Below are 119,161 nucleotides of genomic sequence, written 5' to 3'. Positions count from 1 at the left end.
AAACCCTGTAGTATTCTGCTGAAGTTGAACTCGAAGGAAATGAACTGAACCCCATGGATATTTTTATGTTTTATCATGCAGTGTAGCCTAAGCTGTGTTTGCCTAGGAAGACCAAACTAGCAGCTTATAAAATCCCGACATCAACCCTTCGCAAGCATGTAGAGGTAAGGTCAATAACGTTACTTGCATTGGTGGTTAAGATGAAGCTTTGACAGTTTAGCAAAAGGTTTTGCACAAAGTAGCCAAAAAGACAGCGGTGCAGGGTGTGCGATCTGCGATAATAGCGTAATTGTTATTTTAACGATGTGCGATTTGACATTATCAGTATTTTGCCAAAAACCAAACAAAACACGGAGTGCCGTGATTGTGAAGTCCAGTAGATTAGACTAGTGCGCGCGCATTTAGAGTGCGTTCTTTCACTGCCTGATTGAGTCTGTTAAAATGCATTCAAAATGATCACAAAATTGAAGATATTGGGGGAATATATATATATATATATATATATATTATATATATTATATATTATATATATATATATATATATATTTATAATCATATATATAAATCAGTATCACACGAAGAGTGGGTTTTTTTTCCCAAAAGCAGCATGATTTTTTGACAACAAATATCATTTCAAACACAGCCACCATAGCACAGTTTTGAACAAGAAGTTAATTTAGAGACTTGCGGTTTAGACACCATATTGCCTGTTTTTTAACAACAAATATAATTCCAAACACAGCCACCATAGCACAGTTTTGCGTCTCTGAGCAACATGATGGTGTTTTGTTTCTGAATGAATCAACCGTTTAAATGAGTCAGTTCAATCGCAATGACTCACTTATTAACAGTGACTTGCTGACACCTACTGGCAAATTTAATTTTACATTTAATGTTTTATTTTTTATAATTTTTAAATGAGTACTCAACATTTTATGTCTTGTACATCAAAACATTATTTTTGCATGTGTAACTGCAGGTTAAATGCATTCATGTCCTGCATTAATCAGTGTGTAAATACATCTAAATGCCACTTCAGATGCAACTTCTCTGTATTGAAAAGATTAATTTTGTTGGTACTGATTTAATTTGCCTGGTAACAGCACAAATGTCTTATTATTATAAAAAACTGATTCCTTCAACTAGTTTGAGATTAAAAGGCCTATCCAAGGGGTGTCAAACTCAGTTCCTGGAGGGCTGGAGCCCTGCAGAGTTTAGTTCTAACCCTGCTCCAACACCTAACACCCACCATTAAAATAATCCTAAACCATTAGCCTAACCAATTTTGTTTAATTAGTGTTATATCTAAACTGTGCAGGACTGTGGCCCTCCAGGAACTGAGTTTGACACCCTTGGTCTATCCCATTTTTGCCTCCCTCCCCACTGTTAAAACCCTTACCAAAAAGTAGTATACTTCAAGTTTATTTTATTAAGTATACTTAAGTAAAGTAAAAGTATATTTTGAGTTTTTGTAAGTATAAGTCAAGTATACTTAATTGTCATTATAAGTATATATCTTAGAAGTACATAAAGCCCATTTCTAAAAAGTACATAAAAAGTAAACTAAAAGTATACTTTCCTATTTTTAGTTTAAAATAAGTATACTAATAGCACACTTGAATAAACTTCTTTTTCGTAAGGGAATGTAACTAGGTAATTTTTACTCTGAGTACATTTTAAATGAGCTACTTTTTACTTTTACTTGAGTAGATTTTAAGATTGGTACTTTTACTTGTACTTAAGTAAAATTTCATTCATGTAATGGTACTTTTACTTGAGTAGAATATTTTCGTACTCTTTCCACCTCTGCGTAAAGCACGATTATTAATATCTTATTCTAATCGCGAAATACGAAACTCACAGCAATGTTATGTTAACAACTCATATGAGGTACAAATTGGCTAACAAGCAAACAGGCAGCCAGTTAATGAGGTACAAGTTGGCTAACAGGCTAATAACTCCGTAAACAAGAAGTTAATATTGAGTAACTAACATTTCTGACAAAATATTTTCAATTAGTTTGTCTATATTTGTATCAGCTGCGGCAAAATACTTCCAAACTAGGCCAAAGCGGAACTGACCGTCAACAATTGTCATTTTTTTACAACATTTTTTTTCCTAAAAAAACAATCATTTTTTAAACAAACCAATCAAAAAAAAAATAATAACAAAAATTTGAAAGGTTGTCCTGAAATAAAATTAAAAATGAACTAAAACAAACCTTCACTGTTATATTTAAAAAGTAGCCTACAAAAAATAATACAAAACTAAAAATGGCAGAAGCACATCAAATTGTTAAATCACACAAAATGACTCAAATTTAATCTAGAATTAAAATGAAAACTGAAAATTTAAAAATAAAAGCTAATTCAAAAATTAAAAACAACTAACCTATAATAGTATATGAATAATAGTTTGACCAACTGACCAGCAACTCATGAGCATAAAAGATAAAGATCTATTCTATTCTTTTCTGACCCAGTTTAACCACTGAAACAGAAATATAAAATTAACGTGACTCCTTTCTGAATTTTAAAAGGGAAAATGTGCAGAATAAAGAGATGGAAGGCCTGTAAGATCAAAGACGTCTTTTCTTCTTCTTGTTAGCCTCGTCTGTTCCCTGTGAAACCACAACAGTAAATCCCCTCAGCCGAACTAAAAGCTTATAAGGTTTAATTAAGTAAGTGGTCCACCGCTCCATAGGAGCCGAACTAATCCAGCAGAACAGCTCGCAGGTCCACCAGAGAAATCTGCTCAAAGCGCGATGACAATTTGCTGATATTCTCTAAACTGTATGGAGATTTAGAAAGGCTATACAAACATACTGTGAATCAAACTTTTTTTATTTATGGTTTATACTGACCAGAAACAAGCACTTTGACTTCTTTTGTTTATTTGTTGACACATCACGTTTTCTAACTTCATAAAATGGTATAATAGTTGTGCAACAATTAAATATTAATATATTAATATATATTTTAAATCTGTGGCTGTAGACATGTTTTGAACTCACTCTGCAGTTGACAGACACTGTGATGAATTGTGGCCTGAACTTACTTCTGAGGTCTGTTTGCAGATGGGTATTAGTGGTCTAAAAGTGCTAATTGCATCAGGCAGCAACATTAGCAGGACTGGAGCCGTGGTCACACAAGAAGGATAAACACAGCAGAGATCTTCTCAGACACTGCCTGCCACTGAGCCATGTTCAGCAAGCTGAAGAAGATCATCGGGGGTCCAGCTGTGGGTCCCACCCCGGCCTCGGCCTCTAGGTCGGCCCCTGCACCAGCTCCTGCTCCGGCCCCTGCAAAGGTAGGTACAAGTGACTCGTAATGAAGATTTCTGCTGATTTTAAGCACATGTAACAAATATACAGTAAACATTTTAGCTATCATTTTAAATATGGGATTGACAATTTAGGTAAAAAATTTTATTTATTACATTAATGAATGCTTTGTATATGTGGTATGTGTATATAGTTTTATGAATTATTTAATAATATAATATAATAATATAATTATTTAATAATATAATAAACTATAGTTTATTATAAAAACATCTGCTTTAAAAATAATGATAAATGCTGCATATATATATATGCAGCATTTATCATTATTTTTAAAGCATATGTTTTTCATCAGTGTTATTTTAGTATCATTGACATACTATTATAGTTTTATTTAATATTTTGAATTAGTATTTTTTTCAGTTTTCATTTTAATTTTAGATAAATATTTAGTAATTTTTAATAATTTGGTCATTTGTTTTTGTTTTTTTTATTTTATGCATTATTGTTTTTTATAGTTTTCATAGATTTTTATTTCAATTTTAGATTTAGTTATTTTAATACAGTTAAACTAAATGAAAATGTTTCTTTGGCAGATATAGCAGAATTTTTTTGTTGTTGTTTTACAGTAAAAGGTTAGTTAAAAACGAATTAAAATTAGTCCAAAAAATTATGTTAAATACTTCATATCATTTATTATGTTTTATATATATATATATATATATATATATATATATATATATATATATATATATATATATATGCTCTACATACATTTATTCCCTGTAACATTTATGGTAGTTTTTATCTTAAACACCATGTAAAGGACATACTGTGTTCTTCTAACATCATTTAAAAATGTAAAAGTTAAAGCTACAGGCTTGAGTAATTTAAAATAGACAATTTAGCTCAACAATCTATAAATAATAGAAGCCATCATGCGTCATTTATGAGAATGTTTTTATAACTGCAAAAGCGCTCTGGGATAATGATTAATCTCTGCACCCGGCAGGAAGAAAAACCTGCAGACAAGGAAAATGAAGACAAGAAAGATGATGAAGGCCCTGGTAAGTCATCTGTTATCATTGTAATTATCCACTAAATGATCTCATCATTCATTGTGTAAGCACCTGCAGAAGATATTTTCCAGATGAGAGGCATTTGAAATAATTCTAACAGCCTGTCACAGGTTGCTTGCAGTAGTGTTTGTTATGGGTTCAGTAGCATGTGATGGTCAGTAAGCTGCTTCAGGGGTCAGCCCTCCATCTGTGATCCAAATCTTCCTTCAGTTGGGAATCGTAAAGAAAAAAGAACTGTTTTCTCCTTAGCCCCAGCGTCGACCCCAGCACCAGCTCCAGAACCAGCAGCACCGGCCTCAAAACCAGAACCTGCCCCCAAACCAGAGGAGAAACCTGCAGACCCGGCCAAAGGCCAGCCACCTGCTGAAGGGTAAAATGAATACCATTTTTATCTGAAAAATCATGTTGCATTTGGTCAGAAGTTATTTAAATTTATAACAGCAAGAGAATAAATAGAGTTGAGTTTGATTTCATGTTGACTTAAAATACTTGTTTTTGCTATAAGTGGCAAGAGAAAGTCTTGATGTCCTGAGTGTGATTGATAAGCTTTAATTAATCATGGCTATAATCAACTAGACTCTCATTGTCTTGGAAAGGACTCACAGTAAGTGACAGAACAGCCTGTGTGTAAGTCATCAGTGCAAACACTGTACATCAGATCCATGACTGTGCAGCAGAGACCTGGAAGATTACGAGAACAGGAGCTGAAAGCAGATTACAAGATTTACAGTGCATTTGATATAAGAAGATCCCTGGAGCTACTTAAGTTTAGAAAACAAAAATAAAACCGACACCAACAGTGGAACATTTACTGGAGCAGTATTTATTCATTTATAATAAATGATAAAAATTAAAGAAATAAAATAAAATTCTGCTCCAGGATAATATATAATATATTATAAAGTTGTATTTTTCCATTAATAACACTAACATGTACTCAAAACAAAAGGTACTGGGTCTTCACTTAACTTGTAATACGCCTCCATGACCAGCAGAGATCAGCATATAAAAGCACAATTCAGATCAACAGTTTCAGATCTTGTACAAGAAGTTCAGCCTCAAACAAATTATTAGGATTTCAACTCTTTTTTTTTTTTTTTGTATGATCAAGCAAAAGCCATGTTTACACAATCCGATGAATACCAGGAACAACGTAAAAATACCCACTTAAAAGCATTTAGACTGCTTTACAGCTCAAATAACACACACTTTGAATGAATAAATTAATACGAACACATTTTACAAAAAATATGAGCATTATAAGTAGTAAATTGAAACTAGTTGTGATCAAATTTAAAACCAACTTGTGTCATTATGCGCGCAAGGATATCAACCAGAAGTTCATTCGTCTAAGACAGTAGTCCCATAACAAAGAACGATTTAGACAACTTTACAGTTTAAATAACATTTATGTTATATCAAGGGATTAATATAAGGACTGTTACAAAAACACACGCTGTATATTTCTACTTTTAAACCTTCCACAATACTTTGCCCCATAGACGTCTGTAAGTGTGTTACTGTAAACATACTTACCAAAATTAACCTTGGTTTTACTACAAATAAAACCGAAACATGGTTACTATAGGTAAACCATGGTTTTGCAACACTAGTTTAACCATGGTATTTGTAGTAAAACTGTGATTATACAAATGGTAGTCAATACGTCAGAAAACATATGGCTACTATAATTTTACTGTAATAAAACCATGGTTAATTTTCGTAATTTATGTTAGTTTTTACAGACTGAGAGACAGCTGTAAGTTATTTTCTTTAAAATACGTTTTTGTTCATTAGAAATGTATTTATTTATTTGTTTAAAGTTTCTGGAAGTTGAGGATTTCTGTATATTAAGTAATATGTTAAATATATTGATTTCACCTTGTGTTATTATCTGTTGGATTGTTATAGAGAGGAGGCCCCTTGCCCTGAGTCCCGGCCCATTGTGATAAGCAAGCACTTTGATACTCAACTCATTGAGATTGTTCAGCATTACCGGCAACGGACAGAACAGTTTAAAGAAAAGGTCATTGACCCCTATGCATCCTCTCCAGAGCGCAGCCCTCCTGTCAGTGAGTACAAATCAATCCATGCTTCTGCAATTAATGATATACCTGCAATACAGCACTTATTAAAATAATACATGCATACAGCTGAAATAATATGTAAATATGACAGGACCTCACCACATAACAAGACAATAAGGAGTGTGTTAACAGGTATTATGTTTTTGTTCCAGCACCTGTCCTGAGAAAGGATGACTACTTGAAATTAATAGAGGAGAGGAAACGAAAAGAAGAGGAAGACAAGAAAAGAAAAGAGGAGGAAGAGAAGAAAAAGAAAGAGGAGGCAGAGAGAAAAAAGAAAGAGGAGGAAGAAAAGAAGAAGAAAGAGGAGGAGGAGAAGAAAAAAGCAGACAAGCCTGGGGAAAAGAAAGAGGAAAAGAAGGAGGAGAAGAAAGATGACAAAGCAGACAAAGAGCAGAAATCCATCTGCCCAAAAATGAAGTGCACCTGTGTAGATTTTCTGCTGAAGCCCATCGAGGACAGAGTGGACAAAAGACTAGGCACCTCCATCGATCCCTTCACAGGTTACATTTCAAAATATGCTAACATCTGAATATGCAGACATAAAATTACCGCGTCTCTATGCTTTCGTCTGCTCTGTTCTTGTGTTTTTCACCAGACCGCAGGTATATTGCATGGCTAAGCTTGGTGACCATTGCCTTCAACTATAACCTGTGGTTCATACCGGTCCGTATGGCCTTCCCGTATCACGACCCAACGGCCGTTCCATTGTGGTTTACCTTGGACATCATTGCTGACATCATCTACGTCATCGACATGATCGCTTTCCAGCCACGACTGCAGTTCTGTAAAGGGGGAGACATCATTGTAAGAAAAGAAAATTAACAAAGTTGATTGATAGTTTCATTTTATGTTCATGCAGTCTTTTTATATAACACAATGTTCAATGTTTTGCTCCATAGACTTCTACTGTAAGTTCTGTTATTACATTCTTATACTACTAATGTGTACCTCTAATTTTTTTCACAATTTTCTTTCAGTATGACAGAGTTATGATAAAAAAGAAATACCGTGAATCGTCAAGGTTTCAGGTATTGCAGATATTTCAGTTGATTTTCATCTTCCAAATAGCATTTTATCCCCCATTAAATATTTCCTGTTCTTTCAGAATGATGTCCTATCCATCCTGCCTTCAGACCTGTTATATTTCCCATTTGGATTCAAGTCTGTCTTCAGGCTCAATCGTTTGATGAAGGTAATGCAGTTTCTATAAACACCTGTGTTTTGGCAGGATTCGTGATTGGCTATGAGATGCATAATCATTCATGAGCTGATTATATTTTTGAATTTGCCTTAACCTTGTTTTGTTTATGTTTTCTCCTTAAGTCTGGATCATTTTTTGAGTTCAGTGACCGTCTTGAAGGTATCATGACCAAAGCGTACATCTGGAGGTAAGTAACCAAGACTTAAGAGTTGATCTTGCTGACTGGTTCTATCAGGGATGGGCAAAAAATCTGAATTTATGAAATGACAACCCTTCAGGAATTAGAATGCTGTTTGGCTTCATTTGGAAGACTTTGAGGAAATTTTGAATATTCTAAAGAAAAAAAAAATCTATTCTTCCAATATGGTTCAAAAAGTTTATTTCTAAATGCTTAATATAAATGAAGCACACATTTCTTTGAACTTGATTGCACTGTATTCTTCATGTTTAAATTCAAATTGTGTTTGCTAGAATTCAAGAATTTAAAATTCTCATTCTGAATTTGGCTCGAGATTTCAATTTTTTAGTTGCTTGCGATTGTTGTTTTTTTATTATTCTTATTTACTCACAATTAGCGATTTTTTCATTCATTTCTACCTGCAAAAATATTTCAAAGCTTGACATAACTGGAGATATATACATATATTAATTACAGAAATTTTTAAGTTTAAAAAACCTTTTAGAAAAGACTTTTCCAGGTCTAGAAATCACACTTTTAAAGTTCCCTCATATATCCAGGTCTTTAAGATCATTGAAATCCTGGCTTTTCCACAGAACGGCAGTTGTTAAGGGAACAAGTTAATATAAAAAATACAATACCAGTTTACATCTGGATTTTTTAGTTTAATCCTTTTATGTCTTATTTTAAATCATCTTGCATCCTCCTTGGAAGTTTGATGGCCCCCTAGTTGGCCCTTATTTGAGAACTACTGTCATAAATCATTGTGACCATAATTCTCCTTTTTGTCCTTTTTAAAGAGTAATTCGCACTATTGGATACCTGATGTTTATTCTCCATCTCAACGCATGTCTTTACTACGTGGCATCTGACTACCAGGGGATCGGCAAAACCAAATGGGTGTACAGCGGAGAAGGCAGCGCGTATGTGATTCCATCTACCCTTCAGATTCACTTTATTGATTATTTTTGTAAAGGTGAAGAATATAACTTCTGCACCATTGGCAGCACAAAACAGTAATTGAAATGCTCATGTAATGTTATTTTTTGTCCTCTTCCATTCACAGTTCAAGTTTAACAACAACAAAAAAAGCTAAATTTGTTTGCAGTAATTGCAGATTTGGGGATTTTTTTTTCACATTCTCATAGCTACCTGAGGTGTTTCTTCTATGCAGAGAAATCCCTCCTGATGATCGCAGAACTTCCTTTCCCTGAGACCATGTTCGGTCAGATCTTTCAGATGACCAACTATTTTTTTGGTGCTCTATTTTTGTCCATCATTCTTGGCCAGGTAGACGTTTTGCCTCTAAAGCTTATGCTCCTGAAGCGCTTGGTGTTTTTTTGGTTCAGATTTTTTTCACTTGGCTTTCTTGCTTGGCCATGGCTTTTGCGATGTGGTTCGATGTCTGCTGTTTTGACACTGTAATATGTGACCCTGGACCACAAAACCAGTCGTAAGTCACACGGGTAAGTTTGTAGCAATAGCCAGCCACACATTGTATGGGTTAAAATTATCAAATTTTCTTTTATGCCAAAAATCATTAGGATATTAAGTAAAGATCATTAAATTTTTTGATTAGTAATAAATGTTGCTAAGGACTTCATTTGGACAATTTTAAAATAGTTGTATCTCAGCCAAATATTGTCATATTCTAATAAACCATACATCAATGGAAAACTTATTTATTCTTGAATGTATGAATATGAATACATGTAAATTTAAAAATTATGACTGGTTTTGTGGTCCGTGGTCACATATGATTGAATCTTTAATAAGGACTCAGATATGATTGCAAGACTGAATTTTACCATCTCTTTGTCTTCCCCAGGTACTTGCGCAGTTACTATTTTGCCGTGCGGACTCTGATCAACATCGGTGGTCTGCCTGAGCCTCACACAGTCTTTGAAATCACCTTTCAGTTAGCAAACTTTTTTGTTGGTGTCTTTGTCTTCTCAAGTTTGATTGGACAGGTACATGATGTGATGACGTAAACATCGTGAGCTCCTCCTCCTAATCCCAAGCAGCCAATCATATCATAGTCCTCATCCAGTTCTCCAGTCAGGAACCATGTAGATTTATTGTGGTGGTGCTCCTGTTGTTTAAGAATATAGAATGAGTCACTTCTTTACTAGATGTTACAGATTATAATTAGATCATTTATAGATGTCAGAGAGTTTGTGTAGAGGTAGGCACTCGACAAAGAAGATGCCTAAATCACAGGTACTTTATTTAAAGCCACTAACATAGACCCAGGAGAAAGAGTAGGACTCTTCAGCCTTCTACACGCTGCACGATTTTAGCAATCCTATAAGATCATCGCTGGTCACACTATGCGACATGGATCTAATAAACTCGGGTACGACATGCATGGAGACTGTATGATGATGACACCTGACTCGTAGGCTACGACGCACGTTTCTATAGAAGGATAAAACGTCATTAGCAAGCGCTAGTGGTAAACAAAAAGAGTATAATGAATCACACTTTGACAGATGTAGTTTTTATGTGTGCTGGAAAAAAGTGAAAGCGGCGAAAGAGGACAACGAAAATTGTGCAGTGTGTCTCGGGCTTAAAACCAAACTAATACCTTTAATACCAGACAAATACTGAGGACTTAAATAGAGCAAGCAAACGAACTAAACAAGCAGCATCTGAACACGTCACTCAATCAATTAGTAACCATGGAAACAAAACCAGAATGTGATAATAGGATTTTTTCATTTATTTATTCATTGTGTAGGCTCATTTATGCTATTTTTACATTTTAATTACCGTTGTTGTCATCTAACACTAGTTTAAAGTGAATCTGTGTTTTATTTTGAATTTATTTAGAAAAAATAGTAATATTGGCCATTTGTCTGTATCAGCCATAACATAAATAATTTAATTTAACTTTTAATTTAAATGGTAATTTTCAGTTTTTTGTGTTTTATTTTACATTTATTTAGACAAAATAGTATACAGTTTTAGTTTTGGCCATTTAGCAGTTATGGACCACGACATGACATATTGATTTATCAATATTGGCTGGAATTTTAATAATGCTTAAATAAATGAATGAAGGTAACAATAAACTAACTATGGAATCTTTAATAAATCCCAAAATAAATTTTCTTGCTTTACAATATATCATTGTGTTAATTTTAGTTTTTTAGTATTTAAAAAAAAAAATGTAATTTAAAAAGTATAGAATTTTAATATTGGCCATTTATCATTTATTGACTTTAACTTGAAAATATTACCAGTTTTTTTCAGTATCAGCCAGAATCATCATAATGGTGCATCCATATCAGATATATAGATGTAAATCTTTGATTTTACAGATGAGAGATGTCATTGGAGCAGCTACGGCCGGCCAGACGTACTTCCGTGCATCTATGGATGCTTGTGTGGCATACATGGTGACAAACCGCATCCCCAAGCTAGTTCAAACCAGAGTGCGCACCTGGTACAACTACACCTGGGACTCCCAGGGCATGCTGGGTAAAATCTAAATTTACATGTAAATAACGACTGGTAATGAATAGCAGGGTCCTGCCAATTAAGGTTTGGCTTCTCCTCAGATGAGTCTGAGCTTCTGGAACAGATGCCTCTGGTGATGAGAACAGCCATCGCTGTGGACATCAACCTTGCTACTTTCCAAAAGATCGACCTCTTTAAGGTGGGCTTGATTTAAGGAAGGAAACAGATTGTGATATGTTTAATTGCTTGATATTTCTGTGTTTTTTCTCACAGGGTTGTGACAACCAGATGCTTGTGGACATGTTATTGAGGCTAAAGTCCATTGTGTACTTGCCTGGAGACTTTGTGTGCAAGAAGGTGAGTTATACTGCCTTTTATTTATAGACATCAAGTACATCAAGTCTTCACTCTCTTGTTTCTCTGCAGGGAGACATTGGAAAGGAAATGTACATCATTAAGGCTGGAGAGGTGCAGGTCATCGGTGGGCCGGACAATAAGATTGTGTTCGTGACTCTGAAGGCAGGCTGTGTGTTCGGAGAGATCAGGTGAGCTATCGAAATGAGAATCTTGCTTCAGAACTACACGTAGTGAATGAACTCATGTGTTTATAATCGACCCCAGTTTGCTACAGTCTTCAGCCAATGGAGGAAACAGAAGAACCGCTAATGTAGCCGCACACGGGTTCGCCAACCTCTTCGTACTGGATAAGAAAGACCTCAATGACATCCTGATTCACTACCCAGAGTCTCAGAAAGTGCTGGCCAGGAAGGGACGGTGAGTTGTCACATGATTCTTTCAGTCAGACATTCATATAGATGCACCCGCAGTGAGCAGTGAGAAAATAAATCATTTTTTGTTTCCCAATATTCCCAATAAATTATCTAAATATCACAAGACTTGGGAAGGCATTATGAACTGACTTAACGGTGTTAGATTTTTGCTTTAAAAAACATGAAAAAAAAAAATTATTTCTAATGGGGTAAGAAAATAAACCTAACATACCGTAAGTGCTAATATTTACTCACTATGCTTTTGAAGTAAATTTCTCATTTTAAACAATTTTATTGGATAAGGCGGCAAAAATACTGATTTAAGAAACTGATTTGTTCACTAACCAATTCACTGATTTATTTGAATCATCACTAACTGTACACATGGTCTTGAGCCCTACTTCTCACGAACCTACAATAATGAAATCTGGAAATTACTGGTTAACACTGTTTCACAGGAAACTGCTGAAAGCCAAGGGTCCACCTCCTGCTGCTAAAGGTGACGAGGAAAAGAAGAAAGGACTGGCTATGTTCGGACAAAAACCTCCCACTCCCAAACTTTTGCGTGCCTTTGCAGGAGGAGCGTTCACTAAAAAAGGCTTTATGGACAGACTAAAGGTAAGGAATTCTATTATATATTTAAATATACAGTACAGTTTAAAATTTTGGGGCCAGCACATTTTTTGTTGTTAGTGTTTTTGAAAATAATTAGTTTTTTTTTTTCCATAAAGGATTTGTTAAATTAATCAAAAGTGACAGTAAAAGTATTTATATTGTTACAAAATATTTCAGTTTCAAACAAATGCTGTTCACTTGAACATTTGATTTAACAAAGAATATTAAAATATGTAGCATGGTTTCCTCTATGATATTAAGCAGCACAACTGTATTAAACATTGATGATAATAATAATAAAGATTTCTTGTGCGGCAAAACAACATATTAGAATGATTTCTGAAGAATCATGTGACACTGAAGACTGGAGTAATGATGCTGAAAATTCAGCTTTGCATTACAAGAATGAATTACACAATAAAATAAATAAAATAGAAAATTAAAAAAAAAATTATTAAAATATTACAAAATAATATTTCACGATATTACTCTCTCACTTTTACTGTATAAGAGATTTCTTTTCAAAAACATTTTAATGGTACTGTATATTGAACTTAAAGCAACACTATGTAACTTTTTTCTGTGTTCAAAATTTGCAAAATGTATATAATCAGCGAGTACACCATAAATTTATCTACCAAACCGACTTTTTGGTCTTATCCCAAATCACTACGGTACATTTATAATAAATGATTATTTTTGTACTATTGTAGCCTGTTCGGGTCGTCACCGCTGCGGAGTAACACATACCTGTGTGAATCGCCATAGACATAAACTTGGAGAAGTAGCTCCGGTTAGAATGTTCTTCCGCAGGATGCGTGCAGTTCTGTTTATTAACCGCTAGAGCGCCTAAATTTACATAGTGTTGCTTTAAGATGTATGTTACAATATAATACAATTACAAAAAAGATGGTTCAAAAATAATAATTTTTCTTTCTATTTTTCTTTTCTAGACTGCTGGTACTTTAGAACGAAAATAATCACAAGAAATGCATTAAATATTTCTCTGTGAAGATTTCATAACTTTTAAAATAACCTGTGTATTATATATATATATATATATATATATATATATATATATATATATATATATATATATATATATAAAGAGCTTCTTTCCCTGCTAACTGCAGTACTTACCAATTAGTGAATCTTATTACTAATTGTAATCCATGAATTATTTGATTGAAATTTGTTTCAATTCCTTCCAAAACAGTATGTTTGTAGATCTATTTTGTACTGAGACTGAAATAAAATACATGTTTTGTAATTACATAGTACAGTGAACATCATTTCTGAAACTACTGAGTTTTATTTATACTTGAAAGTTTACACGGCCTTCTGCTCTCAGTTAGCGAAGGACTGGTAGTTGAGTCAGTCTGCCGTAGGATCTCACAGTTAATCTCTTTAGTCTGGCAGGGACATTGAGAGTTTCAATTAACTAAGTAGTCTTTCTAAACATGGACCCACAGCACAAACAGTGCAGGAATAGCTGGCAGCTCCGGAATAGCCCACGAATGCACTATTAAAGTGCTGTCTGGCACACTCTGAGTAATGTAACGTGAGCCAATAATGTGGCGAATATCTCTCTGTCAAAAAGCAGTGCAAATTTGACTTTACATAGACATGGCCCTTTGCAGCTCACCCTATAATGCCATTTTAATAGAAGGATTGTGATTGGTTGACTGCAAGTGAGAAGGTCAGTGATAGGTCAGTCAAATTGTGGGGAACCCTGGGAAAAGGGCCGTTCCTAGAGAATTAATAGAGCTCTAAGAATTAATTGAAGCAGGTCGGAGTTCACACATCAGTGACAGGTGGATAAGGAGAGTGGAGGGATAAATCTGGATTTGATCGCGTGCCTGCTCGAGCCAGTGCAGCCATGTTCAGCACCTTGAAAACACTTTTTCGGCCCAAAACTGTGGCGGCAGTAGATCAGAGCCCTAGATCTCCGACACCAGTGCCTTCACCTGCACCTGCCCCAGCACCTGCTCCTCCGACAAAGGTACGAGAACCTGGCTTTAGCACAACACAGCACCAGATTCATCCCACAATACAACTGACTTCAATGTCAGAGAAATATGTTTCTTAAAATTTTTTAAAAAATATAACAATTTTACCAAATAAATGTATCTTGGTTTACTGGAAAGGCAGCTCAAAGGATAAGCTATTTGAATAAACGTGAATTTGTGAATTTAAATAGCTTATAATAGCTAATACTTACTAATAATGTTTTTGACATTAATGTGGAAATGGAAGGATCCATAGACATTAATACATGTTAAAAGAGCAAGTAATTTTTTAGAGACTGTGACATAATAACACTATAAAAGGGAAATTGTCTCTAGTAATTCTTTTTAAATTAGTCTGAAATATATATTAAACATTTAAATGTATAATAAATGTGCATGCAGGAAATTGACAATTAATCAATTTAATTAAATGTCCATTAGCATCTTGTATATAAACTTTTTTCAGTTCACATCGTCTTCTAGTCAGACAAATAATTAAACACTAAAACACTAAATGCATAATAATTAAACAAAGTAAAATAAATGAGTCAACCATAATTTTTTACATTATATCCATCATCTGATGCCCTAAATAACTATTGATAATTAAATAAATATGAATAATATAATAACTTATAGTATATTGTATTTGAGTAATCAAATTATGTTTACATGTATTCATGCTCTAAATATTGTTCATATATATAAAACCATTACTGTATCATCATTTCTGTAGTAATGCCCACCAGTGTTATTTTAGTGTTATTGATATACTAGTATTTTTATATATATTTTATGTTTTCACTTTAATTTTAAAGTTTTAGTAATTTAGTTATTTTTGTAATTTTTTTGTCCTTTTTTATTTCTTTATTTTATTTAGTTTTAGTTATTTTAGCTCTTCAACTTAAAGCAAACACAAATTAGAACTGCTGCTGTTGCAACTAGCTGAAATAACTTTTTTGTTTGTTTGTTTGTTTGTTTGTTTGGTTTGTTTTTGTCTTTTATTTCAAGTAACAAGTAAATGTTTTCAAGTAAATGTTTTATGGTTATAGTTAAAGATGATAACCCTAATGCTTGCACTTGCACGTCTTACTCATTGTCCACTGATGCAGCCTTTCACTGAGTGTAAAATGGTTAATGACACACCTCTCATTCGTTCAAATTCACTGCTATAAACTGGAAATGTGTTGTGATGAAGAAACAAAGAAAAAAATTTTCGGTGTTAACAGGAGGAAAAGGCAGATGCAAAGAAAGATGAAGAGAAAAAGGAGGAAAAGCCCACCGGTGAGTCTTCATCCATCTTCACTTCATGAGATGATTGTTCCATTAAGGGAAACTGCAATTCTCTGTGTACATTTTTTTAAGAGGGACAGTTTTAGAAAGTACGATTAATGTTTTCATCTGGAATCCTGGAGGCATTAGTGGACCCCTTGCTAAAGTACTTTATTAATTAGCAGCATGTCAGGAGAAGCTGAAGCCTAACCTATTAAAACATAAAACAGTGTTAAGATCTCCATGCATATAATGTTAATAATTAAGAGATTTTTTTCTGTACACAGTTTGACTTTAATTATGTACTAATACAGAAATGAGCAAATCATATTATCCCAAAACATCTAATTCTGACCTGTGCTTCTTAAGAACCAGTTCCTGCACCTGCACCTGCTCCAGCACCTGCTCCTGCTCCTGCTCCAGAGCCCCCTAAACCAGAAGCCAAACCAATGGATCCAGCCGATCACGGAGCGGCAGCTGAGGTGTGTACTATACCGAAAGGTTTTCAAACTGTTCTCATTATATGTAGTGTGTTTTCAAACTGGGGTCCTGAACCCACAAGGGGGCCACAAGAGCTGACAGAAAAGGTTTAGAGAAAAATGTACCAAAAAAAAAAGATTAATAAAAATAACAATAATTTATTTTAAAATATAAATTATTCTGAATAATAATAATTTTTATTATTTATTAAATATATTATTATTAAATATCTTATACAAAATACATACATATTACTATAAATAATTTGATATTATTGTTTTATAACACCACAACTAGTATTTTAAGTAGTATTTAACTAGTATTTTAAGTAAATAAATACAAAAATATTGCTTATAATAATATGAATGTAAATATAAATTATATATTTATTCATAAAGATAAAATAATAATAGAAATAGTGTTGTCAAACAATTACGATGTTATATGTTATGTTTATGTATTAAATATATTTATATATAATATTATATTATTATACATAACAAGTATACACACACACACACACACACACATATATTATGTAAACATGCGATTAATCATTTTAAAGCACTAATAATAATGCAATATATGTTTTTATTTCAGTAGACATAAATAAATACATATTGATTATAAAAAAATAAATATTAACATTTACAACATTTGATATTTTCTTTATACACACTATAAATGCAAATCTGCTTTTTATATTTTAGGAATGGGTACTTTGTCAGAGGATCATCATATTTGCAGGTCCTTGGCAGCAGAAAGTTTAAATGACTTTGCACATTCATGTCATTGCTGGTTTGTATGGAGCAGATCTTTGCTGTCATCTTCCACTTTATGATGTGCAGCGTGTGACTCCAAAAGTAGCTGAAAGTAGATTAGGGGATCTGCTGTATTTGTGACTTAAGAAGATCACGAGAACGTCCTCACGTGTCAACAGGAGTTTCTATTTTCTGTGTTCTATTTTTCTTTGTGTCTCTCTATATTGATTTCAGCAAACCATGCTAGGCAGTCATCATTTTCCAGTCACAATTCTCATATGTGCTGAATGCATTGATACTAACATCTGCTGTAAGACTAAATTGAGTACTAAATTCACCACACGGGCCCATAAACAGTAAACAAGACAGCACCAGCTAGAAAAAAGGAACAAATGTGAGTGTTTCAGGACAGTCCTTATCTTAACTCAACAGTTGTGCAGCCAGGATTTGACACAAAGGCAGAGTTGCACTGATTAAAATGATTATAAATAGATGAGGTACAGGTATACACTGTCTAGTGCTGAGCATGTAGTGACTGTATGAGGTTTCGTCTGAGTTCAGCTGCTGAACTTCCTCTGAAATCAGATCAAGTATTGGCCGTGAAATTTGTTGTTTGCTGTAGCTGCGAAAGATTGGCAAAGCATAAAGGTGGGGTAAGTGATTTCTGGTAGCCAATGTTGATATTTCAAATCACCAAAACAAACACGCCCCTACCCCAAAAGGGTCTCGCAAATTGGCGCTACTGTGATGCAGAGCAGGCAGCTTACGCTCTTCGGTGTCAGCTGCGCCACAAGGATACGTTTTCTACATGTATTTACGCTTTGATTTGAAAGAAAACAGTGCATCTGTGCAGCGCGGCTAACACCAAAGAGCGTAAGCTGGTTGCGTTCAGCTGATATTCTCCAAAACAAATTGTTGAATAAAGTCATATTTGTTTTCTTCGTGTAGAAAATAGTATTCTCGTCACTTCATAACGTTACAAGTCTGCTTTATTGTCAACTCATCCAAAATCAAATACCACCACAATGAATCACTGATGGCAGATGGACTCTCCGTAGTCTAAATCTACTACCACCATCATTACTACTACAACTTAGTACTGTTACTACTACAGTACTACTAGTAATTTTTTTTTTACATAATTAAGCCCACTTTCCTATGTGTCTTTTTCACGTAGTGAGGATGCACCATCACTACCAACTAAAACCATCGTCATCAACAGATACTGTGACAACCAGCTGCGAGACATCGTGAAGAAACTACGGGAGAGGACAGAACTTTTTAAGGAGAAAGTCATAGACCCCTACTCCTCGTCCCCAGAGCACAGCCCACCCGTCAGTGAGTAAAGTCTCTCTCTGAATCCTGCTGTTTGATGGACAAGATACATCAATACTGCAAACTATGAGGTTTTTCTCAATTTTTGTTCCTCAAGGACTTTTTTAACACTTTGACTAATTTACCCTGCTGGAAGAACCAGGTCATTCTAGCTTAAGGTGGCATTTGGAAAATATAGCTGGTTTGTTGCTGTCTGCCAGATCAGCTGCTAGCTAATCTTATCAACCATCTACACCAGCTTGGACCATGTAATGATTATAAATGACCACTTTTATCCAGCAAAAAACATGAAAAACTAGCTCCCACCTGGATTTTGCAGCAGGGAATCCATTCATTTGTTTGTATTCTTCTAAACTTTAGTCTACTTGTTGATATCCAGCACCGGTTTACCGAAAGGAAGACTGGATCAAAAAGCAGGAAGTAGAGAGAATAAAACGAGAAGAGGCCGAGCAGAAGAAAAAAGAGGAGGATGCTAAGAAAGCGGCAGCGAAGAAAGAAAAAGAGGAGAAAGAAAAGAAAGAGAAAGAGGAAAAGCTGAAAGCCGAGAAGGAGAAGGCAGATAAGGAGGCGGCTGAAGCCATCTGCCCAAAAATCAAATGCACGTGCATAGACACACTTCTCAAACCTTTTGAAGACAAGATGGATGCATATTTGGGGACAACCATTGACCCTTTCACAGGTGAGACACTATGAGAACTGAAGATGCCTCTTTAAGTACAAAACATTGGCCTTCACAAGTTTGTTCTTCCTTCCAGATCGGCGGTATATTAAATGGCTGAGTGTCGTCACAATCGCTTTTAACTACAACGTTTGGCTGGCCACAGCACGTTTGTGTTTCCCGTACCACACGCCTGTGACCATCCCCTTCTGGATCTTTTTTGACATCCTGGCAGACCTTGTGAACATCATAGATATCACCATGTTTCAGCCGCGCTTACAGTTTGTGAAAGCAGGAGACATCATAGTAAGTGAATCTTGGTTTAGACACACAAGACTTTTGGAATTGTGACAATAGGACGTCCACTCAAAAACCTACACATTTATTTCCTCAGAAAGACAGAATAATGGCAAAACGGAGGTACAGGGAATCTGCCAGATTTCAGGTGTGTACAAATTATATATAGGCTATGATTAATAATAGAAATGTGTATATTTAATTAATATATATATAGGGCTGGTCAAATGAAATCACGATTAATCACATCCAAAATAAAAGTGTTTACATAATATATGTGTGTGTGTATATTTATTATGTATATATAAATAAACACACATTGCATGTATATATTTAAGAAGAATATGTTATGTTTATATATTAAATATATTTATATATAATATAAAAATATAAGAATATAAATATATAAATGTATATACATGTAAATATTTTCTAAATATATAATTTATGTGTGTGTATTTAAAAAAAACAAAAAAAATAAAACCAAAACAAAAAATAATATTATGCAAAACAAAAATATTATATTCGATGTAATTTTTCATTTGCAGACACTCCTATATATTTATTTTGATGATATTTTGTCTCAACAGACAGACCTGATAAGCATCATACCATTTGATTTGCTGTGTTTCCACTTTGGGTTTACATCGATCTTTAGGATAAACCGGTTTATGCGGGTCAGTTACTTAACTTCTCCAGCCCACTCTGTTTTCTTTAATTTTGTTTTTTTAACAAGTGTTATTTTAGTATTATGTATATCTGAAATTAATTTTATCCAATTGATTTTCAGTTTATTTTTAGCTTTAATAGTAGCTTTAATTTAAAGGGATACTCAACCCCAAAATGAAAAGTTTGTCATTAATCACTTACCAACATGTTGTTCCAAACCCGTAAAAGCTTCGTTCGTCATCAGAATACAATTTTAAGATATTTTGGATGAAAACCGGGAGGCTTGTGACTGTCCAATAGACTGCCAAGTAAATAACAGTGTCAAGGTCCAGGAAAGTATGAAAAGCATCTTCAGAATACTCCATCTGCCATCAGTGATTCAACCGTAATGTTATGAAGCGATGAGAATACTTTTTGTACGTGAAGAAAACAAAAATAACGACTTCATTCAACAATTCGTCAGCAGATATTCTCCAAAATGGCGCTACGGTGATGCGGAGAGACACAGAGTAGATGAATTGTTGCATAAAGTCATTATTTTTGTTTTCTTCGCATACAAAATGTATTCTCTTCATAAGTGATTAATGACAATTTCATTTTTGGGTGGAGTATCCCTTTAAATTTTTTTAATCTCTTTTTTTCTATTTGGCTTTGTTTCATTTCAGTTTAAGTTTCTAATTTATTTTTTCATCTAATATTTGTTTTATCTTATTTTAGCTTTATTTCAATAGTTTTAGTTAACAATAACAACAGTTCTACACTACTGTTTTCTGTGTAATGAGCTCTATTAAATGTACATATTCCTTCTTTCTTTTTAGTATCAATCATTTTTTGAGTTCAGTGATCGTCTGGAAAGCATCATGGCTAAGGCGTATATCTGGAGGTATGTGTGATTTCTATATGCTAATCTACTATTCTGAGTGGCTTAGCATGTTGCTAGGTGGTTGCTTACTGACCCACCTCAATACGCTGATATTTTGGTCTTTGGATATGGTATAGGTCCTTCCTTCAATATGCATATGTATGGGTCTGATCACCCACCAGGTGAAAATTATAAGTCTGACTGCTTAGTAAAGTCATAGCAACAAGTTTGAGGCACAAAAATTTGAGGTATCATAATGAGCAAATGGCAAATGCTAGGGGTGTGTTTAAATCCACATCTGTATGTATGAGCAATAATAATAATAGTCATGCTGGGCTTTTTTTTTTTAGAGTTGGCCGCACTACTGGATATCTGCTCTTCTGTCTCCATTTAAACTCCTGCCTTTACTATGTAGCATCAGAATACGAAGGGCTGGGCAGCACTAAATGGACATATGATGGAAAAGGAAATGCGTATGAACTTTTCTTTTTCTTTTGCCATTATTTCATATATTTCGTAAATAGTAGCTATTAATAAATTAAAATATATTTAATTTAAAATTGAATTAAAATGTTATACTTCATTATTAAATTGTACTACATAATTTTTTTTATTTGTATTATTTACACTTAAAAAATCAATACATTTAAATACATTCAAAATAAAATATTAATAAATAAATAATATTGTACTGATAATATTGTCATTTTTCTTTGCCAGTATCTTCGTTGTTATTATTTTGCGACTCGCACACTGATCACTATCGGAGGTCTCCCCGAGCCCCATACACTCTTTGAGATCATCTTCCAGCTTGTGAACTTCTTCACAGGAGTCTTTGTCTTCTCTAGCTTGATTGGACAGGTAAGTAAATTAATACATATAACACATGACCCAGAATAATAACTTCACAGTACTGATCAAAATCTGTTTAAACCCAGATGAGAGATGTCATTGGAGCAGCTACGGCGGGACAGACCTACTTCCGTGCCTCTATGGACGCCTGTGTGGCGTATATGAACACCTACACCATCCCAAAGCTGGTGCAGAACAGAGTACGCACCTGGTACAACTACACCTGGGACTCCCAGGGCATGCTGGGTAAGAGTTATTCTTAATAAAAGTGCTCTATTAAAACAGCTAGTTTTGGAATGATCGTTTATACAATCACAATAAATCTAAACAGATGCAAATTTTTATAGATCAAATGCAAAAATTTCTGTTTTTCCGCAGATGAATTCGAGTTATTAGAAAAAATGCCTCTGGTGATGAGAACAGCCATCGCTGTGGACATCAACCTCGCCACCTTCCAGAAGATTGACCTCTTCAAGGTAAAACTTAATATTGTCAGTGAAATATATAAAGTAAAAAAAATGAGCTAATATTGACGTTTTATGAGGTGTTGCGTTTGGGTCAAAGACGAAACGTCCCATTTTGGTGTCCGCATCAAAATAACTTTACACAAGTGATTTTATATGCATAAAAAGCATATTAAATCAACTAAACAGTCTACTTTAATGTTTTAAATAACTTTTGTGAAAATAAAATGCTAAAATATTGGTTAAATAATATTCCATTGTCATTCAGTGTAACTTAACTTCTGAACTGTACTTAAAACATATAAAAGAAAAAGTGATCATACTAAATTTTATTATATTTTAAATAATTAAAAACGTATACTGACAAATGGGTAAAACCTAGTGTTTGGAAGGATTGGTAAAGGTCTAAATTTACACTGAATTAGTTATGGGAAAATTTAAAGCTGTTTCAATCTTTTATTGTTTTGATGATTCAACCCAACAGGATTTTTCCATTAGGCTTTGGACTGCCCCCTACTGGTGGCATCTGTTTAATCGATTCAGGTGCACTTTTATGAAGTAAATCCGTGTTAGAATGATAAAAAAAAAATGAAAGAAAGAGAAAACAAGTGAGAGATTTATTCTGTTTCAAGTTTTTGCCATTTCAAACATATTTTTCTAGGGCTGTGACAACCAGATGCTTGTGGATATGTTACTGCGTCTGAAATCCATTGTGTACTTGCCAGGAGACTTTGTGTGTAAGAAGGTGAGAACATCAAATATAATCATCCATGTATATCTGATATTATATTGATTGAACATAGTGATTCAGACAATTATCATGGGCAAATGTCTTCCATCGCTTCATGCAGGGTGACATTGGGAGAGAAATGTATATTATTAAAGCCGGAGAGGTGCAGGTCATCGGTGGACCGGACAATAAGATTGTGTTCGTGACTCTGAAAGCAGGCTGTGTGTTTGGAGAGATCAGGTACCTGACAGACGATCTATATGGGCTACTGTTCAAAAATATGGGGTCTATAATTTTTTTTTAATAATGTTTTTAAAAGTAGAATCTAACGGAGGCTGCATTTATTTGATCAAAAATACATTAAAAACAGTAATATTATAAAATATTATTTTTAAATGTAATTAATTTAATAACATTATAGATGTCTTTACTGTCACATCTCATCAAATTAATGCATCCTTGCTGAATAAAAGTATTAATTAAAATTATATATATATATAATATATAATATATATATATATATACTGACTGAACTTTAGTACAATGATAAGAACAAGAATGCCTAAAAAAGTTTCTAAAAAAAAAAAGCATTTATTTTCAGTCTCTTACAGTCAGCAAAAGATGGAGGCAACAGAAGAACAGCAAATGTTGCTGCTCACGGGTTCGCCAACCTTTTCGTACTGGATAAGAAAGATCTCAATGACATCCTGGTCCATTACCCTGAGTCTCAGAAAGTGCTGGCCAGGAAGGGACGGTGAGTCAGAGGATCACGGTCGTGCAACATTCACCGTTTCTTCAAGAACAGATTTAATAGATAAATGCAGTAGCTACAATAAAGGATGATTCATTCTCTGCGCAGGAAACTGATGAAGGCCAAAGGCAAAGCTGCTCCTGTCAAAGATGAAGGCGAAAAGAAGAAGGGATTGGCAATGTTCGGACAAAAACCACCCACTCCAAAAATGTTACGTGCTTTTGGAGGCTTTGGGAAAGGAGGATTACTGGAGAAGCTCCGGGTGTGTGTGATGATCTGATGAGTGGTATAATGGTGCAAACACACATATGTAATAAAGATTAAACGTTTGCATACAAATAGTTGAGAGAACTGAAATAACAGTAACACTTCTCTTACTGTTACAGGCTCAAGCAGCAGAAAAAAAGAACTGAAAATTCCATCCATCCCTCCCATCACATACACTTACAACTACCTAAAACATCTATTAATCCATCCACACATTTCGTCATCTATCCATGCATTTCATCTTCCATCTATGAATGATAAAATGGGTGGATGGACTGATAGATAGCTAGATAGATAGATATCACCATTTCATCATCCATCTTTAACATCCTCATTCCTTCTGTCCATTTTACCATCCATCCATTCATTCAGATCTACAGTAACTGTAAATACTGACTGTATGTTTCTGATCTGTAGTTGGTTTAGTGACTAGATTGGTTTAGATGATCATTTTGAACTTATTACCAAACCTGTTCAGCACTTTAGGCATTGTCACGGTGGATGGGTTTCCTGGCCTTTGCATATTGTAAATAGATCAATATTTTTCATAAAATAAACAAAAAAATAATATGTAGTTTCATTGTCATCTTTATTTATTGTATCTTAATAATATTACAAAAAAATCATAAACAATCCACGTTTTGGTGTTTTATTTACTGTATGTGAAACAATGCATGCTACAGGCATATCAGCAGCTGCTGAGCTGACACATTATGATTTATTTTAATGACATTTAAGACGATTTCATATATTCCTCTCAGCACTAATTAAGCACAACATGCTGTTACAGACATTGTGATTAAATGTAAAACAAACTAAACTAAATTTGCACCTTAAACCGTTAATACTGATTCAAGAAGCTGATTACCTTTGTATATTACGATTCTTGTATTTATGCATAGTGCATTCAGGCACATAACAGGATGACTGACCGGTCAGACGTCAGTACCAATGGCTTTCATCTGTACGGATTGAGATCTGAGCACCATTCGTCAGTGTCTTTAGCTTTATGTGCATTCTGCTCAAAATTAAAACATGGCAATGCAAAAAGCTGCCATAAGATATCCATAGAATTAAATCAAACATACATGCACAAATTTCTGTATAGGAACTGCAAATGATCAGGCACATTAATGTGATTACTATGATATTATGCACTAGATAAAGTATATGAAGAAATGGCTTTGTCAGGCAATGGTTAAAAAAAACTCATATACAAATATAAAAATATATGACGTTAAGAATGATAATGACATGAAAAATTATTGAGAAAATGCTGACTGTAAACAATTTTGTACATTAGTGGGAATGACACTGGAGTTTAAAAAATGCCTTCATAGCAACACTAACAAGGTTGACTTTAAACTTAAACTCCCTCCCAATTTTTTTTTGTTTTTTTTTTTTCAAAAACTGATCATTTAAAGTAGGATACTTAAATCCAGACAAGCTCTATAATAGACCATTGCAAGATCATTTGGCAGAAGGAAACGTGAATAAATATGATTTTTAAAAAGTAAACAAATGAATAACTGAATTTTAAACCAACACTAACCACATGTATCTAGTGGTACTGTATATCTCTTTAAGAAGACCTAAAGTTAGATAAGCAGGTTGATTATGTCCAGTTGTGGAGTTGTATGTGGTATGAAGGAAGTTAACAGGTCCTTCAGTTCTTTGTCGGCCCGTTTGGAGGGTCCACTGGAGTGTCTGACTTCGGAGGCGGGAGCTTCATCATTTTAAAGAAGGTGACGACCTGACCAGGAACCTCCGCCAGAACACACTTAGCGAGCTCCTCTTTAGGAGACTACAGAGAGAGAGAAACCGTTAGTCATCGTATTTCTGACTTTGAGCAGCAGAATGTCGGAGATGGCAAGAGGGGTTAACCATCATAGTGTTAGTCACATGATGCTGTGATCATGTCATATCATCTCAGCTATCAATTAGCCAATATTATACTATTCGAATATTATGAATTTTTGGACTTGAACACTTGAACATTGTGACAAATGAGACTTTTAGAAGTTATATTACCAATCATTTAATACAAAAAAATATAAAAATAATAAAAAAAATAATAATAATGATGCAATATAAAAAAAATAAAAATAATCCAATATATAGTAACGAAAAATATGTTACAATACCAATATTATTATTTACATAATAAAATAATTATATAAAAATTATTTTAGACTGTTATGGTTTGGGACAGTAGCAATTTTATTATTTATATAGTATTATATTTATATCATATTTATTAAAATTGTGAATTTATATTTTTAGTATTTCTGTTATGTGCTCTCATCATTTTTATGCCCTGCTGCAAATTTTGACCAGTTGATGAAAAACAATATAATGCAATACAATGTAATATATGCAATATAATGTAATGTTATGTTAGCACAAATTATGCATAATAAGTTTTTAGACAAAGTTATGGTTTGGGACAGTAGCATTTTTATTATTTATATAGCATTATATTTATATCATACTGTATTTATTATATTTATATTTATATATTAATTCATATTTTGAATAAGCTTTTATTTTTAGTTTTAATTTTAGTATTTCTTTATGCACTCTTACCATTTTTAATATTATCTAAAATTACATTTTTATTTTTAATTTCATTTTTAGTAATCTACAATTAATTATATTTACATTGCCAAAACTAAAATCCATGTTTTTTTGTTTGTTTGTTTGTTTTTTTTCATTTAATATTTTTATTTCAGCTTCATTTTTAAATTAACAGTTTTTAATAGTTTTACTTTCAGCTATAGTAAGCAAAAACAACACTGGACACCAATTAAAACACAATAATCCATTAAAACAAAAAAATGATTTAATATTTCATAAAAAAAACATCTACACAACTAACTAAACAGACATGGATTTGTTTTTCCTATTATGAACATTGCCACAGAAACGACTACTTTCGGAGTCCAAGGACTTCAGTTTCATAATTCAGATATGACATGAATGCAGCATAAACTCATCATGCTTTAGGAAAACCTCCTGTTCTGAGTTTCATCATCATTCAACATCTTCCTTTCCCTCAATTTGTGATGCTGTTTTATGGCAAATATGGCATCCATGACTACTAATCCTGCATTAGCAATGGCTACTTTCAATAAAACAGATGAATATGACTGCTGTGACAAGCGGTAATGTGCATTAACTGATTCAGACAGGCGCATGACAAGGGGTCAGGTGCAGATAAAGAAGAGAGCCCTACATGATCATGTCTATGATTGTTTTGGCTCGTGTGGAGGCGACAGGTTTATATATCTGAAGTAGGACGTGACTTGTTGTGGTAATTCTGCCAGTACACATTGGGCAAGCATTTCCCTGGGCGCCTGAAATGAAATGAACACAAAGGCACAGGTGAGATGCTCCAACCCATAACATGTGATAGATATATGGGACTAAAACATTATAAATATAAGTTTGTGTTGTGTTCGGCTCTGCTCAGTGTCTACTGGCATAAACAATTATGAAAGGGGTCGGGAACTTGTCCCATTAAAAAAAAAAAGTTTTTGCATGTTCATTAAGGCTAAACCGAAACCAAAAAAAAAACTATATTACACACCACATAAACGTACGCACTCACACAAACTCACAAAAGCATAACAAACACAACAAACACACCTAATCTATAGAACCTATAGAACAATATAATCAATTCCCAAACAAATGACTCTTATGAGCTGGTAATTTTTAGTGAATCAAAAAAAAAAATACAGTTTGACCAGTGTAAACAAAATTATTCACAAACAAATGACTCTTATAGGCTGTTTTTAAGCAATTCAAAAACATACAATATGACCAGCGTAATCCAAATGATTCCTGAAAAAATTACTCTTATCTGCTGGTTATTTTTAAATGAATCAAAAACTTACAGTGTGACCAGAAAAAAAAAAACAAAAAAAAACAAACTAATTATCATTAAAAACCACATTTTTACCTGTTTAGCGAATCAAAGACTTACAAGATCAGAGTAATCCAAATGACTCCTGAACAAGTGACTCTTATCTGCTGGTTATTTTTAAATGAATCAAAAACCTACAGTGTGACCAGTGTAAACCAAACGATTCACGAACAAATGACTCTTATTAGCTGTTTTTTGTTTTTTTTATTATTAATCAAAAAATTACTCTTATGAGTTGGTTATTTTTAAGTTATTTAAAAACTTAAGGTGTTACAAGTGCAATCCAAATAAATGACTCCCATGAGCAGGTTCTTAGTGATCCAAGTCTGTCCTGTGCACTTCAATAACTGTGTGGTTTGGTTCAGCTACAAAATCAGACATCAGAAGACTACAGAACGGTTCTCGGACTGCTGCTGAAAGGATTATATGGTGCTCCCCTGCCCCCCTTCAAGAACTGTATACATCCAGAGTGAGGAAAAAGGTCTCAAAATCACTCTGGATCCCTCACGACCAAGTTACCCCCATCTTTGAACTCTTGCCTTCTGGCCGGCGCTTCAGAGCCGCAAATACCAGGACAGTCAGGCACAAGAACAGTTTCTTTACCCCCAGGCAATCTACCTCATGAACAGTTTGTTCCCCACTTATACAATAAAAAATGTGAATATCCTTATATTTATTTGTTACCTCCTTCATCCTAGTACATCCCTGCATCTTACTCAATCCATTCCATTATCCTTTATAGCACAATTGTTTATACACTTATTTATCTGCAAAGGGTTTTTTTTTTTTTTTTTTTTTTTTTTTTTTTTTTTTTTGACTGTTGTATTGTTGTCTTTTGTGTACTGGAAGCTTATGTCACTAAAACAAATTCCTTGTATGAGGTGTTACAAGTGCAATCCAAATAAATGACTCCCATGAGCAGGTTCTTAGTGATAAATGACTCCCATGAGCAGGTTCTTAGTGAATCAATCACTTTTCATCCGTGTGATGGAAACGAGTTGTTATTGTTGCTTTTTCACATCTTTTAGTTAAAAGATACAGAATTATTAAAAAATATATAATGAAATAATGAAATTTGTTACCTCATCTTTTGTTTGATTGTGTTATGTAATACACAATTATGTACGTATATATATGCTACCCTTAAAAAAAAATAATAATTTCATTCATTCAGACCGTTATACTTTTTGCAAGAATGGCTGTTATGGGGTGGAAAATTTCTGGTAAACTCCCAGAAACTTTCCAAAATTATATATATGTAATTAACTGTTAAGGAACCATAAGTGTTAAGAAGATTTGAACTATAAACTTAATCAATAATTGCAATCCCCATCCCAATTTTTTTTACCTCCATGAACATGCAAATAAAATGTTTGAAATAAACATATAGCCCTCATATATGTTTATATTAATGAAAATAAACACACAAACAAACATGAATGATACTCCATGATGCTCCAATTAGTTATTTTTTCTTCAAAATGGCTGTAAAAATACTACAGTATGCAGCAAAACAAAATAAACCAAAATAAAATCTTGGAAAGCACCTAGAGCTGCAAAAGATAGGCCCCAAAAAGGAAAAAGCCAAAGCAAGAGCAAGCCCAATTTAGCTATGTACTAAACTCCTCAGACTGGTATTTCACTCACGTTCTGGAACTTTCTGAAGGGCACAAACTGCACAATGTCTCGTACGGCCGGTTCTCCCGTGACAGACCTCAGTCGCCCATCATCTCCGTCCAGAATCTCCATATCTGTGAAGTCGGCTTTGCCTACGCCCACAATGATGATTGACATGGGCAAGCGGGAGGCGGCAACTATGGCTCCACGCGTCTGATCCATGTCCGTGATCACTCCGTCCGTGATGATCAGCAGGACATAGTATTGCTGAAACAGATAATGGGCGGAGTCAGAAAGACATAAAGCGTCAGTGCATAAAATATTTGGGTTTGTGTTGAATCTCACCGACGCTGTGTTCTGCTGTAAAGCCTGCTGTGCGAAACGAGCCATGTGGTTAATAATGGGAGCGAAGTTCGTAGGCCCGTAAAGTTTGACCTGAGGAAGGCACATCCTGTAGGCCTCCACCACACCCTCCACACCTATAAGAAGAGAAATACAACTTCCTGTTTATACACATCATTTCCTGTCAAGTGCAGGGGGTTGAAGGCTGATATTGTAACATACCAGCACAGAATGGATTTGCGGGATTGAAGTTGAGAGGAAATTCATGAGACACCTGGAAAAAAACAATCTTTAGTAAACTGAGGCTTCTGGGAGTTTGTCACAGCAACAACAGCAGATGTAATTTCATTTACCTGCCATGAAGGTGGAATCTGGGCGCCAAATCCAAACGCAGGAAACATTTTGTCACTACAGGATATGAAAGAAAGAATTAGACCTATGGGGTTTTTATTTGAAAGTATGATGAATAAATAAATAGCTGGTGTCCTTGTACCTGTCATAGTCCTGGACCACGAGGCCAACTGACCAGATGGCTGAGAGATATTCATTCACACCTTGAGGACTGATGTAATGTAAAGAATCGGGTGACCTGGGGTCACCATTTGACCCTGTGAAGTCTATGCCCACCTGGAAGAAAGATGTGATGCACATGGGTATGACACAAGTAACCATGCTTCAACATGAAGGAATATAATTCATAGTGACATAATATATGCAGTATAATTCTATTTAAGTATATCTGTCTTTTTATATATCATAACTAAAATAATAAATAAATATTTCATTTACATTAAAATCAAAAAAATTATTTAGTATTATTTTTGTTGTTTTTATAAAAAATGCATTCATATTATTTTTATAATATGTTATAACATACTGTTCCAACATAAATGAATTTAATTCATAGAGACATAATATATACAAATATAATCCAAAATAATATTAAAAAATGTATATATTTAAATATAAAAATGTATTTATTATTGGCTATTATTATTGTTTTTATAATAATACACTGATACAGCTTTTCAAATATATATTATAAAATATTACTACAACATGGAATTTACGTAGACATAATATGCTTTATCTGCAAATATAATTCTACACAAATATGTATGTCTTTTTTATCTATAATAAATTAAACAAATAAATAAAAATAATAAATAAATAAAACAAGGATTACTTATATTTATATACTGTAAAAAAGTAGTTTTTAATTAATAATTTTATTAATTTTAATATATAATATAAAATTTTGAATAGTTTTTTTTTTTACATTTAATTTAAAATATTGCTCCAACATGAAGGGATTTATTTATTTTATAGATACATAATACATGCAATATTTTTATGATAAAAAAATAGAAAAATTAAGTCTAGAGAAAAGCATTTTGAGAAATATTAGACTATATACTTAATTATATTTGACTTGTTACCTGTTAGTGATGTCTTAATTATTTCATGTGTTTAAATAAACCTTTTATGAAACATGTTATGACAGCCACTGTGTAAATGATTATATTTCAACAACAAATAGTAATTGTATCATTACTTACAAGTTAATTAAGTTTGCATAGGCTGAATGTTGGTTATTATAGTTAAAAATAAATAATAATTGAATATAAGTTTGGGCTCTGTTTTTAGTGAAAAAATAAATAAATAGTTAATGACTTACAGTGAAATTTAACTGGCAGCCTCCCATGATGTAGTCCAAAAAGGTGTATTCTCTGGTAATCTGAGACAGCAAACACAATCATGTCTAGAAATGTTTGCATTGGCTTTAATATTGAATGTTGAGAATAAAATCAGACGAGTGTGTTTATGTGACACAGTACCTGACAAACCTTCACGCTCACGACTCCAGAGTTCTTATAATTTTTCTTTTTCTGTTTCTTTTTACTGTTTATGCACTCAAACTCTGCCTGCAGGACAACAATCAGCATCCTTAGTTCAGAAACATTCAGACATTCTTCAGGTAATGAAATCAAAATTGCGTTGAGGATCATCTCACCGGAGCGCTGCGGGATGCCTCTTGCAGACGCTTCATATTGGTCTCAAAAATCCCTATCAAATCATGAGATCCATCGTTGTCATAATCGTAACATTCAACCTAGAGAGGGTTGAAAATACAGCATGAAGTGATCTGAAGTGAATGAGACTAGAAGGCAAAAGAAGTCATGCAAAAAGTCCATCAAATGAAGAACCATAGCACAGGTCTATTGGTCTCTTCATTCAAAAATTAGTAAGACACCAGCACACCAGACAGGATATCTCTAAATCAATGAATAGATGAAAGATGTTGGATGCCCTGCCACTTTCCACTGCCCACATTTCATAAGGTTAGATATGACGAAACCTGTTGTGAAAGAATATTTAAGCAGCCATGTGTTTTCTGAATCCTTCACTGGGAAATGTAGTCATTTGAAAAAAATGCAGTAATTAACATTATTCTGAACTCAGTTATATTTCATTTACACGAACTCTCTTTTGTGCAATGCAAAAGAAATAAAAATATGTAATTTTATATGTAAAAAAACATGTATTTGATTACAATGAATTATATTCAATTTAAAAATAACAATTATTATTTTAATAACATCATTTATATATGAAAAGTTTGGTTCCAAAACGATATAAATCCATTGAGAAAATAGATGAGGAAAACTAGGATGCCAGGTGTATTCAAAGTGCGTGGAATGGTGCGCTGTGATTGGTTGAGCAGATATATTGCATTCGCATTTATCGGGAGAAAACATGACCTAATAACTCGGCGAATATCTCATTTTGCGTAAAATTAAAAATTGAGTTTTCAATACCGACCAGATACAATACTGATTTTGGCGGAAACTAATAAAAAAAAAAAATTGGCGTTTATCGCGTTTTGGAACCAAACTCTTCGTATGTTATATAATGTTTATGTTATACATTCCCATCATGCTTTTACTGCTTATATACATGTTTTTTGTTTTTTTTTGTTTTTTGTTTTCACAATGCTTTATCCAAAATAATGGGGTTTGATAGAAAGTCCCCTAAATTTGTGTTCAACAACATTATTCGACCTCCAGCCTTATTAATTCACCTTTCATTCATTACTTTTATAACGATTTGAAACTATTTGTTTATGGTTTCTTTTAAGTTCTGATTTAACCTTTCAAATGAAATTGTAAGGTTTTAAAATTGACAGATTCAAATGCCACTGTTTCCTGAGAACGACCCTACTACAGTAGCTAAAGACTTCAACACATGAACAGGGTTGAAATGACCTCATTCAGGAAACAACAGTTGGACAGAATAGCTCTATACTGATCTATGAAGGACAAACCAGCATATACACAGACACACACACATACAAACAAAACAAACATCCTTACTGAAAAAAAATACCCGCTCTTTCCGACAACAATCATCCCCCCAATAAGATTCTTCAACAAGAAAAATCACAAAGTCAAGAACACTGATTGTTAGCCACCAAACACCCTCTGACTGACAAAGCAAAGCAAAGCCAGAGTTTTCAAGCTCTCTACAGTCAAGCCAGAGCAATTACAGATTGGCCAGGCTTTTATATGACACTTGTGTTAGAGCTTTTTAATGTTTTAATGTTTTTAACAACCAGTGAACACAGACTCTACCTTGATTGGTTTGTCCATGTCTCCTGCACAGAGAGACCGTAGAGGGATTTTAAAAGGCTTCCAGCAAGGATTCAAGTTATTCTTCACCACCTGGTTTGAAGGATAACCATTAACATTCACAATAAACATTAACAACAACCATTCAAAGAGTTAATGCTCCACATCTAAACAAACACACAATGCACCTCAGTTCTGTGAGCAAGCTGCCAGCCTGTTTCCATCTGCCTGTAAAATTCCAGGTAGGGGTCTGATTTTCCAAAGAAATCCTGCAAGGAAACCCAAATTTAGACACTGAATGCATTTTACAGTTTAAAGTAAAGCAAATTCATGTCTTACCTTTTTGTCCAGTTTTCTGGCCTCCGCCTCAAAATTCACTACTCGGTTGTCCTTGATTTCCTCTGCACTGATCTGAAGTGAATATAAATATACAAATATTTGCTGTTTGTATATTTTATAACCGCTTTATTGAGTAAAGACGTATTAAAATCTTTAAAAGTGACAGTAGGGGTTTTTAAATATTTCTATTTTGAATAAATGTTGTTTTTAATCTAGTCATCAAAGAATCCTGAAAAAACTGCATCACAAAAATAGAAACTAGCACAAAAAAATGTTGAACATTGATAATAATAATTAATGTTTCTTGAGCAGCAAATCAGCATATTAGAATGATTTCTGAAAGATCATGTGACACTAAGGACTGGAGTAAAGATGCTGGAAATTCAGCTTTATATCACAGAATAAATTACATTTTAAAATGCATTTTAAAATAAAGCAGTTATTTTAAATTGTAATAATATTTCACAATATTACTGATTTTACTGTATTTTTGACAAAATAAATGCAGCCTTAGTGAGAAAAAGAGACTTTTTTTTTTTTAATCTGTATTATATGTTTAAACAGTCCACCATCAATTATTTCCACATTAAGCTGATGTTCTCTATGTCACAACAACTTTATGGAAAAATATTATTCTCTAGCAACCAATAGAGAGTAAATATGATGAAATATCATGGACATTCACCGTAATCGTTCCCTTTCCTGCAGGTTTTTTGTTTTTCAGCACCAAAGGTCTCGTCAGCTTGCTACTGGAAACAATCTGTGTAGAAAAAAAAACCACATCAGACAGTGTCAAGGAGGAAAAATGACTTCAAAACATGGATGTTTAGGATCTTTGGTTGTCTTACCTGTCCCAACGAGCACTCGAACTCACCCAGGAAGTCATCATCGCTCAAATCAACGGTTTTATTGTCAATATCGTAAACGCTGAATCGGAGTTTCTGAACTACCTCAAAGTAGTAATCGACAACAAACTTCTTGGCAAATTTGGGGTTTAAGCAGTTCTTAACCCTCTCAGTGCGATCGACCTATGAAACAAAACATTCAGATTCCCAAATATGCCTAGGCAATGGCACAGATGTTTGAACTATTTGCACAACAAACAACAAGTGACCTGACCTCAAACCACTGGTTTCCAGATGTGTTCATGAGCAGGACACACAGCGGGTCGGATTTGGACCCCACATCCATGTCCAGCAGGTTCTCACAGGAGATTGTCAGCTCCACCTTGGTCACACATGACGCTGCCATTGGACTGATCTGTTTACATGGAAATGAATGCATGTGAAAGTGCCATGAGAACTGAAAGCTTTCGAAATAACAGCATTTTCTATGCCACAAACTGGTAGATAGTCATAGGAACAATCCGGTGGTTTCTGTATTTCCCTTTGTGCTTGATACCATTGCATGCTGTAACCACTATTTAAGCAGGCCAAACTGCAATGTAGATATATATATAATTGAATTCATTGTTAGCACCTACACATGTACTGCTTGAAAACACTATGACAGAGTAAGTTTTAGTTTCCCACGCTACTTATCTGTTTAATTAGCCTAACTTGTCAGAACACATTCTGATTGAATCAGACCGGTTCTGTATCTAAAGAATGACAATGTGTTTAGTTTAGAATCAATAATGCATTTATTTAATGTCACTGATGTTGTTTAATTTTAAATAGTTGTTGATGATCTACTAATAATGGTGACTAGCATTCGCTCTGCTGAAATAAATTCATAGCAGACTTTGATTTAGGTCATATGTCATTTGTACTCTGTACAGTCTATACTATATTGATTTGTACTCTATAATGTTGCTTGTTTGTTTTATTCAAAGTCCATTTCATTTAAATTAACAATTGGAAGCAACACTGTTTTGCAAATTTTAAGTCAACTTGCAAATAGTTGCAACATAACTGTTCACACAGATTACTCAAGTCTCTCTAAGGCAAATAATGTGTTTAAATTACGTTGTGTATAAAAGTATATTGAGTAGGAAACATACATGAATAATATATTCAACATATTAAGGTTTACACTGTAAGATTCTGTAAGATTTATTTATTAGCAGTTGTTTTATTTAGACAATACGTAGTCTGTTTTTGTATTTTCTCTACATTAAATATTTTTATACAATACAATTTTAACTATTTTTTTGCTACAACTTTTTAATTATAGTGGTAACACTTATTAGTTGGCATTAGTTAATGCATTAACTAAAATGAGCAATACATTTGATACAGTACTCTCATTATTTAAGTTCATGTTATCTCAGATTCTTTGAATAATTTTAGCAGATACAACTTTTGATTTGAATAGTGTATTAGTTAATGTTGAAATTAACATTAATGGAGTTTAATAAATTCTTCAGAAGTATTTTTCATTGTTAGTAACTCATGTGAACAAATGGAACCTTACCTAACTACCTAAGCTGTTTTCATTATATCATTTTATTTAAATGGCTAACCAGTTATACTTTGTACTATGCATATAATCACCATAAAATAATATTTTAGTCTATAATCTTACTTTAAGATTGAATGATATAGTAGTGTGATTGGTAGGTGGTGTTTTTATACAGAAGGGTGTGTGTGCTTGAGCAGAATGAGCTGGAGGCTACAGTAACTTAATCAGAAACCTTGAGCATGAGAGGTGTGTGAGGAGTCACTGTGCGATTCTCTGTGGGAGGAACAATGGAGGCTCTTGAATGGAAAACCTGACTTTATCAGTGCTGTTATAACATGTCAGATCTCACCACTAATCATAGATTTCTAAGGCATTTTATTGGCGGTAAAGGCGTTTATTTAAGTTATTTACCCATACTGAAAGTAGGGTAGTATCAAATGGTAATAGAACACACGTTTTCCTATAAACTTAGTCAGCATATTTGTGTATGTACATAAACTCCAAGGTACTTACCAGAATGACTGGTACATATCCAAAAGAAACATGGTATTACCCTGGTATTATTTCTAAGCATTAAGCTATGCAGAAACATATTCACTTAAATTGCGCAAAAAAAAAAAAAAAAAATAGGAAAAGGTTCTGCTTCTCTCATCTATCAACATTGTCTTCAATAATAAATCTAGCCTGCATGCTATAAAAACCTTTTCTTTTGCATTTATGAAACATGTGGAACTCATCTTTATTTACCGTGACGTCATCGTCTGCTATGACGTTACGCTCATATAGGTATGGAAATAACTGCATCAGCTACAGCAACACTGTATGTTAAGGGTCTCGATTTTATGCCATTAAAAGTAACGTTATGAATATCTTACCTTGAGTCGTTAGTAGTTGGTGTCTGACCGCGTAACTGTGTTACTACTTTCGGTTTAGTCTGGTTTATTTTTCTCCTTAGTCTCCTCGATGTTGGGAAGCTTGCTGTTAGAAATGTTGTTAGAAATAGCAAGCGAGTCCCTAAAATCTAATGTAAAGCGTTTGTTTTGATCCGTTCTTGAGGGAGTCAGACAACGGCGTCGCCCCTCTAATGGTATACTGCGCATGCGCAGTCGTCGATTAGGAAACTGCTCTGACAGCCGCAGCTAGTGGGAGTGTCTCTACACACAGATACAAAGATTGTTTGTTTTTGGCTGTTAAATTGTATCTGAACAACTCGAAATGATTTGTTAACTTCCATGACTTAAATGAACATATGGTTAATCTAAACTATTTTTAAATGTTTTATGTTTTAATAACCGGACTTACTTTGTGCATCGAGTAATCGTAAGAAATCCAAAAACACTATTTCATGTGCTAAAATGCTAAGTCGTTATTATTCTATTAGTCCAAATGTCTTAAAAGTGAGCATGAAATACACAGAGAACATTTAAAAGTAATTCTGTATTACACAAAAGAAGTTACAGTGATTAATAACTGTACTGTGAAACATTTCCAAACATAGATCTCTCCACACAAAACGCCACCAAATGGAGAGCTAGATAAATTTATTTCAACAAAAGCTAAAGACAAACATGAAACTGTGCTGATAGTCTCAATGGAAACTCTGAAGGACTGTACCACTTGAAAAAAAAAACACCAGGAAGGATTCAAGAATATATTTGTTACAAACAATTTTTCATTTTTGTTATAATATTTGGTGTATTTAGTTACTTTTTTTGAACTGAACTTTTATATTAATATGCTATAAACACAAAAACACTTCATCTATACAACACATATCTGTTTATCTTATATTTATTACAGTAAGTCTATACAGTAGCTATATTCATATCAGTTTTGGAGCTGGTGTGTTTGTGAATGACTCATATAAGCTGTCTTTTGATATTAAATTAAATATTTCTCTTAAAGTAGATACAGTAAATATTTGAAATATATAATCCAATTCTCAATATAAAATCTTCAAAAAAGCCTAATGACAATAGGCAGTGCTGGTCTACTGTTCAATTTTCACAGAAGATATAAAACACACATATGACAACAATATTTTACAGTAAAACAGAATCAAAACAGCTAGCAGCAGTCTTGAGTGCCGCTAAATTGAATTGGACTTTCCAGTGCACATTTGCCTTAGACTGTCCAGCTCTTCTGTCATTTTCTGCTTCTGGTTTTCAATGATGGCAATGCGCATCTCTAAGCTCCGCACATAGTCCTTCTTCCTGCGTCTGTACTCTTTGGCCGCTGTCCTGCAAAAGCACAAGCAACACGGGCAACACACCACATTGACTGGCACTGGAGCACTCGGGCCTCCAGCGTACACACATGCACACATCACCATCTTTCACACACAGGACGACACAACCATGCAGCTGTCACCTTATCCGATTATTATTATGAGCGGAGGCTAGACATTACATGAAAAGCGTGTTTGCTCTGTAAACGGTATAGTCTGTCTTGTTTTGGTTTGCAAAGGACTGTTGTTATTCGGTTTTGTGACAGTATAGGTCTTTAAGAGCCTTGAGTTCTTCTATCAGTGTCTTGTTTTGTTTTTCAAGCACGGCGACTCTGTTCTCGAGACATTTGACATATTCTTTCTTCTTCCGCCGACATTCCCGGGCGGCTTCCCTGGAAGCAACAACAGAGAAGCTCTGTGAGCGTGAATACTGTAAATCTTAAATTGTGTTTATAGGTCCCACTTCATGCAAGTCAGAACTGCAGAGCATCGTCATGGCAAGCTTGTAAAAGCAAGTCCAAACCGGGAAAACTTGAGTTGTGAATGAGTGTTTTTTAGTTGCATGTATAACGCAAATTATTCCAAAGGCTTGGTTTTTCCATTCTAAGCATCGCCATGAAACAAAGAAAGCTTTTAGCACATGCTCCACATACTGAGACATCGTCAAGCACGATGCAATGATAGGCTACAAGCAAAGAATACAAGCCTTCGACCTCATCAGAAGTTGAAACCAGACGAATGGATGCAAAGTACGTAAGAACATGTAAGGCCTCAGGTGCTGAAAGAACTGAAGAAAAGACCAAGCAACACTCCAAGATAGACTGCAATGAGCTGCTATAATGTTTTCATGCTCTTAGGCTACAGAATGCAGTGGTAATTCTGGAATGGGGAAGGGCAGCTGGACATTACCTGTTTTTCATCAGTCGGAGTTCCCTCTTACGTGATGCTTCCTCAGTCAGCTGCTGAGGGCTTGGCAGAGAGCCGGGTGAGCCATCCATTGCCTGGGAATGGCCAGATGCAGGAGAGGAGATCTGATACGCAGACATACCTCCTGTGGTGGCTGCAAAAACACACCAACACATTAGTTAACAGAGGAACAGTTCCCAATATTTTCAAAGACATTATTTTACAGAACATTTAATGCATATTTTGTGTTTCCATCAAAGGTAACAAGGATTTTTCTGCTGGCCCAGCCAGGCCAGTAGTTCAGATTTGTTCATGTTCAGAATATTTTCATTGACCTTACCACAAAAATATTTCAATATTTATAGTTTTCAATAAATTGTACAGGAACTGTTCTTTACAAAATAATAAAACTGTTTAACCAACTAGCACAAAACTTTCTCACAATGATCCCAATTCATCATTTTTGTAAGCCCCACACCTGCAATATTTAATCAGTGAAAGGAAGTGTGATATTGTAGTTATTCTTAAGGCTGTTTTGGGAGTTATAGCCAAATAGTGCCAATACATTAAGTAAGTAAGTAAAGAAAGAAAGAAAGAAAGAAAGAGTTAACATTATACTACAACAAGAACAACTAATTATTTTCTGAACATTTACTGAAAGCATTTCTATTTCCCATAACATGCACTAAAAAGTCCCAGATTGTTGAGTGAAAACCCTGGCAGTTTCCAATAAACATGTCATGAGGTAAAGATGAATGGCTTAATGCCTTTGACATCTACAGTAACTACTACTGAAACTAGTATTTATCTTATAATATTTTCTTTTTCTATATTGAAGGACCAGCCTGGAATTTTGAAATTAATTTTCAGGCCCAGGTGTTTTGGACTGAGCCCCAATATGAACATAATATGAAAGTAATTATATATTTATTGTTTTCTGAAACATACTAACACTGCTGGCAAACTAAATTTTTGTAAAATTATACTCTGAAATGAGTTGGCCAGTTTGTTAAAATCCACCACATAACACAATTACACACTTCACAAGCAAAGTAGTGGTGACATTTAGATGTCATTGTGGTTGAGAGTCAGAAAACATAAAATCAGAGAGGTTAATCTAAAATGACATTGATGTTTATCTCAAATTTTTAAATAAGAATTTATCCAAATGCAAATGCATAATTATAATATAAACAGAAATAAAATTAAACAGATTGAAAAAGATTATACTGACACAGAGTTCATTCTGAAGTCTGATGTCACGAGTCCATGAATATCACCATGTTACTAAACAGGCCTAAAGATCAACTGAATCAAATGTCTGCAAGGACCAAAGGCGGTGAATTAATACCCAATGAAGATCAGCAAACACATTGTGTGACCTCTGAGTATGCCACAGTGGTAGATTATACACAGATCTACTCACAGTGTGGTTGTAAACTGGTTTGCTCACCAAAAAGAGCTCCAACATACAGTATTTGTACAGGGTGAAATGCTCTTATGAAAACAAAGTGATTCAATTTCCTATAGTAGCAACAAACTATGTGGTCACAGTAAAAAAAAAAACAACAACAAAAAAAAACCACTGTTACATAGTAACACATTTTTGATCTCTCGTCACTGAAACAAGTAAAATCATCTCAAAAAGCTCATGAACAATGGAGAAAAACATGCACAGCAACATTTCTTTACATGTGTCTGACTCTATTTGTCTCCGTGGAGACTGCAGCGTATTATAAGAGATGATTAATCTGGTAGTCTTGCTCTCGCAAAAGGAGCTGCCTATAATCACAGCATGACTCTGAACTGACGTCAATGTACATCTTATTTGCCGTTCAGCATTTACATTTCCCTGCTGGTGTCCAATTCCAGGAAACAACATGACGTCAGCTGCTCTGTGAGTGGGCAGCGCATTCACGCGTTTCAGAGAGAGAGAGAGAGAGAGAGAGCGACAAGAGGTGCTGAAAGAAACGAGTGAGAGCTACAGAGGAACTCAACAGGAAGCAAAAATGTGAACATTTCATTCTTTCAGCCTGTTGCATGCTGCAAAAATGATTCATCGCAAGAATATAACGAGAGAACAGATTTGATACAAATCGTGTATTGTTTTCTCTGTTCAATCTCAGTCTCTACCAAAACTTCAAAGTTTTGTTTGAGCATTTGAAATGTTGTTTGTCCGTTCATGATCTCTGAACACAGTCAGTTGAAATGTAAAATTACCCAATCGGTTTCAAACACAGCCAAACTAAAATAAGACATTTAAAATGCAATATTTAAAGAAAGTTCCCAATGTTAAACATGCTGAAAACCACATAAGAGCCACAGAAAACAGCGGACATACCTGATTCTGTCTCATCTCCAGTCACAGCCATCTATAGTGAGCTGAAAGCTTGTCTTTCGCTCTCTGCCGTCAGCATGCAATGCTGCCTAAACCACAAGCTAAGTGTGCAGTCACTTTCAGGGCCATTGACATCACTATGACATCATTAGCCTCCTGATGTCAGTAAAGCAGTGGCTAGCGGAGCCAGCCCTCCCTCTCCCCACACCCCTCTGCCATCATTCACACATCAGACAGAGAGCCAGACCAAAGCAGGCTAGAGAAGGCAGTTTTTATGCTTAAAAGCTGGCTATGTAAAGGACTGTCCTTAGATTTTCTTTTCAGTTATGAAGATGTATTATGTATAATGTCATGTGATATTGTTTTTGGAGTCTTAAAATTGATAAATAAATGAGCTGCAGGCAGGCTGTGAATTGCATGAAACCTGTCAGGAACATAAACGGATCACTTTTAACTCTTAATTACACTATACCATTCAAAATGTTTTTTTAATACCAATTAATATTTTCATCAAAGAATCCTGCAATAAATCACACTTTCCATAAAAATATTAAGTGGCACAACTGTTTCCAACATTAATAATAAGAAGAAATGTTTTTTGAGCAGCAAATCAGTACATTAGAATGATTGCTGAAGGAACATGTGACACTGAAGACTGAAGTAATGATGCTGAAAAATTAGCTTTGCATCACAGAAATAAATTACCTTTTAGAATATATTCATATAGAAAACAGTTTTTTTATTTAAATTAATAATTTAAATGTAATTATTAATATTAAATTATTACAGTCTTTACTGTATTTTACATTAAATAAATGCAGCCTTGGTGTGCATAAACTTAATTTCTGAAACATTCAACATTTTCCTGACTCTAAATGATTGAACTGAAGTGTGTGTGTGTGTGTATATATATATATATATATATATATATATATAAATGAAGGAACATAAGTTTTTTGTACTATGTAATTATCACGACAACAAACTCAAATGCAAACAAAAATAAAACTAATGTTACCAATACCCAAAATTCGTCCAAAAAACTGAGTGAGTGAAGTGACGTCACATTCAGCCAAGTATGGTGACCCATACTCAGAATTCGTGCTCTGCATTTAACCCATCCGAAGTGCACCACACAGAGCAGTGAACACACAACACACTGTGAACACACACCCGGAGCAGTGGGCAGCCATTTTATGCTGCGGCGCCCGGGGAGCAGTTGGGGGTTCGATGCCTTGCTCAAGGGCACCTAAGTCATGGTATTGAAGGTGGAGAGAGAACTGTACCTACTCCCCCACCCACAATTCTGCCGGCCCCGAGACTCGAACTCACAACCCTTCGATTGGGAGTCCGACTCTCTAACCATTAGGCCACGACTTCCCACATGCAAACTAAAATAAAATAATGCAAACTAAAATAATCCTAATGTTTCTAATGTCTAATTTTGGGCCAAAAAGTTGCCAGGACTTGTTCTTATAATCCCCCATGTGTTTATATTTACATCTACGTGTTTAACGTTTATTTAACATGTGGATTTTAAAATGTACTTTTATATGGTATTATTTCAAATGAGAGTATAATCTAAATGAATGACACAAATGGCAATGTCATTACCTTGGCCCTTATCTTCAGATACAATATAAGTGCCATTGCTGGAGTGGACAGCATACTGCATAATGGGAGACCCAGGCCAGGAAGTGAAGGTATCATATCTCTGCTGGCAGGGGATGAACTGGACACCGCCACCCTGGTTGACAGAGACTAAAGAGCAACAAAACAAAAGTCATATGAGGACAAGCCTGTGCACATCATGCTTTTGATTTGTCAGAGACAATAATGTTTATAAAGTTTGGTTTCACCTACAGTGGCCTCAAAAATTATTTCACTAAAAAGTGGTTTGCTAAGCTTCAAAATACAAAATAGATATATTGTTCAAAATTACACAAAAAGTGTTTGAACACCTTATTGTAAAACGCCAGTGAAACTCAAGGCAAAATTGCTTAAAAAAATCACAGATAACCAGCTGATTAAAGTCAAAAAAGGCTCCGAAAAGTAATGTTAGTTTAGTATAATTTATGTGGGGATGCCATTTGGTTTTATATATTGTTTTAGAATGCAATGGCATTTATATATTTTTAAGAATGACTTGAGCATGCACAAGCATCTAAATTGTTTTTGAGGCCACAGTACATGTGAAATATGTATTTGAAATATCTCACTGAAAGGGCCTGCATTGTTATTGTTGAAAATATTTCTTGCGGATGTCTCAACATCCAACTTCTGTTTTGCATCTTCATTGTTTGGAGAGTCACCAAGACGTGTACTGGTTGAAGAGTCAGGTAGAACCCCTTTTGTGTTCTCCTCTTTGCAAAATACTAATGGTGACTGAGGAAAAAAATCAAAAGACAGGTTTTGATTATAACGAGAATAGCTCACCAAAAAAAAAAAAAAAATGTTTTGCTGAAAATTTATTTACCATCAGATCATCCAAGATTTAGATGAGTTTGAAATTTAGCACCACTTGCTTACCAATGGATCCTCTGCAGTGAATGGGTGCCGTCAAAAAGAAATCCACACAACTCCAGTCCATCAATTAACATCTTTTGAAGAGGAAAGCTGTGCATTTGTAAGAAACAAATCCACTGACTTGAGTTGTGTTGTAGAGGTTTTCTCGACTGTTTGGACTCTCATTCTGACGGCACCCATTCACTGCTGAGGATCCACTGGTGAGCAAGTGATGTCATGCTAAATTTACACCTTGGATGGCCAGGGGGTGCTCCAGTTGTTTTGATAATAGGGTTAGCCTACATTTGCCAGGGGGTGATTACATTTCCTTCAATATAGCCCCTTTCCTTCGATATATCCCTGATTTCTAAACCCATAAATAGGGTTAGCCTACATTTACAAGGAAGACCTTTTGATGATCTTGTGATGAATTCCTACAGTAATCAGTGAGGTTTAGATCACACATACACACACACATGATTTTACAAAGCACACAAGGTCATTCCTACACTTTTGTCTACATGCCACCTACATGTGCAACCAGATTACAAACGTCTGAACCATACAGTCTATGGACTGAACCCACACAGTCTTACTCAGTCACCCTGAGGCACCACATTATTGTACAAATCACTGAAGCTGTTCACTCTGCACTACTATAAAATGATCAACTGAGTTTTAATGGGTACCCCTGTGACCAGAGGCAGTATGTTTCTGACCCATTTCATCTCATAAATATTATCAGTAAAGACAGTGGCATGTAAGCCGGTAGCTAGTAAACTTTACCTGTTCATATTCTGCAGACCGAGTCATTGGTTGACTTGCATCACCTGCATCCATACTGCTTTACACTAAAGAGATAATAAAAAATAACAATAAAACCCCTGTCATACAGTCTTTTTTTAATAATAATAGTATGTATATTGTATCTTATTATGCATATAATGTATTATTATTATTATCTTTTATAAAAACAAGCAATGAGATTTAGCCTAAATTAAGCTGTCCATCAGTTGAGCTACACATAACGTTAGCTAGATAAATGTTTAAATAATCAGAACAATTCGTATATTTTAAGGTGTGAGGAGTATATATTTAAGGTTTAAAGTGGCTAAGTTTCAAAGCAAATTGTGTGTTGGAATATTGTTTTTCAATAATATAATTAGCTCTCTCACAACAACAAACACGAAATGTGATCTAAATGCTTTAAAAGAGCTCAAGGGACAGCAAAGTTAACGTATTCGTTGAATGTGGACACTAATATTGTCGTTTTAACCAATATCCTACCTTATTTTTTTAGGAGAAAGGGGTTTAAAATGTAATTTGACCGAGTAGAGTCGTCGAGTACACGATGAGGCGAGCGGTTAGATTTGTAACGGTCGATTTACTAATGAGCGCGAGCGAGCCCTTAATGCATTTCAATGCAAACTGACTCTCGCGCAGTATGAAAACAATATCACCTGTAGGCCTACAACTGTTATTTTAACTGTTATCTTCATAAACAACATCTATGGTTAGAACGTCAAAGAAATTACTCGGCATTTGGCGACATCCAGTGAATTAAATTGGAATAGAACTTATGTTGCGGTCATTATATAATTAAATCAGAAAGGTATAATCCAGAATGTAATTACATGCATTTAAGCCTATATAACTTTAAAATTAGTAAAAACAAAGACATTGTGGCATGGGTTTTTGTCATTTCTTGCACTTACAGCAATTATCTCAAGATCCATGACCTCTCCATTTATGATTACCAGATTATTTTTTAAATCCATAAAATTTCAGACGAATTTGTTAGTAAACATTGAGGGGAAAAAAGCCATTTGAAAATGGTTCTCCATGACTGTTGGAACCTAAAGTTAAGACAGTGTCCTTAAACGGTGTACTGTATATCAAAAATGAAACCAGAAAACTCATTATTGTATTTATTTTTTGGTCTTTCTCGAAAATACAAAACAAAACCACATTAAACATTACAAAACATTCTTTAACTGAAGTGACATAGGCGATGTATAAAGTAAAAAGACAATAGAATTCAGTCAGTTATGGTGTAATTTTGAGGTAACAAGCGATGTTTGGGTCAATAATAACTAAACAACTCAAATTCACCTCCTCAAATGTAACAAATAGTGTCGTCAAATCAACTCAGTTGAGTTTACTTTTTTTTTTTTTACCACATCAACAATTTACTATTTCGCAGCTCGCTGCGATTTCAATGTTAATCTTTCGGACAGACTTTTAAAAGTTAAGAAAACCAAACCAGAGGTACACAAATGAGTAAGCATGCTCTCAGCACCAATACAGCTCAATCAACCAATTTATGTACACACACAGGCAATTAGTGCAACAATTAACTGCAACGAGAGCATGTAGAGTGATAAAAACTTATCAACTAAAAACAGGCATATGAAGCGGAGTCACAAACTCTATCTGTCCATCAGGGCACGGCAGCAACAAACACACTGTCACCCAGAAAAGATGAACCATGCCTGGAGCTACAAACACCCAAATTAAAACCAGGAAAAATAACTAAATTTTTGCTTTTTAAATGCTTACGTTATTAATATTTTGTATGAAATAACAATTAAGACAATGCATTTACTATACAGTTGTTTTTCCCCATCCCTTTGGATTTCTGCTTGAGATAACTGCTGATGGTTTTGCATCTGTCATAGCTGGTAGAATGAGCTAGCGCTGTTGTTTTTTTGTTTCTTTTTTCCTCTTTTAAATATATACATGCATTCAATAAGTATTCCAATAAAACTAATTCCAACTCCCTTCCGGTTTCACCAATTAAAGAGTTAGCTAAAAACTGCAAGAAAGTCCACACAACACAATTCAGCATGAAGAGCTTGTCTGGTCTTCGGCCATGAGATATGTTGTAGAATGAGTGAAGGATGGGAAGTAGTAATGGAGCCGGACTGGGAAGATACTCTTTCCTTTCGTCTGCCAACTGGAGTCGGATTCACATTATGTTTGGAAGGAAGAGCAACTGGCTGATAACACTTGTAGTGTCAGCTCCAATTGTAAAAATACTGGACAGTGAGAATGCATATCTACCATCTTTTGACCTGAAGACAACAAAAAGACAATTATTTCACACAGGGACCAACAAAATCAGATTATTTTTCGAGTATAAAGACAGTAAAGGTGCGGTCACATAGTGTAGTGATGCATGAAGTCACTTTCAAACCAAGTATCTTTCTGTCAGATCACGTGGAAAATTCACGTGACCAACTGAATCCAATGCAAAATTTGCATGGGGAGATGATATTCTCAATCGTATTGATTCCTATTGAAATGACAGAAAATTTAAAGACAAATTTTTTCTATAGTCCATAATGTAGTGATGCATAAAGACACTTTTAAACCAAGGCTCTTTCTGTCAGTCAATGCGGCAAATTTGTGTGACCAACAGAACCAAATGTAAAATAAGCATGGATAAATGTATCACCCTTATGCAAAATTCCAGACTGCGTAGATTCCTATAAAAATGAAATTTCGCAACATTTTCTATATCAATAGAATAGTTTCTACTATCAATATAATCATTTCTATTTCCACAGCATACATGTAGTGATGCATGAAGTCACATGTAAACCAAGCATTTTCAGCAAATTCATAAAATTATCCCAAACCGAAATCTACAAGGGGAAATATTTTCTGCAAATTTTTTTTGTGGGCAAAAATTTTCTATTGTCAAAAGTGTAACGATATATGAAGTAACTTTTAAACCAAACATCTTTCTGCCAGTCAATGCAGCAAATTTGCGTGACCAACTAAGGCCATGTCCACACGTACACAGGTATTTTCATAAACAGAGTTTATCCTTCTTCCGTTTTTAAAAAAATATCCGTCCACATAAAAAAAATGCAAAAGCATGCTATGAAGCACTGTCAAGAGCATGCCAAGCCAACAGGTGGCGATATAATCTCAATTGTAAAGCCATGTTGGCCAATCAGAAGCCTGAAAATGTTTCCAGTAGGAGGAGATAACAGTGCATGCTCTGACTTCACAAGCCAAAATCTCCAGTTTCGCTGTCTATACGATCAAACACTGCAAACAGATATTTTGAAAATACCCACGTTTGTGTGGACAGGGCCTAAATCTAAATCTGCATGGGTAATAACGTATATACTGTATATACGAAAAAATGTAGCGACTTGCAAAACCAAGCATCTTTCTGTCAACAAATTTTCATGACTAATTAAACCTAATGTGAAATCTGCGTGAGGAAACCTTTCGTCCTCGCATGAAACTCCCCATTGGGAATATCTTGTAGACTCCTATTGACTAGATTTCGCCTGGGAAAATTCACAAATTCACAACAGTAAATGTGACTGCACCTTAAGAGCTGGCAAACGTGGGATTTGCACTTACAGTGTCGTGTTCACCATTGCGGGGGCACGTAACTGTAGGTGGGAGTACCAGGCGGGCGGTACGTGGGCATTGAAGGGTGGGGTGCGACTGGGCTCGGAGAGTGAGTAGTTAATAATGTCCCTGAGGAGAAAAAAAAAGCATTTTTACTATTTCCTCTTGACTGTATAAATTTCAATGGATTTTTTGGATGAGACTCACCAGCTGACATTGCCATGGTGGTGCCTCCTACCATGCCCATGGCGACTCCGTTAGGGCGGGGTGGGTGAATGGGAGGGGCATACATGGCCGCTGGCATGCCATTGGGCTGGACCACCGTTGTATGATGAATGACATGCGGCGGCGCTGCGTAAAGGGGCTGTGTGTAGTAAGTGCCTTGCTGCTATGGAAAAAACATCCAATATTTTAACAAAATGCAGGTGTGACATTATTTACGCTTCATAACCCCCAGTTTTATGTTGCTTTACCTGTGCATAGGGGTTCTGTTGGGGGTAGGGACTTCTCACGGGGTAGACTGCAGCAGGGTAGGGGTTGGGTGATGAGGAATAGGGGGGTACAGCACCTGTTGTTGGGGAGCAGGACATTTTGAAAGGGGTCCCAGGAGCATAACCTGTAGAGATGACATTATATTTGAAGAAAATTAAGAAATAATCTCATTTGCTTGTAACAGCAATACTTCTAAAAAGTGAGCATCACATCAAAATTGACCTTGTGGGGAAAAAATGGCTGGATAAAATCAGGTACAATTCTGACATTATTTACTCACCCTCAGGTCGTCCCATAACTGCATGACTTTTTTTTCTTCTGCAGAACATAATAAAAGATATATTGTAGAATGTTGGTAACCAAACTGACTTCCAGAATATGGACTAAAAATACAATGGAAGTAAACAGGAACCGAAAATGTTTGGTTACCAACATTCTTTAAAATATCTTCTATTATGTCCTGCAGAAGAAAAAAAAATTTCATACAGTTTTGGTACAACTTGAGGGCGAGTAAATGATGTCAGAATTTTAATTTTTGGGTGGACTATGCCTTTAAGACGTACTGATGAGTTAAGGCACAAAAATGTTGAAGGAAAATACTGAAAATTAAAAACAATGTGAGGTGTAATCCAAGAACTGCACTTTCTAGCTTCTTAAAACATGTTAAAAAAAATCAAAAACCTCAGGATATATTTTTTTGGCTGATTGAAGAAGATCCATGTAACAAAATCTCTGTTTTGGCTTCTTGGAAACTGAACAACACAGGAAAAAGAGAGAGTTTGGGCTTCTCTTACCCGTGGGAAAGGCTGGATTAGCGCCAGGGTACATGCTGGGGGAGTATGCTGGAGCTGCCGCTGCATAACCCACAGGAAATCCCGCTGTGCAGGAGAAAAAAAAAAAAAAAAAAAAAAAAAAAATTCACAGCAATTAACAATAACAGCAAAGACATTGTGCAGGAACTTCACTGCGTATGGCGTGAAAACTCCAGACACTTCCTATCGATTGCATGCAAGTGAGTCCGAGCTCATCTCTGCTTACCTGGGTATCCTATTCCTTTAGGGTTGGCATAAGGAACCCCTGATGACGCAGGGCTATAAACAGGGTTCATGATGTTTATCTTTCAGCACCTTTGAAGAACAGGGCAGAAGACCACATTACATTCAACTAAACAATGACCTATTACTGGACAGTTGTATTGTGCATTGCTTTTCTTTGGAAAAATACAGGTATATAAAATGTATATTCATTTATAATAGATCCTTAAACACAGCAAGTTTCTACTTGGTGCAAAAACAAACTAGCTAAAATATGGAAATACATTTTTTTTTTCTTTTAATGCTATGCAGCTTTATCCGTCATGTGTAACTATGACCTTACAACACCTGTCAATCAAAATTGATGTGCGGGAACACAAAGCCGTTAACTGCACTGCAGGAGTTCAGCATCCGATTTATGAGATTTAAAACATGCAGTTTTTGCATCAAAATATAATTCAATGCGATTGAGAAAAACAATCAGATGCAAAGCAAATGCGCATAAACGCATTGCATTCAATGGATCGGGCTTCTCTGTACACAAGTAACGTTATGGCTTTCAAATTAGCCTGAGGTCCCGATTGTAAACTGACTCTACCGGTCGGCCAATTAATATTTTACATGCATGGATACAACAAGAGCTTTTTGCATCACTGCATAAGATGATCGTGCTTTGACGCTCAAACACATCATAATAATAGACGTGACACTGTGCACGCAGAATGCAGCGCAGCGGCTCGGTGTTACAGGCCAACAGCAGCACCTCGCATCCCACTTTATCCCATTCACTAACGTTACATGTCCCAGTCCTCCATCCATCCATCACTGTTTTTTCCCAGACAAAAGCCCCCTCAGACGGGCAGCTAAAGCGGTGCATCTCAACCGGACAGTGACTGGGGGTACCTACGTTCGCAGGGGTTTTTGTAGCGGACGAATAATCCAGTTTTTTGCTCGTATCTGATGATGTTGTCTGTCTCGCGCTCTTGCGTCGGCTCGGCTGCAAACGCTACGCACAGCGAACCCTGTCAGCACCGTGCGTCACTTCCGCCTCTGCAGGAAGCGGAAAGACGTATTCAAATCGGGCGGCAGTGAGCGTGCATCCGTCAATGTGAATGCACTTTGAAGTTGTATGCCAACCGCCGTTAAAATCTACAAGAAGAAGAAGATTAAAATTTGCATTTTTTGATGTTTGGATTTGTGCTGACTAGTTGTTATTGATAAATAAAATTACATGCAAATAAATCATCCACATTATATCTTTTAAAAGTGTCTATGTGTATGAATATGTAAGATATTCTAAATAATATTGGAGAGGTTTTGTACAACGCCGTACGGTTAAATTTGTCTTTATACAGCAAATGGTTCTTAAAACATTTTTTTTCCCTTAAAAACGACTTCAAATTAATTGTCATTTTAAAAACTAGTTTAAAACGTTAAATAGGCAGACACTAAAATAAGTTATATATATATATATATATACAGAAAATAAGTTATATACATATATATAAATGAGTTTTTATTTTTTATGAAAATATATATATCTTGTAAAAAATTGTATGATATAGATAAAAACGAGGTGCATGAACTTTAATTGTAGTAGTGTTTTATATGTCCATCTATCAGTTCAATTTTGACATATCTTGTAAAAGTATGTAAAAAACGAGGTGCATTTTAATCGATAATTCTTCTCAATGTAACTTTCAAAGAAAAAGAAAGCTTTATTGTTTATTCAGTTTAGTACTTTTATTCAGTTTATGCTCTCTTTTCATTCATTCATTCCTTCATTCTCTCTTTATAATTCATTCATTATTTCATTCATCAAATTTATGTATGCCCATGTTTATTATATACCCACACACGCATATTTATGTATATATGTATGTGTGTATATTATATATATACACACGCATATATATATATATATATATATATATATATATATATATATATAAGTGTTAATTTTTTTACTTCAGCGTGGTAGATATGATGTGAGAGGCTTTTCCTCCCGTGTATTTTAATTAAAGTGTGTATTTGTGCGGTTGTTTCCTAAAGGGTTAATAAACACAGAGCAGGTCCACGAGGATGGTGTGATGATGAGGTCATGGGTACGGCAGCCTCTCTCTCTCTCTCTCTCTCTCTCTCTCTCTCTCTCTCTCTCTCTCTCTCTCTCTCTCTCCGTCTCAGTAGGAAACATGGCGGCCGTCAGCAAGTACCTGACAGTGAAGAACTCCGCTGGAGCTGGCGGTATCCTACTCGTTTTATACTTCCTTCAGCAGAGACGAAGATCCGCTGGACTGAACAGGTATGTGAAAACACATGAAGTACCTAACGCATGAAATCAGATCACAAATGAAGTTCAGTGTCACAGTGACCCCGGTTCAACTACAGCAAAATGAGTCCTGGCCAACATTATGGCCATGTGTCAAAACATAATGAGCGTGTACAGTCTAGTGTACAGTAGGTAGGTACCTCACTAGGTTTTGAGACACGTCCTGTATAATGAAATCCAGTCCTTGTAACCCACGTGAGGCTTATTAAACATTATTATGCTTGTTGCAGTCTCACTATCCAACAATGGACTCTTTCATAAAAGGACAGTGTTGGTTGTATTAATGTTGCCACAGTATGCATTCAAAAATTCTATACTCAAGAATGATTCATATTTGCACTTTGAACTCTTTAGATTTAAGATTCAGCATCAAGCATACCTATTGCAGAAAAATGGCAATTTTATTTTATTATATTGAATGTTATTGAATGTACTGTAGTAGTACTGTAGTTATTATTAATATAGATTTATTTCAACGTCCTCAACAGGAAGAAGGGTTCTTCAAATGATCTGAACAGTGAGGTAAGAGAAATGCATTGACTGATCTCTGCATGAACTGATAAAAACTGTATACACACAGAATGCAGTGTAAGTTGCTTTAATGTAATGTCAGATGAATAAAGTAATATATAAGTTGCAATCTTGACTATTTAGTTAAAGATCTGGCTGTGACTTTATTTCATGAGTTTCCTTTGACTTTCAACACTTCTTTTGTCTTAAAACCTGCAGAAAGTTGGCAAGAAAGAGAGAGCTGCTGTGGACAAGCTCTTTTTTATCCGGATCTCACGGATCCTCAGGGTTATGGTGCCGAGATTCTTCAGCAAAGAGGTGAGAATTGGCTTTATGAAAGTTCTTTCTGAAACAGCAAGTTGGAGTGAGGCATAAATTGAAGGTTTCCCTTTTTTTCAATAGCCAGTCACCTTTACATTCAAAAACACAATAACATAATTTTTTACTCTATAACACTATAACATTATTTTTTTCATAATTTAAACAAAATGAAACATAAACAATTACAAACAAAACCATTAAAATTTCTGGGGTCACTATATTTAAAAAAAATTTTTTTATTTCAATTCAGCAATGCATTAAATTGATCAAAAGTTACAAAAAGAGCACTATTCTTTTAAACTTTCTATTTATCAAAGAAACTTCCACAAACATATTAAGCAGCACAACTGTTAATAACACTGATAATAATATTTGTTTAGCAGCAAGTCATCATATTGGTATGATTTCCGTAACAGTGAAGACTGGAGTAATGATGCTGAAAATTCAGATTTGCCATTAGAGAATTAAATTAAATTAAAAATTTAATTTAATTTAATTAAAATGTATTCAAAATTAAAACAGCTGTTTTAAATAGTAATATTTCACAATATAAATGTTCCTACTACGTTTTTGATCAAGTAATTGCAGCCTTTGTGAGCATTAGAAACTTCGTTCTAAAACATAAAAACAAAACCAAACCAATTAAGCTCATTTTAATGTGCATGTGTATCTGCTAAATAAAAACGAAGCATTTCAGCTCATTATTGTTTTTCACATTATTATTATTTTTTTTTTTGTATATCACAGACATGGTACCTGTTCCTGATTGCAGTAATGCTTGTGACTCGGACCTATTGTGACGTCTGGATGATTCAGAATGGCACTATGATTGAAAGGTACCTTATGGATCTAGATCTCAAACTATTACACTTTGCAAAGACGCCAAGCACCCAGTTAAATATTGATTTAATGGATTTGATTGTATTGTTGATATGTTAACAGTGGAATCATTAGCAGAGATATCAAACTATTCAAGAGGCACTTTTATTCCTACCTGACTGTCATTCCTGGGGTAATTCTCTGTATCTTCATGTGCTGTGAAAACTAATGTATTGTTACAGATGTGTCATATGTTTTACATCACTGAACCAGTCCATTGTGTTTCCTCACATGCTCACCTCTCAGATCTCCTCTGGTCTGCAGTTTAAATGCACATTTGTGTTTCTTTAATGTGTGCTTCCTCAAAAATCATTTTCTTTAATTTTGTTCATGCACATGAAGGACAGGCCGGCGGGATGAGTGTTTATTCATATCTGTATTAACTCTGACAATGTTTGCATGTGTTTGTGTGCATGTTGTGGTTTGCAGTGCAATCATTGGTCGGTCCACTAAAGGTTTCAAGAAGTACTTATTCAACTTTATCACGGCCATGCCAGTCGTAAGTCTCTGCTTTTATCAAAGTTGGTAGTAAATGTTAATAATCAGAGGAGTTCTGAGAATGTTAACTGTCGAAACTATGAAACTAAAACTGCTCCAAATAACCACCTTAAGCAAACAACCAAACTAATATATGCTTCTTGTTTACATAGAAACATCTCTGAGACTAGAATGCGTTTGTTTAATATCAGTAAGGGAGCAGCATGCAAGAATTGTTTGAAGTTGTTGCTATGAAAACATCCAGATTTGTAAATAGCTGCATCTCAATCTTTTAGATCGCCCTGGTGAACAACTTCCTGAAGTTGGGCCTGAATGAACTGAAGCTGTGCTTTCGCGTGAGGCTTACCAAACATCTCTACGATGAGTACCTTAAGTAAGGCCCATCACTGCCATGACATTATTCCAACTGAAATATTCTTCATGAAAACTCAGTAAAATGCATTACTATTATATTTGTTCATACTGGATTAGCTGTTTGTTATAATGTGCTTAAATACAAATTATTAAAATTTATGCATTGGCATTAAAATTCTGATTAATGGCTGATATTAAAATTCTAATTATTTTTTTGTAAAAAAAAAAAAAAAGTATTATTTTTAATTTAGATATCACTACATTTATAACAGCATGTAAGACTTTAATTTTAAGATCTGCTGAAGATTGCATTTACATTTTTAAGTCTTAAAAAATAATAGCTGAGCACTATGTACAAAAGGTAATTTTAAAGAAAATATGTATAAAAAATATATATATATATTTAAATTTTTTATTAAAATGTAAAAAAAAAAAAAACCCTACTATCGGCCGATAACCGATATAGTATGAACCACATTGTTAAACAGAGGTGACATTTTTTTCTTTCTGACTGAGAACAAAGTTAATTTGTTGTGAAATGTGATTCTTTCTGTAGAAAATGTAAAAGTCTAGCTACTAATGTCACTATCTTTGGGTTCACAGGGGATATACATACTACAAAATGGGAAACCTGGATAACCGCATTGCTAATGCAGATCAGCTGCTGACACAGGATGTGGAAAAGTTCTGTAACAGTGTGGTGGATCTTTACTCCAACCTCAGCAAGGTACGACACCGCTTTGTCCAAAATACCCATTATACTTCCTTAGTATATTTCCCGGCATTTGCTAAGTTCTTCTTGCTTTCCCCCTCCAGCCCCTGTTGGATATCGGTTTATACATTTTCAAATTGACAACAGCAATCGGTGCTCAGGTGAGTGTGCAAGACATTGTGAAAATCTACTGTAGATCAATGCCATTGGACATTTTGAGGATCTTTTGCACTCTTTGCACAGGGTCCTGCAACTATGATGGCCTACCTGCTGATCTCCGGCCTCTTCCTGACCCGTCTACGTAGACCTATCGGTAAGATGACAGTGAGCGAACAGAAGTACGAAGGAGAATACCGATACGTCAACTCTCGACTCATCACAAACAGGTGACTTGTCTTACTTGTATCTGTTTTTGTACTATAATTTTTTATTTTTTTTCAAATTGTGATGCATACTCAAATGTCATTATTTCCTTCCCAGTGAAGAGATCGCCTTCTACAATGGAAATGTAAGGGAGAAACAGACAATTCATTCAACCTTCAGGAAACTGGTGAGTATATGACTGTACAAATCATGAGTGTTTATTATCAAAAGGGTTGCATCAGTATTTACAGATAAATTACCGATAAGCCAATAATTATTCTGCTGATAAATGGCCGATATTAAAATATATACTATTTTACCTAAATAAGATAAAAATAAAACTGGACTAAAATGATTTAAATTGCAAGAGAATTTAGGCATTACAAAATTATATGGTACATTATGACTAATTAATGTCTATTTTGATGTAATATAGGTTTGCATCTTGATATCTAAGTTTGTTTGCAGGTCGATCATCTGCACAATTTCATCTTCTTCCGTTTCTCCATGGGAATGGTGGATAGTGTTATTGCCAAGTGTAAGAGGACATTTCATTATCTTCCCTAAAATGCATGATCATGGGCAGTAAAAGATGACTAAATTGTTCTGTCTTGTTCTAGATTTCGCTACCGTTGTTGGGTATTTAGTCGTCAGTCGTCCTTTCCTTGATTTATCTCATCCTCGACATCTGACCAGCTCACACGCTGAACTGCTGGAGGTAAAAATTCCCTCCTGAATGATATTATGATTATTCCTAGTTAGTGGCCCTCAATTGTTTTTACAATGCATTTAAATCTTGACATGTTCTTCTGCAGGACTACTACCAGAGCGGCCGTATGCTGCTGCGTATGTCACAGGCGTTGGGCAGAATAGTCCTTGCAGGCAGAGAAATGACGCGACTGTCAGGGTAAAAGTTCAAACATCCTCATCACATTGCACCATTTAATTAAAACTTGGTACATTTGATGCTATAAAATGACTTTGTTTTTCCCCTTCAGCTTCACCACTCGCATCACTGAGCTCATGAAGGTCCTGAAAGAGCTGAATTCTGGGAAATACGAACGCACCATGGTGTCTCAGTCAGAGAAGGGTGAGCTTCAGAGACTCTTGAAGTCCAAAACAAACTTCAGAGAGCTATGTAATTGGTTTTAATCGATTTTTATGAACAGATGGTTCAGAAAAGCTCACACTGATACCTGGAAGTGGAAGAATCATCAATGTAGACAATATCATCAAGTAAGAGCAGCTTCCTTCAGTCTTTTATTTCAGATTGAGTGCTTCACTGTTAGGAGAAACAAGTTTAATATGTTATTTCTCATCAGGTTCGATCACACGCCCCTGGCTACACCTAATGGAGACATTCTGATCAGAGATCTGTGTTTTGAGGTGTGTTTCACATTATTTCTATAAATCGTTTGTCAGTGGACTGATAATAAATGGAATAGAAATTCTTAATGTCTCACAATTTTGACCCTTATGTCTTGCACCTTTTATATCTGCATATCAGTGGTTTTCTGAATAGTGACTTAACTTTTTGCAGTTGCAATTTTTTTTGCTCATTTTACGTCTCACAACTGTTTCTCAGAATTGCGACTTACATTTACGCAGTTGTGACTTTTATTTTTCCCTCTTGTAACTTTGTTTCTCACCGTGTGATTTCATTTCTCACATATACATCTTTTTCTGACAAGAGCGACTTTGTTTCTTTATTTATTCTTTGTTTAATTTGTAATTTGTTTTTCATTATTGCAACTTTGTTTCTCAGTGATTTTTGTTTAATATCTCACATTTGCAACTTTTTTCACAATATGATTTTATATCCCACGTTTTCAACTTTTTCAAAATTGCAGCTTTATATCCTGCAATTGTGACCTTTATTTCTCATTGTGATTTTTTTTTTTCTTTGAATATTTCTCATTTGCAACTTTTTCCTCATAATTGCATCTCTGTATCTAAAATTTTGAAATAAATCACAATTTCAACATTACAAATTAAGAATAAAAAATCCAAACTAAAAATAAAAAATTCCAACTCAAAAAAATAACTTCCAAAATTAAAAAAAAACTATTTTAAATTTATTTCTCTCAAAAAAAAAATTGCATTTGCAAGTTTATTTCTCACAATTCTGATAAAGTTGTCAGAATTACAAGAAAACATTCAGTTGCAAGGTATGTCTCGCTATTCTGAATTTATTTCTCGTAATTGGGAGTATATGTCCCACAGTTCTGACTTTATAACTCGCAATTGGGAATTTATATCTCACAATTGCGTGAAAAAAAAAGTAAAAATTGTGAGAGAAAAGTTGCAATTACCTTTTTTTAATCAGTGCCGGAAAATGCTTCCATAGTATATTTAATGATTATGACTTTACATATTGCAGTTGCGACTTTGTTGCGTTTTATTTTAAGACTTTATTTCACAATAACCTTGTTTACTTTTTAGTCAGGGATGGAAACGGGCTTCCATTTCTGTTAGAATAATGTTAATGTGTGTGCGCTCATCTTATTTGTGTATTGCTCTTCAAAGGTGAAATCCGGAGCCAATGTTTTGGTGTGTGGTCCCAACGGGTGCGGAAAGAGTTCACTTTTCCGGGTTCTTGGAGAGGTGAGCACATCTGTGATACTCAGACTGAAATTTTGCCCTCGTTCTTAGTTCTCTGTGAAAATTCTTCCATTTTTTTATCTGCTAAATGTTGATTTTTCGTTCTCTCTCTAGTTGTGGCCACTGTTTGGTGGGAGTTTGACGAAACCAGAGAGGGGGAAGCTCTTCTATGTCCCTCAGGTGAAACTTTAACCAGATTTTTACAGCACAAAACCCACTTTTCCCAACAGTTGAATAACTTGCCTTTTTTGTCTGTTTTCAGAGGCCTTACATGACCCTCGGCTCATTGAGGGATCAGGTGATCTACCCAGACACCCATGAGGACCAAAGGAAGAAAGGCATTTCTGACCAGGTACTATAAACTAGTTTTTTAAATCAATAATGTTCTAAAAACCCTTTAAAGTGCAGATCCACCTATATTTATTTCATAATAATCTGTTTTCATTCCATCCACATGTTTTTTTTTTTTGTTGTTGTTGCAGGTGCTGAAGGAATACCTGGATAATGTCCAGTTAGGACACATTTTGGAGAGAGAGGGGTCATGGGACATGGTTCAGGACTGGATGGATGTGCTCAGTGGAGGAGAGAAACAGAGAATGGCGGTAAACAGACATTTTTAATAAGCGCAAACAAAGTCCCATACTTGTACAGTAATGCAAAATGACTTCCAGTAACTGCAGGAGCAGTTCTCATGGGACAAGCAGAAGTCAGTGGCACTGATAAGAGCTACATTGTTGTCTCGTTAACATCCTGTTTTTGAACCACTTCACCACAATTTGTGTTAAAACCCAGATCTTTCACAACGCCATTGCACGAACACACTTAGACTGAGTCACATCATGTTGGAATCATCAGAATTACAGTAGTTATGAGAAAACAAATGAGAGATTTCCCATCCATGGGCTCAGAAAATTTCTATTTAATTTGTCATTTGTTTAGAATAGTTTTGTGATTTTTACATGACATTACAGCAGTCAAGTGGGAGTTTATTTAACAATTCCTTCGAGGATATCAGCATCAGCCGCACCACAAGTGCACCCCCCCCCCAAACCCCCAGTAAAAGTTAAAAGAAATCAAAACAGTAAAAAACTTAAATTGTAAAAATATAACTATGCATGAAAATATAATTGTGCTATTTTAATCACAAAAAGCATTTATTTGAAATGGAAAGAAATCATTGCTGCAACATTACATTATACTGTCACTAATATCAGGATTATAAAATTTTAAAGCATGCAACATTCTGAATTATAAATAATAAATATAATAAAATTCTAAAACTGAATCTTGAATTGTAGTGTATATTTAACATCAAACACAGACCAATTCAGATATTATAGGATAAATCCCTCAAATCCCACATGGATTTCCACTAAACTTTGCAGAGTGTTATTGTCAATATTATGCTAATTACATTTGTATGCTTATAAATGAGAATTCAGATATGTTTTTATTCATAGATGGCCAGGCTCTTCTACCACAAGCCCCAGTTTGCCATCCTGGATGAGTGCACCAGTGCCGTGAGCGTAGATGTGGAGGATTACATCTACAGTCACTGCAGAAAGGTGCACATTTCTCTATCCTAAAGAGACTTTCTCATCACATTTCAGTGTATTTTGCTGAACTTTCCCTTCATGTGTGGTTTATTCTTCTTGTTCCTCAGGTTGGCATCACCCTGTTCACAGTCTCTCACAGAAAGTCCTTGTGGAAGCATCATGAGGTGAGATCAGCGCTGCTTTCCCAACATCGATTTTTACCAACATTGACCGTATACTTAATCACAAAGTTTCCTTTCTTCTTTCCAGTACTACCTCCATATGGACGGCAGAGGAAATTATGAATTCAAACTCATCACCCCTGAAACTGTGGAGTTCGGCTCTTAGAGGAAAAACAACAGCACTATACTATCAGCGGCCCTAATGAGGGGCCTTAACTGTTCACTTCTTAAAGGGACAGTTCACCCAAAAATTACATTTCTGTCATAATTTACTTTCTTCTGTTGAAACCAAAATAAGTTAGCTATTGACGGCAGCCACTGACTTCTTCCATGGTATTTTTCCATACTATGGAAGTCAGTGGAGACCATCAACATTCTTTAAAATTATCTTTAGAATAACTTAAGGGTAAGTAAATGAGTAACATTTTCATTTTTGGGTGAACTGTCCCTTTAAGGAGTCTCCTGCCAACCTAATCTAGGAGTTTGTTTTTAATAGTCATAACCTTTTTAGGATGAAAATGTGTTTAGAGATTTATTAACACTACTTTTGTCCTCAGTGATTGTATATAATTTTGTAATTTAAGCAGTCCAATTTATAGGACATCCGTTAAGCACGCGTGAGAGTGTATACCAAGGAAATACGTCTTGTGTCTGTGCACTAATTTGTTTAACAAATGAAATTTGTCTGTATAGGCTGAGCTGAACCGAGCATTAGATACACGATAATGATCTAATATTGCCTTTTTCTCATCAGCTAAGCCTGTGTTTAAGCTATTAAGTGGCCTTTCGTGCTCACTGCAGCATGGATGGGTGGTCTGTATGTGTGCGAGTTGTTTTTTGGTGCACTTTACCTGGTGTGGTGATTTGGAAAACCAGGAAGCCTTGTACAACCGTTACGTGTCTAATCAATGAGAAGTTGCCTATGCACTTGTTTACTCCAGCACTGTTGGCATTTCTTGATGTGGAAGGAATCAGGAACGGTTGTTGTGTGTAAGAACTGTAAGAGACGTTGTTGTAGCGCTTCACACATTGAGCAAATGAACCACTTGCTGTATGTTTTCATTAAAAAAAGGAGATATTGATACTATGAAGTCTGTTAGTGGTCTTTTTTATCTTGAAGGAATGGTTATAGATTGTGTTGATGATTTCAGGAGAGTGTGAATTCAGTTGGACTGGTTTACTGCACATTACGGTTACTTTAGGAAATCTTCGAAAAGATGAATGTTGAACTTTAACACACTTCAAATGTGAGTGAAAGGTCATTTAGATTAGACACTGCTTTGACCTTTCACCCTCCACATGATAATGTATTTTTAATGTCTCCAGTCACCTGTTCTTGGCCAAAGGTGGTAAAACACAAACTCAGATGTCCTGTTGGCCAAAAGAATGATTGAGAAATTCCATTTGATATTTTGGATTTACCTGATTCACTGTACTGTGTTTCAAACTAGTCCATCCCATTTTATTGGTTTAAAAGTTTTTGTCCTTAACAAATACTAAGTACTATGACATTACCATGCAAACATCATTGCACATGTGGACTACCAGTCAAAAATGTGGAATAATTCATATTTTTTGAAGTCTACCCAACAGTAAAAACAGTAATATTGTGAAATCTTAGTTTTCTATTTAAATATATTTTAATGTCATGGCAAATGTACATTTTCAGCATCATTAATCCAGTTTTCAGTGTCACATGAGCCTTCAGAAATCATTCTTTTGCCCGGAAGTGTATATGTCTTAAGTGTCAGTTTTTCAAAATTGAGATTTATACATCTTCTGAAAGCTGAATAAATAAGCTTTCCATTGATGTAATATTTGGCCTAGATACAACTATTTGAAAATCTGGAATCTGAGGGTGCAAAAAAATAAATAAATCCAAATACTGAGAAAATCGCCTTTAAAGATGTCCAATTGAAATCTTAACAATGCATATTACTAATCAAAAATTGAGTTTTGATATATTTACGGTAGGAAATTTACAAAATATCTTCATGGAACATGATCTTTACTTAATATCCTAATGATTTTTGGCATAAAAGAAAAATCGATAATTTTTGCCCATACAATGTTTTTTTTTTTTTTAGCTATCTCTAAAAATATAAACCAGCAACTTAAGACTGTTTTTTCTGGTCCAGGGTCACATATAGTAATTCTTTAGTGCAATGGTATATGTCAGCGTAGTATTAACATTAACATTTGTTTTGTACTGTAGGTTGTGCATGACTTGCTATTCAGTGTAAGTTAATGATTTATGAGATCTGCAGAAGAGCTTCCACTGTAAACTCTAACTAGATCCGTATAAACCACATCTGCTTGATATGGGATGGTGTATGAGCAATGGGCTTGCAAATAGTTGTGTTACTAAAGATTTACCATGGGTGTCATAGCAACACACTGAAAAACACTATAGAGAATTATGCTTGAGAAAAAAAAAATGTATGTGTAAAATATTGCATATTATTTCTATTATTTATTTTTTATTGAAATAATGCAAAACAAAAGAAAAACAAAAATTATATTATTATTATTATTAATGTATTATGTTATGTACTTATGTTTGGTTTTTTAACTGGTAAGATTATTAAAATTATAATATAATTAAACTGTTTAAAATATTATACTATTAAACAATAACTACTTTATTTTTGCTGTTATCTTTTGCTTTTTTACTTTGTTAGCAGCTGATGCCATTTTAAAAATGATAGATAGATAGATAGATAGATAGGTAGATAGATAGATAGATAGATAGATAGATAGATAGATAGATAGATAGATAGATAGATAGATAGATAGATAGATAAACAACAATTATTTTTATAAACATGTTTGGTAGCAGATCATTTTATTAAAAAAAATAATAATTATATTACTATATATATATAAATTATTATAAAATTAATCAAATTGTAAATTATGTACAGCAACAACTAATATAGTAGTAGTAATGGTTGTTATTGTTGTACTTCTGAGCTTTTTTCTTCTGATAGCCGATAATAACATTAATTTGTTTACTTTGAAACTGGTGAACGTTGGCCATCATGTGCTTCATTCTTTCATTCTGCACTCAATACAGGAAGCTTGTCATAAACCACATGTAGTTTCCCTTTAGGTGCAGAGAATTGAGTGTTAAGCTGTGTGTGGCTCGTCAGTGTCTGTGTGACTCGCAAACCTGGAACTTCACTTTACACTGTGACCGTTTTCAGGATCGGATCAGCAGTCTGAAGGCATGATATGGCGTGGTTGGCCTTCCTTCTTATCTCCTGCCTTCAGACGTTCTACACAACATGTCAGGCGAATGAACAAGGTAGAGTATTTCTGATGTATTTTCTTTATGATCTATATTATTATAATCATTAAGGAAGTGTAAACATATCTGGCCACATGACTACTAGTGCAGACAAACCGGTTCAGTGAGGATTTTTCATGTGATCAAGTGAGTTCACTTTGAGTCTGTTGAATATGCATTGATATAAACTCTATATCTACATGTTTTGTTTCTCTTCAGCTTCTCTGAAGTTTGTTGGTATTGGAGACTGGGGTGGACTTCCTATATACCCCTACTACACACCGCATGAGTTTGACACGGCCAATGAACTGGGCAGAATCGCTGAGAGCTCAGGGCTGGACTTTGTCCTCAGTCTTGGAGATCATTTCTACTTCAGCGGGGTCAGAGACGTAGATGACACCCGCTTTAAGGTGAACGCCAGGTTAAGTCAGCTGTGTGATTCACCTCCTCCTAAATTTATATTTTAAGTGCTTGTGAAATTTGAAAGATCTGTCATGCATAATGCAGGGTTTTCTCAGATTAATGTGTATAACTGGCAGTACAGCTTCAAAGTTTGATGGCCAGGATCATACAGGTTAAAGAGCAGATTGTGAGAGTGTGAAGGGTACTTCAGCTCAGTAAACTTCACACTTTCTGCTCATCTGATATAGTCAGTGTCACAGATGAATTGGCCCCTCTAGTGGCAGAAGAGCAGAATACAGTAAAGCGTTTGCCTTATTCATAAGTAGCCTAAAACTGGATTACTCCTCATCAGTCATCACAAATAAAAACATATAAAATAATTTGTATTTTATTTTTACTTTTATTCATATTTAATAAGATAATAATATTTTATTTATACTATAATAGTAATAATATATCATATTTAGTAGTAATAATAGTAATAATAATAAATAATAAAATTATTCTTCTTCAGTCTACCTATGAGAGTGTGTTCTCTCACCCCGCGCTGATGGCCGTGCCGTGGTACCTGGTAGCAGGAAATCACGATCACCGTGGAAACATATCAGCCCAGATCGCCTACTCAAACAGATCTGAAAGATGGTGAGTGAGGTCAGAGGTCAAGCTCTGTGTGTTAAAGAATGTAAACATGGGCATTCAGTGTGCTGCTGTTAATGTTTGGCAGGATCTACCCCGACCTCTACTACGAGCTGAACTTCAAGATTCCCCACAGCAACACTTCCGTCACGGTTCTGATGATTGACACAGTAGTTCTGTGTGGGAACACCTATGATGGGCTTGACCCTGTAGGTCCGGAGAACTACGCTGCTGCCAAACAACATCTGATATGGATCGAGAAGAAACTTCAAAACACCAAGTGAGTTATTAGTTCAACAGTAGCTACATTAAAGCCAAATGCAAACAGTCTGGCCAAAATCTAATAGAAGAACAAACAACATTAAAATCCAGTGTGGATAATCACAGCAAGTGTTTTCCTTTTACTGGGCAAACATTAGTCCTGTAACAGGAATTTTAGGGCATGTTTTTAAAGGCCCTGACCTGCCACACTGCTTCCACTCGTCCATCGTCACATTCTTTCACTTATTCTCTCTCACTTCTTCACCGCCTCAGATCCACAATCACATCCTTCTAAATCCCAGATATGAGCTGGAAAACACTCCAGGCGTTCCATAATAAAAATATGCCCAGCTCTTAAAGAGATAGTTCACTCAAAAATGAAATCTGTCATTGTTTACTCACCCTTATGTCATTGCAGTCGTAAACGCTGCTTTGTTTTCTGAGCAGCACGAAGAAGAAATGTTTCAAATATATTGATATTGATACATGAATTTCTAAGGCCTCTAAATGTTTAACATGATCAAAACTTTGCAAAAAAAAAAGTGTCAGACTGATATGTTATGCATTTTTATCAAGTAAAAGGCCTTTTAGTATAACTGTAAAAGTGTCCACTTTCAGGTTCGTTTTGACGCGAAATCTTAAAGTAAATGTAAGAATAACTTATGTATTGCTATTAATATTTCAGTATTAACACACTTACTGGACTGAAGCAATTAAGGTTTACTTGATTATCCATACATCATTTTTTAGAAAAATCATGCTAAAATGTGAGTATCAAATATGATACATAAGAATTTTTAAGAATATTTGATCATAAAAGCATTTAAATATCATCCTATTAAGACATTTTATTGAAAGATATTGTGTGGCAACTGATATTTATGTGTATTTTATGTAAATAGTCTGCAATATGGTTATAAAGATCTCACTTATTTTCATTACAAGCTATCAGAATTTCTCTCTCTTCCTACTTTTCGGCCATATACATATCAGCATCTGCTCTAAATTGAATATTTTTGCTCAGTTTGGGCCTCTGAATAAAGTACTAGGCTATGAATCATGATGTCAAATCATATAAATAAATATACTGTATATGTATAAATAATAATATATATATATATATATATAACACCACTGTATTAATCAATTAATATATATATATATATATTATTCAGAACTATATATATCCCGACATATAATATATAAAAACACTTTTCAATTAACTATTAATTCATATGCAACAATTTCAATTTAATTTATAACTTACAAGATAACGGCTTAATTTGCATTTTGAGTGACAAATCTTTTTGCCCAGTTTTATGACTTCAGCATTATGGACACAATACTGATTTAGTAAAAGGACGAAGGTTATGCACCTGAGAGTTTTGTGTTTAATGTACAAATAGTAAAAAACCAAACTAAAACACAAAATCACACAACACATGCACTTAAAATTACAGTAAAAATAACACTAAAAATACCACTGAGAGTAATAGCCGCAAACACTCACAGCTGTTTTACAACAGAAGTGAAACAAAGTTTATGTTCTGTTAATCCTCAGGTCAGATTTTGTCATTGTGGCCGGTCATTATCCAGTCTGGTCCATTGGGCATCATGGTCCGACCAAGTGTTTGATATCAGAACTCAGACCTCTTCTGAAGAAGTACAGCGTCTCCTTATATCTGTGTGGTCATGACCACAGTCTACAGGTCGGTATATCTTCAACATCACATCATCTCCTAATAGAAAATCAAGCAGTACTATAACTTTTCAATAAAACATTCTTTTAAAGGTTCACCCAAAAACATTAACATTTTCTGAAAATTTACCATCCAAGATGTAGATGAGTTTGTTTGTTCATCAGAACAGATTTGGAACAATTTAGCATTACATCATTTGGATCCACTGCAGTGAATGGGTGCCGTCAGTATGAGAGTACAAATAGCTGATAAAAACATCAAAATAATCCACAAATAATCCACATGACTCCAGTACATCACTGTCTTGTGAAGTGAAAAGTTGTGTGTTTGTAATAACTGAAACTGTCGAAACTGTTGCTTCCTGCTAAAATACGAGTCCTCTAACCATAATATTGCTTTCTCCAGTGAAAAAGTCAACTCATCTGAATCAGGAGAGAAAAATGCATAAATCAAGCACCATTTACAAAAGAAAATAAAACGGATTTAAACAAATATGTTGGTGGATTTATGTGAAAGCAACACAGGGGATGGACTTTCACTGGAGGAAGTTTTATTATAGATTATGGACAGATAAAAAGCAACGGTTTAAAGTTAAAATGCCTAAATTATGGATTTGTTTCTTACAAACATGCAGCTTTTCATTTCTTAAGACATTAATTGATGTACTGGAGTCGTGTGGATTACTTGTGGATTATTGTGATGTTTTTATCAGCTGTTTGGACTCTCATTCTGATGGCACCCATTCACTCCAGAGGAGCCATTCGTGAGCAAGTGATGTAATGCTAAATTTCTTCAAATCTGTTTTGATGAAAAAAAAATCAAACTCATCTACAAATACTGTAGGAAGGCCTGAGGGTGCATACATTTTCATCTATTAATTTTGGGGGGATTAGTAATTTTACAAATTTATTAAAGCCTTAATAGTGTATTTATTGGGTACTAAAGCATCAGCATCATGCAATTGTACTATAAACTTTAATTTTTAAAAATGTTTTCTATTTAATCAGTTTATCAGAGAAGACGATGGAAGTTCATATGTTGTCAGCGGGACTGGAGTTAATGCGGATATTTTCATTGACCACAAAAAAAGCTTCCCGTCTTCTTGGCAGCTGTTCTCCAACGCAGTCAATCAGACGACAGGAGCGTTTGTGTACTTCGAAGTCAACACAAGTGAGATGTTGATAAATTACATCCAGGAAGACGGGAAGTGTGTGTACCAGACATCCGTCCCAAAACGCAAAGTCCAACTTTTGACGTCATAACATTTGCCCCAGTCTGCTCTTAATGAACACAACAGTCACTTTACCAAAACTTCATTCTAATTGCACCAACAATTCTGTGTTGTATATTTTTATGTACGTTTTAATTTAGTTTTACCTGGTTTTTTTTTGTCTGTGTAGCTTGCTATGTACAAAATAAAACATTTTTATTGCTGATTATTGGAAAATACAGTGCACTGGTCTTGGAATTTGTATAGACAAAAATGATTTGTAAAAGATATTTTATTTAAGTTGCAAATGTGAGTTTGCAGTCAGATGGGATGTGATTCAAAAGAACAAGGTTCTAATATATATATATATATATATAATATATATCTATATATATATATATATACTATCATATATAATGAGACTTTCATGAATTGAGACTTTGACTTGCACTTAAAACTATTTGATAGATGAGTAACAATAAACACAATTAATCTAATAATACAAATTTTACATCTGCCATCGACACATATACATAAACTTAAGACATCTAAATGAGTTTGACTTTAAATGAGTTTGATGAATCAATATGAATCATGATATGAAATATAATGACACATGTGCAGTTTTGTATATATAACAGTATTAATATTTATTTAAAAAAATCACCATCAGTACCATTCCTACTGGATTCACAGGTTTGTTGTATAATGATAAAGTTGATCAAAATGACAATAAACCAGATTTAACATTATTTTATGATTGCTGGTTAGCCATGTACATGTGCTAAAACTTAACAAACCGTTTCACTGTCACAAAAATACTTTAAAAACAAATACAGTTTACCACATTAATAGTTAAAAAAATAAATTAGTGTTCTTTCATTTCATAAAATGTGCTCCGATTTTGATTCTCCCAAGTGTGCACAGTAAAAACCCACCATAAACCATACAGTATTTCCATTTGTTAGAAAGTAGAAGAAATAAGGCAGTGCTTATAAAATGTTTATACAGTACACTTCAATGCCAGACTAAAGAACCCACCACCTGACAGTATAAAGGTCTTGTCTTGCTAAATAATATGTCTAACATATCTACAGTTTGAGGTTTCACAGAAACACAATTTTCCCAGTTTTCTAGTAGAACGGGACGCCATCCTCCCTAAAGAAGAGTCCCATTTAGATCTACCAAACAGAGCATCCACACTCCTCACACACCTTTCAGTGCTAATGTCTCTTTTCCGGTGTTTTTTGCTGCTTTTCCTCGTCTGCAGCACATCACGATGACAATAATGATTGTTGTTATTGCCAAAATAATAAGAATGGCTCCGACGATGACACCCATGCCGTACTCTGCAAAAACATTACATCATCGTCATTAAGGTCACAACACTTGATTCGATGAGTTTGATGGACATTGCAGGAATTTTGCAGCTCTATTGGTCCCTAGACGCTGAGATCATTCATTTACAATCCACCCAGTGGACACATTTCTTATCAATTATGAGTGCTTTCGGTTGCATTAAATGTCTCTGTGAATCACACATTCATAGAGTCCATATAAATCTCTGATATGATACAATATCAGCCCTGACACTTCATACAGGGATGTGTTACAGCAAGAGTCCAGATCAGGGGAGAGTGTCTATTTTGGGAAAATGATTCACTCTCTATCAGACAAAATTCCCAACGTTTGCATTTCCTGGGATAGTTGAGCTGAAAATCCATGACAGACCATGTTTTAGTGTATAAAGTGAAAGCATTACCTTCAAAGATAGATGTGTTGTCTTCTGGTGAGCACTGGATGTTGCTGATCTCTCCGTGTTGTTTGTCTAGAGCGCGGAAGGATAGGAAAGCCTGAACGTAAAAACAGTAACTCACTCCTTGGTCCAAATCCGGCAGCTCAATGATGCTGCTTTTACTGATCTTCTCTTTCTGAAGAGGCAAAAACATAAAATATGTTTAATATAAAAAGTTTGCAATAATTACATTAATTTAATGTCGCTAATTCTCACCATGGTTGCATTAATTTATGCATTTATTAACAGTAATGTTGTGAAATATTAAGAAAATTTAAAATAAATAACAACTATTTTCAATAAAAATTAAAAACAAAACTATTCCTTCTATGCAAACCTAAAATTTCAGCATCATTACTCCAGTCTTCAGTGTCACATGATCCGTCAGAAATCATTCTAATATGTTGTTTTGCTGCTCAAGAAACATTTATTGTTATTAATAGTGAGGAAAATTGTGCTGCCTTTTTTGTGGAAACTTTTTTTTTTTTTTTTTTTTGAATTCTTTGATGAGTAGAAATTCAAAATAGCAGCATTTAAATCAGCATTTGAATAATGTAAATATAAATATTTTGTAACATTATAACTGTCTTTAAAGTCAGTTGTGATCAATTTATTGCCTCGTTGCTGAATAAAAGTATCAATTTCTTTTTAAAATCTTTCTGAAATCTTCTGTATGGTACTTTTTGGCATATTTTTGTAACTGTCATATCTACTGTGTCCTACATAACATCTCACGGTGAATAAAAATAAATATTTTTAACTTGTCGAATTTTTAATTCGAACTATAATTACCCTTTAAGTTAAAAAATATGTTATTTGTGAAAGAAAAACAGTAACGCGTTGAATTAAACTGAAATAGCATTTTCTTGTAAAACATACCTCAGTCATTATTATTATTTCCTTCTTATTACTTTGAAAAGTTGTTTTGTACTGTAAGTCAGGATAGCACTTTAGACTATAAAAAGTGGTGAAAGAGCTCAGAAAAGTCTGTTTACTGCTTATTAAATAAGATAAGACAAAAGAAAGATAGTACACTTTACAGACAACACTAACCTTTCCTGTGCTCTTGGCTTTTCTGTAGGTAACCTTATACTGCAGGTTGTCTCTGAAAACATCCCGAATATTCAGTCTCTTTTTATCCTCATTAAAGAGAGCTGTGGGGATGTCCGTTACGTACAGCGTCGTCTTCCTTTTGTCGCTGTTTACTTCTATTTTAAACTCTGGCTTGCCAATGGCAGCTGAAAGAGAATCAAAGCAGAAGATCTTTATAATGATTCAATATCTTTCTGTCTTTAAATGAAGGTGGCTGTGAAAGATACTGACTGTCATAGTAAGGGGAGAATTTCTTCGAGCTGACATGAGGGAACTCAACCAAATCTGAGAAGACGCCTTGCATAGGTTCAGACAGGATGTCAGCGCTGTAATTGGCCTTCGGGTTTTGTAACTCTGCAGTCAGGTCGCATTCGGTTTCCATCGTCTTGATACAGTGCCCCGTCCGTTTTCTGTCCTGGCCGACTCTACAGTCATTTACACAGACATTTAGATTGTAAAGAGAGCATTTGGAAATAATAAATTATGTTACATGAGAAAAAAGTGACAGGTTGGTGCCTGCTGTAACAAGTCCTGGGTGTGGAACTATGCAAGAGTTGCCAAATCTGCCTCATGTGAGAGATTAACACAGAGCTTTTTGTTCATAAAGGTTTTTGTGCCTTAAATATTAATTAAAGCATATCTAAACCCACTAATATTTAAACCAAATAAAGTTAAATTGACTGTTACAACCTGCAGAGATAAATGCAATGCACTTTTAATTAAATTACTGACGAAAATTGATAGAAGATTTAATAGAAATTAATAGAAAAGTTAAAAACAATAGAAACAAAATACATAATACACTTTTACGCACCTTTATCAGTTTATGGCCCTTTTGAGATTGCACAGTGAGAAACCTTTTGATATAATCAATGAATTATGACTTGATTGGTCAGAATCAATATGATCTAAGTAAACCGGCCAATGCAAACTGAGTCTTTTCACTATTGTATTACAATAAAACATATGCAACATATGACGCTCATCTGTACATACTGTACATTTTACTTTATATAAACCTGCAAGAAGAAACTGTAACAGATTTAGACCGTTTTCGCCATTATTGAACAGTATCTTTTAAAGTGTTATAATAAATTAGATTTTTTTAACTGAACCTGAATGGGTGTATTTACTAATTCTAACACATTTTTCATAACTCTGATAATGCATTCAAGACAATGAAGGTAATACTATACAACCTGACTACTAACTGTATTATAATAACAAAAAATGACGACTTACTCTGAAAATTCAACAGTGTAGGAATAATTCGTTGGTTTGGGGCTCCATGTTAATATGGATTTAAAATTGACAGAGGACCAGGTTACATTCTGTGCTTTTGGAAAGATTTCTGTGAAACAGAAAAGCATATGAATCAATATACATTGTAAGAACGATAGAAATGCTTTCAAATAACTGGTTAACGGACTGAATAACACGCATTCAATCATTAAGGCACAGGCACGAGACTCACCTGAGGCGCAAGACCTCATGAAAAATAAAACTAGCGCCAATTCAAGCATGACAAATTTCATTTGCCTGTTACATTCCATACTGTCCCCAGGCGAAAATACTAATCCAATTTCAGTACGAAGACCAAGTAAAACTCCTTTCACCAGGTAGGTTAAAATGAAGGTGAAACCTCGTCCCAAGTGGCTTATGAAGTCCTCCTTATTGTGCGTGAGCGCAGAAAAACCAGCCAGATTGTAATCGTGATTCCAGCGACACTCATGAAGCCCCGCCCTTGGGACAAGTGGGTCTGTCTACTTAGTATGCACAATATACTCATACAGCTGATTACACAAACGACTAAAGAGCAAGTTTAAAAGGAAAGAAATATTTTATTATATAATTATTAAATAATATTCATCAAAATTGTTATTTAATTTATATTAATATATATAAATATAATTTAATAATTATTCTCTGATACTGCTGATATTTAAAATGCAAATTAAAATAATTAATAATAAATAATAAAAAATGTTCTTGATTTAAAGTATGCATAAGTAATATTTATAATGACCAGAAAGCTGTTTTTATTTTATTTTATTTTTCAGGATTGGAAAATGTCCATTTCTATACAAACACATATTTTAAATTCCTATACAAAAACAAAACAAAAATAAATAAAAAAAATTAAACAAAGTGAAATAAAATAAAAAGCTATTGAATATTTTCAGCGTGTTTCATTAAACCTTGACCTTTTGCCTTGACCTGTATACTCTTTACACCAACACTTGCGCATTTATTATGTTAATATAATAAAAAAAAAGTAGATGTCTCTAAGATCCAAAATGTGCAAAAAGTATGTCTTCCTTATCCTGCTAGGGAGTAACTTCCTTATTTCTCCCTAGCAGGTAAAGGCAGCCTCTCGACTGCAGCATCAGCTTTTGATAATGTCCAGGTTAAGAAAGACAGCAATCAGCTCAGATTCAGAAAGCTTCAACCTCATGTCTCATTAAAAAGAACTCTGAAATCATAAATTAGTTCAGCAAATAAACAGTTTTGAGATTGTTGCGTTTGAATTAAAAATGTGATCTGAAGCATTGTTTGAAGGGGTGAGATGCAAACTAAATGCCAGTATATGATTTAATCATGCATTATGTCACGTACAAAGGTTTTCAACTGATTATGGGCATAAACTCTTCTGATGACCACCATGACAACACATTACTCATGACATGATCATGATTTGTATTTCGGGAAGTATGACTCCAGTTCTGTCCCAGTTTCAGCCGGTATGTGATGCAGGCACCTCTAGAGCACTGAATGCCAGCAGGGGTCTTTTGCCCATTCAGATCCTTATGCAAATGAGCAGCTGGTACCTCACTCTCGCCTGTGGCTTTGCATGTTAAAATGCCTACAGGACTCAGCACTTCCAGTGAAACTCACCCAAAACCACTAAGAGATATCATCAGACTGGAAAAGGGTGGTTTTCCTGTAAGTGTCATCATTGCCATTTGAGAATCTCTTTACACAATTGAGTTTGCAACTTTTAGGCAACTGGCTGTGCCAAATGTGGATATTTAATGCCTAAACTATAGGCTTTGTCATAAATTAACAACTATGAGCTGTTTGAAAGATGTTTTATCACAGACGTTTTTGTTAGGTGTTTCTTACAGGTGCAAGTAAAAAAATATCAGTATAAGCCCAGCTAACAGGAAACATTTTCTGAGCTTCAGCTAATGTTCAGGGAAGGTTAAGTTTCTGTATAAACAAACGTTCTTCAGGTAACTTTAATAGAATGTTCATTCAATGTTATCTGGTCTTTAAAGGAATAGTTCACCCAAAAATAAAAATTTATTCAAAATGCACTCAATCTTAGTCCATCCAACATGTAGATGAGTTCTTCAGAACAGATTTAGAGCAATGTTGCATTACTTCTCTTGCCCACCAGTGAATGGGTGCCGTCAGAATGATAGTTCAAACAGCTGATAAAAAATCATATGATCACATTAAGCGTCTTCCTTTTTGGTTGAACTATAATGTTCTCAAATGTTAGCACAAAACATTCATGAACATTTTAGAGAACATTCAAAAGTAATATTCCAATGTTTGCCAAAAGCTAAAATGGAATGTTCATATAACCAAGATTTTATTTTTTTAACCAAATTTTAAAACTTTTGGAAATAACATTTTCATGGGAACGTTACCTAAATGTTCTTAGAGTATAATTTTGTTAGCTATGATTATATGAATTTTTTTTTTTCAACCTTTTTATTGACTGCAAGATTAAAATAATAAATCTGATGGGTTAGAAAAATTACACTCTGCACAGTCTGAAATACCATTCACGCCTTATATCAAAAGCATAATAATATATGTTTATAGTCATCAGATTATTTATTTAAAGCAAATTGGGACTACTCTTAAAAATAAAGGCGATTCAAATGTTCTTCACAGTTTAAAAAATGTGGCGATTAAAATGCAAATTGGGACCATACAAAGAACTTCAGTAAAAAAACCATAAAGGCGATTCTGGTTCTGCAGATGTTAAAGATTCTTTATGGAACTATTTAGACAAAAAAGGCATCGTGAAGCACCTTTATTTTTACTCCAAATATATCTCGTGGCCCAGTGGCTCTATTTGAACAGAAGTTCATGGAAAGTTGAAATTCTTTAATATGTTTATATGAGTATATGTTTATTGCATTCCTCATACGTGAACAAAGTCATAATCTATTTTTCTACAATAGAACTGATCCACTGCGGTGTCTCCTCCCTGTCATTATGCCTCTGGGGTATTTCTGGCCTCTCTGATTACCCAGATCATCTCAAGTGCTTCTGCAGAAACCTGTGAGAGGATGTGAGGTCAGAAACAATGGTCAGAGTCTGAGGTTTGGCTGAACTCTCTTGCACTCTGTGAAACCCCACGCTGCTTAAAAAAACAACAACCACACCTTATGCACTGTAATAAAAAAAGATAGGTTTAGGAAAATATTCACAAAGATTAATACATAAAATAACTGTTTTTGTTTGACCTTTCCAGAGATTACAGGAAAGTGACATTCTAACATTTGTGCAAGTGTTTCCTTTTGTATTTTGGTATATAAAACAGAGCAATTATTCATTTATTATTTAAATTAAATGTAAAATATTAATAACCTTATTAATAAAATTCAAATGTTTTTTTTCTTTTTTTTTTCAAATAATTGTGGCCAACATGTATTTGAGAAAAACATTATTTCATCATGAGACTTTCCACCCATTTTCAATTGTTTTATTTTAATGCAAGATTAGGATTTTGTGAAATATGAAAAGAATTAACAATGCAGATTTTCTTTGTTCATATTTACCAAGGGTGACAATAATTCTGGCCACAACTTTAATTGAATATTCAATATCGATTGATATCAATAAATTACAATATTTTTAATATTGGTTGATAGTTATGATACCAATATATCATACATTTATGATGATACATTTTTGTTTGAAAGGATTTGGTCACAATGTACCGTCATCGTATGAAAGAACAGTGTGAACATTCTTTTAAAAAATCTCCATGTTTTTTATGGAAAAATAACAGCATGCAGGTTTGTAACAACATGTGGCAATGACAAAGTACAACATGAGTAAATGATGACTGTATATTTTTATTTTTTGACTAAATTATTCCTTTTACAAAATTCACGATAAAAGGAAATCAACTCATCTTATCGCACACCCAAATTGTTCATGTTTCAGAATGTTCCTGTATTTCCTTGGCATGTTTTGTTCTCCAAATTGGAAATAACATCCTAATTTAAGGATCAATAAATTATGCCTCAATGGAAAGTCCCCTGGACCTATGACAGATTTGTTATTACTTTCAGAACTCCAGGACAAAGTTTCTTCAACCTTTTCCCAGGTTCATATTCAAACTTAAATATGCATAGTGCTTTACACATTTCTACTCTACACAGCTCTACCAAACAGATTCCTCCAGAACACACAGAGAAGATCATTTTTTTCCACATCTTAGATTAATTTCTTTGCTCATAATCCAGGTAAACAGACTCCTGTGGCCTGATGACGTCATTTTAAAATGTTCTAAAAATAGTAAAAACAAACACGTTTGGCTGTGAGTTTAACCCTTCTGTTTTGAAAGACAGTCTCCTTGCTATTCCTGGTTACACTAAGATGTCATCACACCTTGTTTAAGTGTGTCATCCTGAATCACACCTCCTGAAACTTTATTATCGACCTTTGACAGGTTTTTACTGTAACAAGTAGCAAAAAACCCCTGATAACCGAAAACTCACATCCAGTGAAGAAATAATTCCATACTGACAGTGTATGAACTTCCAGAAACTGAGAAATTCCACATCGGCTGAAAGCTGACACAGCATGTCCTGCATGATCACTCACACCATTATAGCAAGTCTGGAAGCAACTTCCTGTTTAACTCCGGGTCTCATCTGTCAACTCTTTATGCTGTTAGTTCAAATAGAGGCTAGAGCTCCGGTGACACAAAAGAAGAGCTGCATTTTACCTACAATTATGCCATAATTAGTGATATCCAAATAATCAGGAATTCCTTCAGAAGGATGTAGCAACACTTGAGTCATATATCCAAAACCTTACATATATCTCAAAAGCTTACAATGACATAAATCAATATTAGGAAGTTATCATGCGTTTCATTTAGAATACTGATCCAAGTAATTCCTTTAGAGGCATTTGGCAATACTTGAGTCATTACTAGTGGATTATCATGATCTTCACTTTAGAATTAATTATTCATTATGCATAATTATGAACCTGTATACAGTAGTAGTTCTCCAGGAGATATGCAAAAATAGAAGTTATTGATTAGCTAATAGTGAACTACCAGTTTCAACTGAGCGCTATTACTTACTATCATTAATCAGAATTTCTAGATAGTATAACGTTAATACTGCATAATCATTTTTTTCCTGTGTAGTTTATTCAATAACGACGAAACAGTATTCTAAAGTGTTGTCATATTTTTTGGATAACATGTTCACTATAAATTAGGGGTCTTTCCTCGATAAACTCCTAATTTGCTGCTTATTAATAGTTTGTAAGGTAATTATTAAGTTTAGGTATGGCATATGATTAAGCAATTGCAATTTTAGATACAAAGACTAACGGTTATAAAAAGAGAATGTCAAAAATATATCATTATTTACTAACGATAGCTTGGTTCATTATGAATAGACACAAGCTTGCAAACATTTTAAACAGCATATTAGCTCATTCAAGATAGTAGACGAAACTTATCAAACTTGCATTCCCGGGTGAAAAGGCGTGCAAGGAAACTGAACATAATATCTCACAAAAGCAAGAATGTGGTCCCGCCATTATCATTCTTGGCAGGCTGGCATGATCTTACTGGCATGTTCTTGAAATCAGAACAAAACCAACATTTGCAGGAGAGGTATTTAGTTTCATGTGAATCTGTACCTTGTTCTCACTGTAGCTGATGAGTAATTTAATGGTATTTGTTGATTCTATTCATTGCATTACATGCTTATTGCAAAAGCCCAGGTGGATTCTGTGGGCTGTCCTTGGGAAAAATCTACAAAACATGGTCAAATGTGTTAAACAAAGTACTTCTTAGTAGCTGACACCCATTCAGAATACTTAAGAATGAAACATACAGTACAATGGTCAAAAGATGTGTAGCATAGCAAAGCACTAACAACCACAGCAACTGCATAGCAACACCTTGGCAACCAGTTTCGCTTGTCTGAAACATCAACATCAAAATCTGCTTCTGTTATTATTAGAATACCCAGATGCATTGCATTTTCCCACACTACATTAACTCTTTTGTTTGTTGGTAGAAAGTTTTTAGGTTATTATTCTTTACTCCACTCCAACTCTGTAACAAAACAGGCACCCCTTTGAGAGTCCCTTCAGAAAAATAACATCTGGACCGACCACATTCTCTACATGTGGCTAGACTTGTGGCAGAATGGATTTGTACACTCAGAAGACTTTGGTTTATGAGCAAGGGCAATATCATTCTGCCATTAAAGATGATGGTAAACACTGTAAAAAAAAAGTTGAGCTTTTTTAAAAAAAAATATTAAAACAACAGTTTCGATTGCTTTTTTGAGTTGAAATCATCTACATATTTGTTTAAAATAATATATTTATATTTGTTATATTTTAAAAGCAAATTTAAATCTTTATATGTATAAATGCGGCCCCTTGCCTGACTGAACTACATTAAACTACAATGCAAAAATGTCTTTTCAAAGTTGTAAATAAAACCAAGATTGGAGTATGTTTTATAAGAAAGTACTGCAAAAAGGCCACAAAACACCAAAAAGTACAAAACAACATGATGAACATCTGCTAGCTGAGCAGAATGCAAAGCTGCTTCTTTGGCTCTGAGTTACTGGTAAGTCCGCCTCTCCCCAATCATGTGACTGTACTTGAGCCAATGAGCAACAACAATTCATTGATATTTGTTTACCTTCCTTCCCTCATCAAACAGGCATCCTGGAGAGATGTTACAACTCCAGATTTCAGACCTTTCAGCCTGCTCCCTCTAGGATGCCAATTACAAAGAAAGCTTTATAGAGAGTGAAAGAGAAAAAAACACAGCTCAGTGAACATGTGCATAGACTAGGAGCAATACATGTTGTGTGTTCACACTACATTCTCCTTACATCTGCCTAGTGATTAACACTGCTGTGCAATTGTTTGAGGATTTTCCACATTTTCCTTTAGATAAGCTGAAGGTAGTCAAAAAAATGTAATGACAAAGCTTTCCAGTAGTGAGTCAGAGACAGACACTCAAAACAAACCAAATGCCTAAAAGTTGAAATGACAAATCACTCCTTTAAGTATGATATATTTATAGTCACTCAAACTATACAAAAATACAAAAAGAAACACAGCACATCTGCTTGAAGAAATAAAAATAATAATAAAACAAAACAGAAGCAGGGTTATAATTAACTAAAATTAAAACTATACTAAAATTAACACCATAAAATAAAACATTTCCATTACTTGAAATAAAATAAACGTAAACTGAAATAAAAATAAAAAATAAAATAATATATAAATTTCAGCTAGTTGCCAAAATTTAGCTTTACTTGATGCACTAAAATAGCTAATACAAATATTATTTGTAAATAATTTTAAAAATATTAAAAACTACATAGAAAATAAACACAGTATAAAAGAGAAAATGGACATATAAAAAGATATACATAAACTTATAGACATGACAAAAACATGCAACAAAATTACTGAAACTTTAACTAAATTTGAAATGAAAATGGAAAATATACTGATTCAAAATATTAATAAAACAATAAAAGTATCTCAATCATTCTAACATAACACTGAATAGAAGATGCAAAGTCATTATCATGAACAAATTTCACAAGAGTCACAAAAATATTTACTTGGCAAACAAATTCACACCCTTAATATTTGACTTTATTCTTTTAAAAAATCATTACATTTACATTTAATCATTTAGCAGATGCTTTTATCCAAAGTGACTTACAAATGAGAACAAAAGAAGCAATCAGACCAGCGAGAGAACAACAACAGTATACAAGTGCCATGACAAGTCTCAGTTAGTCCATCACAGAACACGTAGCTATGTTTTTCTTTTCAAAAATAGAAAAGAAAAGAAAAGAAAAGAAAAGAAAAGAAAAGAAAAGAAAAGAAAAGAAAAGAAAAAAAAAGAAAAGAAAAGGTAAGTGCTAGTATTAGTTGGTCAAGTGCTGGCGAAAAAGATGAATCTTTAGATGTTTTTTGAAGATGAGTAAATACTCCACCAGCTGGGCGCAGTCCAGGAAAAGGTCTGTGAGAGTGATTTTGAACCTCTTTGGGATGGCACCACAAGGCGCCGTTCACTTGCAAAATGCAAGCTTCTGGTGGGCACATAAGTTTTAACTAGTGAGTTTAGGTATATTGGTGCAGCGCCAGTGGTCGTCTTGTAGGCAAGCATCAGTACCTTGAATATATACATAAACTTATAAACATGACAAAAACATGCAACATGCAAACTTTAACTAAATTTGAAAAGAAAATGGAAAATATACTGATTCAAAATATTAATAAAACAATAAAAGTATCTCAATCATAATAACATGACACTGAATAGAAGATGCAAAGTCATTATCATGAACAAATTTATATTTCACAAAAGTCACAAAAATATTTACTTGGCAAACAAATTCACACCCTTAATATTTGACTTTATTGTTTTTTTAAATCATCTGATGACTTTTGTTTGTTTCGATGCTCTATTATCATTAAAGGAGTAGTTTGCCTAAAACGAATTCATCCTCATGTTATTTTAAACCTGTATTACTTTAATCCTTCCAAAATATTAGTATTAATATTAAAATAAAAAAATTGTAAACCTATGCAAAAGTATCTTAAAGTCAAAAAATACTGTAGCTTTGGGCAAGAAACAGATTGATCGGTTCAATTCATGAATAAATGATTCAGTTCTCTGAACTGGCTCAACTGCTTCACTGACGAGATTTGACTTTAGGGAATTAATAACTTACAAAATACTACTCCCTGGGCCTGAGAGCTAAAACAGAGGTCACGATACGAGGATGAGAATTTTTTTTTATTTAATTTTTGGGTGGGTTGTTCCTTAAACATATCAAAGAGTGAACATTGTGTCCAAAGCAAATACAAAATAAATTCTTTTACGATGACTCTGCATGATACAGTAGACTGGAACGGCTCTAATGTCACAAACTGTTCCCTCAGAACACGTTGTAGCTTGCTAGACATGCTTGTCCGGGAAAGCACAGTTCTTATTTACTTATTGCAGATGTCAGAAAACATGCAGGTATTATTGTGGCTTGTGGAGGTGTTAGCAGGATAATCTTATTCAGACCGCTATTCAAAAAGAAACCAGACCAAACATGCAGCTTGTCAGATCTTAAATAACCGGGGCTTCCTCTTCACTTTTCTCCCTGAAAGATGAAATGAATGCATTTCAGCTGTATAGTAACCCACAAGCGAGATCGAAATCTAATGTGCATGCAATTACATGTGTGGGAACAGAAGGCCTCGTTACAGAGATAATAATCTCCACGTCTGATCTTACTGAGCTTTGGTTAAAGGCACAGTGGTGGCAGTTCATAACTTGCTCTGTGGGGGTAAAACCAGCAGCCTTTGGTTACCAGCCTTGAGCTTTAGAAGTTCCTATTAAATGAATGTTTTCATAAATAAAGATTTACTCACCATCAGGCCATCCAAGATGCAGATGAGTTTGTATCTTAATCAGAACAGATTTAGAGAAATTTAGCATGACATATTTGCTCACCAATGGATCCTCTGCAGTGAATGGGTGCCGTCAGAATGAGAGTCCAGACAGCTGATAAAAACATCACAATAATCTACATGGCTCCAGTCCGTCAATTAATGTTTTGAGAAGTGAAAAGCTACGTATTTGTCAGAAATACGAAAATACGAGTCCATAATCCATAATGCTTGCTCCAGTGAAAAAGTCCATCTCCTGTTGTCCTTACACATCAAAATCCACCAACATATTTGTTTAGAACTGTTTAGACTTTTAAACAGTGCTTGGTCCGTGCATATTTTTCTCCTGATTCAGACAAGATGACTTTCAATGGAGAAAGCAATAACCAGAAACAACACCACAAACAACAGCTGGATACAATGGTTAGTAGTTAAAAACATCTCAATGAATTTCTTAAATACAAACATGCAACTTTTCACTTCACAAGATGTTAATTGATGGACTGGAGTGGTATGGATTACTTGTGGATTATTGTTATGTTTTTATCAGCTGTTTGGACTCTCACTCTGACGGCACCCATTCACTGCAGAGGATCCATTGGTAAGCAATTGATGCAATGCTAAATTTCTCCAAATCTGTTCTGATGAATAAACAAAATCATCTACACCTTGGATGTTATGAGGACAAGTACATTTTTAGCTATTTTTTTGTTTGGGTGAACTATTCCTTTAACCATCTGTTACTTCAAACAGTCATTAAAAGAACAGAGATCGAATGACTTTCAAGATCGTGTGGTGTATGGGCATGCATTATAACTTAAGGCTAGAATGGCGGTAAATCAAAGCTTTTGTAGAGTTCAAAGTTGCTACCTTGATTTACCGCCCTTGTTTGTGACCCAAATACTTTGTTAGAATTTACAAGGTGACCAAGTCAACTCTCTGACTCATAACACGCTGATCTCTAGAAGGTTTCAGGATGTATCATGTTCACCTCCTAGAGATGAATAAACATGGAGTAACTCCTGAAACTCCAGGCATGCAGAGTAAGCAGCTCTGGGATACAAACTTCTGACTCAAGTGGTCCTCTGAGTCTCTTATTTTCTAAGTGGAAGCAGACGCCTTCCAGCATGTGTCTCATGGCTTGCTGCCAGGATGTTATACAACGACTGAGAAGATGCTATATCTTGCTATCTTTGTGAGATCTTAATGATAGGAATGGGCAGGTCGATCTGGAAATGTCAATATTTTTAAATTATTTATTAACATGAGAATCATTGTATATCCTAACCTTCAAAGTGAGGAAAAAATAATTTGTTAGAAAATAGTTGTAAATAAATAGTGTTCATTCAAACAAAGAGAGATGTTTACATTTGCAGAAAAAACCCTGAGCATAAGAAACTTTGCGACCTTTTCGCAAACTATGTATTTGCACAAGTTTTTCACAAGCATGGGAGAATCTCAGGATTTTTTCCGTCGTGAATGTCACTTTAGGGGCTCTCCATGTGAGACGTGAAAGTATCATTTTGAGTCATTTAATTTATCAAATAATGGCAAAGCAATACAGAAATGTTAACATACAGTTAATAAATGATAAACAAAAAAAAAATGCTGTTTATGATTTAATAATGGCTTTTTATTAATACATTTTTATTGATTTATAATCTCACAATCACATAGCTAATAATCAATCTCACAATCACATAGCTAATAAATTATTAGCTATGTGATTGTGAGATTGAAGCTCAGTGATTTCAATATATATACAGCCCATGTAAGGGCAATGGGAATTTATTGCACAGTATGTTATATTATTAGTAATAATATAACATACTGTGCAATAAATTCCCATTGCCCTTACATGGGCTTGTTATTTAGTTTGTCAGACCATTTGTAAAAACAGAACTTGCTGTTATGGGAAATTAATTCACATATGAATCCCAATACAGAATGATACACTTTTTGACTGAATGTGTATATGCTAGAGAAAGTGATGGCTCTTTCTAAAACAATAGTTCTTGAAGTTGTTGTGGATGTAGTTCATGGATTACGTAGTTATTGTTGCCCCATTAACCGTCTGACTTCCTCGAATTGTTATTATGGAAATGACATTCCCTTTTATCTGAGTCTGAAACTCCTTCTCTTATCTTCTCATGATTTATAGGAAATTGTGATTTTGATAGGCCTGCTAATTTGGCAACATGCCACTTAGACTGCAATGATTATACTGTATCTGTTCTTAAATAACCTTTTATATTCAACTATAAAAATTAACAGGACTCAGCTTAAAAACAAGGAGCATATGGACATGAAATATTGATTTGAGTTGGAATCCTAACTTTACCTGGACATTATGTTTAAAATAGTCTTACAATAACAGTGCAACAACAATAATAATTAATAAATAATTAATTAATGAAATCCTGAGGTCATTTCCACTGCCATTTGCGTTTGTTATAAGTCCACGGTGTAATTCAAGAGATGTGAAAGTCAAGTGCCGGTTAAATTTGCAGTCATGTTTATTGCCAGAGCTGGGTAGGTTACTTACAAATTGTAATCCCTTACTGATTTCAAACTAAATGACAAAAATTGTTGTTAGTGAAGTAATCCATTACATTACACATTTAAGGTAATCCATTCAGACTACTTTTAGATTATTTTTGACCTATATACCTTGTTTATCACATTGATTTAAATATGAAAATCTTGCACCATATTGATATAAAAATACAAAGAGTAAGAAAATATATTCCAGTTGTTGTAATTAACAACATGAAGTGGATTAAACATTATATTACATCAATGAAGAAACTGTATTATGAGCTAATAGTTCATAAAATCATATAAATGTTAATAAATCATTTTAAAATCAATCCAAATAAAATACTTACTAAGAAATTGAAATATTTTTAAACCATGAATGTGCAAATGTGATAATTTTGTGATAATCTCATGGGTACTACAAGTATATATAGTTGGTGAAAGTAGATCAATGACAAAAAAGTTTGTGGGTTCTTGAATTTGTGCATTGTAATGTGTTTGAAAGACAAAAGCATTAGAAATGTATGACATAGAAATACATGGTAGTGATAATTAAAAAAAAAAGTGAATGTGTTGATCATTAGTTGATGCAATGTTGAAACACTTCTTTAAAATTGAAATGATTTTCATAAATCCAGTGGTCAAATGCTAGTGTGTCTGGGTAAATGTCCACAAAACTGGAAGATTTTTTGAGTGTATAAGCAAAATTATCAAAAAAATTATCGAAATTCGAAATTTCACCAAAGTTTAGCTATGTGCAATTGAGTAATTAAAAAAGAAAACGTGTTTAAACATACAAAAAAGGAGCATGTTTCACCAGCTAATTACAGGAACCCAAACTGGTGTTATCGCACTTGAACAGAATTTAATAATATCTATGCCCACAGGGAACTATGTGCACATTAAAATAATATAGACTCATTTTGACAGCTATGATGTATTTTGGCCTGTTTTAGACAATGCATGTTGGACTGAAATCTAAAAACACTTTTCCCTTTATTATATTTGGCTTAAATATGAAAGTTTATTTTTGATAAGTTCAGTAATAGAGTTAAAAGAGATTATCAAAAGTATTTAATCATCAGTTTTACAGATTACAAAATTGGCAATAAATCAGTCTAAGCTTTGCATAAGTTCATAGTTTACAAAAGCCCTTTGAGATGAACACACTCATCTATCTTCTCATCTGGGAAAACAAAAAATCTTTGACAGTGACCTTCAGACCAAAGGTTCAGCTCTTTCCTGGGGTGAATGGCGTTCCATGAGTAATGAACAGCTGTGGTGGTTCCTCTCGCAAGCCTTTAAAATGAGTGTGACCGGTTAATTACGGATCTTAAACATTTTGTATTTGAGGACATCAAAATATAAAGAGCACAGAAAGCTGACGGTGCCACTGTAAGCAAACACAAAACACGTCAGTCTGAAATCATTAAACCAACATTTTAATAGTCTTTGTCATCAGAACAGTATGTGTCTGGTTTGCTTATTAAATGATGAGATTAGAGGAACTCTAGTGGAAAATCCTCTGAGCGAGTGAGCAATGTTGGGGCTCACTGGGGCCTCAAAGGGGCCAAATCCCTCCACTTCAGTTGTGAATTCCTCATGGAACTTGAGTTGTCATCTTCTTTTCAGACAGTGTTTCAGGACTCAAATAAAATCTCAGACTTAAATCAGATATGAAAGTTACATTTTTCAATTTTCCAACCACATTCTGCTAACTTGTTACTTTGGGATGCTCTCAATGATGATAGGTGGTTGCAAATCAAGTTCTAATCTTTAGATTTGACTCTAGAAATAACTTGATGAAAAACCTTGTATACTAAATCTTCTACATGCCTTCTGTCATCTGATCATTTAAATCCGCGCCACAAGGATGCGCTGTTTTCTTTCAAATCAAAGCTAAATACATGTAGAAACAGCGCATCCTTGTGGCGCGGATGATACAGTGTTGAATAAAGTCGTTATTTTTGTTTTCTTCGCTTACAAAAAGAGTTCCCGTCGCTTCATATAACCCAGATTGTATGTCTGATGGCAGATGGAGCATTCTGAAGACGACTTTCATACCTCTTATGGACCTTGACAGTGTTACTTACTTGGCAGTCTATGGGACAGTCACAGGCCTCCCGGTTTTCATCCAAAATATCTTAAATTGTGTTCCCGAAGACAAACAGAGCTTTTACAGGTTTGGAACGACATGGGGGTAAGTGATTAATGACAAAATATTCATTTTGGGGTGGACTATTCCTTTAAAAGCTAAAAATAGTAATGGAACTCTGTTGGAAATAAAAATATGAATTTGGTGTGAATATTCTGGGTGGCCAGTATTGATAATTCCCCTCACATCTGGGAAATCATTGAAAACAGTGTGCAGTGGTAAACCAGCTTACCATGCATCAGAAGTTCGCATAATTTCTGCGGTCCCTCAGTTTCTAGAGCTCATATCTAAATCACTTCTGTCCGGCGTTCAGCTCTTTCTCACAGTACTTCAGACACTAGTCTTCAAAATCTGTCCAGTTTCCTATAAAGAAACGAGAGTCCCTCGTTTCTGCCAAATTCTGTCTGGGGCCTCAAGGGAAACATCTTCAGGGAAATGAACTGGCCTTGTTTAGCTTCACAATGGATTAGATAAGGAAGAATCACTCAAACAACATCCTTGTTTGGCAGGTAAGAGCCAAAGCTGACATCACAAACCCTGAATGGATTTGAGGAGTGAACTCTTTATCAGGCGTGGACATAGATGGAGGCCCGACAGGGTCACTGCATTCCAGAGGCTTCTTCATCATGGTTCATGTCATCAGCCGTCCACTCAGAGCTGCTGACAGGGCATGACATCACCGTTCTGCTCACTGCGGCACTATTATAATGAGCGATCAAAGGGAGTCACTGCTTGCTCATGCGGTGCATGTAGGATGGAGGTGGTACAGTATGTTAATGTGTAGGAGTGACACCGAAGCGTATTAAGATCACTCCTCTGTGTGCCACTAAGTTCATATGGAGGTGCTTTTCTCACAGTCCTTTACTTATATTTTAAGTTTTAATTCATGTTTGTGAGTTCATTAAGCTGAGCTTCACCCACTAAATATTCAACATTGATGTAAATGAAACCAATGTTTTACCTGAGTTTTGAATGTGAGTTCAGAGTCTGTATTAGTCTATATTTTATGTGCCACGAAATAATAGCAAAACGTCTGTCCAATGAGTCATCCTCGCAGGCTTCAGTTATTCATGTATTGACTCTTAAAAACATTCATAGCGACCACTTCATAAAAAGAACTGCTTCATAAGAGTCGATTGTTTGATGGATTGTGACCGGTGTACTCCGAATCTCGAACAAATGACTCTCATGAAGCGGTTCTTTAAGTGAATCAAGAACATACAGCACAATGTAGCCCAATTCCCAAACAAATGATTTGGTTTATTTTAGTGAATAAAAATTACAGAGTGAATGTGCAGCCTGATTCACATAAACATTCTTTTAATGAAATAAATAGACAACTTACCGGTTTAAAACAGTCTGAAAGACTACCCTGTCTATTTTCATAATTAGCCCTACCAGAGAGAGAATGATTTTCATTAATTTGTTTCCCATGCATTTTTAGTTAAATAAAAGCGTTATTCAAAAACTGTGAGTAAAACGAAAACAGTAAGTGTTCAGATTCTTTTCAAATAGATTGAAACATCACAATAGCGTAAAAGAACAAAAAAAAAAAACAAATGTTTACAGGAACTGAATAAAAGTTGTTAAGCCATTTAGCACTGATTTACGATGTCAGAAAACCATTTATATTAGTTTTTAGTTTGCTTAGTAACAAATTTAACTTTTTTTTTAATTCGTCAAACTAGTTTTCAAAGTCCTTCAGCAATTATTCTAATCACTAAGCTCACATCCTTTGTGCATGACCTCCCACATTCATTAAAGCACAACTATCTAAATGCCTAAAAAGGGTTTATGACAGAAGCGGACTAGGCCGGGCATGATACCTCTTTATCCCCCCTTTATCAGTGTGATAAATCAGTCAGGCCTGTCTCACATCAGACAGGTGTGTCAACCTGAAAGTTGCTCCATCCAGCACACTAGTCAAAGCAACAGTCACATGAACAAAGCCGAAACAAATAAGCAAGGAAGTTCCCGAAATCTTTTTGAATGAGTGACTCACTATGTAACTAGCCATATTGTTCATGGTTACACATGCAAAAAACTTGTTGATTGCTTAGTAAAGTGGGTCAATAACAGCATTAAGGCACCTGATCCTCTCATTTCACTGCTAAAACAGATTATTTAGTGTCACTGCTCATTGCTCCCTGAGGGCTGGTGTTTTTGCCAGATCCAAGTACAACAGGAGCTTTGTGCAAATAGAATATCGACCTGCAACAGGACTCTTGGCATGTCTTAATCCAGACAAACTGGATTGGTTTAGTATTTGATCTGCCAGTCTGTCTTAGCACATTCATATTGGAGTCTATCTAGTTCACAAAACAGCAATTTGTATATTGTATTATAGGTTATTTACAGTTTTTCTCAGTTGCTTTGGTGTATTTCTCAGATCAAAAATGAAATTCTCAAAACTACTTGTTCAACCTCCACATCATCTTGTCACTTGTGCAAATCATAAAAGCAGTTTCTCATTCTTTTGCATGTTAAATTGTGATTGCTTTGGTTAGAAATGTGTAGAAAATACCCCTAGCAGTTTATGAAAACTAGATCAACCATTTTGCATTTAACGACTTACATGATGAACTAATGACTACTGTAGATGTTTTGAGGGGTAAAACTATTGCACAGAGAACTATATAATACATTTTGAGCAACATGACGACAGCAACTGATTAGGAAACTGCAGACAAATGTACATAATCAATTGCATGAATGTACCCATGGGTAATCGCAACTTGTTCATAAGAATGAGAAACTGCTTTTATGATGTGCACAAGTGACTAGATGATGAAGTAGTTTTGAGAATTTAATTTAAATCCACCAAAGCGACTGAGAAAAACTGACAAATCTACTTTTGTTACAGCTGAATCTTAATGCACTCCAACATGGTTTTATTATAAGTCCTAATTTAATACCATACATATAATGATGTTTGAAACTACGAATGTTGATGGCCCTTTTTTAAGTAGAAAAAAATAAAACATTATGGAAGTCAGTAGGGACCATCAACTGCTTGGTTTCCGACATTCTTCAAAAATATCTTTTCCTGTGTTCAGCCGAAGAAAAAAATTCATACAGGTTTGGAACAACTTTGGGGAATAATACATAATGACGGATTTTTCATTTTGGGTCAACTATCCCTTTACTAGATAAACATGCTATTGCTGTGCTGCTGGAAAGAAAGAATAAGTTGTAACTGAGAAATGATTGACTGAAATCAGTGAGAGTAATGAAGTCAGTGACGTCTCTGTGAAATGGTCAGCCTCCATATCCGGTTGCATGCAAAGGAAGTTGTAAGATGTCAACAGTAATTGTCTGGAATCTGGTGCAAAGGTCAGAGTCTGTACATAAACAGCTTGTAAATTCTTGTGTTATCGATGTGAGACATTTTAAACGTTGACATGGAAATCTTGTAACAGATGTTCTCTGGTGGGTGGAAGAGAGGTAGATATATGAGCTATATATAAGATCTTTAACATCAAAGCAGTGCATGTTCACACCAATTATCATAAGACTCTATTTTTGTCCAATGGCTTGTGTTGTGGAATTTGAACCACAATGCCCAGTGCAGTCTGTCCCCTTGTGACATATAAGAATTATTACAGGCAAACATACCATACCTCATGGCCTGTGAATGAACCGTTTTTTAAAAAGCTTATTTGGCTGCATTGCTGGGAATCTAGCTGTACTCAGATAAGACATTAGATAAATACAGTCTGAGAGCTGATGACGGAAGTGAAGTTCTAACCTACATCATGACAGAGTTATTAATCACAGCATGTGTGACCCTGGACCACAAAAACAGTCATAAGTAGCACAGGTATATTTGTAGCGATAGCAAAAAATACATTGTATGGGTCAAAATGATTGATTTTTGTTTTATATCAAAAATCATTAGGATATTAAGTAAAGATCATGTTCCATGAAGATATATTGTAAGTTTCCTACCATAAATATATCAAAACTTAATTTTTGCTTAGCAATATGCATTGCTAAGAACTTCATTTGGATGACTTAAAAGGCAATATTTTCAATTTTTTTTTTTTGCACCCTCAGATTCCAGATTTTCAAATAGTTGTACCTCAGCCAAATATTGTACTGTCAAACCATACATCAAATACATCAATGGAAAGCTTATTTATTCAGCTTTCAGAAGATGCATAAATCACAATTTCGAAAAATTGACCCTTATGACAGGTTTTGTGGTCCAGGGTCACACACACACACACACACACACACACACACACACACACACACACACACACACACACACACACACACACACACACAGTGTATTAGTATAATATTACATCTTTTTTGTATTCTTCAAGCTTAAATTCCAATATTATTATATATATTGAGTGAACAAAAAGTATCTATCCTATTGTGAATTAATTTATTGTATTATATTTATTGTTAAATAAAAATACAACTATTATTTATGGCTTTTAGAATATTAGTGCAATATTATAATTTTCTCAATATTTTAATCTTAAATACAAGCTTAAATTCCAATATCATAATATATATTGGGTGAACAAGGGAACACAATAATCTATCCATTTGTGCATTTATTATTCTATTCTATTCTATTCTATTCTATTCTATTCTATTCTATTCTATTCTATTCTATTCCATTCTATTATATTCTATTAATTATATTATATTATATTATATTATATTATATTATATTATATTATATTATATTATATTATATTATATTATGTTATGTTTATTGGTGAACAATAATAATAATAATAATAATAATAATAACAACAACAACAAATTATTATTATTATTATTATGTTTTAATTAAGAATTAAAGAATGTTTGTTATTATTATTTGCTTATTATTATCTTATTTTTAACTCTTATTAAATGAATGCATTATAGATGTGAGAGCTGATTTATATCCAGGAAACGGTAATATAATGTTTCCTGGCCCTGGTCCGGAAAGTATTCATCCTCTTCCTCTGAGCCACAGCCCATCAAACTAGGACAAACCATTTAAACTTGAAGAAACTGAAAAATGGGAGATCTTAACATCTTGAAAGCAGCTGTTGAACACTATGTCAGATGTTCACTGACAGTGTTCTCTTTATAAACGCAGTCCCAGCTGCGGGTGGTCTGAGTGTGAGCTGATGTGAAAGGGTTTTGTGTCTCATCTGATTACAATAATGTAGCCCTAAAGAGCCATTACTATTACATAATATAAACTCATTATGACAAACCCATCAAGAAATGTTGTAGTCAGAGATGGCAGAATAGGCCGCTAACTCAGCTGGAAGCAATCAGACAAATATTTACAACAAATCAGCTTGTGACACTGAGTCTAAATCATATTTAATGTCTGTCTGCCAGTTTACAAGACACTCAAGTGGGCAAGTCAAGCGTACAAGTGCAGCACTTCCACCGGATCACCACAGACAAAACAACTGAGGACTATTTCCATGAGACAACAAACACGAGAATTTCCCATAGAGCAGAAGAGAACTTTAAATAAATGCATTCATCGGAAAGATTCCAAGCAGTATGTTGTTTATATTTGGTTCTGAATTCAGGAAATGCCGTTCAAATTCACATCGTGGGATATCAGTTTGTTTAGTCGCATGAATTCTAGGCGTCATAATTATAGCCTAGGCCTACTAGACGTCATCTTCGTGAACAAATGGTTTTAAAGCTAAAGTGTTAATTAATATTATTAAAATGTGGATATGGATAGGGGAAACCCTTTTTGAGTGAAAAGTCTAATTGCACAAATTTGTTTAGTTCGAGCCAATTAGTTATTATGCACTGGGTTAAATGTAAACATTTTATTAGTTATATTAATTTAAATTTCAATTATGTAGATTGGTAACTTTTTGTGTGTTTCATAACTGTTAACTGTTTAAATTTTACTCAAAAAACAAAACAAAAAACGATTAAAGCTCTATTGTGACAACATGCCCCACTAATGGAGTGTGCTGAAAATAAACTGTATTTCTATAAGGCAATAACATTTAAGTGATTAATAAAATTATACATATAATAAGTGATAATCTAAATAATAATCACGGCCTGATTAGGTTGCTTCACTTTTAAAAAGCTACCAGTAGATGTCGCTGTTTCTAAACTCCTGAGTAAAAGTGTGATATAAAGTGTGTCCTTTATGACTTCCCGTAGCGGCTGTACGTGTAATGATCATTGCATTCTCAAAAATACAGCACTTCTTCCAGGTTTAGTTTACAGTAGTTTATATTATAAATGTGCGTTCGTTTTTGACAGGCATGAGCCTGCTAACATTTTGAGACCCGGTTGTTAAGATCGCTGATGTAGTGTGGTTTGGTAACTGATGGCAGTGCTGTATGTTGTGAGTGGACTCATTCTCACTGCTGTAGTGTTATTAACAGTGTTCATTTCACGATTATTTGGGATTTTGCGACATGGATCTGAACATAAACCAGGACAGAAGGGCTCTGTGTCACTCCTGGTGGTGGCAGGATCAGGTAAGAATCAATCAATCATTTCTTTTCTTTTTTTCAAATTATTGAATGTAAAACAAACCATAATGTGATTATATGTTGTGTTTTACATTCATTCATTAATTTATAATAATTTATCATTTAATCATATAATAATTTAAACCACTTATATATACATATTTGATTGATTTGTTTTAATTGATTATTCATTTAAAATATATTCTTGTTTTTTTTTATAATCATCATTTAAACTACTTATATATATATATATATATATATATATATAAAAAATATATGTAAAAAAATATATATATATATATATATATATATATATATATATATATATATATATATAGATATATTTATTTCATTTTTTTATTTATTGATCATTTAAAATTCTTGTTTTTATATTCTTTTTTCATTGTTGTTTAGTCTTGACTTGATTTAGCTTAATGCTTTGATAAAAGGTTAATTAAAAAATGTATATCTATTTTATTTTCCAACTAGGAATTTTTAAATTAATAGTCATTAAAATAATATTAAATAAATTCATTATAATTTAACTATTGCTAGTAGGTGTTAGTAATAATAATAATAATAATAGTTATTATTATAAATGTATCTTTTCTGTTTCACCTAGGAGGACACACGACAGAAATCATCCATCTGATGGGGAGTTTATCTCAGTCTTATAACCCTCGACACTATGTGATCGCAGACACTGATAAAATGAGCGAAGAGAAGATCCGAACATTTGAAGCAGAGCGGGAGAAAAGCGGTTTACCCTCGCAGGTTGATATTTATTTGTACACCACTAAGGGATTTATTCACCCAAAAATGACCATTCTGTTCTCATCCCAAACCCATATGATTTCCTTCCTTCTGTGAAACTAAATGTGGGAAACTTTGGTTTGTGTTGTGTCATACTCTGACCAGCAGATGGCAGCAGATCCTCTGTTTCTTTCAAGACTGTGGCTTTGAACTGATAGATGAATAGACGTCTACTCAGTCATATACCTTCATTCAATCAGGTGTACTGTATAATGTCCTCACTATGTTATGTTTTCTTGTCTTTTCTGATCACAGTTCACCATTCTCCGGATTCCTCGCAGTCGGGAGGTGCGTCAGTCCTGGAGTTCCTCCGTTTTGAGTTCCCTCAGCGCTCTGATGTCTTCCGTCCCGCTGGTGTTTAGGCTTCAGCCGGATATGGTGGGTTCTCTCTCCTCTCGTTCATCCCACCATCATATCCTATTAAGTATTAATTTCCTCTCTTCTGCAGGACGTTTGTGTAACGCCCCCCAGAAATAGCACATTCATGACATATTTATGAGATTATGGGCAGCCCAGCTGTGTTTTGAGTATGATAAAAGCATTTTATTGAAATTTAAATGGACATTTAAATATGCAGTATGCAAACATACTTGGATGTGATGAATGTTAGTTTGCGTTATTGAATTCGAAAATTTTAAGTATTGTAATCGAGTGTCATTTATTTTTCTAGCACTTTAATACAGTGTGCAATTCAATACAATGAAGACAGTAGTGTTATTATTTAGCTCAATTATTTTAGTTTCAGTTTAGTTCAGTAGCTGTCATATAAATTATGAAACAAGTTAAATTTAGCTCTAGGCAGATCTACAGTACAATAGTGCAATTATTCGGCTCAGGTAACATGTACATGTATTATATTGTATTATTTATGTGCTATATTGTTAAACTTTTTCAATGCACTATTAAAGTAAATCTCTGTAGCCACATCAGTCGTTCAGATTAACACTGTGGCGTCTTTTGCCCAGTCCATAACCTTGAGAATGCAAACATCCTGTGCACTGTTTTGGAAAACATAGCTTTTTATAAATATCTCCACCCTCTATTATTTATAGTTCAGATCATCTGCAAAATCCAGTCCAAATTCTGTAGTTTTCCTTAAGGTTCACCCCAAAAAAATACAGTTATAGTGTTTGTGTTTTTAAGTCAGCTTACACATTATTTTCTAGTTTCTATAGTAACTGTGGGTGGAAAATCTTTGGAATGGATTTAAATATGGTGGAAAGTGTTTAATGCAAACTTATTGGTAGCTGAAAACATTACCAGATTAGCCAAAAATGTCTGCATGAAATGTGAACAGACTCTGTTTACAGTACGTTCGTATTGCGTGTTTCTGGTTTTTGAGGATGATCCATCAGTGCATGTTATGCCAAGGAAGCCAAATGTTTGTTTTTGTAATGTTTCATTCTTTTGAATTAACTCCTTTTTCCACTGATGTCACCAAGCCCTCATTTATCAACTGCTCACATTCAACCGTGTTACACAGAGACCACTTAGACTCCTGTTAGATCAAATCAAATCCTGCCCTACCTTATGGTCATTCAATTTCATGTTGACTTTAAAAAGGGGTTTGGTAATGATAGGCATTTGAAGTCTGCAGGCACAGGCACAGATTCTGTGCAGGCTTGATTGTTAAGTGCACGAGAGAATGTTATGCTGAAATTGACACATTCAGTGACGTGCAAAATGCTGGTTAAACTGCGCTGAAATCCCTAACCAAGCTATTAAAGGGATATTTCACCCAAAAATGAAAATTCGGTCATCATTGCCTCATCCTCATGTCATTGAAAACCTATAATGGTGAAATCAATGTGATCCCACATTTGTTTTTTGACCACTTAATATTGGTAATATTCAATGAGGTCTCCATGAGGTCCCCATATCTCTAGGACTGATTGATTTAGGGCCTTGATGCAGATTCAAAAAGAAATGTTAATTTTGCGATATCTTAAATACTTCTTGAGTAACAGGTACACAAAGTTTAAAAAAAAGAAAATGAATGCACTCAGACAGGTATGTTCAGCGTAGTTGTTTTGATCAAAGGAAATGAGATACATTTCTAGTTTCGATATTATTTGTTCTACAGACATTCCTCTTTAAAAGAAAATAAGTATAATTTTTATGCAAAGTGACTCATATTTGGTTTTTGACCAATGTATATGTGTACAATTTAACAATTTATTCTTGGAGCCATATTGAAAGTCCAGTATCTCTGGAACTGAACTATACAGGGCCTTAAAAATGAAGATGCCAAAAGGAAAGTGTGTTAAGGCCCAATATCTAAAAGGGCATAAAAATATCTTTAATACTTCTTGAGTTATAGGCATGCAAACTTGCTGCTCTTTCTCCATTTTTGAATGGTCACCATTGGCACACAATGCAACAAAGATGGCTGAAGTCAACAGATTTTTCTAACACACCTACCAATCTCTGTGTAAAAATAACATAATGATACTGTCTTCCTTCTGAAGTCATTTTAACCCCCCTGTAATTTGGCTCTGAATCTCAGGTGAAAATTGTCATTTAATAGTGGATTTCTCAGTAAATATACATCAATGACATTTCATATTTTGTCTTTCATCACTATACATGTTTATCTGTCTTAAGAACAAAATATTAGCCATATCAAAAATTTGAGCTGGGGAGCTCTGGTCGAGTTGACACGCAGTGACCCATTTTACTTTTTTGTGGTTAATTTTTTCTTCAATTAACATTTATTTCAAGTATCGAAAATGTTTTTGGACCCCATTGACTTTCAAAATAACTTCTTTTGAAAGTCATACAGGTTTAGTAAATGCTGACAGAATGGTCATTTTGTGTGACACCAAAGCAGTAGTTGTTGTGCATGTCACACAGCAGCACTGGGAATGTTTAAGCAGGTGATGAAGATGTTTTTTCCTTCAGCAGATGATAAGACTATCACATTACTGCTGGAAGACTATCTACTGTAAAAACAAACACTAGTCCTGCTGTTTCTCTGCTTGTCTTCAGCAAGAAACGGAGAGGAGAGAGTTGCTGGGAAAACTCTCAAAGATAGATAAAGAAGCGAGGTAGGGGGTTGATTTAGTGAAAGAGAGAGGGATGGGCAGCCTTTAAGCCCTTTTTCAGGAATGGTCTGTAATCCAGGGCCTCTTCTCTCTCCTCCTCCTCCTGTGGTTGTGTAATGAAGGGTTGTGAGCGGTGCAGCCGAGGGGTCTTGTTCTCAGGATGTGGCGAGACCTGACTGGCTCCTCGGCCCAGCTGCTTGACTCCTCTCCCCCTGGGGGCGGAGCCAAGCAGCATCGGGTTTCTGCGTTGCCGTGGCGACCGGCTGAGAGGAGGCGGAGCATGACTAAGCTGCCGGCGCTGCAGTACTCGAGCAGTAGAGCTCAAAGGTCAGAATAAACCAGTCTAATCTCTCACGGGCGACCACGCTATAGTATTCTCTTAATCTCTAATTAAAGGCATCTGTCCTCATGCTGACGCCATTTCCAGTCAGCCGAGTTTATTTAATGGGAAAGATTTGTACAAACTTGTATCTGTAGTCACGTTAGTTTCATGGTAAAAGAGTTTAGATCAACTTACTTCATCTCAGAGAGAAATGTCATATTTTACCCTGAAATCAAAAGAAAAACAAGAAATATTTAAAAAAAATATTTATTTAAATTCAATTGTATATAAATTTGTATTAATGTATATTTACTGTTTTATTATAAAATTTTATATATTGTGTGTATTGTGTTTATATTGTATGTGTTTGGTGTGTGTGTGTGCATGTATGTATACTATTATATATTTTATGTATAAATATATATTTACATACAATTTTAGTACTTCAATTTAAGGCCACATTTTCATTTAAGTTTTAATCTAATATTTATATTTTATTTAAATTCAGCTTATATCAATTATCAAAAATATTTTTTTATAGTTTTACTTTGTTAGCACTGATTCATTCTTTACTTTTAGCTCATTTCTCATTATTAATTATATACTATATAATCACTATTTCTGGACACAGTTATTATTATCAACAATCATTTTAATTTAAATAATAATTCTAAAAAAAAAAATTTTTTATATATATCTATAAATGCAATATCTGCCAAGTGCCACAATATCTGCCTATATATATATATATATATATATATATATATATATATTTTTTTTTTTTTTTTTTTTTTTTTTTTTTTTGCTCTATGTGTTTGTGTGTGTGTGTGTGCGTGTGTGTGTGAGAGAGATTCACCTGCACATATATATTTTTAATATATATAAAGTATGTTTAAAATATTTTCTGCTTAAGTTTTGTTGTTTATTTGGAATGTGAAATTACAATATAAGTACCAGGTGGCCTTTGATCCGGCATTGCACTCTGACAGCATGATTTCTTTTTTAGTCCAGCAGACAATGTCTAAGATCTTCTTTCAGGGGTCCGGCACCCCTATTGTGTCTGCACGGTGAGGGATCGTCCTTCAGCATGACTCAAATGTCAGCTGTTTGTTTTAACCAAACTTGAGCATGTCAGTGAGAACTGGGGCCCGTTCGTCCACATACCAGAGTGCAGTGGGGGAAATGGGGGGTCAGGTCTGAAATCCGGAGGTGAAGAGGAGGTGGATTCAGTCCTCTTTTAGCCATAAAAGGAAATAAGTGCGTCACGGGTCCTCATGAGCTCCAGATGTGTCAGCACAAGCCAAATGTCTCGGCCTCGTTCCGCATGCCGCGAGGAACTGTTAATAGTGAACACTACTGTTCACTATTTACAGCTAATGTTAATACGTCAGTCTAGACTCAAGTGCGCACATCTGTGTGACTTTAATAAATATTTGCTTTTGTTTGTTTACTTGTCAGATTTGGCATGATGTGGCAAAAATCGGAATTAGTTTAAAACGTAATATAGTTGCATAATACCTACAGCTTGTTTTTACTCAGACTGAAATCTAAAAAACAGTTTATCAAGATCGTTTTAATAATTTATTTTAAATTACCAATAAAACTGACAACACTGGTAATTTATATACTAAGCCTCTTTGCCTCAAATTATACATAAAAATTATAATTTTTTAGGTTTGAGCAAAAATTATCTATCTATCTATCTATCTATCTATCTATCTATCTATCTATCTATCTATCTATCTATCTATCTATCTATCTATCTATCTATTTCAGGTTTACACTTGAATTGGTGCTTAATTTGTTTTGAAATATCTTGATAAAACTAACTATTCTGCACAGAAATCCACCTTATGCAACCAGATTGTCCAAGAAAAAAACTAACTATTCTGCACAGAAATCCACCTTATGCAACCAGATTGTCCAAGAAATGCATTCAGTTTCTTAAGTGATTCCAGTTGTGACGCAAATCCCAAAATGAGAAAGAATACGGGAAAACAATTTGAAGAATCTGTGTTCCATAGATTTTGTTAAAAGGGGAGGAGGTTTGTGCGATTAACAATAACAAATAACGGGGTCTGGACGTTGTGCGGTGCACATCCCCTCACATTCCACACAGACTCCTCACTGAGCCTGAGTTTTTTTTTTGTTTGACTGCATCTCCATCCATATGTTTCATCTTAGCCTTATTTGGAAATGCAGCGGACGGAGCTCTGTATGTTTTATTTATTTAATATTCATCCATATGTTTATGATAATTAGTGATGGATAGAGCATAAAACAAGATCTGCATGCTAGAATATGTCAGGATATGCATATAGAGAAATAATGTTCATAAACAAGCAGTTAGTGTGTAGTCCTAATCACAAATCTAATGTCACATAATATAATATAAGCAATAATGTACAAAAGGGCATGCTAGATTGTTAAAGAACTCAATACAGTCTATTCAAATTACAACTTCTTTCTTTAAACAATTAAAAATAACTACAAAAAATGAATTGGAAATAAAACACAAATAAACATATATACCTGTATGTATTTATTTGTTATTTAACAATCAAATAATCAAATCTAAAATATATAATGTAATATATAATTTTTTTTTAATTTAAATTTAATTTGTATACATTTTTTCACAAATGCATAATATGTACTTACTTATGCATATCCCCAAATTTACATCAGTGCATAATCATAATCGCACATTCCAATATACAAACTATTAAAAAAAGGATATAATAGGATGCTTCCATTCTTGCAGTAATACAGACCTGTAAAATAATGATCCTCTATGGGCGTTTATGTTGTGTTACTACTCTTAAGATACGGTATAGATGGCCTTTTACTTAGTTACTGTTTAATAAACTCAGAATGAACTCGTCTTTCATTTATAGCCATGTCACCTGCAGTCTGGTCTGTGCTGACTCATCTGAAGCCTGAGAAGGGAAGTAACAAAACCTGGTAACCGTTTAATCTCACCTGGAGTTACTTTGTATGATGTGGAGTAATAAAGTGGTTACCTCATTTATAATTACTTCTCAACACTTGTGCACGTCCTCACCTGTCTCTGCAGCTGTGATATGAACATGTCTCACAGAGGAACAATGACTCCATAAGGCCTTTGATTTAGGAAAATGTTTCAGCATTAGTGTATAATCCCCACTGGCTTTAGATAAGCAGCAGTTTGCATGCACTGGCCATCAACAGATATTGATGAGATTTTCACTTTCCTTGTATAACTCCGAGCTGAGCGCTGTGTTTATATGGGGCAGTAGAAGGGGTCGGAATAGTGCTTCTGGTTGTTGACATGATTGAAAGTCACTTCATGGCTCTCAATGTTGGCCAGGCTCTTTTATTTTATTACCACATTTTTTATTTATTTTATATGGTATTATTTTTTTCGTTAATACCACAATGTATCAATATTAGATTTTGATCTTCGGAAGGGTGCTATATATTAAGATTTAAATCAGTGATGCAAAGAAAAAAAAACAAACATAAAATTAAACTTTTTACAACATTTTATTTTGCTTGTACAATTTAAAGACAAATATAATATACATTTTCCAAAAGGAATAGTTCACCCAAAAAAGTATAACAAATTTTACACCTTGAGATTTAGAAAGATGCATTGTATTTTATTTATTTATTTCAAAATTGCATCAATATATTTTAGACTTTAGGTTATATTTTATAGACCTAATAATTTTTTTTATAAAGATCTTGATATACTTCAATTTTAGATCTTAGGCTTTGAAAAGGTAGTATGAAATCAGTTATTATGAAAAAAGCTATTTTTCAGTATGCCATTTGAAAATTATTATAAAACCTTGTCTGTTAGCTTCTTTCCTTTTTTTTACACTGACTTTAGGATAATTAATTTTTTTTTTAAATGGATTGCACTTTTGATACAGCTATTGCTATGTTTGCAATGATATACTGTTCACAATTTTTTTATTAGAAGTCAAGAAGTCAAGGTTGGTGGAGCAGTATTTAGCTGTTGTGTTTTAGTTTTTCCACACGATTACTAATGCCAAGTGTTGCTTTCGAGAAAATGCAGAAGAGGCTAAAAAGAGAGCGCCTCATATCCAGCTTTCAGTATCAGCCTTTCTTCTCCTTAACACACAAAAAGAGAGAGACTTGAGAAAAACAAGCAGTTTTCTTTGATGCGCATTCAGCGCCCCGCTGATCCGACAGCCCCGAAATGGTGTTTTTCTGACACTTGATTTATGTCGTGTTGAAGTTTCACATAATGGCCATTTAAATTTGCACCACTCTGATGACAGACTCAAATAGCGCTCTGACAGCTTGGCCTGTGCCCATAGCAAACGCACGCCAATCTCTGTACACAATCCAGCAGCCCTTCAGAGCTGAAGTCAGCGTCTCTCTGTTGGGTGACAGTGATCTCATTCCCCGAAGTGAACTCGCAGGTGTGTGTGAAATGTAAATACAGGCCGAGACGGATGGCCCACCTGGTGGTCCGTCCCTGCCCATCCCCATCGCTCATCTGCCTCCAGGTGCAGGATGGGAAATGGAGTGTTTTAGACTGCTTGGAAACTGGCAGAAAAACTCAATCCGAGCAGCGGTGGACCTTGAAGCAGACAGAAATGAATTGAAGCGTTTGCGGGTGGAAACGTCCCTCACCTCTGATCTTCACATTTGGGTCGTTGTCTTCGGTTCCTGCCGCGTATCGGTTTCGGCTCTGAGCAGACAGAGGCTGGATTTTTCCAGTGTTAATGTGTCTGAGCAGTCAGTGTAAGATGATTTCTCCAGACCCCATGGCTCGTCTCCACCGAAGTCTAACCGCCTTCCTGTGCCGCTCGCTGTCTCCAGTTTTGAACCAGAAAGCTCATATTTCTCCAACTCAGAGGACTCTGTACTTTATGCTGGCGTCTTTCTGATGTTGTGTCTTAGCCTATTTAAGTCAAATCAGTTCATTTTTAATTTGTATAGCACTTTTCACTGTCCAAAAGCAGCTTTACGGAAAATCGTCAATTTCACAAATTGTTTCGCCAAGTGTGTGTCATCAAGTTTACCTCATGTGGTTGTCTCAGAGAGTGAACTTATTTAAAGATAACATGCTGCATGTTGACTAATCATGGATTTGTAATTAAAATACTATTCTATTCCCTTAATAATTCCAGTTAAATTAGCTCATAATTAAAATAAAATTATATAATAAAGTAATAATGAGATTAGTTTAAAATAAGAAAAATTACTTCATTTTTTATTCTTAAAATCAGAATTTTAATTTGTTTACTCTTAAAATCTTTATGGATTTTGAAGCCATTTTTGTAAGAAGTGTTTTATGCTCACCAAGGCTTATCAAAAATGCTGTAAACTTTTTAATTTTGTAAAATATTATTACAGTTATTATAATAATTTCAAATAACTTTTTCTATTTGAGTATATTGTAAAATATAATTTATTCCCGTGATGCAAAGCTGTATTTTCACCATCATTACTCCAGTCTTCAGTGTCACATGATCCTTCAAAAATCATTCTAATGTACTGATTAACTGCTTTAACATTATTATTATTATCAGTAACTATCATCATTCTTATATCAATTTTGAAAACAGTTGTGCAGCTTAATATTTTTGTGGAAAACATAATACATTTTTTTCTGTCAATTTAATGCATGCTTTCTGAATACAAGTATTAATTTCTTTCAAACTTATGGTTGAGTAATGATCATAAGTATTTATTACAGTATTACTTTTTTTGTGGAGGGGGGGTTAAAGTAAGGTTCAATTTGTTAACATTAGTTAATGCATTAGGTATTAACAATATTTTTTACAGCATTAAAATTGTAAATATATGAATTAACATTAGTCAGTGTATTATGAAAAAACATGAATTAATAATTGCTTTCAAAAAACAAAATGTGTTTTTATCCATGCATTTTATATATATTTGCGTGTTTGTTTGTGTTTCAGGTGCTGTGTAACGGTCCAGGAACGTGTGTCCCACTGTGTGCCGCTGGGCTGCTCCTGGGCATCCTGGGCCTAAAAAGAGTCTTGATCGTCTATGTGGAGAGCATCTGTCGTGTGGAGACGCTGTCTCTATCCGGAAAGATCCTCTACTACTTTTCTGACTACTTTTTTGTGCAGTGGGCACCACTGAAAGACAAATACCCAAAGGCCATCTACTTAGGGAGACTAGTGTGATCCCTTTCTGTAGACTTTTTCACTTTTGTATTGAGAATTTCATTACATGTTGATACTGTTCTTCACATTTGATTCATTCATATGCAGTTACTGATGTGCTGAATACACAACTATGACAACTATCTCTGAGATTTTTTTTTTTTTTTTAAGCCAAACAATCTTGATAGGCTGATGAGATGTTTTGCCTTTTACGCCTTTGAAAAGTCAACAAAACTAAACCGAGAGAAGTTTTTACACATGCAGATGCTTCTAGTCACATTCATAGTTTCAGTGTTTTTTTCATGCACCACTTCATGGAAAACAATATTTGGCTTTTGATCACAGGTTTGTCCATTTCAAGGTTATACTGTCATTCTGATAAATGGAAGACTTGTTTTAAATCTAGATTGTGATGCCTCATTCTTAGTGTGAATGCATTTTTCTTCATTGTCCTCCTGTGCTGGTATGTGGTTCTAGAAGAAATGGTGTGAAAAATAGACTAAACAGATGGAAAAGCTACAATTCTCAACTGTAGTTTTTATTTTATGTGTCTGTAATATCCTGTTCTTCTTGTTTTTAGAGATGAGACGGCACTCTAATTCCTGCAGCATGAGGTAGAGTATAACCTGCTGGTTTCTTTTGTCTCGCATAACAAGTTCATACAGGTAACTTAGTCATAAAGTTCTGTGACTGTGATGTTTCTGAACAGCTGCAAATAGATGATCCCATCAGACATGTCTGAAAAGTATGTGATGTCATGTGAAATTCGGTTATAATGAGCATAAATGGTAACCGTAGCATTGCAGAAATAAAAATCCCATTCATTTTATCTACAGTGAAATAGATTTTTAAAGAAATAATGCCAATTTGCTGAAAATTTACTTGCCCTCAGGCCTTCCAAGATGTAGATGAGTTTGTTTCTTCATTGGAATAGATTCGGAGAAATTTAGCATTACATCACCACCAGTGGATCCTCTGCAGTGAATGGGTTCAGTCAGAATGAGAGTCCAAACAGCTGAGAAAAACATCACAGTAATCCACACCACTCCAGTCCATCAGTTAACATCTTGTAAAGCCAAAAGTTGACCATTTATGGAACTTTTTGGGAGGAGGTAAAGACCAAAGACCAACAGCAAGAGTAATTCAGCATAAGCGTTATTATCTTTAGTCATAACAGACTCTTATCAGGAAACACCTCACTGTTTCATCTCTCACTGGCTGATACCATCACCAATATCATCAATATCTCTATTAGTTGACCTTGCAGAATTTCAATTCAATTTCATTCTTATATTCCATGTTGGATTCAGTTTTTAGTTGACAAAAGGCCTTCAGCTTCTGATAAAGCAGGTCATGTTGTCAGATAAATCACACAACATTCTGGCATTTGGTTTGTACCTATGTTATTAGAAATATCCACGAAACGAAATCAACCTTAGAGAAAATGTCTTCCTTGTTGACACTGCACAGGTTGAGTGACAGTGAGAGATACTGATCTTCTCAGACAAACCACCTCCATGATAGTTGTTTTTCCTCGTGTTGTTTTCACTTCAACCTTTCAGACAAAAATAACCCTGACATTATAGCTCCACCCAGTACATCAAGCTCAAAGCATCAACTGGTCATTTAAAGCTACTTGACAATACAGAAAATGGCAACACAGAAATTGGATGCATACACTTGGCCTGTGGTGTGAGTTTTTTGATAGACATGGTTTGATTTCTGTTGATAAATTGTGGTTACTGGCATTTTACCATACCATAGTTAGTATTACCGCAGTAAGGGAGGTGTCTTTATTTGCTTTTCTATTTTTTATTATGAAATCTGGAAAGCACTTTTTATTAGCTTCATTTTTTTTTTAATTGCCCTGCATGCTATATGTGACCCTTGACCACAAAAGCAGTCATAAGTCACATGGTTATATTTGTAGCAATAGCCAACAACACATTGATGGGTCATAGTTATTGATTTTTCTTTTATGCAAAAAATCATTAGGATATTAAGTAAAGATCATGTTCCATGAAGATATTTTATAAATATCAAAACTTAATTTTTGATTAGTAATATGCATTGCTAAGGACTTAATTTGGACAACTTTAACCCTAAAAAGGGCAAACCCAAAAAGAGACATCAGAAAATTTATTTAATGCTATTTTTCATCTTATTGGGACCCAAATAATACAATTTCATGTTTTTTTTTTTTTTTTTTTCGAACTTGACACTTAAATTTAATTTTAATGTTTGTATCCCCCAGGATACATTGCTCCTTTGGGGGTATAAATTCATTGGAAACAGAACTTGTTTATCAATGCTTGCTACATGGTTGTAATTCCTGAACACTTTTGAGTACAGACCTAATGTTGGTTACTTTTTAAAGAAGACACATAGCAGATTATTGCTGAAGTGAAAGCATTTAAAAAAAGAAAGTATAAAAAAGTTTGTTTACAGTAAAGATAATGTAGTATTATAATTATTTGTATTTTATATAAAATAAATATTTCATAAAGCCACATGTCTAACTGATTTATGTTCCAAATTTGAAGTTGATATCACAAAAACTGTGGTTCCTGCAAGATTTTGTTTGAACAATATGCCAAAAACAACCACTGGGTGACACCCAAATTCTGTCTGTCTGTCTGTCTGTCTGTCTGTCTGTCTGTCTGTCTGTCTGTCTGTCTGTCTGTCTGTCTGTCTGTCTGTCTGTCTGTCTGTCTGTCTGTCTGTCTGTCTGTCTGTCTGTATGTATGTATGTATGTATGTATGTAATCTTTTGAATTTTAATAATTCATTTTTCTGTCACAATCAATCTGTCACCAAATATGGAATCTTGACTGTCAGACCTTTCCAACGATATGTGTTTTGTCAAGATTACAAAAAGAATTGATTTTCTAAAACACTAGCCACAGTCACACAGTCTGTATGTATGTTTTATGTCTTGATCTATACCCCTATACCCTGAGATACAAACATTTAGAGACCGATTACAAAAAAATAAGCATTTAATTAATACAATTTCAATGTAAACCTAAAAATCTAATGCTGAACAGCAGCTTTTTAAAAAGGTAAGTCCCCTCCAACGTGTGTAAATATGTAAACTAGACCAACTTTTATCAGAGGATGAGTATTTCCCACTACAGGAGGCCGTGCAGGATTAAATGCTTTCTGTGTGTGAGCTAAGCAAAGAATGGATTTTCTCAATATTTAGATTTTTTTGCACCCTCAGATTCCAGATTTTCAAATAGTTGTATCTCAGCCAAATAATGTCCTATCCTAACAAACCATACATCGGTGGAAAGCTTATTTATCCATGTATAAATCTCAATTTAAAAAAATTGACCCTTATGACTGGTTTCGTGGTCCAGGGTCACATATAAATAAACTAGTAGTAACTAAGTGGGTTAATGTTAGTTCGGGCCATTAATAACATTAGCAAATATTATTAAATTATTTAATGTTTAACAAATCATTAATGCACACTCAGAATAAAAAAAAAAAAAAAAAAAATCAGATAATTGTTAATATATAGAATTTAGTTTTGTTTTAATATATTATGTGTATGTACCGCATTCATATCTGTTAAGCAATGATGTTTGTCAATTGACTTAAGTTAACCGTGAAATGTTTATCCTGTTTTTGCTGTTATCAAACTAGCAAAAAGTCGAAGAATACAAAGAAATTGTTATTACACCATATAACTAGAGTTAAGCCACAGCTTTCCAGTAAAGTGAAACTCGATCAATAGTTTTGCCAGGTGATCTATTACTTTCGCCAGTGGCGCTCAGTAGAGCCAGAGAAACAATAGGCTGTTTAATATGCAGAATCGATGCTTCTGATTGGCTCTAGCCTCGCATCAGTCATGTAACTCCACCCCAAATTCTCGATAGAGGATAGAAGTTTTTGCGCGAGTCGCTGTTGTGGAAAGAAACTCACTGAGCGCGGATTATTAATGCACGCGGAGCTCCGAATCTTCTGTAAGTTACTGTGATTTTACTGCAGCTTTAGGACTTTACTTCACTCACTCCCTGTTGGTCAGTACAGTGATTTTAAGAAAAAACGCAAAAAAGTAAATCATGACGCAGTTTAACAAGGGACCAGCCTACGGATTATCTGCGGAGGTGAAAAACAAGGTAAACTGAACTTTACTTCTTTGTTTTAAATATTCTTATGTTTATAAATTTTTAGTATGTATGGTTTAGATAATAAGTTTTGGTATGCATTATAGAAACAGATAGATCTGAATATTACTGTGCTTTTAAAAAGTAGGCTAGCCTAGTTTTATTTTGCATTATTGGCTACTAGTGTTAGTTTGGCATGTATATGATTTAGTTTAAATGTAGGCCTATCTTTATTTTATTTTTTTTTAATCTGTTTTACCTGTATGTTATTATGTAAGACTTTCAAACTGTAATATTTACACGAGACAGTTATAATTGGAGGTTGAATCCAAGTGAATTTGAATTAAAAAGCACATTGATTCTAAAAATAATCTAATAATAAAAACAAAATATGAAAGTAAGTGATGATTTAGATTGTCTTTTGTTTAGTATTGATTTGATTAAATGGAAAATTACTCTAGCTGCAAGTTAGAATCCCCAGAAAAGTTTCTGAGTTCATATGATTGTGTGTGTCAGAGTAATCATGTGAACATTTAAAAACAAAAAAAAACAAAACAAAAAAAAAAACAAGGGGAATTTTTCCTCAAATTGATCTTTGATTGTCCAGAGTTTAGAGAGGACCCGGTTAGAGATAATCTCCATGTTTTTTTGTTTTTATTTTTTAATATGACTGTCATATAAGCTATAAAACGTATTACTTATGGAATAAATATGTTAAGTTAAAAGAATATACTTATAAGGAGCAGGAGGGTCATTATGAAGCATGCCTAATCTTTAATATCTTAGTAGTGATAAGTATTAGTGATTAGTAAATCATTCCTCAAAATGATCAGACAGGATGTTGCATACAATAACATACATAAAGCCAATGTATCAACTTAAAGAAAGACCTCCCACACACATACAAATGTCTTAAACATGACATCATCAGAGATATTTTTGATTCAAGGAACAGTTTTTCACGCCTGAACAATCCTGGTAGGTTTCTGTGTCTTTCATCTAACCCCTTCGGAAGTAAGAATTTCATCTTGGAATTTTAAGCATTCCTAAAATGTGACGACAGTGCCGGAACAGCTGTGATGTGTATAATCCTGCTTCATTCAGAAGAGTTCAACTACTGGCTTTGATCTGTCAAGGGTGTATCGCAATAATCATGCAGCCTGTTTAGCTCAGTGAATGAATGTTACTTTTTTAGCCAGATGCTTTTCAATAAATATTTCACCCTGAAATGTAAATGATGTGATTTATTTACTCATGTTGTTTCAAACCCGTGTGACTTTTAGTAACACAAAGGGAGAAATACTGGTTGCTCATTGCAGTTGCAAAGAAAATTGAGCATTCAAGCTTTAAAAAGGATGTAAAACACCAGTTGTTATTCTCTGATCATTTTCTCCCCCAGTGAGCTGTAAACTGATCATTAAGTTAGTGATTTGAATAAAATTTGGTTCATTAGACTTGTTTTGATAAACTGGATGAACTGATTCGTCTCATAAGAATGATTCATTCATGAATCACTATGTCTCTCATGAACTATGAATCATGCTTTTATGATGCTTTCTTGCTTTGTTTTGGAGCTTGACATTCTCATGCACTTTCATGTGATTGAAAATGTTTTCAGTAATTATTTCAAGTTCAAATTAGCTTTTTTTCCATAGCAGAAAAAACATCATACAGGTTTCTAAAGAGATGCGTCACGAGTATGACATAATAAGAATTTTTTGGAGTTCTTTAAGCTTTTACAATGAAAAGCATGTGGCTAAAAATACAATATTGATCTTGACTATTTGCTTGTGGAAAGTAGTTCTAGGGACTTGTTCCATTACACCATTTCCTCTCTTTATCCATGATTTATTTTCCATTTTACCCGGCTGGACACTGAAAGGCTGCGGGAAAAGTGTTTGCTTTTTTGCATGCTTACAGTTTGAGGTCAGTAAGATTACTGAAGATTTTTCTTATGCTCATCAAGAATGTATTTATTTGATCCAAACTACAGTAAAAACAGCAATACGTAAAATATTCAAAATTAAACTGACTTTTGTATACATTTTAAAATCTACTTTTTCCTGATGGCAAAACTGAATTTTCATCAGTGTCACATGATCATTGCTTAATATTTATTTTAGTGCTGGGCAACAATTAATTGCATCCAAAATAAAAGTTTTTGTTTATATATGTGTGTGTACTGTGTATATTTATTATGCATATATAAAGACTCGCATATGCAGTATATATTAAAAAAGTATAAAAAGTACATGTATAAATTCATATTTATATTTTATATATATATATATAATCATTTTTCTTAAATATATATATATGCTTGTGTATTTATATATACATAATAAATATACACAGTACAATGCACACAAACTTTTATTTTGGATGTGATAATGCACTAATTTATGGAAAACTTGAAACTTTTTCCAGGATTCTTTAATGAACTGAAACTTCGAAAGAACAACATTTATTTGAAAGAGAAATCTTGTAGTTTGTGCATATGTCTTTTGTCTTATATAAATAGAAAATATAGTGGCTCATAAATTTTTTATATTGTGCATGGATATTAATGACTGGATAAATAATAAAATTTTATAAGCAAAAATAATATGCTGTTCATACAAGAAATACCTACTTTTCAATCAGTTTTAACCTACTGGAATGTTCTTAACTGTATTCGTTTCAGACCTTTTATAGGTCATGTGCTTTCAGAGGACTTGTTTGTCTCGTTCCTTGAGTTTCATCAGCACTCTTGCTCTGCTGAAAGCCGAGAGCTGTTTTCTGCCTTTGGAAATGTGGGAAGTCAAAGCTCTTACAGTGAGATTTAGAAACATCAGTACATCGGCCTGTAAATATCAAGAAATCTCCTTGTCAAATAGAATTATTCCTTAAAATAAAACTCACAAATGACATAATGGGAAAGGGTCTTTTCCCAATCAAATTAACGACTCTCTCTGGTTATGTAACAGCAGACACAAAGGGTCGTTCATTACGGGCTTGGTGCCAAAGCATCATCCTCTGCTCATGTCCAGCACAGTGAAGATATTGTTCAGGCTGGTTTATTTTTACACATGGAAGAGATGTCAATTAGCAACCTATTTTTATCATGACCATTCGTGTTGCATTATATTAATCATATCAGTTGTTTTTGCCGTGTTGTTTTCCCCAGACAGACGGACAACCATTCCTCGATGAGAGCTTTTGCAAGCCATTGAGGATTTGGTAGCTCTGTTTAGTAGTTAAATTCTTTCTCTTGTATGTTGCTTCCACAAATTTTCCATTGTCAGAAATTTGAATATGGAGTTACATATGCAGGAATTCCCCCTGAAATGGTTGGATATGGTTTTACAGACACCTCGGTTCTCTCAGGCTTGGGAAAAGCGTTTTCAGACTGTAATAAATTCATATTATTCTTGGCTCTCACGCTCATCTCATTCTGCATCTATCTTAGCGTGCATGTCTGTGTTGCAGTCTTGGAAATACGCCAGTACTGGGCCCACAGCATGTCCTGGGACAGGAAAGGGTCAGAACAAGGAGGTCACGGTGGTTCTTGGGGGACAACCTGACCAGGGTAACCTTAGGGCTTTGATCCGTCGCTCTCTAATGCCACATTCCATGTTGATCCTCGACGTAAAAACACTTTTACTGCCATACTGTGACTGCTGATGGGCAGATGGCCCAGTGAGGGGCCGTTACATTCCCTGCAATGTGCTGATCAGCAATATTTTCCAGGTTTGGTTAAGGCTCTGTGAAGTGTGGCCATTGTTGTTAACCCCGTGTTGCCATTTTAGGAGGAACAGGAAAGCATATTTTCCTGAGGCTTTTGTTTTGGGTCTATTGTTCAGCAGGATTTTATAACAGTGTAAACACAGACCAGGCTTATTTAAACACTTATTTAAAAAGATTATCAATGTTTATTGAAGGTTTGAAAGCCTTTTATCCAAAAGTTGCCCGTGAACTGAATTTTTTGCACTCCTATGCATTTATAAGCTTTGTGGAAAAAATGTGTCATTCTGTCATTGTCATTTTGTGTGGTGATTAAGTCAACAATCATCATCATTATTATTTTTTTTTTATAGTTAGGTGGAAAACCTTAGTGACTAATCAGAACTCCCTAGCTATTACCTAGCAACCACCTAACAATGCTGAAAAATTGGGGTTCCAAAAGTTACGCGCATTTTCTTCACAAAATCAAGTTTGAATGGACTTAGACACCTAGCAACCAATCTGAACACCATAGCGAGCACCTAGCAACCAATCAAAACACCCTAACAATCCCCTAGCAATGCCCTAGAATTTAATTTTAAATAAAATGTTAAAAACAAAGTTAGGATGGGCATTTTTTGACTAAAGCAAGTAAGTAGCCACCTAGCAACCACTCAGAACACCCTAGCAACGCCCTAGCGATCACCTAGAATTGTGGTTCTGAATATTACACACATTTTTTAATAAATTGTAAAAAAAAAAAATGTAGGGAGGATGGGCTTGTTTGAATGAAGCTAGTAAGTAGCCAACTAGTAGCCACTCAGAATGCCCTAGCAACCAATCAGAACACCCTAGAATCACATTGCAATCACTAGAACAACCTAGCTTTTATCTAGCAATGTCATAGCAATGTGATTGCTAATATTACACACACTTTCGAAATGTAAACATCTGGTTACTGTTTTTCAGGACAAATGTCTGTCAGTTTGTGACTTAAACAGTTCCTTTTCAGATCTGCAAATCTTTCCTCATTGTATCTGGGGTATTTCCAGAGCACATGGTAAAATTTTTCTTAAAACTGGCTGGACTAGTTGCTTGCATGCGATTAAACAGGCACGCTTGATTTCAGCACAGTACTCAATATTAGTCACAGAACATTCAGTCAGAACATTTGTTCATTTAACAAGTTTGTTTTTGTCAAGTTAGCTATAATGATGCCACAGTTAGTTATGCACACTTCTGAATAATTCATTCTTTTACTAATAGAGAAGTGATGCTTAGTTTTTAAACAAAAGAGATTTTTTTTTTTTTGGAGGAGTGTAGATTTGTTTGCATGTTACTAAACTTTGTGTTTCTGTGTTTGTACGTATGTGTTTTTTAGCCTAATCCCAAGGTGAAAAGGTCACCCCTCCCCTCCTGTGTTGTCACCACTGTTGACATCGATCTCTCAGGGACTGTTTGTCGAATTGATTGCGTCGCGTTGCGAGTCCTTTCACTCCCTGACCTTTTAGTCCGATGTTTGCTCGCCTTTTGTGCTGTCATCAGTAAGCTTTCAGAATTATGAGTGGGGGAGGAGAGCTAGAGGTCGGTCTCTAGCGGGATCGGCCCACAACCTTCCAGAATGTTCTTCTTCTCCAAATGCCTCTAACATCTCCATCAAGGGTCACTTTTCCACATTTTCTCTCTTTTTTTCTACCACTGGCTGGTTTCCCAGTGGACTGGAAGGAAAGACAAGACAGACACATGGTTCTCCAATCTTTGCTGAGTTTCTCCGTGGAGTTCTTCTGTTCTTTCCCCTTCTTTTGTCAGTCTTGATTTTTTCCGATTTGTGTCTAATATAAATCACCCCAGTCAATGGCTCATTATATCAGAGATATAACCTTCTTTGTCTCCCACTATGTCTGAAATGATCCAGTGCTCTTTTGAACAATTTGGAACATGCCAAAAGTCATGCAGTTCTTCAAAGATGAGAGACTGTGTACGGTTTAGCTTTTTGTCTGTCATTATAGGAGAAAAGTCATCTCGGCTGACCTCAAATTGCACAAAGGACTGCCACACACCCCGCATGCCATTTTTTTCCAAGTGGTCTCACATTCTGACTGCTGGGCTGCAGTGTGGGAGGATGTCTGATTGATCTCCAGCTTGCAGAGAGACCTTCTATGGAAGTTTATAGGGCCCCCGAGCTATATCTTCAAATCCCTTAGGAGGAATAAAAATAGGCACAAATGAGACAATTGTATAAAGTATATGGATATCATAGCTCAGATAATATGTTGGTAATAGATTTGCCAAAATACCAAAGGGATTTTAGTATGATCTCAGTACAGATTGAGACATCTTTCCTATATACTGTGATTATAAATTAATATTGTATTCATATATCATAGCATTTAAATGGTATTTCAAAGAACGCTTTTTATCCAGAGGACAATGGAAGCAATCAAAATCAACAAAAGAGCAATGATATGCAAGTGCTATAACAAGTCTCAGATAGCTTAATGCAGTACACATAGCAAGGTTATTATTTTTTTAAATATATAATAAATAAAAAGAAAACAGATAGAATAGAAAGTGATTTGAATATTATTATATTATATTATATTATGAATACCATAGTATTTTCATACCCTAAGGAGCTATTTTTACTTAATTTGAACATTAAAAATGACTTGTTGATATTATTGTTATTTTGTTGAATAATAATTGGGTTCAGTAAGATTTTTTGAAAGAAATTAATACTTTTATTTAGCAAGGATGCATTAAATTGACCAAAAGTGACAGAAAAGACATCAGTTCTTTTGAACTCTTTAAATAACAATCAAAACAAATTAAAATAAATTTAACTATTTCTGAAACATCCAAAAATTATGAAAACAATAAAAATTTAATAAAAATAATATAAATATAATTTAATGATTTCTGAAGCATCGTGTGACTCTGAAGACTGTAAACATTAAGTAATGATTGTGAAAATTGCCATCATAGGAATAAATAACATGTTAAAATATATTAACACAGAAAACAAGTACAGAATTTTATTATATGTGATATTTCACAGTATTACTGTTTTACTAATTGTTCAAATAATGCAGCCTTAGTGTGCTTAAGAAATGTACCGACCCCAAACTTTTGTTACCTGATAAAATATTTTTCACAGTGACTCCAAAACATGGAATGATCATGGTACAAGACCAAAAAACTGTGAATGCTAATATTTCCCTCCACTTCTGAGAAGAAAAATCAGGTATTGCAATTAACCTAGAAACTGAAACATAAGCTAAACTAGAGGACTCTAAATATCTCTGTGAAAACTCGAAGGGTTAGGACTGTGTTTGTGCTGTAAATAAGGTTTGAGATAGCAGACAGAAGGCCATGAGGAAATCTGTTATCATGTTTTGGTGGGAAAGAGAGACATTTTCTGTCCTGAACACCTAATGCTGATAATATCTTATCCACCCTTTTTTTCTTAGGTCTTTTTGTCCCTTTTTCTCATGATCTGTATGATAGTCGCATTTAGTTTCGTCTTTGTACAGTCTGACCCTGAATGCTAAACTGGAATTTTTTTCCTGGAACTTGTATTATTAGCTACTTTAAATAGGTTTAAACTTGCTGTGTTTAAATTGAATTATTTAATATCCCATAAAAAAATATGTAAACTATTTTTGAAGGGTTAAACTTGAAGCTAAAGTAAATAGCACTCATGAAGAAGAAAACAGAAAGTCTGTATTAATGAGAAGTGCTCTGTGAGGCACGTTTGACTTTTACTATTACTCATACTTGATTTTAGAGATTTGAATAATCTAACTCTAACTTACTTATCTAGGATTTACTTCATCACCTACTGCACAATAAACAGACTTAACATTGACTGAAGGAGCAAATGAAACCATCTCACATTTCGTTCAGGCATTTTGTAAAGATCTGCTGTTAGTCATATTTGTCCGCTCTGAGCACATTATTCAATGTCAGCTGGTCAACAGTGCTATTTACAGTCAGAAAAGTCCTGAGAAAGAGCTAAACGGCCAGAATAGATTCACACTGTGACTCTTTGTGGGAATTTTATGCACAATCGCACGTCGGTGTTGCATCACATGCTTTGAACGCCATTCTTTTCACAAAGGAGAAAGTCAAACAAAGCCAAAAAAGAGTTTTTATAGGCAATCCGATTTAATTAGGCTGCATTTGATGATTTTCCATTAGCTCTAATGCAACTTTTAAATGTCAAACAGGCCTTTTAAATTTTTCAAACTGTTGTTTTGGTGTGTTTTTTAGTTAAACACGTTCTTTGTGAGGATCAGCAAAGTGTATATTGACATTACAATAGTTTAGATAAGCATGTATGCTGACACATTACAGTAGAATATAAAGGAAGATTGTACAGGACACATATCTATGATCCTGCAGAGCCGGTTTGACTCATAAATGACTGATGTGTGTTGGCTGAATCACTGATTGGGTTATTTCTTCTCACAGATCGCACAGAAATACGACCTACAGAAGGAGGAGGAGCTTCGTTTCTGGATTGAGGAGGTGACCGGAATGCCGATTGGAGACAACTTTCAGAAAGGGCTCAAGGATGGCGTCATTCTTTGCGAGTGAGTTGGTAAACCTAAACATAACTTGGCCATGTGGCCAAGGTTTCCCTGCTGAAAACAAAAACAGTTTTAACCAGCCTAAGCTAGTCTGCTGGCCTTAGAATTTTAGGATTTGGGAACATTGGGAACATTTCAGTTGGTCAGACTGGAAGACCACTTGTCTGACCAGCTAAACACTATTTGTGGCACTATTAAAGCTTGTTTGAGCATCTTGGCCAGACATAATAACACTGGCTCATCCAATGGTATACTGTACATTTGGGCCGAGATTATCTGTTTGGGTGACCAGTATGAAAACAATCATTATTTTGGCAATTCCATTGGGTGATGCTAGTAGAATCAAAATTACTTACTTTACACCTTTATTGTGCCCATAGAAGATGCTTGCAAAAAGAAATGAATTGAAATAATTCATTGTTTTTATTCTTTTCAGATTGATAAACAAGCTTCAGCCTGGATCGATAAAGAAAATAAACCACTCACAGTTAAACTGGCATAAGGTAAATATCTCAGAGGCTCCTACGGTCTTTGTTTTCATCCAGATTAGCCCGTTTGAGAAGAAGCACTTTCCTTTCAAAGTGACTTACAATACAACATACAAAATCACATTGTTGGCAAATACTAGGACAGGCAGAAGCTGCTAACAACTGCAGATGCATCTTTAGTATATAAAAACTCTAATATGCTGTAAGAATAAATGGACCCATTCAAGCACTCTTTGACTCATCAACCAAAACTAACTCTTTTATCTGAAAATGAGGTAACCAATGATGTTATGGAGAAACATACCCTTACTGTTGCCATTGTACCCTCAGCTAGAGAACCTTGGGAATTTCATCAAAGCCATTCTAGCCTACGGGCTGAAGCCCAATGACATCTTTGAAGCCAATGACCTCTTTGAAAATGGGAACTTGACGCAAGTCCAGACCACACTTCTCGCTCTGGCCAGTATGGTACGTCTGCAAGTGCTTCAGTTCTGCTCAACCTGAGTCTTACATTGAATATTTTGTAAAGGTCTTATTGATAAAAAGTAAAAAGTGATTTAAAGAAATATTAAAAATAAAGGATTCCCTGTGTAAATAGGTTTCATTAAAAAAAAATAAAAAAACATATTATTGACAGCCTAAATGTTTATTTCTTTTTCAACAGGCAAAGACCAAAGGCATGGAAACGAACTTTGACATTGGTGTGAAATATGCAGACAAGCAGCAGAGACAGTTTGATGAAGAGAAGATGAAGGCTGGCCAGTGTGTCATCGGACTTCAGGTTATAGACATAATTCCTGGAACTTCTTGAATGTTTCTGCAGTAATGAGTTTAAAGGAAGCCTAATCAATGAAATTGGTCATACAGCTGATCCTTTTACCAGAATGGTACTCAAGGATCATTCATTGTCAGGTTTGAACCTACCTGTACAACTTTTCGGTTAAAAGTCCAGATTAAAAACAGCAACTCAACCAATATCAGTGCAGACATGCTTCTGGGAAGGGTTTTTACAGATAAAGGTTGATTGCAGGACCAGATCGATTGGAGAAAATTCAAGGTAGATCATCTCCAGGGGTGTTTTAACCCACTTTTGAAGTGTTTCTGACTTTTGTTTCAGATGGGAACCAACAAATGCGCGAGCCAGGCTGGTATGACCGCCTACGGGACCAGGAGACACCTTTACGACCCCAAGACACAGACAGAGAAACCTTATGACCAGACCACCATCAGTCTGCAAATGGGCACCAACAAGGGAGCTAGCCAGGTATACCAAAACACAGACATGTGTCAACAGTACAGTATATCAAACTAAAATGATCAAAAATGACACATTTACCATCTTTCTGTCTTCAGGCTGGCATGTCTGCCCCAGGAACTAGGAGGGACATCTATGACCAGAAGGCAGCTCTGCAACCAGTGGACAACTCCACCATCTCATTGCAAATGGGAACCAATAAGGTAGCCTCTCAGAAGGGCATGAGCGTGTACGGCTTGGGACGACAAGTTTACGACCCCAAGTATTGCGCCACCCCTACAGAGCCCATGATTCATGCCAACGGCAGCCAAGGTACCGGGACGAATGGCTCAGAAATCAGTGATAGTGACTATCAGGCAGAATATCAAGAGGAAGAGTACCAGGGCGAATACCACGACGAGTACAGAGGGCACTACAACGACCAGGGCATCGACTACTAGAGAACGCTGCTGCGCTGTTAGTCAAAGCAGTATTAACATGATGTATATCAACAGAGCAAGTCTTTTGCTATGCCTTTTGCTTCTCACAGTTACCCCTTCCCTTCCAGCGCATGTGTTTGGGTAAACAATCGTGAGTGGTGATATCTAAAATCGGCCATCTTAACAATGGTGAAATTGATCTTTTATAGTTTCTTTTATAAAGTGTTTTTTATGAAGTACGGAGAACTGTAAAGAGAATTTTCTAGTTTTGCAGTACGATTCTTTGTTTTACACCCTACGCCTTGTGTTTTGAGTTTATTTTGACCTTGCATCTCCAAGCGAAATGTTAACGCTAGTTTTAAAGCTCACCCGCAATTGAAATCCCGCTCTGCTCCAACTGCTATGGACTGAAAGCCTTCCTGAAGACATTCCTTCCTAAGTCATTCCATTTGAAGTCATTCCGTTTAGAATTCCAAATGCCTGGTATTGTTACAAGCTTACAAATGTTAGCGTTTTAAAGATTAGCTGACTGGACGACCAAAAAAATCCGATATTGCTTAGTTTTTTTGTGCCATAATAATGTAAAATCTTTCCCATTGTATTTATTGTCCTGCTTTTCATTATAAATCCTCTGTCATATGGTTCTTTTATGAATAAATTCTAAATTCGTATAAATAAAGTATTGAATGTCTACTATTATTTTGACCGTTATTGCTTTTAAATTTAAATATAGCTGCTCGGTTATCTATAAATTCTAACTGATTTCAGTTTTATTAGGATTGAATAACACATTTTCTCCTTTTTCCTTGTTGTCAGGCTGGTTCTCTGCTGTTGTCCTGGTTAGGTGTGGTTTCGGCAATGGCTCTGATTTTGTTATTTGGTTTTTAGCTCTTGTATCTTTTATGAGGGTGAATTGAAGTGGCACAGAGCCTCAGAAGTGCGCTGACTCTGCCCAAGTATCACAGCGCAGCCATAAATCTTGTGTTTTTGAGGCTACCCTCAGAGGCGTTTGGAAGCTGCTCCTTGTGTCGATAGCCCAGAGTTTCTGGAAACAGTTATATAACCACAAAAAGCAGCGAAAACCAGAATCTAAAGTAGAGCAAGTCAGTGTTCGTGCACCAGTTCATAAAACGACTGCATTTTGTGCATATGTATATGTATGGGTTTTAAATGAGTTACTGAAAAGCACTTGTTTGTGCCCTGGGAAATGAAAAAAATCATGCTCTGCATCTTTTCATCTTAAACCTTCAATTAATCAATGAAATGAACTTGATGACTTTACAGTTCAGCTGACGTCCATGGAGGGATTTGGAACGAGTTGCACACCACTGAATTGAATTACGCTAACCATGCCGTGACCTTTCTGCATTCTTATTGGCCGCAGTGTCAACCAAAACGCGATGGAATGGTAAAAGTGTGATGGGGCTTGTGATGGAACATTCCAGACGTATTGGACCAGTTTGAGTTGGGTTGAGGCTGCAGACTTGAATCG

At 34.6% G+C, this 119,161-nt stretch overlaps 10 protein-coding genes and 1 long non-coding RNA gene across 15 annotated transcripts; 7 read left to right on the top strand and 4 right to left on the bottom strand.

The window, feature by feature from the left end:
- The first annotated feature begins 3,126 nt into the window (after window positions 1-3,126).
- LOC109050203 (cyclic nucleotide-gated cation channel beta-3) lies at window positions 3,127-13,734 on the top strand. The gene is made up of 18 exons (XM_042751936.1): window positions 3,127-3,309; window positions 4,296-4,350; window positions 4,612-4,732; window positions 6,274-6,434; window positions 6,602-6,952; window positions 7,048-7,256; window positions 7,430-7,480; window positions 7,558-7,644; window positions 7,776-7,840; window positions 8,632-8,754; window positions 9,660-9,801; window positions 11,155-11,314; window positions 11,395-11,492; window positions 11,567-11,650; window positions 11,720-11,838; window positions 11,915-12,067; window positions 12,522-12,681; window positions 13,632-13,734. Exons 1-18 carry the CDS (start codon window positions 3,202-3,204, stop codon window positions 13,656-13,658), a joined length of 2,274 nt encoding a protein of 757 aa, XP_042607870.1. The 5' UTR covers window positions 3,127-3,201; the 3' UTR covers window positions 13,659-13,734.
- A 43-nt stretch (window positions 13,735-13,777) lies between these two features.
- cngb3.1 (cyclic nucleotide gated channel subunit beta 3, tandem duplicate 1) lies at window positions 13,778-24,514 on the top strand. The gene is made up of 18 exons (XM_042751935.1): window positions 13,778-14,680; window positions 15,917-15,971; window positions 16,329-16,441; window positions 18,382-18,538; window positions 18,915-19,214; window positions 19,291-19,499; window positions 19,588-19,638; window positions 20,081-20,167; window positions 20,978-21,042; window positions 21,372-21,494; window positions 21,741-21,882; window positions 21,960-22,119; window positions 22,252-22,349; window positions 22,999-23,082; window positions 23,189-23,307; window positions 23,669-23,821; window positions 23,927-24,080; window positions 24,205-24,514. The coding sequence occupies exons 1-18, from the start codon at window positions 14,558-14,560 to the stop codon at window positions 24,229-24,231; spliced, it is 2,220 nt and encodes a 739-aa protein (XP_042607869.1). The 5' UTR covers window positions 13,778-14,557; the 3' UTR covers window positions 24,232-24,514.
- Window positions 24,515-24,655: 141 nt separating this feature from the next.
- cpne3 (copine III) lies at window positions 24,656-37,463 on the bottom strand. Of its 2 annotated transcripts, XM_042751931.1 has the most exons (17): window positions 37,219-37,463; window positions 35,060-35,200; window positions 34,789-34,968; window positions 34,626-34,700; window positions 33,941-34,012; window positions 33,790-33,870; window positions 33,605-33,694; window positions 31,987-32,085; window positions 31,811-31,897; window positions 31,651-31,710; window positions 30,466-30,599; window positions 30,326-30,380; window positions 30,195-30,246; window positions 29,976-30,109; window positions 29,661-29,897; window positions 27,321-27,441; window positions 25,750-25,889 (listed from the first exon to the last, which is right to left on the bottom strand). In XM_042751931.1, the coding sequence occupies exons 2-16, from the start codon at window positions 35,189-35,191 to the stop codon at window positions 27,331-27,333; spliced, it is 1,599 nt and encodes a 532-aa protein (XP_042607865.1). In that variant the 5' UTR covers window positions 35,192-35,200; window positions 37,219-37,463; the 3' UTR covers window positions 25,750-25,889; window positions 27,321-27,330. The 2 variants fall into 2 exon arrangements, with proteins under 2 accessions (XP_042607864.1, XP_042607865.1); XM_042751930.1 differs by lacking the exon at window positions 27,321-27,441 and having other exon boundaries at window positions 24,656-25,889; window positions 37,219-37,462.
- Window positions 28,223-29,060, top strand: LOC122142203. The gene is made up of 2 exons (XR_006158433.1): window positions 28,223-28,321; window positions 28,967-29,060. It is a non-coding gene; the product is annotated as an uncharacterized LOC122142203 (long non-coding RNA).
- A 302-nt stretch (window positions 37,464-37,765) lies between the features above and the next one.
- Window positions 37,766-46,101, bottom strand: cremb (cAMP responsive element modulator b). Of its 2 annotated transcripts, none has more exons than XM_019067398.2 (6): window positions 45,607-46,101; window positions 45,106-45,170; window positions 44,034-44,199; window positions 43,429-43,575; window positions 39,480-39,630; window positions 37,766-38,583 (listed from the first exon to the last, which is right to left on the bottom strand). In XM_019067398.2, exons 2-6 carry the CDS (start codon window positions 45,157-45,159, stop codon window positions 38,433-38,435), a joined length of 669 nt encoding a protein of 222 aa, XP_018922943.1. In that variant the 5' UTR covers window positions 45,160-45,170; window positions 45,607-46,101; the 3' UTR covers window positions 37,766-38,432. The 2 variants fall into 2 exon arrangements, with proteins under 2 accessions (XP_018922943.1, XP_018922944.1); XM_019067399.2 differs by having other exon boundaries at window positions 38,441-38,962.
- A 380-nt stretch (window positions 46,102-46,481) lies between these two features.
- On the bottom strand, window positions 46,482-51,304 carry fam168b (family with sequence similarity 168 member B). Of its 2 annotated transcripts, none has more exons than XM_042751934.1 (7): window positions 51,127-51,304; window positions 50,224-50,312; window positions 49,980-50,063; window positions 49,167-49,309; window positions 48,901-49,078; window positions 48,703-48,822; window positions 46,482-47,393 (listed from the first exon to the last, which is right to left on the bottom strand). In XM_042751934.1, exons 2-6 carry the CDS (start codon window positions 50,291-50,293, stop codon window positions 48,713-48,715), a joined length of 585 nt encoding a protein of 194 aa, XP_042607868.1. In that variant the 5' UTR covers window positions 50,294-50,312; window positions 51,127-51,304; the 3' UTR covers window positions 46,482-47,393; window positions 48,703-48,712. The 2 variants fall into 2 exon arrangements, with proteins under 2 accessions (XP_042607868.1, XP_042607867.1); XM_042751933.1 differs by having other exon boundaries at window positions 48,901-49,081; window positions 51,127-51,302.
- A 1,068-nt stretch (window positions 51,305-52,372) lies between these two features.
- On the top strand, window positions 52,373-61,590 carry abcd3a (ATP-binding cassette, sub-family D (ALD), member 3a). Of its 2 annotated transcripts, none has more exons than XM_042751928.1 (23): window positions 52,373-52,521; window positions 53,037-53,070; window positions 53,278-53,376; window positions 54,127-54,215; window positions 54,688-54,757; window positions 55,032-55,129; window positions 55,714-55,837; window positions 55,927-55,983; window positions 56,066-56,208; window positions 56,303-56,372; window positions 56,654-56,723; window positions 56,806-56,903; window positions 57,001-57,092; window positions 57,184-57,275; window positions 57,355-57,421; window positions 57,508-57,571; window positions 58,712-58,789; window positions 58,901-58,966; window positions 59,049-59,138; window positions 59,269-59,388; window positions 60,247-60,351; window positions 60,450-60,506; window positions 60,592-61,590. In XM_042751928.1, the coding sequence occupies exons 1-23, from the start codon at window positions 52,412-52,414 to the stop codon at window positions 60,667-60,669; spliced, it is 1,971 nt and encodes a 656-aa protein (XP_042607862.1). In that variant the 5' UTR covers window positions 52,373-52,411; the 3' UTR covers window positions 60,670-61,590. The 2 variants fall into 2 exon arrangements, with proteins under 2 accessions (XP_042607862.1, XP_042607863.1); XM_042751929.1 differs by lacking the exon at window positions 54,688-54,757 and adding an exon at window positions 54,322-54,391.
- Window positions 61,591-63,586: 1,996 nt separating this feature from the next.
- On the top strand, window positions 63,587-68,248 carry acp5b (acid phosphatase 5b, tartrate resistant). The gene is made up of 6 exons (XM_019071689.2): window positions 63,587-63,810; window positions 64,012-64,202; window positions 64,709-64,836; window positions 64,919-65,110; window positions 66,653-66,800; window positions 67,799-68,248. Exons 1-6 carry the CDS (start codon window positions 63,738-63,740, stop codon window positions 68,051-68,053), a joined length of 987 nt encoding a protein of 328 aa, XP_018927234.1. The 5' UTR covers window positions 63,587-63,737; the 3' UTR covers window positions 68,054-68,248.
- Window positions 68,249-68,625: 377 nt separating this feature from the next.
- On the bottom strand, window positions 68,626-72,590 carry f3a (coagulation factor IIIa). Its single transcript, XM_042752040.1, has 6 exons — window positions 72,363-72,590; window positions 72,131-72,239; window positions 71,120-71,313; window positions 70,850-71,034; window positions 69,764-69,932; window positions 68,626-69,350 (listed from the first exon to the last, which is right to left on the bottom strand). Exons 1-6 carry the CDS (start codon window positions 72,439-72,441, stop codon window positions 69,208-69,210), a joined length of 879 nt encoding a protein of 292 aa, XP_042607974.1. The 5' UTR covers window positions 72,442-72,590; the 3' UTR covers window positions 68,626-69,207.
- Window positions 72,591-92,432: 19,842 nt separating this feature from the next.
- Window positions 92,433-103,499, top strand: alg14 (ALG14 UDP-N-acetylglucosaminyltransferase subunit). The gene is made up of 4 exons (XM_042752087.1): window positions 92,433-92,773; window positions 93,390-93,541; window positions 93,836-93,958; window positions 102,889-103,499. The coding sequence occupies exons 1-4, from the start codon at window positions 92,620-92,622 to the stop codon at window positions 103,117-103,119; spliced, it is 660 nt and encodes a 219-aa protein (XP_042608021.1). The 5' UTR covers window positions 92,433-92,619; the 3' UTR covers window positions 103,120-103,499.
- Window positions 103,500-106,974: 3,475 nt separating this feature from the next.
- cnn3a (calponin 3, acidic a) lies at window positions 106,975-118,368 on the top strand. Its single transcript, XM_042751718.1, has 7 exons — window positions 106,975-107,225; window positions 115,389-115,510; window positions 115,944-116,010; window positions 116,326-116,463; window positions 116,660-116,776; window positions 117,113-117,259; window positions 117,349-118,368. Exons 1-7 carry the CDS (start codon window positions 107,169-107,171, stop codon window positions 117,688-117,690), a joined length of 990 nt encoding a protein of 329 aa, XP_042607652.1. The 5' UTR covers window positions 106,975-107,168; the 3' UTR covers window positions 117,691-118,368.
- Window positions 118,369-119,161: the final 793 nt, after the last annotated feature.

Source organism: Cyprinus carpio, chromosome B24 (genome assembly GCF_018340385.1).
Source record: "Cyprinus carpio isolate SPL01 chromosome B24, ASM1834038v1, whole genome shotgun sequence".
In the NCBI taxonomy this organism is placed as follows: Eukaryota; Metazoa; Chordata; class Actinopteri; order Cypriniformes; family Cyprinidae; genus Cyprinus; species Cyprinus carpio.
The sequence above is the reverse complement of the archived record's forward strand: the minus strand, read 5'-3'. Positions and strand labels throughout refer to the sequence as shown.

Excerpts from the sequence above, each read along its gene's own strand:
- LOC109050203 (XM_042751936.1), top strand. The coding sequence starts at position 3,202 with ATGTTCAGCAAGCTGAAGAAGATCATCGGGGGTCCAGCTGTGGGTCCC. Across the intron at positions 7,257-7,429 it reads GTAAAGGGGGAGACATCATT|TATGACAGAGTTATGATAAA; the intron begins GTAAGAAAAGAA and ends ATTTTCTTTCAG. Across the intron at positions 11,651-11,719 it reads GAGACTTTGTGTGCAAGAAG|GGAGACATTGGAAAGGAAAT; the intron begins GTGAGTTATACT and ends GTTTCTCTGCAG.
- cngb3.1 (XM_042751935.1), top strand. The coding sequence starts at position 14,558 with ATGTTCAGCACCTTGAAAACACTTTTTCGGCCCAAAACTGTGGCGGCA. Across the intron at positions 22,120-22,251 it reads GGACTCCCAGGGCATGCTGG|ATGAATTCGAGTTATTAGAA; the intron begins GTAAGAGTTATT and ends GTTTTTCCGCAG. Across the intron at positions 23,308-23,668 it reads TGTGTGTTTGGAGAGATCAG|TCTCTTACAGTCAGCAAAAG; the intron begins GTACCTGACAGA and ends ATTTATTTTCAG.
- cpne3 (XM_042751930.1), bottom strand. The coding sequence starts at position 35,191 with ATGGCAGCGTCATGTGTGACCAAGGTGGAGCTGACAATCTCCTGTGAG. Across the intron at positions 34,013-34,625 it reads CAGGAAAGGGAACGATTACG|ATCAGTGCAGAGGAAATCAA; the intron begins GTGAATGTCCAT and ends TATTCACTTCAG. Across the intron at positions 30,110-30,194 it reads CGCAAATCCATTCTGTGCTG|GTGTGGAGGGTGTGGTGGAG; the intron begins GTATGTTACAAT and ends CTCTTCTTATAG.
- cremb (XM_019067398.2), bottom strand. The coding sequence starts at position 45,159 with ATGGATGCAGGTGATGCAAGTCAACCAATGACTCGGTCTGCAGAATAT. Across the intron at positions 43,576-44,033 it reads TAACAATGCAGGCCCTTTCA|TCTCTGTCAACCAGGGTGGC; the intron begins GTGAGATATTTC and ends GTTGCTCTTTAG. Across the intron at positions 39,631-43,428 it reads ATCTGAAGATAAGGGCCAAG|CCACCACAGGAGGTATGTCT; the intron begins GTAATGACATTG and ends GTGTTTTTGCAG.
- fam168b (XM_042751933.1), bottom strand. The coding sequence starts at position 50,293 with ATGAACCCTGTTTATAGCCCTGCGTCATCAGGGGTTCCTTATGCCAAC. Across the intron at positions 50,064-50,223 it reads TAAAGGAATAGGATACCCAG|CGGGATTTCCTGTGGGTTAT; the intron begins GTAAGCAGAGAT and ends TCTCCTGCACAG. Across the intron at positions 49,310-49,979 it reads TAATCCAGCCTTTCCCACGG|GTTATGCTCCTGGGACCCCT; the intron begins GTAAGAGAAGCC and ends TCATCTCTACAG.
- abcd3a (XM_042751928.1), top strand. The coding sequence starts at position 52,412 with ATGGCGGCCGTCAGCAAGTACCTGACAGTGAAGAACTCCGCTGGAGCT. Across the intron at positions 54,216-54,687 it reads AATGGCACTATGATTGAAAG|TGCAATCATTGGTCGGTCCA; the intron begins GTACCTTATGGA and ends TGTGGTTTGCAG. Across the intron at positions 57,422-57,507 it reads AATGTAGACAATATCATCAA|GTTCGATCACACGCCCCTGG; the intron begins GTAAGAGCAGCT and ends ATTTCTCATCAG.
- acp5b (XM_019071689.2), top strand. The coding sequence starts at position 63,738 with ATGGCGTGGTTGGCCTTCCTTCTTATCTCCTGCCTTCAGACGTTCTAC. Across the intron at positions 64,203-64,708 it reads TAGATGACACCCGCTTTAAG|TCTACCTATGAGAGTGTGTT; the intron begins GTGAACGCCAGG and ends ATTCTTCTTCAG. Across the intron at positions 66,801-67,798 it reads GTCATGACCACAGTCTACAG|TTTATCAGAGAAGACGATGG; the intron begins GTCGGTATATCT and ends CTATTTAATCAG.
- f3a (XM_042752040.1), bottom strand. The coding sequence starts at position 72,441 with ATGGAATGTAACAGGCAAATGAAATTTGTCATGCTTGAATTGGCGCTA. Across the intron at positions 71,314-72,130 it reads TACACTGTTGAATTTTCAGA|AGTCGGCCAGGACAGAAAAC; the intron begins GTAAGTCGTCAT and ends AAATGACTGTAG. Across the intron at positions 71,035-71,119 it reads ATTCTCCCCTTACTATGACA|CTGCCATTGGCAAGCCAGAG; the intron begins GTCAGTATCTTT and ends ATTCTCTTTCAG.
- alg14 (XM_042752087.1), top strand. The coding sequence starts at position 92,620 with ATGGCAGTGCTGTATGTTGTGAGTGGACTCATTCTCACTGCTGTAGTG. Across the intron at positions 92,774-93,389 it reads CCTGGTGGTGGCAGGATCAG|GAGGACACACGACAGAAATC; the intron begins GTAAGAATCAAT and ends TGTTTCACCTAG. Across the intron at positions 93,959-102,888 it reads TTAGGCTTCAGCCGGATATG|GTGCTGTGTAACGGTCCAGG; the intron begins GTGGGTTCTCTC and ends TTTGTGTTTCAG.
- cnn3a (XM_042751718.1), top strand. The coding sequence starts at position 107,169 with ATGACGCAGTTTAACAAGGGACCAGCCTACGGATTATCTGCGGAGGTG. Across the intron at positions 107,226-115,388 it reads CTGCGGAGGTGAAAAACAAG|ATCGCACAGAAATACGACCT; the intron begins GTAAACTGAACT and ends TTCTTCTCACAG. Across the intron at positions 116,011-116,325 it reads CACAGTTAAACTGGCATAAG|CTAGAGAACCTTGGGAATTT; the intron begins GTAAATATCTCA and ends TTGTACCCTCAG.